The sequence below is a fragment of the Phocoena phocoena genome, chromosome 5 (assembly GCF_963924675.1).
Source record: "Phocoena phocoena chromosome 5, mPhoPho1.1, whole genome shotgun sequence".
In the NCBI taxonomy this organism is placed as follows: domain Eukaryota; kingdom Metazoa; phylum Chordata; class Mammalia; order Artiodactyla; family Phocoenidae; genus Phocoena; species Phocoena phocoena.
Window position 1 is genome coordinate 72897760 of NC_089223.1, and position 144179 is coordinate 73041938.

A 144179-nucleotide genomic window follows, 5' to 3' on the forward strand; every position below is an offset into this window, starting at 1 on the left:
TGACACCAAAAGCAAAGACAACAAAAGCAAAAATAAACAAGTGAGACTACATCGAACTAAAAGGCTTCTGCATAACGAAGGAAACCATGAACAAAATGGAAAGGCAACCTACCAAATGGGAGAAATATTTGCAAATCATGTATCTGATAAGGGGTTAATATCCAGAATATATATAAAGAACACATACAATTCAGTAGCAAAAGAAAAAAATCTTGATGAAAAATGAGCAGAGGATCTAAATAGACAGTTTTCCAAAGAAGACATACAAATGGTCAACAGGGAACATGAAAAAGTGCTCAATATCACTAATCATCAGGGAAATGCAACTCAAAACCATGAGATGCCACCTCACACCTGCTAGAATGGGTATTGTCAAAAAGGTAAGAAATAATAGGCATTGGTGAGGGTGTGGAGAAGAAGGAACCCTTGTGCACTGCTGGTGGGAATGTAAATTGGTGCAGCCACTGTGGAGAACAGTATGGAGGTTCCTCAAAAATTAGAAGTAGACCTATCATATGATCCTGCAATTCCACTTCTGGGTATTTATTTGAAGAAAACAAAAACACTAATGATGCTCATTGCATCATTATTTACGATAGCCCAGATATGGAAACAACCTAAGCATTCATCAGTGGATAAAGGGATAAAGAAAATGTGGTATACAAACCAAACAAAAACAAACACGTAGATGCAGACAACAGAGTAGTGGCTACCAGAGAAGAAGGGTGTGGAGGGTGAAATCGGTAAAGGGGATCAACTGTATGGTGACAGATGGAAAATAAATTTTTGGTGGTGAGCATGTTGTAGAAATGTACACATGAAACTTACATAATAATGTTACCTCAATAAGAAAAAAAAGAAAAAAATGTGTATATATAATATATATGTATGTATATACACACACAATGGAATGTTATTCTGTCATAAAGAAGGAAATCTTGCCATTTGCAGCAACATGGATGGACCTGGAGGGTGTTATGCTCAGTGAAATAAGAGAAAGACAAATATGATATATGATATCATTTATATGTGGAATCTAAAAAACAAAACAAACAAAACCCAAACTTACAGGGCTTCCCTGGTGGCTCAGTGGTTAAGAATCCGCCTGCCAATGCAGGAGACACGGGTTCGAACCCTGGTCCGGGAAGATCCCACATGCCACTGAGTAATGAAGCCCGTGCACCACAACTACTGAGCCCGCGTGCCTAGAGCCCGTGCTCTGCAACAAGAGAAGCCACCGCAATGAGAAGCCCACGCACCACAACGAAGAGTAGCCTCCGCTCGCCGCAACTAGAGAAAGCCTGTGCGCAGCAACAAAGACCCAACACAGCCAAAAATTAAAAAAAAATTTTAAAAGACAAGTTCATGATAGGAAATCTCTAAATGACCAAAAAAAAAAAAATCATGTATAAGCATTGTTACTATTTAGTGTGTGTATTTCCTTTTAGGCCTTTTTCTATGTACATAAAATTGAAATATACTAGGGTCCTATTTATTTTTCCACTAAAAAATTAGTCAAGCATTTCTAAAGTTGGCAAAACTAATTCTTGATCATAAAATATTTTTGTATGAATAATGAAATAATGAAAAGTAAAGGACGTCTCCCACCCCAGTCCCAACCTTTAACAGTAACAACTTAAAGTGATAGGTGCGTATTCTTAGGTTTTTCTCTATCATAAGCATTTTGTCATCTTATTAAGTATTCCGCCAAAAATGATTCCAAAGACTGCATTATAGTCTGTCTATCTTACAAATACGCCATACTTTGTTTAACTATTTACCTAATTATTTTCAAATTTTTTTATACCAGAGCAATGCCATTTTCTTAGATTGCATTCCTACAAGTGAAATGACTGGGTCAAAAGGTATGAACATTTTCCACTCTTGATACCTACTAGAAAAGCACCCTCCAGAGAGGAGGCCCCATTTCACACTCCCAAGAGCAACATATCAGCATGACCTATCTCACAAACCTAGTTTTGATGAAGATCAATATTACTCCACTTAACTGTTTTTGGATAAGCACATTATTACACTGTATTGTAATTATTTGTATGGGCTTCTTCTTTGTCAATTAACTAGACTATGAGTGTCTATGTCTTTTTTTTATTGGCCCTGCCATGTGGTGTGCAGAATCTTAGTTCCCCAGCCAGGGATCGAACTCACGCCCTTGTCAGTGAAAGCACGGAGTCCTCACCACTGGACCACCAGGGAAATCCCAAGTCTAGGTCTTTTTTATCTTTATACTTCTAGAGACAGCATCATACATAAATATTCACTTATCAACATATATTTATTGAATGCCTACTATGTGTCAGATGCCATTCTAGTTTCTGAAGATCCAGCTCTAATGGATGTTACATTCTAGTGGAGATAGACAATAAACAAGAATAAAATTATAGTATGCAGGTAATAAATGTTATAGTCACAAACAAAGCAATGAGGTATTAGGGGGTAAGGAGAGAAATGGAGAGGGTTTGCTATTTTATAAAGGGTGGTGAGGAAAGAGCTCACTGATACGGTGTCATTTAAACAGACATTTGAAGAAGTAAAGCAGCATGCTGGGCAGGTATGTGGCGGGAAGAGAATTTCAGACAGTACAAAGGCTCTGGGTTGATAGCATGCTTAGGATGTATGAAAAGCAGAAAGGAGGCCAGTCTGGCTGGAACAGTGAGGGAGAGAATAGTAGAAAATGGGGTCCAAGAGATAGTGGAGAAACTCATCATGGAGAACTTGTAAGCTTCCTCAGAATAGATGATGTTATTCTGTGTGAGATGAGAAACCACAGGGAGGGCTTTGAGAAGAGAAGGGACATGATCTGACATGTTTTCAAAAAAATCACAAGCTGCTGTGTTGAAATAGAATGTGTGAGCTATTAGGGGGAAATCACTTAAGAGGCTATTTTGAAAATTCAAGCACGATATGATGATGGCTAACATTAAGATAATAACTGAGATGAGGAGAAATGGATTCCAAATATATTCTGGAGGTAGAGCCAGTAGTTCTTGCTAAGGGGTTGTATATTGTATTCCTATATTGTATAGGACATGGAGAGAAATGGATAGGGTTTGCTATTTTATAGAGGGTGGTGAGGGACACTTTTTTAGGGTTTTCTTCCCTAATGTTCAGAATGTTGACTGTGCATTTGAATGAGAGATGAAGTTCAAACTATTTTGAAGATGAGAAATTTACTTGTTCAAAGTAATGCTAACTAGTTGGTAGCCTTAAGTTATAGCCCAATAACTAATTATATATCAATATATCTTTAGTACTGTCTGAAAGAACCTTCTGTGGTAATGGAAATGGTTTATATCTGCATTGTACAACATGGTAGCCACTAACCACGCATAGCTATTGAACACATGAAAATGTGGCTACTGCAACTGAGGAACTGAATTTTTTATTTTATTTAATTAATTTAAATGTAAATAGTCACAAATGGCCACCATATGGTAAAGCACAGCACTATATTGTGTTACATCCTCTTGATACAATAAGTTTCAGTGAACACAAAACTTTGAAAATTGGCAGCATGCTTTTTTTTAAACTTACGCGAAGGCTCAGCAGCCCTGGCTTACAGACCCAGCCGCTCCGCGGCATGTGGGATCTTCCTGTACTGGAGCACGAACCCGTGTCCCCTGCATCAGCAGGCGGACTCTCAACCACTGCACCACTAGGAAAACCCCTGGCTGCATACTTTTTTTTCTTTATCACATGATTTTAACTTTTAAAAAAATGTTTATTTATTTGGCTGCACTGGGTCTTAGTTGTGGCACTTGGGATCTTCATTGCCGCATGCAGGCTCTTAGTTTCGGCACTCAGGATCTAGCTCCCCGACCAGGGATGGAACCCAGGCCCCCTGCATTGGGAGTGCAGAGTCTTAACCACTGGACCACTAGGGAAGTCCCATTGGCTGCGTACTTTTTAAATTATAAGATTCATTAACGTGTATTTTACCATCTGTGTAGAAGAGGAAATATATACTATAAACTTGTATATATGTGTGTGTGTGTGCATATATACATCAAGTATCAATAGGGATACATCACAAGACTGTAACATTAGCTGCCTCTGAGAAAAGAATGGGTAGCTAGGGGTCAGAGTTGGGAAAGAGAATATTCCCTGTATATCTGGGTTTTGTTTTTTGTTTTTTGTGTTTTTTTCTGCGGTACGCGGGCCTCTCACTGCTGTGGCCTCTCCCGCTGCAGAGCACAGGCTTCGGACGCGCAGGCTTAGCGGCCATGGTTCACGGGCCTAGCCGCTCTGCGACATGTGGGATCTTCCCGGACCGGGGCACGAACCCGCGTCCACTGCATCGGCAGGCGGACTCTCAACCACTGCGCCACCAGGGGAACCCAGTTTTTTTTTAATTTAATTTTTTTATACAGCAGTTTCTTATTAGTCATCCATTTTACACACATCAGTGTATACATGTCAATCCCAATCTCCCAATTCATCACACCACCACCACTCCCTGCTTCTTTCCCACCTTGGTGTCCATACGTTTGTTCTTTACATCTGTGTCTCCATTTCTGTCCTGCAAACCGGTTCATCTGTATCATTTTTCTAGGTTCCACATATATGCGTTAATATACGATATTTGTTTTTCTCTTTCTGACTTACTTCACTCTGTATGACAGTCTCTAGATCCATCCACGTCTCAACAAATGACCCAATTTCGTTCCTTTTTATGGCTGAGTAATATTCCATTGTATATACGTACCACATCTTCTTTATCCATTCGTCTGTCGATGGGCATTTAGGTTGCTTCCATGACCTGGCTATTGTAAATAGTGCTGCAATGAACATTGGGGTGCATGTGTCTTTTTGAATTATGGTTTTCTCAGGGTATATGCCCAGTAGTGGGATTGCTGGGTCATATGGTAATTCTATTGTTAGTATTTTATGGAACCTCCATACTGTTCTCCATAGTGGCTGTTTCAATTAACATTCCCACGAACAGTGCAAGAGGGTTCCCTTTTCTCCACACCCTCTCCAGCATTTGTTGTTTGTAGATTTTCTGATGATGCCCATTCTAACTGGTATGAGGTGATACCTCATTGTAGTTTTGATTTGCATTTCTCTAATAATTAGTAATGAGCAGCTTTTCATGTGCTTCTTGGCCATCTGTATGTCTTCTTTGGAGAAATGTCTATTTAGGTCTTCTGCCCATTTTTGGATTGGGTTGTTTGTTTTTTTAATATTGAGCTGCATGAGCTGTTTATGTATTTTGGAGATTAATCCTTTGTCCGTTGATTCGTTTGCAAATATTTTCTCCCATTTCGAGGGTTGTCTTTTCGTCTTGTTTATGGTTTCCTTTGCCGTGCAATAGCTTTTAAGTTTCATTCGGTCCCATTTGTTTATTTTTGGTTTAATTTCCATTACTCTAGGAGGTGGATCAAAAAAGATCTTGCTATGATTTATGTCAAAGAGTGCTCTTCCTATGTTTTCCTCTAAGAGTTTTATGGTGTCTGGTCTTACATTTAGGTCTCTAATCCACTTTGAGTTTATTTTTGTGTATGGTGTTAGGGAGTGTTCTAATTTCATTCTTTTACATGTAGCTGTCCAGTTTTCCCAGCACCATTTACTGAAGAGACTGTCTTTTCTCCATTGTATATCCTTGCCTCCTTTGTCATAGATTAGTTGACCACAGATGCGTGGGTTTATCTCTGGGCTTTCTATCTTGTTCCATTGACCTATGTTTCTGTTTTTCTGCCACCCTATATATCTGTTTGAACATTCTTAATTTTGGGTCATATGTTTTGTCTATTCAAATATAAGTTTAAAATTTTTAAAAAAATTTTGGTTAATGCTAATTTCTGTAACTTTCCCTAAATTTCTTTCCTTCATGGTTCAAATCAATGACTGGCAAGTGAACTAAATACTGTTTTCTGGATATGTCTCTAAGGTGGCCTTTAAGTAATGCTTGAAGATAAATCTCGAGGTGACACACAATTCCTCAGCTTCCACCACAATGTCATTGTCCCACCCCCCACCCGACCCCACCAACACCCTTGTTCCAGGCAGTTCAAGTTAGATCCAGCTAGTTATTCTGTCTACTGAATATTAATTCATTTTCTCATTTTATACCAAAATGAAAATTTTGTCTCCACTTTCTATACAGTGTTAGCTTTCTTGGGCTCTTCTGCTTAGCAGTGACTTGTAGAGAACCAGACTATGTGAGTTCAAATCCTGACTCTGCCCCTTATCAGCTGAGTGTCCTCAGACACATGTAACTACTGTATCTCAGTTTCCTCATCTGCAAAAAAAATGAGTAATAATTCCCTCATCACTGGCTCTTTGTAAGGATTAAATGGGTTAGAACAGGCATACCTTGTTTTATTGTGCTTTGCTTTATTGCCTTCTCAGATATTGCGTTTCTTACAGATTGAGGGTTTGTGGCAACCCTGCACCGAGCAAGTCTATCAGCACCATTGTTCCAAGAGCATTCACTCACTTTGTGTCATTTTGGTAGTTCTTGCATATCTCAGATGTTTTCATTATTATTATATTTGTTACGGTGATCTGTGATCAGTGATCTTTGAGGTTACTGTTTTAACTGTTTTGAGGCACGAGGCACGGTATGCCCATGTAAGATGGCAAACAGTGGATAAATGCTGTGTGTTCTGACTGCTCTAACCAGCCATTCCCCCATCTGCCACCCCTCAGGCCTCCCTGTCTCCCGACACAACAGTATAGAAATTAGGCCAGTGAATAAGCCTACAATGGCCTCAAGCATTCAAGTGAAAGGAAGTGGTGCACATTCTCTCACTTTAAATCAAAAGCTAGAAATGATTAAGCTTAGTGAGGAAGGTGTCTCAAAACCGGACAAAAGCTAGGCCTCTTGCACCAAACAGCCAGGTTGTAGATGCAAAGGAAAAGCTCTTGAAGGAAATTAGAAGTGGTACTCCAGTGAAAACATGAATGATAAGAAAGCAAAACGGTCTTATGGCTGATATGGACAAAGTTGTAGTGGTCTGGATAGAAGACAAACAAGCCACAGCATTCCCTTAAGGCAAAGCCTAATCCAGAGCCAGGCCCTCTCTTCAGTTCTGTGAAGGCTGAGAGGCAAGGCAGCTGCAGAAGAGTCTGAAGCTGGCAGAGGCTGGTTCATGAGGTTTAAGGTAAGAAGCCGTCTCCACAACATAAACTGCAAGGTGAAGCAGCAAGTGCTGATGTAGAAGCTGCAGCAAGTTATCCAGAAGATCTAGCTCAGATAATAAATGAAGGTGGCTACATTAAGCAAGATGCCATGTAGGACTTTCATAGCTAGAGAGGAGTCAGTGCCTGGCTTTAAAGCTTCGAAGGAGGGACTTCCATGGTGGTCCAGTGGGTAAGACTCCACGCTCCCAATGCAGGGGGTCCAGGTTCATGCCGCAACAAAGATCCCGCATGCCGCAACTGAGACCCAGCGCAGCCAAAATAAATTTTTTTTTTTTTTTAAAAAGACTTCAAAGGACAGACTGACTCTTTTGTTAGGGGCTAATGCAGCTGATGACTTTAAGTGGAAGCCAATGCCCATTTACCATTCCCAAAGTCCTAGGATCCTTAAAAGTTAGGCTCAATCTACTCTGCTTATGCTCTATAAATGGAAGAACAAAGCCCTAGATGACAGCATATCTGTTTACAAGATTTGCTGAATATTTTAAACCAACTGTTGAGACCCATGGCTCAAAAAAAAGGTTCCTTGCAAAATATTACTGCTTATTGACAATGCACCTAGTCACCCAAGAGCTCTGATGGAGATGTATCACAAGATTAATGTTTTCATGCCGCTAATACAATATCCATTCTGCAGTCCATGAATCGAGGAGTAATTTCAATTTTCAAATCTTCTTATTAAAGAAATACATTTCATAAAGCCACAGTGATTCTTCTGATGGATCTGGGTACAGTCAATTGAAAACCTTCTGGAAAGGATTCACCATTCTAGATACCATTAAGAACACGAGCGGTTTGGACTTCCCTGGTGGCGCAGTGGTTAAGAATCCGCCTGCCAGTGCAGGGGACACGGGTTTGAGCCCCGGCCCGGGGAGATCCCACATGCCGCGGAGCAACTAAGCCCGTGTGCCACAATTACTGAGCCTGTGCGCTGCAACTACTGAAGCCTGCACGCACCTAGAGCCCATGCTCTGCAACGAGAAGCCACCAAAATGAGAAGCCCGTGCACCACAACGAAGAGTAGCCCCCGCTCGCCACTACCAGAGAAACCCGGGTGCGGCAACAAAGACCCAATGCAGCCAAAAATAAATTAAAGAAAAAAAAACAATTTAGTGGCTCACAGGAAGAAGACAAATTATCAATATTGACAGTACTTTGGAAGCAGTTGATTCCAACCCTCGTAGATGACTTTGAGGGATTCAAGACTTCAGTGGAAGAAATAGCAAGAAAACTCGAATTCAAAGTGGAGCCTAAAGATGTGACTGAACTGCTGCAGTCTCATGGTAAAACTTTAACAGATGAGAAGTTGCTTATGAATGAGCAGAGAAAGTGGTTTCTCGGGATGGAATTGACTCCTGGTGAAGATGCTGTGAAGATTATTGAAATGACAACAGAGGACTGAAAATACTATGTAAACTTAGTTGATAAAGCAGGGCTGGGTTTGAGAGGATTGACCCCAATTTTGAAAGCTCTGCTGTGGGTAAAATGCTATCAAATGGCATTGCACACTACAGAGAAACCATTCGCAACAGGAAGTCACATGATGCGGTAAACTTCATTATCCTAAGAAATTGCCACAGCAACCCCAGCCTTCAACAGCCACCAACATGGAGACAAGATGCTCCACCAGCAAAGAGCCCCTCAAAAGGCCCAGATGATGGTTAGCATTTTTTAGCAATAAAGTACTTTTTTTTAAATTTATTTATTTTTGGCTGCATTGGGTCTTTGTTGCTGCGGGCGGGCTTTCTCTAGTTGTGGCAAGCGGGGGCTACTCTTTGTTGCGGTGCACAGGCTTCTCATTGCGGTGGCTTCTCTTGTTGTGGAGCACGGGCTCCAGGTGTGCGGGCTTCAGTAGTTGTGGCTCACGGGCTCTAGAGTGCATGCTCAGTAGTTGTGGCGCACGGGCTTAGTTGCTCTGCGGCATGTGGGATCTTCCCGGACCAGGGCTCGAACCCGTGTCCCCTGCATTGGCAGGCGGACTCCCAACCACTGCGCCACCAGGGAAGTCCCTAAAGTACTTTTAAATTAAGGTATGTACATTGTGCTTTTAGGCATAACGCTATTACACACTTAACAGACTACATACAGTACTGTGTAAACATAACTTTTTTTTTTTTTTTGCGGTACGCGGGCCTCTCACTGTTGTGGCCTCTCCCGTTGCGGAGCACAGGCTCCGGACGCGCAGGCTCAGCGGCCATGGCTCACGGGCCCAGCCGCTCCGCGGCATGTGGGATCCTCCCGGACCGGGGCACGAACCCGTGTCCCCTGCATTGGCAGGCGGACTCTCAACCACTGCGCCACCAGGGAAGCCCTAAACATAACTTTTATATGCGCTGGAAAACCAAAAGATTTATGTGACTGGCTTTGTTTTGATATTTGCTTTATTGCAGTAGTCTGGGACGGAGCCTGCACTATTTCTGAGGAATGCTTGTACATATAAAATGGTACCTGGCATAAACAGTTCAAATTATCCTGTTGATAGCTATTATATACAATTTTTTTTTTTTTTTTACTTTTAAGTCTATTTTAAAACCTCTACAAGCCCTTAAAGACACAGACACAATTCTGTATTTTGCTACACAAATTCTAACCTACAGTGCTTCTATTTTCAATACATTTTGATTTTGGGGTGGGAAATATGCCCTCTCAAAATACCAAATTACTTTGGTTTAGTTTCTTGTGAAAAAGAAAACACAGTTACAATTCCTACAGGATTAGTATAGAATTCAACCTGGATCCCACCGCAGGCTGGCTCTAGGTTCTACCTTTTGGTGTTTTTAATTTTGTATTTTTTCCCCTAAATATACTATATAGACACAGTCCCCAAAGAAATAATCCAACTAACATGTTGAAATAATCTTATTTTGTCAAAGTGTAATCATATACTGTGTCACTAAGGGATATAACTTTTTGAATTTGCACTTTACCAACCTACATGACATCCTAATGGTATATTAATAATAGTTCTCTCTATACTTAAAGTGGATCATAAAACAAGAGTTTTTATATCTTGGTTTTGTAAAATGAGGACACCCACAAACTAACAAGCATACTCAAGGAATAATAAATTCTGTTCAAAAACAAAGGCATGATTTTTAAAGGTTAGCACATGAGGTAAAGAAGTGTTTAACAAACATTTATCAGCGGGGAAAATCCCAAACTAAGAAGTGAACTGCTCTTATTTACATACAGCATTTATTAAGGAAAAATGCACCCTGATGGACCAGGAAAATCTTAACCTGCCACAGAAATCAGACAGATGAAATACAGTGCAATAGAAACAAAAATTTTCTCTTTTCCATAAAACCAAGATTAGGGATGCTAGTAAACTTAAATGCAAATATAAAGGCTGCCAGACCAATCTTCTATTATAAATGCCTTCCCAACTTCCATTTCAGAGACCAGGATGAGGGATTTAGGGGGGACAATCTTTGAATCAACATTTATCTCCAATTCTTTGCTTCACTGACTTCTGACAGTTTGGCAAATTGGGGGTCATCACATTTAAGAGAAATGCCAAAGCTTGACAAATGCGTCTAAGAAAAATAGTATAAATTCCAAATGCCTGTGCAATTTTCTGTAGTTCCTAGCATTCTACCCCAAAGTTATCACATTTAAAACTTAAGCCGCTTCCTTTATATGATATAATTTTAGCAAAAACCATTATCCAAAGTACAGGATAATTAAGGTAACACTAAAATCATATACCCAGAATTCAAGTCTAATGCCCTTTTGTTGTTCTGGGTTATTGGTGCGTAGGAGGATGTATGCAGATACTAACGTTGTTTTTGAAGAAACCTGAAAATTTTCCAATCTAATTCTATCTTACAGTTTCCTCAGTATATGTTCAGGAATCTCCCTCTTTGGAACTGAATACTACTTACTGGCCACCAACATGGTCCACTTAAAAATAGATCTCCACCCCTCATCCCCCATCTGCCATGGTCTAAAAAATGTGCCAGCTTCGTTTGGGGCCTGTTACTTACAGCCAGAGCTGAAAACAAATATACTTCACCTTTGCTGGTCTCCAGATTTCAGCTTAATACAAACAGGAGTCATGGCCTTGACTGACCTCTTCTCTGTCCAACATTGCTTTTGCAATTATTCTACTACAGAAGCTATTTTCCTTAAAAATATTAAGATTTATATGCTTAAATATTCAAACACTATGCATAAGGGTAAGACAAAGTAAGAAGTATTAATTTGGAAAAAAAACAAAAATAAGAAACCTGAACAACTAGACATTATCTTATTTTTAAAGAAAGGGGACCAAATTCCCTGGTTTCAAACTTGACTCTAGTTTAAAAGGAAGGGAAAAAAAAAAAAAAAAAGGGACCAGTGATGTCATACATTAAATTCCTAGATAGGCTATACTTCTGTATGTCAAATTTCACTTAAACAAACTTTAAGGTATCAGTGCAGAACAGAACTGCAGTGAAAGGACAGAAACATAAGCCTTCAATTTTTATTTAAGAATAGGTATGACCTCAATCAAAATAAGGTTAGAAAACCCAAAGAAATATCAGGAATTGGCCTCTTTCAGGGAGTCCTGTAAAAAAATCTACCATTTGGAATAACTACTGCACATCAGTTTTTGAGTTTTTTTTTAAATGAGTTAATATTCTTGTCTAACTGTGAAAATTTTTAGAGTAATTTTACTAGGAAGAAATTGGATATAATTTGGCACCTTCCCACATGGCACACTGACATGGAATAAACAAAATGGCAGGTGGGAAAGGGGAAGGAGGAAGACACAGAAAGTAGAGTTAATTATAATGGGTAAAAAAAGTTTTTTAAAAAGTAGGAGTGAATAATTTGAAACCATAAGGACAAATTGGGCTTCCCTGGTGGCGCAGTGGTTGAGAGTCCGCCTGCCATGCAGGGGACACGGGTTCGTGCCCCAGTCTGGGAAGATCCCACATGCCGCGGAGCGGCTGGGCCCATGAGGCATGGCCGGGGAGCCTGCGCGTCCGGAGCCTGCGCTCTGCTACAGGAGAGGCCACAACAGTGAGAGGCCCGCGTATTGCAAAAAAAAAAAACAAAACCAAATTGTGTGCGTGTATGTACATATATATGTATAAAACAATTTCATATCTTAAAAAATAAAATTGGAATGTTATTTCACTTAAAATGTACAGCACACAAAATGTTTTGTAGTGGTAAAAAGTGTACACCAATGTAAATTTTCACAATTTCCCAGTAAATAACAATTCTGAATCAAAAAATTACTATTACAAACCCTTTAATCAAATGTTTATTGTTTCCAGCATTATAACCTGCTATAATGCATAAACTTCAATCTAAGTAAGTTTTTAGACACTGACCTAGGTCCTTACCTTCTCACTTATCCAGCAGATTATTCACCCAGCTACCACTCTTGCATGGACAATGCTCACTGGTACCTGAACAATTTAAAGTGCATATGAATTCTTTTGATGAATGGAGACACAGCTGTAGTTTTGCACTAAAGTTTCAATTACTGCATTGCATGTTTTTTCATCTTGATACCTTATGATCATTAGAAAGCTATTTATCACATAATATTATAATCATACATTATGCTAAATGCCCATTTGTAACTGCAAGAAACTCATGTTACAGACACACTACTGTCTTATGATATTATACAAAAGACATGGCCACAAGTTTCCGCATAAGAGGTTTACTTCTCTCTCTCTCAAAGCAAGAACTATCCCACAGTTCAGATTTACACAAGTAGTGCCTCTTTTAAAATAAATTAAAAATAAAATGCTGTCTTGTCTGTGAAATTATAAATATTTCTAGTCCACTTTACATGTTAAAATGCTTATAAATGCATTATCTCCTAGTAGATACACATTATGGGACTGAAGCCAGTTAAAAAACAAAAACAAAAAACCAGTCATCACACTGGCCCATGGAAATATCTAGGGCTATTTTATATTGCCTATCACTAGGAAACTTAAACTAAATAAGGAAAAAAAAGCAAAGAAGAGAAAAGAAATTTTACAAAATGGCAAGTAGCATGACCTAAAAAGAGTGTACTGAAATCTCTTCCTTCCATTCAGTAACAAAGCCCTTTCTGGAATGAACGTTTATGGATAACTAGGTTAGGAAAGTGTTCCTCTTCATGCTCAGGGCAAAAAACACAAGGTACGTTAAAATAATGTCTACATTCTATAAGGAAAGACAGACTTTGAAATGGAGTGACTGTTTTAAAAACCGCAAACCAAGATTTAGCCAGAATGTTCAAGATTGACAGGTTTTGATGGAGTGAAATCTTCACTGGCAATAAAATTAAAAATCATAATCTTACAGATGCTGCTTATTTTTTACCAATGTGAAGAAAGGAAACATGATTATAAGGTACAATAGACACTGACAGGCTAAAATGAGAAATTATGAACAATTTAAGTAACCAAAATGTTTCCTGCTGAAACATAAAAACACGATTTCCAAATTGATTCAACTTGTAATATGTCTCTTAGAAGAAGTTGTTTTAGTTCTGTGGACTGTTGAATTGCTCTTTACATAAATATTTCCTCCATCTTAAAAAAAAAAAAAAAAAAAAAAACAACGGCTTCTGAATGGCATTGACTCCTTCAGTGTGGGAAAGCAGTCTTGGCAAACTTGTTTCCAAGACTCCCTCCAAGGTGATTCATTCCATCAAGTCTATAATATCTCCAGATCTACATGTCGAACTTCAGGATTTCGTTTCTGGAAGGAAAAAAATCACCGCTACGTTATTAATAGCAAAAGACAATTTTCTGTTTCCTTTTATTCCTTTTGGTCACTAAAGCCAATGAAAACATTTGGTCAAACTATTTCATTGTAGCATACTAGCAAGATAAATATTTACAGAGGGAAAAACATAAGATCAATAGATGAATAGACCAGTTATACACTATAAAATATACAGTAAGTAGTCCAGCCTCCCTGAGTTTTGTCCATATGTTCATTAATACAATAATGGATTAAGAATCTAGTATGTGCCAAGCACTGCAAAGCACTGGAAATATGCTCATTTGTGGTGAAAATCACTGCAAAGCAATAATAATAATTGAAAGACTAAACTGATATTAACTTATTTTATATGTTCTAGTAACAATCCATATAGTCTTGATCTAGCACTGTGCTACAAAGTAGAGCTTACCCTTACCCTGAGGGACTCAGTTTAGCCAGAGAGAAAAGTGTATGAATAACCTCTACAAGCAAAAGCATTATAGCTAATAGGGACTTCCCCGATGATCCAGTAGTTAAGACTCCACGCTCCCACTGCAGGGGGCCTGGGTTTGATCCGTGGTCAGGGAACTAGATCCCACATGCATGCCACAACTAAGGAACCCATGAGCCGCAACTAAGGAGGCTGCCTGCCGCAACTAAGACCTGGCACAGCCAAAAAAAAAAGCATTATAGCTAATAATAATAACCAGTTAACATATATTGAGCGGTTACTCTTGTGTCAAATACTATGCTAATAATAAGTAAGGGGGTTCATGGGAAGTGTGTGTTTTAAAATCCTCATAATAACCCAATTATTTCCATCTTACATATGGGAAAAATGAAGGTTAAAGAAATTAACTAACCTGTCCAAAGTCACACAGCTAGTAAGTGATGGAGCCAGGATAGATTCCAGGCCTGACTCCAGACCCCAAGGCTCCTAACTATTTTAATGTACTAAATAATAACTCTGGAAACAAAAACATGAGATTACTTTTGCTCATGAGATCCAGAAAGAATTCACAGAGGATATAGTATCTAAACAAGGTTTGAATACGGTGAATTTTCCAGACAGATGATGAAAAGGGACTAGACGAAAGAAATAGCATGAGCAAAGTCAAGAGAGCCTGGAAAGTATGCACTAGCAGTATGGTATAGTTAGAACAGCAGCTGCAAAAAGCAATGAGGTTGGAAAGACAGGCAGAAGCCAGACTGTGAAAAACCTTAAGGAATTTCATTAACGATGAAAAACATCTTTTTAAAAAAATATTTATTTATTCGGCTGCTCCAGGTCTTAGTTGCAGCACGTGGGATCTTTGTTGCCACGTGTGGGATCTTTAGTTGCAACATGTGGGATCTAGTTCCCTGACCAGGGATCAAACCTGGGCCCCCTGCATTGGGAGCGCAGAGTCTTAGCCAATGGACCACCAGGGAAGTCCCTAAAAATATCTTTATTATATGCCTACACTGTACCAAGCACTGAAGTATACAACAATGAACGGGAAATAAATAGCACTTGCCTTGAATGAACTTATCTCTAGTGAGGAAATACAGGTAAGTAAGCAGGCGATTGTAAGAGTCCGCTACTATAGAGCAAAGTAAAGATTTGAGGGGATTTTTCCTCTATGGATACATAAAGGAAGGACATCTAACACAATGTGGGGGTGGGAATTAAAAGTTTAATAAAGTGAATATAATGATATTGTGAGACTGTGGGACAGAAGAGACTTATAAAATAACTAAACCTATACCTACCTAAGAGGAAATGTTTAAGTTAGGAGGAGCAATGTCAGATTCTTATCTAGAAATACGGCAGTAAATATAAAAGAAATACTAAAAGTATTAAAAATGGTTCTCTCTAAAATGTAGAACTAACGATTGAGGAAGGCGAGGCAGGTGACGCTTTTGTATAAGCTTTTCAGTTCTGTCTGATTTTGTAAACTGTGTGTATTATTTGATAAAAACCGTATAAATAAATCAACAAGGGGAAAAAAGCTCTTCTAAGGGATTCTAATAATCAGTCAGGATTAATAACTCCCAGCTTAAAAAATAATATCCCAGGAACATTTGCATATTATTCATATTAAACAAATTTAATTATAAAGACAAAAACCTGGTATAATACTGGAGTGTAGCTCCAGCTACAGCACTCTTTTTCTGTTTAGTGTGCACTGGGATTCTTCTTACAACTAGTGCTGGTCAACTGTACCTAGGGGCGCTTTCCTCTTGGGTCCTAAGGTAAGAGTGACCAGGGACCCCACAAGGGGGTGGCAGATGATACTTTTGTTCTCAGTGTTTTCTTTATCTTAAACTATTCCCTCTGTCTAGAATTTCTTAAATTCAATATGGAATAAAAAAGACTTCCTCAAACAGAAATGAAATTGAATTGTTTTCCCATTCCAGTCAACCCTTACTCATCCCAATATGACTTGAAAAATTTTAGCTGTTCATGGAAAGTTTAAAATTATTCAATCTAAAAAGCACTATATAACAAATGTGTACTAACAAAAATCTGATCTTAAGAAAAAGAAACTAAAAAGTTAATTTACTCTGCTTTTTAAAATCAAGTTTTCAGAGAGAAAATTAACCAAATTCCTAAAATGTACGTGTCCATTACAAAGCAGACACACACAATGTGTTTGCTGAATGAATGAGAAAAGAACTAATATCCTTAAAATTTAATGTTTAGTGTGTAACAAGATATCATGTGCATAGCAGAAATTAATATATTCATATATTCATGAATATATAATTGTTAAATAGAACTGAAAATCAATAATTGGTGTCCAACTTATAATTTTCATTCATTTTTTCATCAAATACTTATTGGTCTATTATGTCCGAGGCACCGTTCAATGCGAATTGGAATATTTTACACATCACAGATTTTTTTCCAACACTCATATTATACAGAGATAAAAACCAAATTACATAATTTATTTTACAATGCTGTAGACTCAAGTAAAGAAAATACTACAGGAGGATGTAATCAGAGATGCAAAAGACACAGTAAAGGGCAGAGCATTTAACTGGAATTCATTAGAAATTTGCTATGGCATCTTCACACTGAACTAATTTCCAATAGAATTATTTCCCCCCAAACAAAAAAACTTCATGGAGATATAGGACAAGGGTCTATCTACTGATTGAATATAGAGGTAGAACAACAACAAAAATCTACGTTAACAATTCAAACAATTTCAAAATAAGAACAAGATGTATTTCACATTATAATATGGGACTTTATAAATTAGCCTCTATTATTTGTAACATAGCACTATAAGTTACAGACTTCAAGCCAAAAATATCGCCTGTTCTAATACTTAGATCAATGGCATTTACTCAAAGAGATGGCTATAATCCTGCAGAATTTTATCACTGAGTGTGACCTTCCAAAGTAATTCAATAATTATTAAAATTTAAACTTAGAAGGCAACTATGCTTAGATACTAAAAAGGAGCGAAAATACCAATGTACAAAGTTTTTGTTTTCAAAAGAAAATCAGCTTATTTTCATGCATTCTCTTGGTCTGGTACCTTAACTATGAAGAACTTTCTTTTCACTTGATATTAATTTACCTTATTACCACCTTAGGGATGTTTCCACCTAAAAGTGTAGGCAAAATGTGGCCTCTTGGTTTGAAAGACTTATATAATTCAAAAACATGAGATAATTCAGTCTATTAATGATTTAATAGCTTCTAGTTAAAGCACAAACTTAGCTTAAAGAATAATAATAAGCATATCTGATTGTGATAAGAGTAAATACAATTAAGAATGGCCAACTTGTTAATTATTCTTAAATTGGCTTCTGACACTGTTTCTATTAAAGAGTAAAGCCAAAATAGTTAGTTTTAAAAGTCCATTATTTTCCTTGCCAGGGAAATAAAAACAGAATGGAAATGCAACATTTATTCAATCTCCAATCACCTTGCAAAAAAATGATCACCTCACATTTTATTCAGAACAATGGTATTCAAAGCGTGGTTCAAGGATTACTGGGTTACTGAGACATTTTCAGGGGGGACTCCGAGGTCAAAACTATTTTCATAATTACAGTAAGATATTTTTTGCCTTTTTCACTATGCTGACATTTCCTCTGATAGCATGGATAAAACTGCTGGCACCTTCACACAACTCAAGGCAACCTGCACCAAATCATACTGGTAGTCATTGTGCTCCTTTATTGCCACCCAGTTGTTTTTTTTAAAAAAAGCCAGTTTCACTTTAAAATGTCCTTCATGAAGTAGTAAAAACTATTGATTTATTAAACTTCAACCCTTGAATACACTTTAAAAAAATATTCGGTGACAAAATGGGAAGTTGTGCTTCATGCTGAAGTCTGATGTCACAAGGAAAAGCATCCTGTGATTGCTTGAATGAGCTCAATCAGACGGTTTTTATCTCAACACCCTTTTTACTTGAAAGAATAACTAACAAACTATGGTTATTCAAATTTGGCAGGCATCTTCTTAAGAAATAAACAAAATGAGTCTACTACTTCAAGGAAAACAACAGTATTTGTTGCTAATAATAAAATGCAAGCTTTCAAGTCAAAATTAGAATGTTGAAAAACTCATATCCACCACCATGAGCCTGACAGCTTCCCACTACTTAGAAATGTATCAACATTTGCATGATGTGCATAAATTCAGTGAGCCAGTATTTTCCAAATGACCAATTCATAATGTTAAAGAATCAAGCATGGGTTAAAAAGATTCAATCAGACAATAAAGATGTTAAAAAAAAAAGATTCAATCAGAGTATAAAGACAGACCAACAGATTTTAATATAATAGTGTATAGGAGACTGCTAATCATACTCAAAGCGAGGTCTGGCCTTTGCTCTTGGCTCTTGGGAGGTAATCTCTAGGTCCTTGGAATATTCTGCCTGATAATTACGTCTTTGTTTATCTTTGTCCACCTCCAGAAGCGGGTGGAAACTAAAGGTGTCGGCTCTTCCTGAGAGGGGCTGGAGATGAAAGGTCATCCACTCAAGCAGTCAACTACAGAGCCCCAAGAACATTTCTGGACACCAAGGCTCGGCTGAGCTTCTGTGGTTGGCAATACTCCATGCAAACTGTCACACACCACTGTCACGAAAATAACACCGTCCATGACTCCATGGGGAGAGGACAAGTGAAACTCCAGGTTTGGAACTCTGCCCTATGCATCTCTTCCTTTGGCTAGTTTTAATCTGTATCCTTTCATTAGAATAAACCATTCAGTGAGTTCTGTGAGTCCTCCTAGTGAATTATCAAACCTGAGGGTGGTCTTAGGAACCACCTGAACTTTGCAACTGGTGTTAGAAATGAAGGTGGTCTTCTGGACTGTGCCCCCTAACTTCACAAACAATATATGAAAAGTTCATTGATATGGTTTCAGATTTCACAGCACTACGCTTTAAGAGGTTACCGGTTTTCAGGTTTTAGTGTAATATTAAAAGAGAATACCAAGTATCTGGAAAAACTATAAGAATACTTAAAAAGGCTCCTCCTTTTTCTTCATATTCTTCAACCAAAATAACGTATGGTAATAGACTGAATGCAGAAGCACAAATGGGAGTCTAGCTGTCTTAGATTTTTGTAAAAATGTAAAATACCACTCTTCTATTTATTTCATTTTGGAAACTATAGTTACTTTCCTTCAAACTGTTATTTATACTAACATGAAATACATTTATTATGTTTTCTAAATGAATAAATATTTTTAAATTTCTCAATTTTAATTAATAATTTGGTAAATATAAATAAATATAACTAAAAAAAAACTTTGAGTCCTCAATAATTTTTAAGAATCCTAGTATCAAAATATTTGAGAATTGTTCATCTAGAAATTCTGAAAATCATGCTGGTAAGCTCATGAACTATAATATTAACATTAACAAAATCATCTCTTTTGAAGTGCTTCTATTAATCTGATCACATATCTAGATTCTAAAAGATAGTAAAATAGTGATAGAAATGTTTCCCTTCAATTTTTGTCTTTGTTTCTCTTCAATTTTTAACAAAACTAAACAAAAATCAACATCAGCTAAAGAAAATACATTGCCTTCAACAAGTTATAAACGTTAAAGATCATTTACAAGTTTTCTTCATTGCAAACAATTAGAATTCAAATGTCAATAAATGACAATTTGAGAGCACTGACACTTTTTTAAAGGCAGTCTGGTTAGGTAATATTTCAGTAAAAAACCAACAGGTTGTAATGACCTCCAACTGAACAGAAACAAACAGAAAATATAAAATAATGTCAGACGGGCTAAAGCAGTATGTATGTATATGTTTATGGTCACACTCTTTTTTAACTTTAGAACAGAGTCTAAAGTTTCCCTTTTACCTTTCTCTAGAAATGTTAGAAACGCTTCTTATTTAAAGACAGACAAAAAAGAAAAAAAAACGATTATTTTAGAAACTAAGCAAGCAGTATAGAATAGTGGTTAAAAGTATGGAATTTGAAATTGAACAGCAAAGGTTCAAATCGCAAGTCCTATACGACCCTGAATATATTATCCAACTTCTCTAACCCAATCATTTTCTCGCCCATAACTACTGATACATCATGGGGTTACTGAGAAAATAAAAGCATACAACTGATGCAATTAGCATAGTGCCTGACATAGATTAGTACTCAAAAAGTAGCTGACACTGTATTATATTATTATTATGAATATATCTTACTTTCAGTTCCTTCTCAAGCCTATCTACTTCAGCTCCTAAAGTATCAATAATATTTTCTCCATGTTTAAGCATAAAGGTCTCTAGTTCTTCAGGAGTCTTCACTTCTTGAATTTCCTATAAAGAAAACGATAGCAGAAAAATGAAACAGATTCTTAAGAAAGTCATAGTGGTACACTGATAATTTCGTTTAAAAATTATAACCAACACCGTTAAGTTTAATGAAAAATGAAAAACTTTCAAGCCATAGGCAATGGACCACATATTTCAAAAAAGAAAACTCAATTTGAGAAAAAATTGAGTACAACGGTCTACAGACCGCAGCACTGCAAAATCAGTGGGAAAAGGATAGACAATCAATAAATAGTGCTGGGGAAGTTATTTTTTTAGAGGAAAAAAATACTAAATCCCTACCTCAGACCATTAAACAAGTAATTCTAAGTGGATTGAAAACCTAAGGGTAAAAAACAAACCTTAAAATTTTTAGAAGAAAACCAGAATATTTTTATGATAATGGGATACAGAAGTGAGGGTTCCTCAAGAAAGATAATAAAAAGCATAGAGAAAAAGATTACAAATTTGACATAAAATTAAAAACTACATTAAGTCTTCTGTACAACAACAAAGTGGAATGATAAATTATAAACTAGAAAGTTATCTGCATATACACAACTAAGGATTAGTATCTAGCATATTAAAAATAAAACATTTATAAATCTGTCAGAATAACAGAAATTAAATGAACAAAGCAAGTACAGGAAATCCCAATTTCTATGTTTATTAACCTCACTACTACCAGGGAAATATAAATTAAATCAACAGGATACTACTTCATATCCATCATAATGATAAAAATTTCGAAACTCTGTCAATACAATCTAGCGAAAATGTGAAGCAACAGAAACTTTGATACATTGATGGTGGGAGTTAAATTGACACACTTTGGAGAACAATTTGCCAATATCTAAGGAAGCTGAAGATATGTTCATCCAATGGTCCACCTATACTTTAAATCTAGCTATGTAATGCCCTAAAGAAATTCTTGCACATGCAAACAAGGAAACATCTGTAAGAATGCCACTGTGGCACTGTTTCCAATAGTTTAATACTTGAAACAATATAACTGTCCGTGAAGTAGGGACTGGATAAGCAAACTGCAGCATTTTAGTAAGATGGACTATTAAATAGCAAGTAAATTAATTAGAGGTATATATATTAACATGAAGGAGGAATCTCAAAAACATGCTGTTTAGCAACTTATAGAGGAAACCATATGATATGATACAATTTATACTAATTTTTAAACATCTAAAGTGTTACATATTACGCTAAGAAAAATATGTTGAAAAGTATAAAAAACTGAAAGGAAATGACAGGTACTAAATTCAAGATAATTGTGAGTTCTGGGGATGGAGAAAAGAGAATGGGATCTATAAGGAGAAACAAGGGCTGTAATATTTTTGTAATGATTTCTTTCTTTTTTTAAGATCTCAAGCAAGTACAGTACAGTAAAATGTTAATATTCGACAAAGGCAAGCGGTAGCCTCTGCTCTGTTCATTATATTATCCTGTATCAAATTTCTTTTAAAGTACTCTTAATAAAAAAAGCATGGATTCTGGAGTCAGAGATCTGAATTCACATCTGATTCCGTATGATGGCTCTGCAATTTTAGGCAAGTTACTTAATCTTTCTGTGCCTGAATTGGCCTATATATAAAAATGAAAATATTATTTCTTTACCTCACAGGTTGTTGACAGTAAATAAAATAACATATAAAACGCCTGGCACACAACAAGCACTTTAATAATAAGTTACCTCTTCTACTGTCTGAACCAGTTGAAACCTGAAGTGACTTTTAAGACTTATAAAAGAAAAAGTTTTATTTACTTAGGAAGTAATTTTTATAACCCTTGGCTATATAGGAAGAAATCGATAAATACTTTAACTTACTTGTAGCATTTGGTCAAAATCTTGTTTTTCCAAATATGATCTCGTAACAACTCGTCCATCGAAATCTACTTCTGCCTTAAATCTTACTTTCCCTAATCCTAGATCTGTGGCTTTAACGTCATGAATTGCCCTGCAACCAATAAAAATACATACAAATTTATTTACACAGACATACATTTTAATGGCAAAAAGTCTAGAATTCTTGTTTTTTACTACCAGTGATGAAAAATGGACTAAGATGGCTTTCAGAGTGTTCGCCATTAAGCACCACCTATCATTTTCCAAACAAATGTTCATTTAGCTCTTTTTGCATAATGCCATACGAAGGTGTAAACAATAAATACTATTTTATGGTAACTTGTATATATATGAACTACATAGTTTGTGGATTAAAAAAATCAACTCTAAATTGCTTTTCTAAAAAACAAAAAAAATTGCTTTTCTACAATGTTGTCATTTTATCTTATAATCCTTTTTTCCTTTTTTCAATAGCTTCTTTAAAAGTCTTCATACAACTCTGTGAAGTACTCCATTAGCATGAGGTTAATAATAACTACCTAATGGGACTGATGTGGGGAATGATGAACCAACATATATAAAATGTTTAATATGCTACCAATTACACAGCAGGCATTTAATCAATGACATTCATGAAGTAGATTAAGATGGCATCTTTACTTTACAGATAAAACAATCCCAGAGGGGCGTAAGTGACCTGCCTAAGGTAACTCATCTAGGCAACAGAAGAGCCAGGACTCACCCCCAGATCTTTAGATACCCAAACCTAGTGGTCTTTCCATTATACCATTTTGCCTTCCAGAAAAGGAAGCAGACGTTCAAGCATAATTGCTTTTCCATACCTCCTGCCCTAATCCTCAGGAATCAATTTTCTCCAGAAAACTACTGAGAAATTCCTTTCTTTCTAGAGTAATCATTATAATATCTTTTCTTTAGAGGATACGTAAGAAAATTATAAACACTCTGAATTCTGAGGACATAGAGATATCCTACTGGGAAAACAAGCCTAAGTGAGAATCCAAGTACTCTTAAAACATCTGACTCTAATTTCTGAGAGATCTTAAGCAAGTTACTAAATACTGAGTCTAAAATTCTTTATCTATGTGAATAAAGAAGTATAGATGAAAATAAGAATTAATGATTTTATATTTATAAAGTTATGTATGCCCAGACTGAAACAGAACTTGTCCAGATTGGTAAGAGGTTATATAATTTCTTCATTTAAAAAAAGCATATCTAACTCAGTCTTAACAAAAGATTTAAAATACTCATGATTTGACTAATACTTAATTAGCAGTTAATAAAAATGTTCTGATATACTTCTTCCCTATGTTCTTACACATAACTAACTGCAGACAGAAAACTGTGATAGGCAGCTTCTATCGTGGTTCCCAATGACCCCCACCCCCACCCCCTCCTGTGTTCAGGCCCTTGTGCAACCCTCTCTCCTTCAACTGTGGGCTGGACTTAGCCATTTGCTCCTAACCAACAGAACAAGGCAAAATGATGATATGTCATTTCCAAGATTAGATGATGAACCTGTGACTTTTATCGTGTTCACACTCAATATCTATTGTCTTCTCAATCTGCATACTTTGATTAAGCAAGCTACCATGTTGGACAGTCCCACATGGCAAGGAACTAAATCCTGTTGATAACTACATGAGAAAGCTTAGAAGCTGATCCTTCCCCAGGAGATGACTACAGTCCCAGCCAACACCTTGACTGCAGTCTATGAGAAACCCTAAGGTAGAGACCTAGGTAAACCGTGCCCAGATTCCTGACCCACAGAGGCTGTGAGGTAATAAATGTTGTTCTAAATCACAAAGTTTTGGGGTAATTTGTCACAGAGCAATATAGATAACTAATACATTGATTAAAAAACTGTATGAACTTCCTAGAATACTAACATTTATTTTTTCCAACAATTTAATCTACAGATCATCACTATTCCAGAAAATTTCAAATTTGTCAGTGAGTCTTTCCATTTACAGTTCTTTTTTTAGACTTTACTTATAAACAATATATGCAAAATTATAAACACACATATACCTAGCAAATGGGTACCAAAATACATGAAGCAAAAACTGATAGAATGAAAGGAGAAATAGGCAATTCAACAATAACAGCAGGAGACTTTAACATCCTACTTTCAATGATGGATAGAACAACTAGGCAAGAAGATCAACAGGGAACTAGAAAACGTGAGCACTATAAAATCTAACAGACACAATGCTCCATACAACAGAAGAATATACGTTATTCTCAAGTACACATGGAACATTATCCAAGATAGAGCATATGCTAGGCCATAAAACAAACCTCAGTAAATTTAAAATGACAGAAATAATAAAAAGAATGTTCGGCAACCACAATGGAATGAAGTAAGAAGTAACAAAGACATTTGAGAAACTCACAAATATGTGGAATTAAACAACACATCCCTGATTAACCAATGGCCAAAGAAGAAATCTAAAGTGAAATTAGAAAATATTTTGAAGTGAATGAAAATGAAGACACAACATACTAAAATTTATAGGATGCAGTGAAAGCAGGGCTTAGAAGGATGTTTATAAATGTAAAAGCCTATATTAAAAAAGAAGATGGATATCAAATAAAAAACTTAACCTACCATCTTAAGACACTGGAAAAAGAGCAAACTAAACCTAAAGCAAGCAGAAGGAAGGAAATAATACAGATTAGAGCAGGAACTCATGAAACAGAGAAGAGAAAAACAAAGAAAATCAATTAAACCAAAAGCTAGTTCTCTGAAAAGACCAAGAAAACTGACAAATCTTTAGCTGGACTGACCAAGAGAAAAAAGAAAGAACACTCAAATTACCAGAATCAGAAATGAAAGAGGAGACATTAGTACCAAACCTAAAGGAATACTAGGAACAGCTGTACACCAACAAATTAGATAACTTAGAAGTAACGGACAAATTTCTAGAAAGACACAAACTACTGAAACTGACACAAGAAGAAATAGATAATCTGAATAAACTAATAACAAGAGATAGAATGAGTAATCAAAAAACTAACCATGCAGAAAAGCCCATGTCCAGATGGCATCACTGCTGAATTCTACCAAACATTTAAAGAAGAAATAATAACAATTGTTTATAAACTCTTCCAAAAAAACAGAAGAGGAGGAAACATTTCCCAATTCATTCTATAAGGTCAGTATTACCTTAATAACAAATCAGACAAAGACATCACAAGGGAAGGATATTAATATGGAGTATCTCACATTAAGTTACTAAGCCTAATACTGATTCTAAGAATGCTCAATTTCAAATCTTGATCCAGTAGGTAATTACTTCTTAAGAGTAAACATATAGAGCTTAGAATATAAATCTACTACTCACATACTCATTTGTTCTACTGATGAAGATATAGAGGTCATTCGTTTTTGTTTTTTTTTAATTAATTAATTAATTAATTTTTGGCTGTGTTGGGTCTTCCTTGCTGCACACGGACTTTCTCTAGTTGTGGTGAGCAGGGGCTACTCTTCGTTGCAGTGCGTGTGCTTCCCATTGTGGTGGCTTCTCTTGTTGCAGAGCACGGGCTCTAGGCGCATGGGCTTCAGTAGTTGTGGCACATGGGCTCAGTAGTTGTGGCTCACGGGCTTAGCTGCTCTGTGGCATGTGGGATCTTCCTGGACCAGGGCTCGAACCCCTGTCCCCTGCATTGGCAGGTGGATTCTTAACCACTGTGCCACCAGGGAAGTCCTAGAGGTCATTCTTAAAAGATTTAACTTAAAGATTTTAATTAAGAAAAATACATTCTTATTTTAAAGTTTATATATGCATATGTAGATAAGTAGTAGAAAAATCAGGATTTTTTTGGATGTGGACCATTTTTAAAGTCTTCATTGAATTTGTTACAATACTGCTCTGTTTTATGTTTTGGTTTTTTGGCTACGAGGCATGTGGGATCTTAGCTCTCCAACCAGGGTGAAGTCTTAACCGCTGGACTGCCAGGGAAGTACCCAAAAGGCAGGATTTTAAAGGACTGTTCCTTCCCCTTCATTCTGAAACTACACGACTGCGGAAGTTCACTAAAAAGTCCTATTAGAATAGAACTTTGCATCTCTTCTGATTACCTCCTAACTCTTCAATTCTTTATTTGTATATCATTTAAAGATAAAGATTATATGGAAAAACCATTTAATATAATCTAAAACAAGAAGTCTATTTTCAAAAAAAGTATAAATTATATTCAACTTGGTAATCATATCCCCATGAATAAAAATCTTAAGTTTAATATATTCAATTTGTAATTATAATACAAATATAAGGCAAATACAAATATGAAGGTTTCATATAAGTGGTTCCACATTAAAGAGGCAAATACTTTGCAAACTTCTGTTCCCATTACATCATCTAACTGTTCCTTATTCTAAAAATTAAAGATATACAGAATTTAAAAGGAAACTTAGGGAGTGTCCGACATGCTTTCACTTGCTTTCTTGTAAGGTTGCAATGCTGCAAAGTAATAAGATTAAAAAGTTCTAGGGCTTCCCTGGTGGCGCAGTGGTTGAGAGGCCGCCTGCCGATGCAGGGAACACGGGTTCGTGTCCCAGTCTGGGAAGATCCCACATGCCGCGGAGCGGCTAGGCCCGCGAGCCATGGCCGCTAAGCCTGAGCGTCCGGAGCCTGTGCTCTGCAACGGGAGAGGGCACAGCAGTGAGAGGCCCGCGTACCGCAAAAAAAAAAAAAAAGTTCTAAAGGCTAGGAATTCAAAACCTCTTCTGGAAGTATTTACAAAACAAGCATTTCTATTTCTTAATACGTTTTTGTAAACCTTAACAGCATCACTGGAATAAGCTGACCTTACTGATGGGTCGTTCTCCAGGAGTTCAGTAAGCCGTTGTACTTGTTCTGGCTGGATGGATCGCCCTAAGAGTGCTTCTGTGTTAGTGTAGATGAGGAATGCTGAGACCACACCTAATAAGGTGCCCACACCCAAAGAACCTAGGCTGTCATACAGTGGATTGCCTAAGTAAAAGCACAAAAGAAGTCAGTAAATTAACATTTTCTATTATTTCAATGAGCTTTAGTGAACGAAGAACCAGAATTAGTAAATCAAGGGACCGGAAATTCATTTCTAATTCCTTTAGTGACTTTCTCCTAATAGTTTTACTATTCTATGCAGTTGAATTACTTATGATCTGTTTCTTGCACCTGGTCACATGCGTGAGGGTTCAGAGCATTTTCAAATTAGAGACATACTAATAATACAATGAAGAGTCCATTTCTTTTTGATATATCAGTAGCACTTTTCCTATCCCAAGTTGACAAAATAATTGTAAAATCAAAAGCTAAAAGAAATAACCATTTTTGTGTCTTATTCTTACGAAGATTCTGTGAAAGAACTAAGCCATACAAAAAATTATGAGGCACTCTTATCTCATTCAACCAAGAATAATACATAGCTAGTACCATTCTAGATTTAAAAAAAAAAAAAAAAAAAAAAAAGGAAGTGAATTCCTTGCCTCTAATGGCTACCTCAGAGCAGTGGTTCTCAAAGTGCAGTCCTTTGACCAGCAGCGTCAGCATCACTCAAGAACACGGTAGTAATGCAAATTCTCAGGCCTCGCTCAAGACCTTCTACATCAGAAATCTGGGGTTCGGGGTGGGGTGGGTGTGGGTCTAGCATTATGTGCCTTCCCAATCCTGCCAGATGATTCTGATTCTAAAGTTTGCCTTAGGTTATTAGGGCTTTATTCTCTTCCAGAACCAATGAGAAGAGTTGATTTATTATCTATGAATGCATAGGTTAATATTTATATAACAGACATAAATAAATATTATACTTTAAATCTTTATAATAAATTTTACACACAAGGCTTTTATAATGAAAAGTCTTTTTATTCCAAAGATCAAATGTCAATATTAAATTTAACTTTCGTAATGCTTGATAAAAGCATTTTTTGTTTTACTAAAAAAAATCTCAATTTACATTAGTTTTATTAACATTTAGTCAAAATATAACACTAAAAACTGAATGACTTATTTTGTATTACTAAAGTGTAAAAATACATCCATTTGTAAAACATAATCCACTAGCAAGTTTGTAATTATAGAGTTCAAAATCAAATACTGCTCTTTAGAAATCCAAATTTAATTAATTATTTTCATTTTAAAATATACATCTATTAATAATCCTACAGAAATCACAGAATTATTAGCTGGAAAATATTTATTTCTTGGCATGTTATTTAATTTAAATGACAATTTAAATAATTAAATAAAAATTAATGTGAAACTTTCTTGAAACAAAACTTTTTATAAGTTTGATATGACTGGTTTATAATACTATGTAAAAAAAAAATCTATTAAAAGTCAACTTACCTATCAAGTCACACTTCCCTTAAGCCTAAAATTTTGCTAAGTAATAATTTAGGTCTAAAAAAATGTCTAAAATGGTAAGGTCAACCAGAAAAATGATCAAAACAATTAGAAATATTTTGGATCATAGTGAACATCAGAGAATGCTGGTTTACTCTTAAAATATACATTCAAAATGAGAAAGACCTATTCATATTTCAGGCTATTTTAAGAAATACTGCAGGACTGTGGAAGCTCATCACCTAAAATTATTTAAAATACACTAGGACAAACAGGTAAGAATGGTAGTACCATTTCAAGAGAATTCCAACCTCAGAAATTGAGTCTTTTCATACTAAATGGTTCCTTTGTTTTAGAAAATAAAAATAAAATGGTTTTTGTCTTCTTATCCGCCTGTGCTGTACTGGCCTTCAAAACATTTATCTAGCTACCAAAATGAGGATGGAAGCAACTAAAGAATCAAGGAAACAGGAAAGCAACAGCAGTTATTATTGGTACTAATAGTAGAAAAAGACAAATGGACAAGAGCTACAATGTATATTTATTTTGAACTTCAGAGTTTATTAAAGTTCTCTCTCATATATTATCTTAAACCTGTAAGGTCACTAGGACAAATATTATTAATATCTTTATAGATAAAGAACTTAAAGCTCTGTGTAGTTGTGTAACTAATTAAGTCACAGCTAGAAAGGCTTCGAGCATTACAGAAATGCTCTATTAGCAGCCTTCTTTATTTCTAACTAAGAGAAATTTCTAATTCAAAAATCTGAACACTTTTACCATCTTATTTGTCTTATACAAACAAATGGTTAGTATGAAATTCACATTTAACAATCTACTGGTTTAAAATTATTCAATGATATAAAGGAAAATTCCCATATATTAGAGAATTATTTTAGTAGCACAAATAAAGCACCTGTAATTTGAGAAATATTTACCTGTTATAGAAGTAAGGCCCATACAAGTGGCTGCTATTGTCACTCCCAACACTGCTGCAGTATCCTCCAATAATATAACATTTGTACTAGGATCACGACTTTCCATTACTTAATCATTGGGGTAGAGACAAGAAAAGAAACTTTTGAAATCTTAATTTGATACTATCAGATAACATTTTAATAAGTATCCATTAATTTAATTAAATTAAGATTAAGAAGGAGTTCCCTAGTGGCCTAGTGGTTAGGACTACAGGCTTTCACTGCTGTGACTAGGGTTCAATCCCTGGTCAGGGAACTGAGATGCCTCAAGCCATGCAGTGCAGCCAAAAAAAAAAAAAAAAAAAAAAAAAAAAATTAAGATTAAAAAATGTATGAGATCCTGATTTTTAAAACCCTGTTCAATATAAATATAATTTCTTGGTTTAAATGTTAACAATAACAGATATTTAAAGTCAAATTACTTTCTCAAGTTATATAAGCATACACAGAAATACTGTAGTTCGTGTAAGTTAAATCCAAATATAAAGTACTGCTGTTCAAATTACACTACATTTCTCTTTTTAAAAGAGCTGATATATAAGTAAGAGCCACATAGGGAAGACACTGAGATATATTTTGTACACATCTATATGGAACAAAGCAATAATAGCACTAGGCAATTTTAAGGAAACAAAGAAGATGAAATAATACACCTAGGTTTCTAAAATACATACCATACTTGTAAAGTGACATTCCTTTGGCCCGAGCACTCCTACGAAGCTCATTTACAGCAACAAGAAGTGTTGCTGAAAGAAAAGCATTCATATCAGCAAAGAAGAAACTTCATGCCTCCAAACTTTAAAGATGGCATCTCAAAAGATAAATAAATAGGCACAACACTTTAATGCTAAGGGCTGTCAATAAGGAAAAGTTCTATATTAAACCAGTCATTATCAAGACCCCAATTAATCATTATGATATAATGAACCCCATATTTCTAAACCACAATAATTTAAATATCATTACCACCACAACAGCCTTAATTTACTAGACAGCTACTAGCTGGCAGGCACCACACTAAGCATAATCTCTTTGATCCTCCCAACCTTTTGAGGCAGGTGGTGCTATCACCATTTTATAAGACTGCCAAAGATGAAAGGATGATGCATAAAAAATGACAATGTTTTAGAAGTAAGCATACTGTGAGTACAGCAGTGAATTAGGCAGTTTCATACATGATATTAGCACTTCTCTGTCATAATACTGCTGTGGCTGAAACTTTCAGAAACATTAACATATCTGTACTGCAAAAAGACAGTCCTCCCTGATAAACGTTACTAAAACCGGATTTTTAAAAACTCAGTATATAGTTAGTTATGTTTTTATACTCCATGGACCTAGAGACTGTCATACAGAGTGAAGTTAAGTCAGAAAGAGAAAAATATCGTTTATTAACGCATACATTGGAATCTAGAAAACTGGTACAGATGAACAGGTTTGCAAGGCAGAAATAGAGAGACAGATGTAGCGAACAAATGTATGGACACCAAACTGGGGAAGCAGGGGGTGGGGTGGTGGTGTGATGAATTGGGAGATTGGGATTGACATATATAGACTAATATGTATAAAATAGATAACTAATAAGAACCTGCTGTATAAAAATATAAAAATGTTTTTTACTTTCCAAAAAAAGAAAAAACCTCAGTATATAGTTAGTTATGTTTTTAAACTTCATTTCAAATGATATGATACTCAAGAACAAAATAAAAAGCTTCTCCAAACTTGCCCCATCTTACAGGAACAACCATAGTACATTATACAAAGAATTTCTTCCCTCAAAGAAGATAAAACGTATATTCCTATTTCTACAGCTTTCTTTAATCAGGAGAACTTAGCAATCTATAAAAATAGACTGCTGAATATATATTACTAAGTTAAGAATAAAAAGATTCTGTGACAGTACATACCTCCTTCAGATACTAATGATCCTGCTAAAATACAATATGCCTAGGAAATATAAAAATAAAGCATAAGTTGATATCTCACTAAAGAATTACAACAGTTCATGCATAAACAATGTTTAATATGGAAACATAAATTCAAATCCTAGCCAGATAAGGATTTTGATGGGAAACAGTTCGAATGAGGACGAGATAGATGGTATCTTCATAAGAAGAAACAATTAAAAATTAAAAATTGGATGGCCATCTCATTTTTTAATACTTGAAAAATACACACACGTACCCCCCAGCGTAGAATGCTATACCATGACTAAAGTTAAATTCATGATATAAAAGAATTAATTAGTAAAAAAAAAAAAAATTTGAACTTCAAAATGAACACAAGCATTTGAAATCTAGGGTTGTGGATACCAGATGCAGTAAGATACACAACCATACCCAGTAACTTTCAATTTTGTTTGTTTGCCCAGCACCAAGAGAATCCTTCCTCAGTCCTCATTCAGAAAGATAAGCAGTTATAAAAAGTAAACAATTTGGGGGAGGAAGATAACACCACTTTCCTTACAATCCCAGACACTCTTGAATTAGATAAAGATACCAAGAATAGCTTTAATCCAAGATATATAGAAATAATTAACACAAATTTTTTTTAATTTTAAGTGAAATTCAAATCACATATCTATAGAATTTTCAATATTACCTTTTCGGAACCCTAGGCTTCCCTGAAACAGAGGTTTAAAAATTTTGAACCCAGTCCAACACTCTTCTAATTCTGTTAAGGAAACTGAGATTTCCAAGGCTGTGTGGTTTGCTTGAGTAAATAGAAATGGTATTGGAATAAGAACTAGAATACAGGTTTTCCTAACTCAATTCTAGGCTCTTTCCACTGAGTCTTACTGGCAACATCAGCATAGTCTGGAGCTACACTGTGAGATACAGAAGCTGACAGGGGTGCCACATGCCCAATTTGTACTTGCCAAGGGAGCTACAATCAGAGCTGCCAAGCAGAGTAATCTCCAAGAAGTTCCCATGAGAGGAAAAGAAGACAGCTTTAAGTATCTACAAAGGCCAGTGGAAACCAGTGCAAGATGACACTGGTGCCAGTAAAGTAGTACCTTTCTGTCCCCTATCTCTACCTTCAGTGCTGCCAGAGGCAATCTATGGAGTAGGAGAGAAGAGAAGCCCTTAAGTGAAAAAATACAGAAGGGAACCACACGCCCATTCTCTCAAGGTAGGCTTCCTACCAGAATGAGGGAAAGGAGAAGGTTTAACTTTAAATAAAATTCTAACATATGACTGTTACAAAGGAATGGTTATTTTAACTACTGATAGGACATTTATTCTTGGGACTAAAAGTGAACAGAGGTCTTCTTGCTTTTCAAAAGTAACAGCAGAAATTAACAGAATTGCCCAAAATTTTAACCAAGGACGAAGTGGTTAACAACTGTACCTACAGAGATATTCTTGCTCAACATCACTGAATCATATGGATTTAGAGGTCATGTCCAGTCACATTCTAAAAAACACAACTACAGATACATAACCCTATATTACAGTCAAGAAGGTATATTTAGTCCCATTCTTTAACATCAATATGACAAAGGCATTCTACTGTACTTAATCACTATTTCATATTACTTCAAAACTGAGGGGGGAGGAAGGAAGAAGATTACCCATAGAAGAGATTCTATTGGTTGAGGATTAAGCAATCCCATGACTCCATGGTACCAAGATAATCCTGCACCCATCATGAAAATACCAACACCACTAATTAGTGAAGCAATATAGCGCATATTTGAAAATCCATACCTGAAAAATAAAAAAGATAATATAGTTTACAAGAAATACAAATGATTTCCTCTCAAAATGTTTAATAGGTCAATGAAAAAAAAAAACTTCTTATAACATCATGATGTTATGATTTTATATTTAAGTAAAATGTAAGTGCCAAACTCAAATCTAATCAGAAAATCAATACATAAAGTGGAAAAAACTGCAAAATCTTTGAAATTATATAAAAAGAGTGAATATGATTTAATTCAGGTATTTTCTAACCCCTCTTTCATATATTTGCTTTGATTTACTAGAGCAACTTTACTTTTATGTAACACAAATGCAGGCAAAATTTATTTTTTAAATGCATTCAGGTGTTTAATGAAGATGGTAACATTTATATTTACTTGTAATGTAGCTTCTAATTGAATATTTGTCTTCTATAATTTATATTTCCTACAATTTATATTACTTATAATTTGATGCTAGATACTTTTTGCTGTTCCTGTATAGTGTAACACACAGTAACTAACTATTATCTTTTTTTTTTTTTGGCTGCACCGAGCAGCATGTGGGACCTTAAATCCCAGACCGGGGATCGAACCCACGCCCCCTGCAGTGCAAGTGCGGAGTCTTAACCACTGGACCGCCAGGGAAGTGCCACTAATTACTATCATTAAAAGACTAAGAGCTTCAGTTTTCTGGGTTTTTTTTATGGTAATTTTTTTTTTGTTAAATCTCAGGGGTTTTTTGAAGTCTTTTGGTCAATGTGTGCATTATTCTCTATTACTGTATGTACCAATAAAATACTGAGTAATAAGAAATTTTAAAATATGGGATACTACAAGAGGAAAAGAATCATTCATTAATAAAAGTATTTTCTGGGAAATTTACTCCCAAACCCAAACTCTATGGCACCCTTCTAGCAGATGCAAATTTAAACAAGAGTTCTGAATTAAAATTGCTTTTTGAATTCTTTTTGCAAATATGTAATCTTGCCATAGGAAATTATCAGTTTATAGATGTGATGGTGTTCTATCAGCTTGATTTAGAACAATTTATATTCTTCTAAAGCTTCCCCCCCAAAGTAAGAAAGGAGATATATTTATTTATTTATTTAAGTTAAGGTAAATTAAGATCTAAATTAAATGGCATTACTTTCATTTTATGTGTTTTCAAGGAATTTGGAGATTCTCATTTAAAAAAATTTTTTTTTTTGGTTGCATTGGGTCGTAGTTGTGGCATGCAAGCTCTTAGCTGTGGCATGCATGTGGGATCTAGTACTGGGCCAGGGATCAAACCCGGGCCCCTTGCATTGGGAGCCCGCAGAGTCTTAACCACTGCGCCACCAGGGAAGTCCCTAAAATTTTTAACTATGTAGATCTGCACTGTCCAATGTAAGTCGCTAGCTACGTAAAACTATTTAAATTTAAATTACTTAAAACTAGATAAAATTTTAATACAGTTCTTCAGTCGCACTGGCCACATTTCACGTGCCCAACAGCCACATGCCACTAGTGACTATCACAATGAACAGATATAAATAAATATTTCTATTATTGTAGAAAATTCTATCGGGTAGTACTAAAGTAGGTTGTTGAAAATATCTTAAGAAGAAATCTTTGCAACCTAAAACTTTTAAGTTTTACCCTGTTTTTAAATTTTTGGCATATAAAACTGGTCAGGAAAAATTTTTTTTGACATAGTAAAATACTATAATCATGTGTAATTAGCAGACTAGAAAGGTAGCTGTTCTCTGTACGAGCTTACTGATAGTTATAGGATATTCAATAATATGCTATTATTTATATGAAAACAGGAGTGCCTGGCTTTCAAGTAAAGAAAGGCATTTATATAAAGCACAGAGGCAGATTCCTTCATGGAAATAAAAGTGTATTTTTTTTTTGCCTTAAGGCAAATTTGACTGCTCAAATTCTACTACAGAAGCTTGTTAAAAACAAAATAATACATGTGGAATTCAAAGTTTTCACCTGGTTATGTTAGTAGAAGCAACAGAAAAAAAGTCTTTGTATCAAATAACTAATATAATTCAAAATAATATACCCTAAAGAATATACTCATTTTACAAATAAGTAATTTTGAAATATTAATAGAATCCTATTTCCAAATCACAACAGGGGGATTAAAATACATTAAGCATAAATTTAATTATCACTAAAATTTTAGATTGAGTGGCCTATTAGTCCAAATGTGAAATATATATATCTCCTTTGACCAAATAAAACAGAACTCTAAGATCAAAACACGTGCTTTGTTATTAACTATCAAATACAAAGAGGACAGGATCTCTTTGCTATGTTACAAAGCATAAAAATAATTTGGACCTCATTTTCAAATTATATCTTGAATTTACTTTGACACAGAGGTTGAGTTCTGCATTTTAGATACAACAGCAGAAGAAATGACCAAATCTTTAACACAAAACTGCAGGTCTATAAACTGCAAGAGATTTCTATAATTCAACTACTTGCTGCCAAAACACATGAAAACAAAATAAAGACAACGTCCTTACGGATGAGTAGGATCTGGTGTTTGAACAGACTTACTGATGCCCAATGCTAGTAAGGCCTATGGAGAAAAGAAGGTAAATAATCATTAGCAAGGGAATATAATAAGCCAGTCTGGAGGGCACAACCTGACAATGACAAAGAAGTACTTAACATGTGTATGTCCAATAGCCCAGCAATTCTTGTTTCCAGTACTTACCATAGAGAAATAAAGGTGAACCAAAAGGGGTTCAAAACAACACTGAATAATGATGTAAAATGTGAAAGCAACCTAAAACTCCTTCAATGGGGAGTGGCAAAATAAATCATGGTATAACCAAACCATAAATTACTTCTACAACAGTGTAAAAGGGGATAGAGCTCTCTGTACTGACATGGTGAAAGCTCCTAGACGTACCATTCAGTGGACGGGAAAAAAGCAAGTTTAGGAACCGCACGTACAATACAAAAGAACTTAAGTTTTGTAGTTTTTGTAAATGACGTATAATGTAAAGCACAGGAAAAGGTCTGAAAGAACTCACATTTAACTCTGTTTATACCTCTGAGGAGAGAAGTAGGTTTAGCGTGGTCTGTAATATCTGACTTTTTACAGGAAGAATAACTTGTATAGCTGCACAAATAAAAGACAGTAAAAGTTTTTTGTTTTGTTTTGTTTTTGATGTGGACCATTTTTTTTTTAAGTCTTTATTGAATTTGTTACAATATTGCTTTTGTTTTATGTTTTGGCTTTTTGGCTGCAAGGCATGTGGGATCTTAGTTTCCCGACCAGGGACCGAACCCGCACCACCTGCAATGCAAGGCGAAGTCTCAACCATTGGACCGCCAGGCAAGTCCCAAAGACAGTAAGAGTAAGTACAAACTGTATATGGACATGATACATTTACATTTCTAGTAAAACTGCAAAACCATGCGCATGAAGTATACACATCAATGTATACAGAGCAGTGACTATCTGGGGTGTGGAAGGAAGAAATAAAGATGGAAGACTTGTTATAACTAAAATTTATTTCTCTAGGGAAAAAAAGTTTAAAGTAAATATAACAAAAATGTAAGTCTTTAATCCTAGTTACCACCTTTCTCTCCTTCCTTCCTCCCTTGACTTCATCTTTTCTTCCTTTTATTTCTGTTTCTTTTTTTGATTGTATCTTTTGTTAAAAAGAGTTATCCACTGGTACCGCTCAATATTATGCTTGCACTTAGTATCCTTTCTCTTAATTTGATGTAAATTTAGAAATCTGAAAAAGATTACACTAGAATTATTTATTTAATAAAAACACAAAGCCTGAGTGAATACCCTATGTGATTTTTTTCGACTAAGCTGGGGTTTTTGCATTTTTTCAGTATTGTATCAAATAATCAAACAGGTAAGTCTTCAAGATTACCAAATTCTTCATGGATGAAGTTTCTCTGTAGGTTACTGGGCATTTATAGAAACATTCCCTCTTGTAAAATACATGGGGATTATACCACCTTGCAAATGGCTAGTCCATTCAGGGACTTCCCTGGCGGTCCAGTGGTTAAGATTCCACACTTCCAATGCAGGGGGTGCGGGTTCGATCCCTGGTCAGAGAACTACAATACATGCCTTGCGGCACGGCCAAAAAAAAAAAAAAAAGGCTAAAACAAATATATACTGACTTTTAAGTTTTGATATCAGAAATCCAATCCAAAATATACAGAATATTACAAGTTTTTTTCTACTGGATTCCAAAGGAAAAGAGAGTCAAAACTACTTAAAACATGGATGATGGCTTTTCAGTGAATTAAACTAAGAGAATGAGAGTAAATTAAGAACATATAATTTTAAAATCTGTATATTAAAACTGAAATATTCATTATCAATTCACACTATATATGTATCTGTGTTTATAATGTTTACATAATAGTCAATGAGTGTTCAATTTATTTTACAATACTTAATATTCAGGTTGGCTGTGCAATGAAGTGTGAGATAACAAATGTTTCAGAAGTTGAATATGGGCCATTACTTATTAGTTCTTCTTATAAAAATAAGATATCATAGACTATCGCTAATCCTGTTCTCCCCCAAAGATTAAAGCCAAAGTTCTATTCTAGAACTTAATATAAATGGCATCACACAGTAACTACTCTTTTGTATTTGCCTTCTTCAACATACTGTTAGAGATGCTTATATGCTACTTACAGATAAGTATTTCTTTTTATTTCTAGATAATATTCTATTGTATGACTATACAACAACTTGTTTATCCCACTGTTGATGGACCTTTGGGTTGATTCCAGTTTTTTGCCCATTATAGCACCTTAATGGTGCTAGAAACATTCTTATACAAGTCTTTGTGGACATTTGTTCACATTACTCTTGGATAAATACTTAGGAGTGGAATTGCTAAGTCAAACAGTAGGCATATGTTTACAAGAAACTGACAAATTTAAGAGTGGCTGTAACATTTTATACTCCACCAGCAACATCTAAAAAGTCTGGGTGCTTTACATCTTCACCAATATTTGATTGTCAGGCTCTTAAATTTTAGCCATAATAGCGGATGTGTAGAGATGTCTTGTTGGGGTTACAATATACATTTCCTGATGATTAATAGTGTTGAGCACCTTTTTGTGTGTCCACCAACCACATTCAGGTATCATTGTGAAGTACCTTTCCAAGTCTTCAGCTTGTTAAAAAGACTGGACTGTCTTTTTAATATTGAGTTATACAAGTTCTTTATTTATCCTGGATACCAGTCCTTTGTCAGATTATATGCTTTGCGAATATTTTCTCCCTATGAGCGGCTTGCTTATTTATTGCCTTAAAAGTATTCTTCAGGGACTTCCCTGGTGGCGCAGTGGTTAAGAATCCGTCTGCCAATGCAGGGGACACGGGTTCAAGCCCTGGTCTGAGAAGATCCCACATGCCGCAGAGCAACTAAGCCCATGCACCACAACTACTGAGTCTGTGCTCTAGAGCCCGCGAGCCACAACTACTGCGCCTGCGTGCCACAACTACTGAAGCCCACGTGCTTAGAGCCCGTGCTCTGCAACAAGAGAAGTCACCGCAATGAGAAGCCCCGGCACCATGACAAAGAGTAGCCCCCGCCTGCCACAACTAAAGAAGCCTGCATGCAGCAACAAAGACCCAACACAGCCATGAATAAACTAATTAAATAAATAAGAGTCCACCTGCCAATGCAGGGGACACAGGTTCAATCCCTGGTCCAGGAAGATCCCACATGCCACGGAGCAACTAAGCCCATGTGCCGCAACCACTGGGTCTGCGCTCTAGAGCCCATGAGCCACAACTACTGAGCCCACGTGCCACAACTACTGGGTCCATGCATTGCAACTACTGAAGCCCACGCGCTCTAGGGCCTGTGTGCCGCAACAACTGAGCCCACATGCCGCAACTACTGAAGCCTGCGCACCTAGAGCCTGTGCTCCACAATGAGAAGCCTGTGCACCGCAATGAAGAGTAGTCCCTGCTCGCTGCAACTAGACAAAGCCCATGTGCAGCAACAAAGCCCCAATGCAGCCAAAAAAAAGTGTCCTTTAATAAGAGTATTTAATTTTGATGAAGTTTAATTTGTAAATTTTTTTATTTTATGGTTTTGTTTCTGTGTTCTGTTTAAGAAATCTCTGCCTACCCAAAGGCTTAGAAGATATTCTCCTAGGTTTCCTTCTAGTATTTTCATAGTTTTAGCTTGTACATCTGGGTCTATGACCCACCTTAAATTTGTACACGGCATGAGTGGGAATCGAGGTCCTTCGTTTTTTTATCCATGTGGATATCCAACTTTCCCATACCGTTTGTTGAAGAGTTTCTTTTCTTCACTTAATTGCTTTGGTGCCTTTGTCAAAAATCAACTGACTATGTAACTGAGGGTCTGTTGCTGGACCCTCTATTCTGTTCCACTGGTCTGTCAGTCCTTGTGCCAATACCACACTGTCTTAATTACTGTGCTCTGAAGTAAGTTTTAAAGCCCTCCAAATTTCTTTCATTTATTTTTAGATTGCTTTGAATATTCCAGGTTCTTTACATTTCCATATAAATTTTATTTATTATTATTATTTTTTTGGCCACGCCATGCGGCATGCGGGATTTTAGTTCCCCAACCAGGGATCAAACCCATACCCTCTGCAGTGGAAGAGTGGAGTCTTAACCACTGGACTGCCAGGGAAGTCCCTCCATATAAATTTTAGAATTTAATCAGTTTGTCAATTTCTACAAAAGAATCTGCTGGATTATATGAAATCTATAGGTTAATTTAGGGAAATATGACATATTAACGTGGTTATCAAATCCATGATCATGGTATCTCTCTCCACCTCCTTAGGTCTTTTTTTTTTTTTTTTTTTTTTTGCGGTACAGGGGCCTCTCACTGTTGTGACCTTTCCTGTTGCGGAGCACAGGCTCTGGACGTAAAGACTCAGCGGCCATGGCTCACGGGCCCAGCCGCTCCGCAGCATGTGGGATCTTCCTGGACCGGGGCACGAACCCGTGTCCCCTGCATCGGCAGGCGGACTCTGAACCACTGAGCCAGCAGGGAAGCCCCTTAGGTCATCTTTAATTTCCCCTAGTTACATTTTAAGATTCCAGTGTTAAAGTCTTACACATTTTTTGTTAAATTTACTCCTAAGTATTTAACATCATAAATGGAATTTATTAAAAATTTCACTCTCCATTTGTTTCCTGATAGTAAAAATGCAATTGATTTTTTTAAAAATAAATTTATTTATTTACTTATTTTTGGCTGTGTTGGGTCTTCATTGCTGTGCGTGGCTTTCTCTAGTTGCCGCGAGCGGGGGCTACTCTTCATTGCGCTGCGCCGGCTTCTCATCGTGGTGGCTTCTCTTGTTGCGGAGCACAGGCTCTAGGCGTGCGGGCCTCAGTAGCTGTGGCTCGCAGGCTCAGTAGTTGTGGCGCACGGGCTTAGTTGCTCCACAGCATGTGGGATCTTCCCGGACCAGGGCTCGAACTCGTGTCTCCTGCATTGGCAGGCGGATTCTTAACCACTGTGCCACCAGAGAAGCACCTGCAACTGACTTTTGTACCTTAACCTTCTATTGATTTTGAATGTTAAACTAACCATGCTTCTTGGAATAATACTCGCTTGATTATGATGTATTACCATTTTTGTGTACTCCTAGATTCAATGTGATTATATCTTAAGGATTTTTGCATCTATGTTCATGAGAGATACTGGTTTGTATTTTTTTTTCTTGGAATAACTTTAAGGTTTTGGTATCAGGGTTATGATAGCCTTACTAGAGGAGTTGAAAAGTGTTTCCTTCTACTCTATATTTGAAAGTCTGTGTACTACTGGCATTATTTCTTCGTTAAATGTTTGATAGAATTCTCTTGATAATGTCCCACAGGTCTAAGGCTCCCTTCATCTTTTTTAGTCTCTTTTCACTCTAGTTTTAGTATGAATGTTTTCTACTGCCATATATTTGAGTTCACTAATCATTTTTTCCATGACGTCTAATCTGTTAATTCTATATAGTGGATTTTTCACATCAGATATATTTTTCAGCTCTAAAAGTTCCATTTGGTTCTTCTTTGTATCTTCCATTTCTCTTTTCATGATGTTCATATTTTCTTTTCAATACATGAACGTAGTTATAATAGCCACTTATCCTTTTCTGCTAATTCTACCATATGTCAATTGAGTCTTTCTACTGACTAATTTTTCTCCTGGTTGTGAGTCAGACTTTCTGCTTCATGGTCGTCTAATAATTTTTTTATTAGATGTTGACATTGTGAATGTTATACTGTGTGTCTGGATTTTGTCTTCCTTACATAGCATGTGGGGCTTTATTCTCACAGGTAATTAAGTTACTTGTAAATCAGTGTGATCCCTTAGAGCTTTGTTAGAAAGGTTCTAGAACAGCAGCTGCCAACCTTTTTGGCACCAGGGACCGGTTTCGTGGAAGACAATTTTTCTACGGACCAGTGGCAGACGGTGGGGGGTGGGGTGGAGATGGTTCAGGCGGTGATGCAAGCGATGGGGAGCGGCAGGTGCAGCTTTGCTCGCTCGCTACTCACCTCCTGCTGTGTGGACCAGTTCCTAACAGGCCGAGGTACTGGTCCGCGGCCTGGGGACTGGGGACCCCTGTTCTATAGTCTTTACAACTAAGATAATTTAGCCCTACTGCTAAGGTCTGAGCCTTCTACTGGCCTGAGTAATCAATCAGGACTCTCTGTCTCAGAACATCAGAACTTAATCCAAGCCCGATGTGAACTCTAGGAATGACTCAGCTTAGCGCTCCCTGCTGGTTCTTTGCCTGGTCTCATGGAGCTTTACCCTACACGTGTGTAATCTAACACTCAGCAAAGATTCAACTCAAGGAAAACCCTATGTAGACTTCTGTAGCCTTGTAATTTCTAGCCACTTCAGACTCACTAACCCTAATTTCTACCTTCTCAACTCTATGATGGGTTTCCCACCCTGTTCCACTATCGCAAATGCGCCTCCAAGCAAAACACCAGAGAAATCACAGAGTTCAATTCACCTGTTCCCCTTCCTCAGGGATCATGGTCTTGCATTGCTATTGTCCAATGTTTGAAAATATTGTTTAATATATTTTGTCTAGTTTTTTTAGCTGTTTATAGCAAAAGACTAAAGTCCAATCCTCATTAGTCCAACATGGCTAGAAACATAAGTTCTGTACATAATGTTTTACAACTTGATTTTTTAATTCATATCATGGTTATTATTCCAGATCAGTACATAGCTATCTACCACATGCTTTTAAATCCCTAAATAGTATTTCAGAGTACAGACACTTAAAAATTGTATTCAGGGCTTCCCTGGTGGCACAGTGGTTAAGAATCTGCCTGCCAATGCAGGGGACACGGGTACAAGCCCTGGTCCAGGAAGATCCCACATGCCGCAGAGCAACTAAGCCCGTCTGCCACAACTACTGAAGCCTGCGCACCTTGTGCCAAAAGAGAAGCCACTGCAAATGAGAAGCCCATGCACCGCAGTGAAGAGCAGGCCCCGCTCTCCACAACTAGAGAAAGCCCATGGGCAGCAACAAAGACCCAATGCAGCCACAAATAAAATAAATAAATTTTTTAAAAATTGTCTTCAATGTTTTAAATAACAACTAATACTAAAATTAATAATATGTACATATCTTCTTGGCCAAATGTACAAATATTTTCACATTTTAATTTTCTTACATTCACATAAGCTTTCAACAAAATAGGTACTGTGTGTCATATCTCTCCCACCCTCCTCTCCCCCAACTCAACAGGCAAAATATTATATAATAGTAGTTATTAAATATTTACTGAGTATAAAAATTTAATTCAAGAGAATGAGTTAGTACTAATAGCAAATGCCTGTATTGTTTCCTTACTTTTACAAAACGTTTTAATCCATTTGACAGTGAGTTACATGAGTTCTCAGGTTTAATTTTATTAAGATTGCTCTCCCTGCTTCTTACCATTTTATTATTATTTTTAACTTTGTCTTAAATATTCTTATTATACCTGTGTCTTTTATTGTAAGTTCTCCCAAATCTGTTCTTACATAACAGGAGTATAAATAAATAAATAAATACTAAAATGGTTTTCTCCTTAACAGGCCACATTCTTTAAAATGTGAAATGATATACAAGTAGAAATGTTGTGTTCTTAAAAAAGGCTTAGATTTGTAGTATTCAAAATCAAAATACTAGTCTAAGGTGAAAATCGTTATAATTCATCAATCACATGTGACTATTTTATATCTTTATTCAAAACACTTAAATCCACCGGCTCTTACAGTTATAAGAACTCATATTCACAGACCAAATTTCTACCTAATATAAGAATCTCTTCTACAATAGCCTCTGTGACTGATAATCTTACACTTCATATTTGATTATTGAAAGTTTTTAAAGCGTAACAAACTGCTTTCAAATACTGTCATATTTCTATGTACGTCATCATTCAAAAGTAAAACAACTTTCATTTTCTTCTACAACCCAACTATAGGAATCATTATGTTTTTAAATACGTCAACTTTTAGACTAAAGCCTCAAAAAATATATTACTTTAATAAGAAAGAAGCTTTTGCCCCTCACCTGATTACAAGTATCAGATAAAGAGTGTATAGCTTCTGAGAACATACTTGCTGAACCCGTATAAATCCAGGCAAGAAATTTGAAGAAACAGTTTAATCCATTGCTAGGAGAGAAAGAGAAAATAACTTAGCATAGGTTTAAATAAAAATTCCCATTAAAAGCTTACTTAATTCACACACACACACACACACACACACACACACACACACACACACTAGATTCTGTTCAAAGTAAATTAGAAAGAATCCCTAGTCTTTAAGATTTACTATGTTTTAGGCAACAGGAGTACAAATTTGAAGAACACAGATTATGGTTTCATTAAATATTTAAATGAAAGAGGCATGATACGTGCCAGCAAATTACTTAAGTACGTTTTTTTTATTTTTTTTTTTTTTTTTTATTTATTTTTTTTTTTAAGTACGTTTTGAGAAGATGAGAAAAGAGGGTGTTCTACATATGAACAAAATGGAATCAGAAAGGAAATTATGTCTTATGTGCACTTGGTATTGTTCAGTAGGCCAGTGTCAAAGGGAAGACGTTGGTGAAGGTCGGTTTATTTAATTAGGCAGATGCCAGAGGTGAAGAAAAAACTAGACCAAATAGTCTGTGTCATATGAGAAGGCCATACATGCTAAAATAAACATGGTTAGCTCTGAGGAAGCCAGCTGTACTCAGATTCCAACAGTAATAACTAGTATAATTTATCTCAGGCACTATACTATAGGCACTTACCATGTTTTATTATAATTCTATTATGTAAATGCTAACATTGTAGTAGTTACTTCATCCTCATTTTATAAATGAGGAAACTGTACATCCCCTTCCAGCTACCCTTTTCTCCTCTCCTCCATTTCAAATAATTTCTTTTTTTTTTTTTTTTTTTTTTTTTTGCGGTATGTGGGCCTCTCACTGTTGTGGCCTCTCCCGTTTGCGGAGCACAGGCTCTGGACGCGCAGGCTCAGTGGCCATGGCTCACAGGCCCAGCCGCCCTGAGGCATGTGGGATCTTCCCAGACTGGGGCACGAACCCGTGTCCCCTGGATCGGCAGGCAGACTCTCAACCACTGCGCCACCAGGGAAGCCCTCAAATAATTTCTTGAAAGAATTATATATCCACTCTTGCTGTCTCAGTTTTCCTCACTTTGCACTCAGTCTTCAATCCACTAAACAGTGGCTTCTGCTGCTAACACCTCATAAGATTGTTTTTATCAATATATCAACTGTTTCTTGCTATTAAATTCCTGAAAACATTTTAATATTTTCCTTAATCTCACAGAAGCATTTGCCATTATTTTCTGAAAACACTGTCTTCCTTGATTTCCACAATACTACTGGTTTTCTTCCTACCTTTCTCTTTACTCTTCCTCAGTCTCTTCTGCAGGCTCTTTTTCTTCTACCCGTTTCTTAAATGTTAGCATTCTTCACGGTTTTTTCTCAAGAGCTTCTCCTTCCTCATACATTATATACACATTCTCCAGGTGATCTTAACTACTCCTATGGCTTTAATTATCACCTATATACTAATAACTCTTGATTCTGTATCTCTAATCCCTCCTGAGCTTCGGAGCCATATATACTAACAATAATAATTAATAAGTACATATTACGTAACAGGTACTATGCTAAGCAGTTTATATACATTACATACATTCCTCCAACGTAAAAAGCTTTCACTGTTAATCCTGTTTTATTAATGAAAAGAATTAATTCTGCTGACCAACTCCCCTTGGGTGCCCTATAAATAACTCAAACTCAAAAAGGAACTCATTATTTCCTTTATTCCCACCCTGCCCCCTCCTTCCAGCATTCCTTCTCTCAGTGATGGTGCAATATCTATCCAATTGTCCAAATAAGAAACCTGGGCACCATCGCTAACCAGACCACCTAAATACTTTTTGAAACTAACCGTGACTCTCCATCCCTACTACCACTATCTTTTCTGTATTATTACAAATGACTTCTAGTCTAGTGTCCCTCCAATCCTTGAAGATAAGAATTATGTATTTTACCTTTACATTTCCAGACCATATCAAAATTCCTGACACATGTAACATATGTATTTTAGAAATAAAAGAACAAACTAATGAATTATGGAATTAATGCTCAAGCATACAAAATTAGATGATTCAGTAAAATAGATAAAAGGTAGGCAAAATAACAGGAATCAAGAAGAAAGAGGAGTACTTCACTGCTATATTTAAAATGAATAACCTACTGTATAGCACAGGGAACTCTGCTCAGTGTTATCTGGCAGCCTGGATGGGAGGGGAGTTGGGGGGAGAATGGATACATGTATACGTATGGCTGAGTCGCTTTGCTGTGCACCTGAAACTATCACAACACTGTTAACTGCCTACACTCCAATATAAAATAAAGAGTTAAAAAAAAGAAAGAAGAAAGAGGAAAAAAGAAAGAGGCAAAAGCATTAATTATGTTCTACCAAGGTTAAGTGGGAGAAAAATAAAAGCGCAGGTACTCTTCAGTAGTTATAACCCAGGTTGCTTTAGTTACTCTAAAAATAACCTTGGCCAATTCAACTTTTTAAAAAAGACTTCTATAAATGCCAGTGAAAATGAGAGAAAAATTTTCAGATAGCACCTTTATCTTTATCTAGATACCAAGTAATAAATTCATACATTCAAGGATATATACATTAAAAATATTTCTATTTTAAAAGGCTTATATTTCAGTACTTACATGCAAATGGCAACCATCACCACCTTTCCTGGCCCCTTAAAAAAAACTGATGTCGTTCTAGAGCGTGGCTATAAGACAAAAACAAAAACAAAAAAATCTCTTAACATTTCCCAGAGAAGCATTGTGACGCTAATAAGTGACTCTTGACACACCAGAAAATACCTCCTTTATCAATGCCTCTAAACAACTAGATTTACTTATTTAATTCTTTTTCTCTAGAATTTCCTGTTTAAGATGTGAGAAGACGGAAATTGAAAGTACATGTGGGTCCTTTTGCAGAATCTTAATTGTTTATTTCCTTGTAATTCATTTCCTGCCTACTTCAGGAAAAAATCTGAGTTGGTTACATAAAAACCAGAAGTAAAGTGATAAAAATGTACCACACTAGGGCTTCCCTGGTGGCGCAGTGGTTGAGAATCGGCCTGCTAATGCAGGGGACACGGGTTCGATCCCTGGTCTGGGAAGATCCCACATGCCGCGGAGCAACTAGGCCCATGAGCCACAACTACTGAGCCTGCGCGTCTGGAGCCTGTGCTCCACAACAAGAGGGGCCGCGATAGTGAGAGGCCCGCGCACCGTGATGAAGAGTGGCCCCCGCTTGCCACAACTAGAGAAAGCCCTCACACAGAAACGAAGACCCAACACAGAAAAAATAAATAAATTAATTAATTAAAGTACCCTTAATTAAAAAAAAAAAAATGTACTGCACTGAAATACTCTAAAATTTTCCCATTTCTTGAGCAACTTTTTAACTTATAGTACAAGGAACAGCCAAAGCCAACAAGTTTGTTGCTCTAATTTAACTCATGACTGTTCTCTAAAGACCAAAGACATCAAGTGTTAACAATGTGTTTAATTTCAAAACACACCAAAACAAAAGGAAATCAAACAAGAACATATTCAGGGAAAATATTTTTCTTCAGTCAAATGTTCTTCTGCTATTCCTTGAATTTATACTTTCTGTGTTTCTCCTCCTGCTCTTTCCTCTCCTTGGAATGCTATCATCTTCCACTGCAACCTGGGCAAGCTTTACTCATCTTCTTGTATATCTGGCCAAGTGTCAGCTTTCTACGTAAAGCCTTCCTTGGTCCCCCACAGAGAATACTCACTCTGCTACACATTTATTATTGTACTTTACTTTTCTATTGAAGTACGTCATATATTCTGCCTTATGTAATTTATTCAAGAAATATTTACTGTACAAGTACTATATGCCTGGCACAGTTCTAGATGCTGGGGTACAACAGTAAACAAAACAGAGTCCCTGCCTTCATAGATCTCACTGCCTAGTATAGGAAGATAGAGAGTAAGTCTGTCATATCTGATAGTGATAAATATAATAAAGAAACTAAAACAGAGACTGAGAGAATAGTGTTGGGGGGGTATGATGGACAGGGTTATTTTAGTTAGAATAGTGAGGGAAAGAAGTTCAACGATGAGAAGGACACAACCATGAAAAATCTGGAAGAAAAATGGTTGAGGCAGAGTATACAACACACTCAAAGATTCTGAAACAGAAGTAAGTTTCGTGTGAAGAATGGACAAAAACAAGGCTGGTGACTTCCCTGTTCGCACAGTGGTTAAGAATCCACCTGCCAATTCAGGGGACAAGGGTTTGAGTCCTGATCCGGGAAGATCCCACATACCGCAGAGCAACTAAGCCCATGCGTCACAACTACTGAGCCTGTGCTCTAGAGCCCGCAAGCCACAACTACTGAGCTCATGAACCACAACTACTGAGCGCACATGCCGCAACTACTGAAGCCCGCACATCGCCCGTGCTCCACAACAAGAGAAGCCACTGCAATGAGAAGCTCGTGCACCAAAACGATGAGTAGCCCCCGAAACTAAAGAAAGTCCGTGCACAGCAACAAGGACCCAATGCAGCCATAAATAAATAAATAATTTTTTAAAATTAAAAATAGAACTACCATATACCCAGCAATCCCACTCCTGGGCATAAACCCAGAGAGAACCATAATTCAAAAAGATACATGCACCCCCCAATGTTCATTGCAGCACTATTTACAATAGCCAGGTCATGGAAGCAACCTAAATGCCCATCAACAGAGGAATGGATAAAGAAGATGTGGCACATATATAGAATGGAATATTACTTAACCATAAAAAGGAATGAAATCGTGCCATTTGCAGAGACGTGGATGGGCCCAGAGACTGTCTATACAGGGTGAAGTAAGTCAGAAAGAGAAAAACAAATATTGTATAGTATCGCTTATATGTGGAATCTATGAAAATGATACAGATGAACTTATCTGAAAGCAAAAATAGAGACACAGATGTAGAGAACAAACGTATGGACGCCAAGCAGGGAAGGGGGGGGTGGGATGAATTGGAAGATTGTGATTGACATATATACACTACTGTATATAAAATATCAATAGATAACTAGTGAGAACCTACTGTATAGCACAGAGAACTCTACTCAGTGCTCTGTGGTGACCTAAATGGGAAGGAAATCCAAAAAAGAGGGGATATATGTCTACGTATAGCTGATTCACTTTGCTGTACAGCAGAAACTAACACAACACTGTAAAGCAACTATACTCCAATAAAAATTAGTTGAAAAAAAAAAAAAAGAAAGTAAGATTTGGGGCTGGTCACCAGAGGAGCCAACCACGTAATTAAAGGGTTATAACTTTCCAACCTCCAGTGCTGAGAAAGAGGCTGGAGATTGAGTTCAGCCTCCAATGGCCAGTGGTTTAATCAGTCATGCTTATGTAATGAAGCCTCTGTAAAACCCTGAAAGGAGGGGGTTTGGTGAATGTGCGGAGATTCAGGGAGAGTGGCTGCCCAGAGAGCATGGAAGTTCTGACCCCCTTCCCACATGCCTTGCCTCCTTCACCTCCTCCATCTGGCTGTTCCTGAACTATATATCCTTTAATAATAAACAGGCAATCTAGTTTAAAAAAAATAAAATAAAGAAGTGGGACAGTAAAGGTAAACTTTCTGTACTGGTCCCAATATTAATTTCCTTCTGATAGGAAGGAAAAGAGTTATTCTGGCACACTTGTCAATAAGGTAGTAAGTCTGCTAATGGAAAGATAAGGTACTTCTATCAGATTAGATTTTTTCAATGAAATATAAAACAAGGTCATCAGCTGAAGAGGGAAAGCGAGTCTGCAGGAAGTTTGGGAAGAGAGGAAAAGGTATGCAGTAAGTATCTCACAGAATGGGAGAGTGAACATACTATGGAAGTTTAGTAAGACTGACAAATATTGAGTGTCCATAGATTTTGTACACTTATATAATAAAGAAAAAAAATCATCAAAATGGCTGCGCAATTTTCTCCTCTAAGGGCTGAGCTTCTTGGGTACAATCAGAGGATTAGCACTTTGAATGTTAAACAAGGTTAAGAGTAGAAGGAAAAAGAATAAAGGAAATTAAAGGTGTATACAAGAGCTAAATCTTGCTAAAAATCTAACAAAATAAATCATCTATATCTATATGCTTATGTATATAACACAGTTATGAATTTAAAGAGAACTTATGTCCCAATTTTTTTAATTTTAAAAACAGACAGAAGCAAAGAGACTGTAATTCAGTAAATTACAATCTACTTAAGAAAATCTTGGTATAGGATCACAGACATGCTAGATTTTCACCATGGACTGATACTAGGATTTTCTGTGCAACACATACACACATAACATTAACAGAAAGATATCCTTACCTTGGTATTTCCCAGAAACTCTCTATATTCTCTCAATACTTTTTGGTTTCTAAATAGCCCTATAAGAAAAGAATTACACAATACATTTAGGTCATACATATTCTTATCAGTCACATTTTAGATTAACACAATTATTCTAAGACTATGTTAAATCATCTTCTACTAGCTACCAACAAAAATGTTATTAGAAGAAATCTGAATTTGCAACTTGATTAAAAAACAGGCAAAGGGTTTGAATACTTTTCTCCAAAGATGATATACAGATGGCCAACAGGTGCATGAAAAGATGCTCGTATCACTAATCATCAGAGAAATGAAAATCAAAACCACAATGAGGTATCACTTCACACCCATCAGAATGGCTACTGTCAAACAAAAACAAAACAAAAAAAACCCAACAGAAAATAACAAGTATAGGGACTTCCCTGGTGGTCCAGTGGTTAAGACTCCACACTCCCAATGTAGGGAGCACAGGTTTGATCACTGGTCAGGGAACTAAGATCCCGCATGCCACAGAGCGCAGTCAAAAAAATAATAATGATAGTAACAAGTATAGGCAAGGATGTAGAGAAATTGGAAATCTTGAGTATGTTGGTAGGATTATAAAATATTGCAACTGCCATGGAAAACATGGAGGTTCCTCAAAACAATTAAAAACTACCATATGGGGTTTCCCTGGTGGTGCAGTGGTTGAGAATCTGCCTGCTAATGCAGGGGACACGGGTTCGATCCCTGGTCTGGGATGCAGGGGACACGGGTTCAATCCCTGGTCTGGGAGGATCCCACATGCCGTGGAGCAACTAGGCCCGTGAGCCACAATTACTGAGCCTGTGCTTCTGGAGCCTGTGCTCTGAAACAAGAGAGGCCGCGATAGTGAGAGGCCCGTGCACCGCGATGAAGAGTGGCCCCCGCTTGCCACAACGAGATAGCCCTCGCACAGAAACGAAGACCAGACACAGCAAAAATAAATAAATTCATTAATAAAACTCTTACCCCCAACATCTTCTTGGAAAAAAAAAAATACCATATGATCTAGCAATCCTACTTCTGGGTATATACGCAAAAAAAATGAAAGCACAGTCTCAAAGAGGTATTTTCACACCCAAATTCACAGCAGCACACAGCAGCACCATTCACAATGGACAAGAAGTGAAAGCAACCAAAACATCCATGGACAAATAAATGGATAAACAAAATGTGGTATATGCATATAATGGAATATTATTTAGACTTTATGAGGAAGTAAATCCTGTCACATGGATGAACCTTGAGGACATTATGCTAAGTGAAATAACTTAGTCAAAAACACAAATACTGTATGATTCCATTTATGTGAGGTATCTACAGTAGTCAAATTCATAGAAGCAGAAAAAAGAATAGTAGTTACTAGGGGCTCAAGGGAGAGGGAGAAGGGAATTGTTTAACATGTATAGTTTCAGTTTTGCAAGATGAAAAAGGTTCCAGAAGAACATTTTCTGGAAATGTTTCATAACAATGTGAATATACTTAGCACTTCTGAACTGTACACATAAAAACAGTTAAAATGATAAATTTTATGTTGTATTTTTGCAATGAGATAAAGGCAGTTTGCTAAGAGTCTCGTCTCAGTATTAACTAAAAAATACAAGAACCAATTCTTCATTGTTAGCTCAAAGTTTAAAAATACAGGAAAAAATATTTTTCTATTACCGTGCTTTCTCAAATTCTGTACTTTAAATATCTCCTTTAATATATGTACAAGGCTATTCATGGTACCATTATTTTACTAGCAAAAAACTGGAAATGACAGAAGGAGGAAATAACTGAATAAACTATGCTGTACCCCCAAAAATGGAGTATTATAAAAGAAATGAAGAAATGTCTCTATTTCCTGCTATGGAATATTCTCCAGGACATATTATCAAGTAAAAAAAAAAAAAAAGCAAGCACAGAAAGTATGCATAATATGCCTTATTTATGAAAAGGGGAGTCTAAATTACCAGTATATATGCTATTTTATTGCAATTTTTAAAGGGAAAAAATAACCCCCAAACTAAATTTTTTTTAATTAATTAATTTTATTTTATTTTATTTTTGGTTGTGTTGGGTCTTTGTTGATGTGCATGGGCTTTCTAGTTGCAGCGAGCGGGGGCTACTCTTTGTTGTGGTGTGCGGGCTTCTCACTGCGGTGGCTTCTCTTGTTGTGGAGCACACGCTATAGACGCGCGGGCTTCAGTAGCTGTGGCTCGCGGGCTCTAGAGCGCAGGATCAGTAGCTGTGGTGCACGGGCTTAGCTGCTCTGTGGCATGTGGGATCTTCCCAGACCGGGACTTGAACCCATGTCCCCTGCATTGGCAGGTGGATGCTTAACCACTGCACCACCAGGAAAGACCCCAAACTAATTTTTTAAACAGTTACCCATGTTAGAGAGAGGGAGTAGGGTAGAGAAGACAGGGATGGGAGCTAAACTTCTTTGAAGTGTTTTGTCTGGTAAAGGTCGCTTTGGAATTGTGTAAACATTTTACAAAATTATAAAATAAAAATAATTTCTCAAAATCTAAAGCAAAATGAAACAAATGAAGCTAATTTTACATCTGTTAGATGGTTTATCCATACAATGAGAAATTAAAAGTGACTTTAAAGCATAGACATTTGACTATATATCCCTCGTGGGATATATAATGATGACAAAAGAAAAACAGAAATCTTAAAACACCTTGATAGCAATATCGATCCTGTTAGTTTGAAACTACACTGTATTCTCTCTATATGTGTGTACACCCACATAAGAACAAACCAAAAATGTAATTAATTATGTTAATGAATTAAGAAATAAGATTTTCAGTGTAAGAGATACAAAAAGAAAAGAAACAATGTTTATCAGAATAACCTATGTCTCTTTTCTTAAGAAATAAAAAGTATTTCCTAGCTCTGTCCACTGAAAAGACCTTAAAAATACATCAACCTGTTAAGAATGAGTATCCCTAATGCCCACAGGTCTCTCAATTTTATTTCCTATTAAAAGGAAAGGGTCTCCTGTTAGAAATGGCTGATTCCCAATCTGGGGCAGGAAATATACTAAATAAACCTGAAACATCTTATTGTACCTAAAAGCAAGGATGCTACAACAGTACCTGGATTAAGACAAAAGGACTTTGGAGCCAATGTGAGATGCTTCCACTGGCCAAAGTGAAGTTGAGCACTACGACTTTGCCTACTTTGTTCTTTCCTTCCCTGCAAGTCTTCTTCATGCTCTTCCGATCTCCTGATCTCCTTCCTACCCACTGCTGTCCCTCTTGACACTTAAGACCCACACACTCAAAACACTCTCCCAACCCCTTTTCTTCCTGTGCTACTGACCACAACTGTCTCATAATTTCCACCTAGAAATTTCACCAGCTCATGAGGAGAAGGATATATTGTCACCTTTAAGCCTTGGTCCTATGCAGAACTTAGAAATATAGTTAAAGAAGTCAGAATCCTCCTAAATAAAGCCTGACCAAAAAAAAGTCTAATTTTTGCAAATACTAGCACGTCTATCTCTACTTTAATCCTGCCACATTACCGTTCAGTTCCACAGAGTAACAGAACTGTAACTGTAGTACAAGTATCTAATTCCCCAATGGATTATGCCCTACTCGAAGATTTCATCATATCCTATATTAGCACCTGTATTGCCTATAAAGAAACCCAATGGAAGCCATTAACTGAATAGTGATACCACAATTCTGGGGCTCCCTGACCCCCACATGTATTTCTTTCATCAAAAGTAAACATTTCGGGCTTCCCTGGTGGCGCAGTGGTTAAGAGTTCGCCTGCCGATGCAGGACATGCGGGTTCGTGCCCGAGTCCGGGAAGATCCCACATGCCGCCGAGCGGCTGGGCCCGTGAGCCATGGCCGCTGAGCCTGCGCTCCGCAACGGGAGAGGCTACAACAGTGAGAGGCCCACGTACCGCAAAGAAAAAAAAAAAAAAAAAGTAAATAATTCATGGAATTCCCTAGTGGTCCAGTGGTTAGGACTCTGCACTTCCACTACAGAGGGCACGGGTTCAATCCCTGGTCAGGGAACTAAGATTCCACAAGCCGTGCAGTGCAGCCAAAAAAAAAAAAAAAAAAAAGTAAACATTTCAGCTACAGGAGAGGGTGCAGAGAAAAGGGAACCCTCTTGCACTGTTGGTGGAATGTAAATTGCTACAACCGCTATGGAGAACAGTATGGAGGTTCCTCAAAAAAACTAAAAATAGGGCTTCCCTGGTGGCACAGTGGTTGAGAGTCCGCCTGCCGATGCGCACTGGTTAAGAATCCGCCTGCCAATGCAGGGGACATGGGTTCGAACCCTGGTCCAGGAAGATCCCACATGCCATGGAGCAACTAAGCCCATGTGCCACAACTACTGAGCCTGTGCTCTAGAGCCCACGAGCCACAACTACTGAGCCCGTGTGCCTACAGCCCATGCTCGGCAACAAGAGAAGCCACTGCAATGAGAAGCCCATGCACCACAACCAAGACCCAAAGGAGCCAAAAACAAATAAATAAAATAAATAAATTTATTAAAAAAAAAAAAGACACATGCACCCCAATGTTCATTGTGGCACTATTTACAATAGCCAGGTCATGGAAACAACCTAAATGCCCATTGACAGACGAATGGATAAAGAAGATATGGTACATAAATACAATGGAATATCACTCAGCCATAAAAAGGAACGAAACTGGGTCATTTGTAGAGATGTGAATGGACCTAGAGACTGTCATACAGAGTGAAGTAAGTCAGAAAGAGAAAAACAAATATTGTATATGAATGCATATATGTAGAATCTAGAAAAATGGTACAGATGAACTTGTTTGCAAGGAAGAAATAGAGACACACACAGAGAACAAATGTATGGACACCAAGGGGGAAAAGGAGGGATGAGATGAATTGGGAGATTGGGATTGACATATATACACTAATACGTATAAAATAACTAATGAGAACCTGCTGTATAGCACAGGGAACTCTCCTTTACTTTGCTGTACAGTAGAAACTAACACAACATTGTAAAACAACTATACCCCAATTTTTTTTTAATTTATTTATTTATTTTTTTTATACCCCAATTTAAAGAAAAAAATACATTTCAGCTACAGACTCAACACATCCCTATCAAAACCCCAAGGACATTTTTCACAGAAATAGAACCAAAAAATTCTATACGTTTTATGAAACCACAAAAGACCCCAAATAGCTAAAGCAATACTGAGAGAAAAGAATAAAGCTGGAGGTATCACATGCCCTGATTTCAAACTAAATTACAAAGCCATAGTGATCAAAACAGCATGGTATTGGCAGAAAAAGAGACATACATCAGTGGAACAGAATTTAGAGCCCAGAAAGAAACCCACACATATATGGACAATTAATTTATGACAAAGGAGCAAACATCATACAATGGAAGGACAGTCTCTTCAACTCATTAGTTGGGAAAATGGGGACAATGGGACAGTTACATGCAAAAAGATGAAACTAGGCCATTATCTCACACCTTAAACAAAAATCAACACAAAACGGATTAAAGACCTCAATGTAAGGCCTGAAACCATAAAACTCCCAGAAGAAAACATAAGCAGCAGTACACCCTGACATCGGTCTTCACTCTATCTTTCTAGCTATATCTCCTCAGGTAAGGGAAACAAAAGCAAAAATAAACTAACAGGACTACATCAAACTAAAAAGCTCCTACACAGCAAAAAAAACCATCAACAAAATGAAAAGACAACCAACCTAATGAATGGGAAAAGAAATGAAATATCTGATAAGGGGTTAATATCCAAAAAATACAGACAACCCAATTTAACAACAACAACAAAAAAACCCAATTAAAAAATGCAGGGGAGGGCTTCCCTGGTGGCGCAGTGGTTGAGAGTCCACCTGCCGATGCAGGGGACACGGGTTCGTGCCCCGGTCCGGGAAGATCCCACATGCCACAGAACGGTTGGGCCTGTGAGCCATGGCCGCTGAGCCTGCGCGTCCGGAGCCTGTGCTCCACAACGGGAGAGGCCACAGCAGTGAGAGGCCTACATACCACAAAAAAAAAAAAAAAAAAAAAAAAAGCAGGGGAGCTGAATAGGCATTTTTTCCAAAGACATTTTTTCATACAGATGGCCAACAGAATATGAAAAGATGTTCAACATCACTAATTATTAGGGAAATGTAAATCAAAACACAATGAGACATCACCTCACGCCTGTTCGAATGGCTAGTATCAAAAAGGTAAGAAAAAACAAGTGTTGGTGAGGATGCGGAGAAAAGGAAAACCATATGCACTGTTGATGGGAATGCAAATTAGTGCATCCTACTAAGGAAAACAGTATGGAGATTCCTCAAAAAATTAAGAATAAAATTACCATATGATCCAGCTATCCCATTTTTGGGTATTTAATCCAAAGAATATGAAAACACTAATTAGAAAAGATATACGCACCTCTATGTTCACTGTAGCATTTATTTTCAATAGCCAAGATATGGAAACAACCTAAGCCCCCAACAACAGATGAATGGATAAAGATGTGGTATTTTTACTCAATGGAATACTACTCAGTCATAAAAAAGGTGAACTCTTACCATCTGCTAAGTGAGACAAGTCAGATGGAGAGATGTAAATACCATATGATTTCACTCATATGTGGAATATAAAAAACAAACAAACAAACGAAATAAATGAACAATCCAAAGCAAACCAAAAATGTAGATTCAGAAAACAGTAGTGGTTACTGAGGGTGAAATGGGTAAAATGGATCAACTGTACAGTAACAGATGGAAACTAAATTTTTGGTGGTGATCACACTGTAGGGTAAACAGAAGTAGAAATATAATGTTGTACACATGAAATATATGTTATAAACCAATGTTACCTCACTGAAAAACAAATTTAAAAAAAAGAAACTAAACATTTCATTCCTGTGGATTTAAGTGCAGCTCTCCTTAGCATATCTGTGAATATAAAGATGCTCAACAGCTGTTTGCTTCTTCTGAGAGGCCAAAACCCCTTAGAAACTAGGATTTACCTTTAAACAGGTACAATCTTCAAATCAGACCCTAAGTTTTAATATTCATATATCTTATAGAAACCACAAACTACCTTTGCATGCTCTCATGATCTTTAAAAAGCTATAGAGGAGAAAACAAATAATACTCTTTTTATAAAATAATTGAATCCCAAAATGAAAACTGGTATTTGCTAGAAGCAACAAAGCCAAGGCCAAGAGGTGGGCAACCACTAGGGAGGGCATAGTTATTATAGGCACAAGTCTTACTTACAAGTTGCTTTTCAGTTAACTCAGCTGTAAATTTAATATACTTACTTTCTCTATATTCTATTTCTGCTTCCTTACGAAGTTTTTTCTCTCTGGCAAGAGCTTCAGGGCTTCCCCAAACTTCCAAAGATCTGTGTACACACAACCACCACCAATGACAATTTTAATGACTTTATTATAATCATATTTAAATCTAGATAACTAAAACTATATGAGAATTTAACAACAAAGCATAAGGTCCTTTAGGAAAAATATAAAGCACTTAAATTTTTCTAAATTAAATCTAAACAGTAAGAGTGAATTCAACAGCAAATATTCTCATAAATTATGACTTTTTTTGCTAACTAGTACATACTAGTAACTCTCAGATAAATTTAGAAATGTAAAAATATTCTGCTTTTAAAACATGTCATTTTAAAAATTCTGAGTCTGTCTAAAATACATTTTTATTAATCCCAAATTCAGCTTGTATTTTTATTCTAAAAGAACTATATTCTTACTTTGCCTCCACATCTGATCTCAAGTATACAGTAAAGGACTCGGTATCTTCATGAGGACTTCGTCGTCTGATTTTTCGAAGTTGTTCTAGATCACTGAAGAAAGAAATATGTTGAATTTATTCAGACAAGGTTCATATGGTTCATGTACTTAAAAGGATTAAGGGCAGATAAAAGCCACTACACTGATCCTCATTTTAATAGCTAAATCTGTATAGCCTATAAAAAACAGTTTAAAGATGACATTTTGTACACAAAAGTGACTTAGAGACACTTGAAACACTAAGAATTATTCTTGATGCTCAATATCGATACCATAACATAATATGTAGAGAGTCAATTCCTTTATTAGTGCTTGCACTTTATCTGCTAGGGACACACCATTGCAATGTCTGATGTATGAAGAAAGAAAGTGAAAAGTGGAAAGAACACGGATTAGAGTATTATCCCTCTATTTAAGAATTTAAATTTAAAATTTACAGTCATTTGTTTATATCCAGATTAATACTAAGTGGTAATATCATTCATAGATACCAAGTTATAAAGAATATGTGTCAATTTCATGCTATTTAATTATTTTCCTTTCTCTTAAATTCTGAAATGTTAATACATTCATCAAGTCACTGCTAAATAGTCATACTAAATTTGATCATTGGTCCTCCTAAGGAAAGTTTGTAATAGCAACGAAGAGACCTATAAATAAAAATCTGGGGCGTATCCTGGTGGCCTAATAGTTAGGATTCCAGGCTCTCACTGCCATGGCCTGGGTTCAATCCCTGGTCAGGGATAAGATCCTGCAAGCTGCGTGGCGCAGTCAAAAAATAAATAAATAAAAAGTAAAAATAAAATAAAGTAAGTTTAACAATCAACTATCACACATCAAAAAAAAGTCTGGGGCTTCCCTGGTGGCGCAGTGGTTGAGAGTCCGCCTGCCAATGCAGGGGACACGGGTTCGTGCCCCAGTCTGGGAAGATCCCACATGCTGCGGAGCGGCTGGGCCCGTGAGCCATGGCCACTGAGCCTGTGCGTCCGGAGCCTGTGCTCCGCAACGGGAGAGGCCACAAGAGGCCCACGTACTGCGCAAAAAAAAAAAAAAAAAAAAAAAGTCTGGACCAAGTAACAAAAGATATATATTCTGGTTCCCTCTCTGTCACTGACTCACTAAATAAGCTACATCATCACTCTTTATTATGTTCCCTGGCCTATAATGTGGAGATAGCAATACTTAACCTACTTAACTCACAAAATTGTTGTATGTGAAACAGAATATAGTTTTATATCATTATCATAATTGGTTGTTGTTTCAATAGTTATGGAAGTTATAAAACTGATTACAGGAATTCTTATTTCTTGGTATTATACCATAGACCATATGACCATGGGCTGGGGGTGGGGTAGGGTAGGGGAGGCTAGATCATCTGATGTCGAAATTACCAAGATATCTTGCACATAAATATGGTTTTTCTAGGTAAACCCACAAAAGAGGGGGAAAAGTTTAAATTTGTGGAAAATACCTCACTAAATCTCTTTAATTACAAGAAAATTAATAACAAGATACCAGAGAGAAGGAAAATAATTTATACTCAACGTGAATCACAGCTGGAGTGTGAACATAAACATAATAAAACTGCTTTACCAAAAAAACCAAAATTTTAAAGTTATACAAATATGCAAATAATCTTATTGATAACTTTACTACATATTAACATAACAATAAACTCCTAAGGTTCTTGTGTGACACAAAGATATTGAAGAACCTACCTTTTTGAGTTAAAGGAGCCAAGAAACACTGGAACTGCTCGTCCTGGAGCAGCCTTCAGTTTAGTAAGCTAAAAATTGTAACTTTTTTTTTTTCACGGTACGCGGTCCTCTCACTGTTGTGGCCTCTCCCATTGCGGAGCACAGGCTCCGGACGCACAGGCCCTTCGGCCATGGTTCACGGGCCCAGCCGCTCCGCGGCATGTGGGATCTTCCCAGATGGGGGCACGAACCCGCGTCCCCTGCATCAGCAGGCAGACTCTCAACCACTGCGCCACCAGGGAAGCCCCAAAATTGTAACATTTTTTTAACTGAATAAAAATACTTCTTCAATTTAGGAAGGAGCCATGGTAAAGTTTCCACATGGATGTTAGCGGGTTAACAAATTCTAGGAAATAACTGGTTATTTAGATTTAGATAGAGCAAACTACCCCATTTTTAAAAAATTACTGTACCTGGATTTGAGGCAGAACTCATTCATTGCTCTGACTCCAGTGATGAAATTATTCTGAGTGTACTTTGGTCCATATTCCCTCTTTTTAAGGACTGCTTTGACTAAAACCAAAAATATAGGAAAACATACTAAATATGTACATTGGAAGTCACATTTGAAGATTAACATATGCTGAGTTTTAAGTGGATTCACTAATGAATTCCATAGAAAACTGTTTTTCCTGATGTACTGAATGGCGTCAGAAAAAAAAAGTTTACTCCAAGTACAGAATAGGACAGAATTACACTTGTAACCACCCAGCTTTATCTCCACAGTTCATCAGTAACTGATGACAAAATGTCAACCCTTTGTCTAAAGGATACCTTATATAGGTATTACTGGTCTGTTTAAATCGTACTAGTACAATTTAAATTGCTTAGGGTCTAAATGAAAATGAACTGAAGTTTCAATAAAAAATTAGACGCTGGTTCGGTGTTTTACAAACACTGGTGAAACCAGCATTTTATAAAAAATGAAATAGAAAGTAATCAAAGAGTACTGCACATAATGAAGAACAAGCACTTTTTGTGAAAACTTTTGTTTCAGTTACATATAGTAATCTACATATATACTAGATCATTAGTATTTCTTAAGTGGTTTGCAGTCAAAAAAGTCTGAAAGTCATTGGGCCATTTCACATAATGTAACGAAGATGAAGTAACTATAAGGAACATTTTTATCAGTTAAAAATTATAGGAAGTTAATTATAGACTATAGGTGAAATACTGCCTTCTAAATTTTTCCTATTATCAAGTATCAACCTGTCCATAAAAAAGCCAGAGACATCAATAATAAAATAAAATACCAATTTGGCATCAATTATAGTCTATGAATTAAAAATTGCAGTCAACATTGGTCTGTTCATTTTTATAGTGAGACTTTTGGTCACAAAACACAAATAACATAAGCAAATCTCTGAAAATTGTTACCTAGCCACTTCATATTCTATTCTAATGTCTAGTAACTATTGAGTTTTCTATTGTACTTACAAGTTGAAAGAACAAATTAAGACTAAAATTATCCATCACTACAGTAGGTAAAAAGAATCTTAAAATAACACACGAACTATTAAAATCAAATGCACAAATAATAGTTAACAAGAATATTTCAAAACTAAAGTTCAATATAAAAACCAAAACCTAATTTGAAAAAAAGTATATAAAGAAGTTCAGGTTTCTTTTTGCATGAGTTTCTCTAAACTACCTTACTCTAAAAATCCTAAAATTCTAAGTCCAAATAAACTTCTCTGGATCAGAGAGGAGAATTACATTGCTCTTCAAAAAGATTAGGTTTTCTTTTACATTACTTTTTAATAATTTCTTCAAAGTAGCTAGAAATCCCTGTTGGCCAGTCCTAGTCCAGATTACTGATGATAAGACAACATTAAGTAGTCTTAATTGTGACTGTACACTATCATCTCCAAAGTTATCCTAGAAAAGAAGTCCCACTTTTAGCACAATCTTATAGGGAGGAAACTAAGGCTCAGAGAAATAAAGTAAACTGCCCAAAGCCATACAGCTAGTATGTCCTAGTTACAAATTGAATCCACTTTTCTCTGACGCCAAAGCCATGGTGCTCCTAATCACAGAATTAGTACCTCCATGAAACATGCTACTTTGGAGATGGAAGCCATAGCGCGTTATAAAGAAGAGAGCTGCAAACAAGAATTCCTTCATCACTCAGTCACTCCCAGAAAAGGAAATCAGACAAGAATGTCCAAACTCTACCTGGATTTGAACAAGCTGTAGGTGTTGGCCTCTTGTTCTTTATTAATCACATTACTTTTCTAAAAATGATAAAGCAATTGATGACTTTTATTTGCCATTACTCCTTTCTTTGGGCTTTTGAAAAAAGAACTTGCATAAAATTTATGACTAAAATGCAAAGTAAACTTCAGGAGAAAATTAGTTTATAAATAGAATAAGTCCTTATGGTCAATATATTTAAAGAAAAATGAACATACCCTTATAACTATAAAGAGCTCTATATAAACTAACTTTATATATTTAATTCAAAACACCATTATAATAAAAAATAGAATAAAATATATTTACCTCTTACTTGGAGAGGTTCTTGCTTAATAAGTGGAGCTTTCAGTTCTGCACCAATATTCTCCGCTGTAAAGTTCATTTTTAAAAAGATATTAAGCAGCTGTTTTCATACAAACCTATAAACTTAATTAATATTAGCTGACAATCTGGCAATGTATAAAAAAGATAATATTATCACATGGGCTTCCCTGGTGGCGCAGTGGTTGAGAGTCCGCCTGCCGATGCAGGGGACACGGGTTCGTGCCCTGGTCCGGGAAGATCCCACATGGCGCGGAGCAGCTAGGCCCATGAGTCATGGCCGCTGAGCCGGCGTGTCCGGAGCCTGTGCTCCGCAAGGGGAGAGGCCACAACAGTGAGAGGCCCGTGTACGGCAAAAAAAAAAAAAAAAAAAAAAGATAATATTATCACAGACCAAGTTGGATTTATCCTAGGAATGAAACAGTAGTTAAACATTAGAAAAGCTATTAATTCCCCTCATTAACAGATTGAAGGAGAAAAACTATAGAATCATTTCAGGAGCTAAACAAAGAGCATTTAATAAAATTCAGCACCCATGCAAGTTTCAAACCTTTTTAAGAAAATTAGGACAAAAAGGAATTTCCTTAAAGGGTAAAGCAAACCTATAACAAACATTGCATTCAATGGTGAAAATTTAGATGCATCACTTTAAAACAAGGGCACATGCTGTCGATTCTTCCACCCAAAACTGTTCTATAGATACTATTCAATGAAGAAAGGATGACGATTAAGTGGTTATTGGAACAACTGTACAACTCCCTCCCCTCCAAAAAATTTAATGAAAGAAAACTGGAATCTACCTCACACCATAAACAACCAATTCCAGGTAAATTAATGACTTAAATAGGAGACGATATATCCAGCAAATATAATCAACAAAGGATAACTATCAAGAATATTCAGGAATTCCTCCAGATCTATTAACAAAAAGACAACCCATTAGAAAAAATAAGGGCAGAAGACAAGAACAAACTTGCACAGGAAAGGAAATACAAACAACCAATAAACATATGAAGAGATGATAGCCTCGGGCTTCCCTGGTGGCGCAGTGGTTGAGAGTCCCCCTGCCGATGCAGGGGACACGGGTTCGTGTCCCGGTCCGGGAAGATCCCACATGCCGCGGAGCGGCTGGGCCCGTGAGCCATGGCCGCTGAGTCTGTGCATCCGGAGCCTGTGCTCCGCAACGGGAGAGGCCACAACAGTGAGAGGCCCGCGTACCGAAAAAAAAAAAAGAAAAAAAAGAATCCACCTGCCAATGCAGGGGACACGGGTTCGAGCCCTGGTCCGGGAAGATCCCACATGCTGCGGAGCAACTAAACCCGTGCACCACAACTACTGAGCCTGTGCTCTAGACCCCACAAGCCACAATTACTGAGCCCGTGTGCCACAACTACTGAAGCCCGCGTGCCTAGAGCCCGTGGTCTGCAACAAGAGAAGTCACCACAATGAGAAGCCCGCATACCGCAATGAAGAGTAGCCCCCGCTCCCCACAACTAGAGGAAGCCCGCATGCAGCTTGCAAATAAACAATAAATAAATAAATAAAATAAAAAGGTTTTAAAAAAAAGAAGGCAAGGTTCTCAGGTTAGGTGGTAAATTCCCAGGCGTTGATTTTATTATGCTTTCTAACTTACATACACATAGCATGTATTCTTTTATATGTATCAAATATTTTGTAATAAAAATCTCACCCTTAAAACCTTTTCTCTTATCATATCTTCATTCACTAATATAACATTTTGGAGCTTATTAACAATAGCTAACATTTACTAAGTATTTACCATGTGCCACATACAGTACACTATGTGTTTTACATGCATTATTTCATTTAATCCTCACAAAACTGCTCTGAGGTAAGTACTATTATTATCTTCATCTTATTCAGAAAATTTTGGAACTTCCCTCAAAGTCACACAGCTAGTATTTTAAACATGGAAGCACAGTCAGGATTGAAACCCAAGTCATTTCGATTTGTCTCCTCTCTTAACCACTTTCCTACATTACCTCTATGTTTAAAATAATAATTGATTTATAAGTAGATATTTGTGCATTTTTGGGAAAAGAGGATAGAAGTGAAAACTGGATCAGCAACATGAAGATCACTGGCAACCTTCTGACAACAGCAGTTTCAGCAGGAAGAGTAGGGATGGAGCAACAGGTTGAGGTGAGAATGGGAGATGAGGAAGTGAAAGCAATATCTGGACTTTCAGTAAGAGCTGGAAAAGAGAATGGAATCAAGGAAATATTGATTTTATTTTATATAGAGGTGGAAATGATGAAATAAATGGAAATGAACCATTTCTACATATTTAGAATATGAGTATATATAAATGATAGGCAACACCATGAAAGCTGACTGACCACTTGGTTACCTGATTTAGACTTCAGCCACCTTATTGTCTGACTTCGGTTTACCATCCTTTTTTTCTTTTGCTTTTATTTTTCTTTTGCCTTTCTTGCCATCTGTTAGATTTATAAAGTTTTCTATATCCTCCTCTCACCCCACGCCCATGCTGGTTTCAAATTTATAAGATTATAGTTCTACTGTTTTCATGATTCCATTTAGAAATTTAACATACACTATAAATCTTTCTAACCATCTGTTATTCCCCATCTCTACCTTCCTCTGAACAAGAAAAAAACCTTTAACCACTGAAAACTTCTTCTATCTTATTACTCTTGACTAAAATTGTAGCATTTAATATAAAATGTTTATGATTTTTACTATCAAATTAACTTTCCAACACATTTTATCCACTTCTTGCTTTTCACTGTCCCTTTTATATCCCAACGCTTCTTCCCCTGAGTTTACTCTGCATCTTATGGAAATACATATTTGAATAGTTTTTTTTTAATGCAGGTAGGTTAGTAGTAAATGATAGTCATCTTTATATATGTGCAATGTTTTTATTTTGCCTTCCCTCTAGAATGATTATTTAGACAAGTATAAAATTCTAGGGTAACATTTATTTTTCCTCTTACCCTTTCATGGCTACTACTCCAAATCACTCCTCCCTTATTTTCTGCATATTGTTGCAGATAAAAAGTCTACTTCAAGAGAGCAACAATTGTACTGATAGCAGGCTGACTTTCTCTTTGGCAACTTTTAAGTTGGGTTGTTTCTTGTTTCAGTTTTGAAATCTATGGGTTTCTTTTCATTTACCCTGTTTAGTACTAAAAGTGTGTTTTTGATCTGAAGATCCTTGTTTTTCTCAAATTCTGAAAAATTCTCATCCATTATCTCTTTATATATAATTTCTACACCATTTCTCTATTCTCTCTCTCTCTCTCTGAAATGCCTATTAAATATAGGCTAGAGCTTCATGCCTTTTTAAAGCTTTTTCATTTTCTTGGAAAATCTTTTTGCTTTCCTATGCTCATTCAGGGTGAATTTCAATTTACTAATTCTCTACTTGACTATGGCTATTTAATCTATTAAATTCTTACTTTAGTGATTACACTTTTATTTGTAAGCTCTATAGTTGGCTCTTTCCCAGATTTCCTTGTTCTTTTATTTCTGCCAGTTTGTGTTTCAAAATATGAGTACTCCTCAAGTCCATTCTCTACGTCTGTGTCTCTATTCTGTCCTGCCCCTGTCTGTGTCTCTATTCCTGTCCTGCCCCTACGTTCATCAGAACCATTTTTTTTTTCAGATTCTATATGTGTGCTAACATACGGTATTTGTTTTTCTCTTTCTGACTTACTTCACTCTGTATGACAGACTCTAGGTCCATCCACCTCACTACAAATAACTCAATTTCATTTCTTTTCATGGCTGAGTAATATTCCATTGTATATATGTGCCACATCTTCTTTATCCATTCATCTTGTCGATGGACACTTAGGTTGCTTCCTACATGGTATGTTTTGATAACCAGAATGTGCAGAAAATCCCAAAGGCTTTATTTTAACTATTCATCAGATCCTAAATAGGTTATGATGGCATATTAGTTAAAAAAAAAAAGGCTTAAAAACACTTCTATTTAATTAATTAATAACTATAGCTTATAACATTTGACATTGATCAGTTAAATAACTGATATTTTATTTTTGTCTACCTATACAGCAAACTAATTCTAAAGCATCTTTATCTATAGAATCTATATATTACTTAAAAATTTTGTTTTGGGGAATAGAGCCCTGGGCAGAGAAAAGTGAAGGAACAGAGTGGTAGAATAATAAGCTTTCAACACTCACCTAGTGTCTGAACAACTTAAATCTACTGTCTAAAGTTTCACAGACAGCCCTCCTTTCTACAATGATCAAAGTCATTCAAACAAATCACATAAAATAAGTTGCTCTAAAATTGATACTCTTTTTTTTTTTTTTTTTTTTGGCGGTACACGGGCCTCCCACTGTTGTGGCCTCTCCCGTTGCAGAGCACAGACTCTGGACGCGCAGGCTCAGCGGCCACGGCTCACGGGCCCAGCCACTCCATGGCATGTGGGATCTTCCCGGACCGGGGCACGAACCCACGTCCCCTGCATCAGCAGGCGGACTCTCAACCACTGCGCCACCAGGGAAGCCCTAAAACTGATACTTCTGGATATTCTTCTCACCACAAACTGTCTAGACATTACTAATTATATAGTGTTACGAATCACAGGGAGGTTCCTGGTAGCCTAGTGGTTAGGATTCTGGGCTTTCACTGACATGGCCCAGGTTCAATCCCCGGTTGGGTAACTGAGATCCCACAAGCCACCCAGTGCAGCAAAAAAAAATCACAGACAAGAAATGCTAGTAAATGGCTCAAACACATGTATGAATACTTTTTTTGCACACCACCATCTTAATAAATTTACACTGGATCACTGGAGTAGAATCTTTATGATTTCAATAAGTAACCAGACATTCTATCCATGAATATCTCTAGAAATTTGTTTTAAGCTCAAGCCCTGGCTGTTTGCCGCACATCTGCTGTCATTAGCAAAATTAAAACTAAAATTTAAAACATTTGAATGCTCCTTAAAAACTCAAGGATTCCTTAGCAAGTCTCTGCCTCTTAATGAGCTGTTTCTGACTTTATCATGTGATCTGAATTATTCAGAAGTCAATCTCAAACTCTTAAATATACAAATTATCTTTCAAGCAAGCAATTACTTGCTGTCTATCTGATGGTTAACAAGGTCTAATTTGGCCTAAGCAAATTCTGAAAACTTGAGCCCAAAATAAAACAATCAATAAACAATGTACTTCGTATATAATAAAATAAAATAACATCTTAATTTCAGTCAGCAGAGAAAAAAGAAACCTAGTCACAGATTTCAATTTCAAGCCTTCTGTATAGTTGAACCAACATTAAATATTTTTGCCTGAGTCGATGTTCATCTCAGAAAAGCATTATAACATGTTTTACCTTTAATTATATTATTTCATCATCTGTTTCTTCTCCCATTTCAATGTTCTAATAAATATGCTTATTTCTGGAACTTAGGGACTCATGACACCCTCCATTCCTTCATCCTCTAATATCAAACTCTCAATCAATATTTACCCCAGCAGTTCTCCATCACCACAAGGAAAAGAGAAGAAACTGGCTAAAACTGCATAGTAAGCCCAAGAGAAGATGAGGCTTAGGGAAAAGGATGAAAAACAGGCATCATAAACACAAACACAGGTTTCTCAAGGAATCTGTAAAATCTTCCCTGTGAAAGACATCCGACTATAGGAAAGACAGTCTTGAAATGTTTATTATTCTTCTCTCTTCTCCTAACACCACACTCTCCTTGGCTTTTCTTTTACCTCTCCAGACTGCACCTCCTCAAGTATTCTTTGCAAGCTCCTCCTCTTCCACTTGTCCCTTACTCACTGGGGATTCTGTACTAGCTCTTATCTCCCCAATCTAAACTCTCTCCCTATACTGTCTCAAACACACTCATGACTTCAGTTACCACCTGGGTGTAGCTAATAACTCCTAAATCTCTATCACCAGGTTAGAACTCTATGCATTCACTTATGTACCAAATATTAAACCCCTACTATGGGCAAGCCACTGCTATAGGCACTGAAGTTCCTGCTATCACGAGGCTTGGAAACGGGGGGAAAAATAAAGCAGATACTGAAAATATCAGTCAGTAATAAGTGCTAACTACACAGAGAATTAAAATCAGTGTAATATTAAAGACTGACTGGGTGTGCAGAGCTGACATGTCATTCATTTAAGATGTAAATGACCAGGACTTCCCTGGTGGCGCGGTGGTTATGAATCCACCTGCCAATGCAGGGGACATGGGTTCATGCCCTGGTCCAGGAAGATCCCACATGCCACAGGGCAACTAAGCCTGTGCGCCACAACTACTGAGCCTGCGTGCTGCAACTACTGAAGCCGCGAGCCTAGAGCCCGTGCTCCACAATGAGAAGCCACCGCAATGAGAAGCCCGTGCACCGCAACGAAGAGTAGCCCCCACTCACCACAACCAGAGAAAGCCCGCGCGCAACAACAAAGACCCAACGCAGCCAAAAATAAAATAAATGTAAAAATAGGGCTTCCCTGGTAGCGCAGTGGTTGAGAGTCCGCCTGCCGACGCGGGGGACACGGGTTTGTGCCCCGGTCCGGGAGGATCCCACATGCCGCGGAGCGGCAGGGCCCCTGAGCCATGGCCGCTGAGCCTGCGCGTCCAGAGCCTGTGCTCCGCAGTGGGGAGACCGCAGCGGTGAGAGGCCTGCATACCGTAAATTAATTAATTAATTAAGCAAATAAATAAATTTTTATTTTTAAAAAGATGTAAATGACCAAAACTGTCAGCCACATGAAGAAGGGCATCTTGGAAAGAAAAAGCAACTAGAGCACACACCCTAAAACAAGAATAAGTTTGGTATTTTCTAAGAACCAAAAGGAGACTGGTTTGGCTGAAATATAATGAGAAAGTAAGAGTGGAATTAAGGAGCCCCGGGAGAGGCTACTGCACTCATCCAGCCAAAAGATCATGTCTCACAGTAGAAAAGTAGCATAACCAACTGCCTACTAGTCATCTGCTAAGATGCCCCAGAGGCACCTATGATCCAGATGTCCAAGAATGAATCCTCACCTTCTCATTAATATATACTCCAGCTTTGGTATTCCTAATTTTATTTTTTCATAGATTATTTTATTTATTTACTTTTGGCTGTGCTGGGTCTTCGTTGCTGCGCGCAGGCTTTCTCTAGTTGCAAGTGGGGGCTACTCTTCGTTGCAGTGCGCAGGCTTCTCATTGCAGTGGCTTCTCATGTTGCGGAGCATGGGCTCTAGGTGCACGGGCTTCAGTAGTTGCAGTACACAGGCTCAGTAGCTGTGGCTCACAGGCTCTAAAACACAGGCTCAGTAGTTGTGGCGCACAGGCTTAGTTGCCCTGTGGCATGTGGGATCTTCCCAGACCAAGGATCAACCCACATCCCCTGCATTGGCAGGCAGATTCTTAACCACTGCACCACCAGAGAAGTCCCTTAATTTTAGAAATCAATGAAATCACCGACACAGTCACCCAATCCAATCCAGTAACCATGCACTGTCCTTTACTTGACCCTCTCTCTTTCAGTCCCCCAAATTCAATCACCAGGTCTTAATTACTCAGCTCCTAAATCTCTTGCGTTCACCTACTCCCTTAAAAAAATCATTGACATTAACCTAGACTACAGCCTCATTTGTATTACTGCTTTCAGTCTCCCTCCTTTGCAATCTGTTTTCCAGTCTGCATCTAGTTATCTTTCTAAAATCTTAAATCTGATTAAGTACTTCCTCTACTTAAAATACTCCAATAGATTCCCACTGCCTACAAAACAGCCCAAACTCCTAAACAAAACCCTAATCTGACTACTGTTTACCTCTTGAGTTTCACCCCTTGTACTTTCAAAACTACCAACCCCACCACGAGATCCTCTACTCACTAGTCTAGACACACTAAGTTACTTGCAGTGTTACCTTTTTTCTCCACCATTCATCACATCAATGCCTACTTTCAGGTCACTAATTAGATATCATTTCCTATGGAAACCTTCCTCAACCATGCAAGACTCAGTTAGGTGTCCCTCCAGCACACAGTATTTCTTCCATCACAGTACTTACTATACTTTTTTTGCTTAATTTTCTATTTTAGTAATAAAGAGAATATAAACTCAGAGAGTCATTCTCATTTGCTGCCACATAAAAAGTGCTCAATAAATACTCCTTGAATAAATTAATGAATAAATGAATAAATAAAGGACTTCTTTTTTTTTTTTTTTTTTTGCGGTACGCAGGCCTCTCATCGTTGTGGCCTCTCCTGTTGCGGAGCACAGGCTCCGGACGCGCAGGCTCAGCGGCCATGGCTCACGGGCCCAGCCACTCTGAGGCATGTAGGATCCTCCTGGACCGGGGCATGAACCCGCGTCCCCTGCATCGGCAGGCAGACTCTCAACCACTGCACCACCAGGGAAGCCCCAAGGACTTCTTTTTAATGCTGCACAGCAGACTAGGAAATAAAAAACTTTTCAAATGCATTGCTAAGCTAGCAAAATGATGTGAAGAGGGCAAAAATGAAGGGAAAGCAGGACCTCTGTAGAATAAGAGAGCAGACCAAAGCCAGTTTTTTCCCTGATGATTTCTGTTGAAGCTTACATTCTTTGAGATTCTACTTCCACAGCTGCAAGGGGCATGGGAGAACAAAGAATAAAACTAGGTTCTGCTAAAGACGGAGAGTCTAACAGGAGATACCCAGAAAAAAACCTAGACACCTGGCATTACTGTGACCTAGAAAAAACACACAGAGAAGGGGATAGCAAGGAAGCAAGCCTGCACCTATTCTGGTGTCACATAGTGGAGAAGAGAAAAACTCCCCTGAAAATCCTAAGGATAAGGCAGCTCACACAAGTTTATAGTCTGAATTCATGCTACCAACGTGGTCCAAAAATCTTAAGCTGACTTTAATTTAATGTGGTCCCAAGTTGTGTCCCCAGCAGCTAACAGAGGCAAATGCAAACTCTCTATGCAGGAACACATCCTCAATCAGAGACATCAAATAGTTCCAAGATATAAAACTACATGGAAAATGAACACTTCTCAGTTTAAAAACAGATAGGGCATCATGAATGAGAGCAAGAAATGGAGGAAAAAGATAATACAGTAAGAACCAAAGATTTCAGAGAGCAGAATTTTCAGTCCCAGATTATAAAATAGCTATGTTTAATACGCCTAATAATAAAGAAGTCTGAAAACATAAGCAAGGAGCAAGAGACCAACCAACCAAGATGAAAAATAGAAATAATTTCTAGAAATGAAAAATATAATCATTAAAATTAAAAACCCAACAGATGTACCAACCCGCAGATTAGAGGCAACTAAAGAGGGAATTAGTGAACTAGGTAGGCCTAAGGAAATAACCCAGGATCTAGGCCAGAAACATAAAGAAATACAAAGTATGTCAGAGAGGTTTAGAGAAATGGAAATTAAAGCAAGAAGATCCAAAATATTTCTAACTAGAGTTCCAAAAGGAGATAAAAGAGAAATGAGAGGGGGTAATACATACTTCAAGGGACAGTGACAGAGAATTGTAGAATTCCAGAATTGAATTGATAGAAAAATGCCAATTCTCAGATCCAGGAAGCCCAACAAATCTCAGGCAGGGTAAATACAAAGAAATACACACCTAGTCACTTCATAGTAAAACTGCCGTTTACACCAAAGAAAAAGACTTTCAAAATACAGTTAATCAAATTTAAAAAGCAGACAAACAGAAAAGACATGGAAACAAAGGCAAAATATCTGACTTCTCAACAGCAACAGTGAAAGCCAAAAGACAGTGGAATAAGATATTAAAATGTGCCTTTACCATGAAAGATCCTCACCTAAAGGAATTTCTATAGGATGTATTCTACATCAGACAGAAAGAGCAGAGAAATAAGAAAAAATGGTTAACAAAGATTTTAGATAAATTTGAACAAATAGCAATGTTTATTTTATAGAAGGAAAAGAGAGCAGAATAGACACAAAATACTAGCAAACAAATCACATGTGAGTTTGGAGGGGGTGACCAGAGTTAAAACATTCTAAGTTCTCTGTATTTTTCAGAAGGAAAGTAAACTTTTCAATTACCTTTAGACTTTAGTACAGACATAAAGTATATAACTCCCAAGCAAGTGTGTGTTGTTTCTGTGTATGAGGGAGAGGGGATAATGGAATGAGAAAAAAAAGGTTTTTTTAGAAGGCAAAAAAGGAATTAAAAAAAATAAAAACGCACAGGGAAGCACATGATACAATGGCAGAAATATGTCCAAACATATCGATTATTACAGTAAATGTAAACAGACTAAAATTTCAGTTAAAAGACAAAGATTATCAAATTAGGACAAAAACAGGTTAAAGCCAAAGGACAGGAAAAATTACACCATTTGCCATTTCATTGGCAAATACCAATGAAATCTGAAGATGTCACTAAAAAAAAAAAAAAAAAAAAAAAGAGTTGTTACATAACAATAAAAGGTCTAATTCATCAGTGTTATGTAACAATTCTACATGTGTATGCATCTAACAACATAGCTTCAAAACACATAATGCAAAATTTTAGGTAAAACTAAAAGACAGTACAACTTTCAAGTACAACTTTACTTGATTCAGTGTGCAACAGGGAACAGTATTTGAAAAGCTTCCAAATGTCACTAAATTCTACCATTCTGAAAGAAAAAAAGTTTTTTAATTTCAAACAAACTAATAATAAGGATTTTTATACCCAATAAAACTATGACTTAAATTCCTACTTTAAGAAGAAAGGTTCAAAATTAATGAGCAAAATAGCTAACTGATATGATAGTTAAAAAATGAATAACAGAGTAAATACAAAGGAAGCAGAAAGGAGAATATATTTAAGGTAAGAGTGGAAATTAATGAAATAAGAGACAAACATATGATATAGATTCAAAGTAAAAAAAATTACTTGGAAAAATAATAAAATAGACAAAGTTTTGGCAAAATTAATCAAGAAAATAAGACAAACACCACTAGGAATAGAAAAAAGGGTGTAACTACATATGCTGCTAAAAGTATACAGAGAGTACCATAAACTTCATGCCAATAAATTAAAAGTTTAGTTGAAGTGGATAAATTGCTAGAAAAAAACAGAACTTACCAAAATTGAGTCAAAAAGAAATAGAAAAATCAAAAGAAATTAAGTTAGCAGTTTAATGACTCCTCACCAAGAAAACACTAGTCCAGATGATTTTACATGTAAGTTCTGTCAAACATTCAAGGAACAAATAATCTTACCCAAATGATCCCAGTATACAGAAGAAAACTTTTAAAAGATTTATACATACCTGCTTCATCAAATGATGGTACTTTTTCCATTTTGTGAGTTTGTGATCCCCGTCCTTTCTGAACATTTGTGGAATACGACTTTACTTGATTCAGTGGGCAACAGGGAACAATATTTGAAAAGCTCCCAAATGTCACTAAATTCTGCCATTCTGAAAGAAAAAAATTTTAATTTCAAACAAATTTCAAATAAGGATTTTTACACCCAATAAAACATACCTATGATAAGAGAATAATTTTACAGAATAACAGTAAAACTTTCATCCTGTTAAATATCCAAATGCACAATGCTAAGCCACCCTTTCCATGGAGGTGTTTCATTGAGCCCTAGGTATACAGGGTCTATATTTTGTAAAGGAAAAGAAAATATTTTTTCCCCTAATTTGCAAATTTATTTATATGGTAACTTTTAAAATTATATAAAATCAAAATATTTGTATTATTCAGCTGTTCTGAAAGGTCTCTGGCATTTAAAAGATATTCTTTGTTTTGTATGCTGGCTGCATGATAAAAAAAAATGGCATAATGTACTTTTCAGAATAAGAACTCCGAGAAGGGGAAGGTCAGGAGGGTGTCCTACTCAAAACTACCCTGCATCTTCCTTCTGCTAGACGGAGACTGAGTCATCTTTCATGTCACAATCAATACGTGAATTATATTAATCAGTCATTCATACTGTCACTGATGTTTTTAAATCAGATAATTAGATCAACATTTGGTGAGATTTCTCGGTATATGGGAATTCTAATTGAGGGAAGAATAGAAGACTAATTACAAAGCACTTTAGCTGTTGCATCTGGGTTGACTGTGAGCTTTAGAGGGCTGAAATACAGAAGGAAAATATATTCCACATTTGCATCAAAGTGGTAGAAAAGTAAATCTATCTGTCTCTACTCTCATGTGACCCTCTTGCTGTTATTTTTTTTACGCTGAGTACTTAAAACTCGAAAATCTTGTAAAGCAATTATACCCCAATAAAGATGTTAAAAAAAAAAAAAAAACTCGAAAATCTTGTGTAGGTATAATTTATATATTTTCTAAAGTTTTAGGTGAAATAATGAAATTATATCATTAGAAACAGTCAAGTTTCTCCAAGAATGGAGGGTTAAGCACTTAAGAGTTGAAACTTTTCTGGGGCTTCCCTGGTGGCGCAGTGGTTGGGAATCCGCCTGCTGATGCAGGGGACACAGGTTCGTGCCCCGGTCTGGGAAGATCCCACATGCCGCGGAGTTGCTGGGCCCGTGAGCCATGGCTGCTGAGCCTGCGCGTCCGGAGCCTGTGCTCCGCAACGGGAGAGGCCACATCAGTGAGAGGCCTGCGTACCACAAAAAATAAATAAAAATATGTAACCTACCAGCAAAATTAGTGAAGAAAGGGTTAAAGCAAATTCTCCTAAGAAACCCACCCTCCAGGAAAGCATCTTCTTCACCACAGCCACTGGTGTTCCGACTTGTCAGCCCTATTCAAAATATCTTTTGTGATTATTACCTAACAAAAACACTATGACACCAACATTTTTTTTACCCACTGATGAAACACTTCTATAGAGACTGTGCTAAGGTGTTTAAAGAGGGATTACTACAGTCTAAAAATCCTACCTCAGAAGAGGACAATGTTTTCGTGACTTGATCCTAGATCTTTTTCAAGGTTCTCCTTAATTTTTAAAACGTTATTACAGAAAATTTCAATTATATGCAAAGGTAGAAAAAAACAGTACAATAAACGTACACATACTCATTACTTCAACAACTATCAACTCATGGCCAACCTTGTTTCACCTCTGCCTGCACCTGCATCTCCCCACCTACATATTAATTTGATGTAAATCTCAGACATAAAATAATTTCATTCATAAATATTTCAGTATGCATTCTAAGAGATAAGAACTTTTTAAAACCTAGCCATACCACCATTGCAAGTAAAAAAATAATCCTTAGTGTCATCAAATATCCTCAATTTCCACTGTTACAAGTCATAATTTTTGTGTATGTGAACAGATCTTAATTTGGTCCACATACTACAATTGACTGAGATGTCTTTTACGTCTCTCTTCTACAGGATATGTGTTTTAGACCAATTTTTATATTGAAGAAACCAGCTGTTTGTACTAAATTTTTGTCCTGTTTTCCAGTCTGAATTTTACTGATTTAATTCCCATGGTGTTGTTTAACCTGTACTTCTATGCGTTCTATAAATCGATGGATATAAAGGCTTTATCCAAATTCAGGTTCCTTTTTATTAGGACAACACTACTTGATAAGTGGTGATGTGTTCTTTAACCAGGAGCCACATAATATTTGGTTATCTCTATTTGTGATAGTGTCTGCTGTTGTTCAATGCCTAGAATCATTTATTCCTCAGGTGGTTACAAAATGGTGATATTATAATTTTATCACTTCATTTTTTAGTCAGAATACTTCTACAAAGAGAAAATTCCCTTCATGTATTTGGTTATCCAGCAGTATAGTTCATATAAGAAAGTCACGCTGTATGCTTAATTTTTTCCCTTTATTTACCAGTTCTCAAAATAATGAGTTCACTACCTACCATCCTGCAATAGTGACACAATAATTTGCATGTGTATGTATCACTATGATTCCATAGATTTAAACATTATTTAATGTATATCCATCCATTTTAGTCATTATCCTGATTTATGTCCAAACTGTCCATCCCGTTTTGGGCCAGTAGGGGTCTCTTCAAATTGACTCCTGTGTCCTTTTCGTTTTTGGCCTCTCCCCATGGCTTGTGGGATCTTAGTTCCCTGACCAGGGATCGAACCGTTAACTTCAACAGTGAAAGCGCAGAGTCCTAACCACTGGACCACCAGGGAATTCCCAACTCCTGTGTCCTTTGACACTATCTTAGTAATCTTGATAGCTTCCTTGCTCACCGTTTCAAAAAGTAATTACTTTTTAACTTTAGTAGAATTTTAGGTATCAGCTTTAATTTTTTTTTTTTTTTTTTGCAGCACGTGGGCCTCTCACTGCTGTGGCCTCTCCCGCCGCGGGGCACAGGCTCCGGGCGCAGGCTCAGCGGCCAAGACCCACGGGCCCAGCCACTCCGCGGCACGCGAGATCCTCCCAGACGGGGGCACGAACCCGTGTCCCCCGCATCAGCAGGCAGACTCCCAACCACTGTGCCACCAGGGAAGCCTCTAGGTATCAGCTTTAAAAGTACACATTTGCCATGAATACAAGATTGAAAATTACACAGAAATTGCATAATGTTTCTACTTTTAACATTTTATATTCTAAAAAATACACAAGACCACATTTGATTCAATAAAACAGAATACCTAACATAGCAGTAGAAACTCAACCATTTGTTGAATAAATTACTGAATTTGTTAATTAATTCTAGAAGGCAGAAAGACAGTAAAAAAAAGTAACCACCATTCATACCCTTTCTTCAAGGTGACTTCTAAAATAAGCTATGTTACGGTTAGATTAGTCTTTAGTTTGGTGCTCACTACTCTATGGGCCTGGACAAGGAACTTCTCATTGCTGCATATACAAGGCTGTTGATCGAGACTGCAGAGCTACTGGTATCTTATCAGTCTAGTCGAAACAATCACTTTTCTCTGCTTTTATTTTACTGTTACTGCCTCTGCAACTCCTAATAACATTGCTACTGATCACCCTTTGTCCTCTCTCCAATCTTGTTTGTCACCTACCACTTACTCTGGCTTTTGGAGGAAATTTAGCCTTTTCATACTACAAAATACAAACAATACAAAAACAACACAAATACAACAATACAAAAAACTCTTTTTTTCTCCCACGCAAACTGACAATTCTGTCTACTGTGTATGTTGCTTCTGCAATAATAATAACTAAAAACAAACAAAAAGATTTCTTAACGGTTTGAAATGTTTTGCTTCAGGCTAATTTCAGGACCAGAGACAAACCTGCACCTAAGTCTTCTTTTTTTTTGCGGTACGCGGGCCTCTCCCGTTGCGGAGCACAGGCTCCGGATGCGCAGGCTCAGCGGCCATGGCTCACGGGCCTAGCCACTCCGCGGCATGTGGGATCTTCCCGGGGCACGAACCCGTGTCCCCTGCATCGGCAGGTGGACACTCAACCACTGCGCCATCAGGGGAGCCCCAGTCTCTTTTCTTAAGAGACCATTGCAGGGACTTCCCTGGTGGTCCAGTGGTTAAGACTCCGTGCTCCGGATGCAGGGGGAGCAGATTCGACCCCTGGTCAGGGAACTAGATCCCGCATGCCACAACTAAAGATCCCGCAGGCAGCAATGAAGATCCTGCAGCACGCAACTAATACCCAGCACAGCCAAATAAATAAATACTTTTTTTAAAAAGAGAGACCATTGCAGATTGATGGACCTAGAGATTATCATACCAAGTGAAGTCAGACAGAGAAAGACAAATATCATATGATATCACTTATATGTGGAATCTAAAAAGTGATACAAATAAACTTATTTACAAAACAGAAACAGACTCACAAATATAGAAAACATACTTATGGTTACCAAAGGGGAAAAGAGGGGAGGGATAAATTAGGACCTTGAGATTAACATATATACACTACTAAACATAAAACAGATAAACAACAAGGACCTACTGTATAGCACAGGGAACTACATTCAATACCTTGTAATAACCTACCATGGAAAAGAATCTAAAAAAGAATATATATATATATGTATATTCTGAAAAATATACATTCTGAAAAAGAATATACGTGTGTGTGTATAACTGAATCATGATGTTGCATTAAAAAAAGCAGGAGACAAAATAATACAGCTTGGTTTCAACTATTCAAAAATGCTACTGGTGAAATATCTGGATTATGCATAATTTTTACTCTATACCTTATACTTTTCTGTATGTTCCCCAAATGCCTAAAATTTTAAATTAAAAATACATCCATTGTTAAATTACTTCAAATATTATACTGCTAATAGTAACACACTGACTATCTTTAGTTTACTTTTATGCTTTCAGCTAACAAAAAATGCAGGAAAATCCCTCTTATGTCTAATCATCTGGCAAGCAAAAGTGTGACCTAGACCAGGTGGCTCAACCTTCAGGACTATTGCTGATGTGATTTTTCACCAGAACAGAGTAAGCAATAGGGAATCCTTTTTTTTTTTTTTGGCGTATGTAAAGAATATACAACTTCCTGCACTGCATCTTGGCACACCAACTCGCTGCCTTAATTCTTGTAAATATTTGCTTAGGAAAAGGGGGAAAAAATATCAAATACATTAAGGATTTGCCAAGTGCCACTGTACTAAATGCTTTACCTGTATTATCACACTATAATTGATATCCCAAAACATACCTCAAAGCCACCTACATCCCTCCATCTCCATTGCTAAGTACCATGGCCCAACCACAATCCTGTTTGCATAGGTAACTCTAATTAATAGCCCCCAGTGATCTCCTTATTTACACTCTTCCCTTTCCAATCCATTCTCTACACAGTAGTCAGAATGATATTTTTTAAACACTTGCTTTTTTTTTAAACCTACAACCCAAAAGGCTATGATGCCTCCCCAATCTCATTTCACACACCCCTCCCCTTCCAACCACACTCCAGCCACAGCACGTTTCCTCCGGCGCCTGAATACAAGTCTAGTCTCTAGGGTTTCTATTTGCTCTGCCTGGATTGCTCTTTGCCCCAGATGTTCGCTTGGCTTGCTCATTTTCATTTTTCATGCCTTGGCTCAGTTTCCACCTCCTCAGGAAAGCTGGAGTCCCAGGCCAGCACAGCTAATGAAATGGCCCCTGCTGGCTACCTTCTAGCCCATCACTCTGCTTATTTCCTTTATAGCATTTAGATATGTTTTCTCATTCCTCATTTCCAAAAAAGGTGGAAACGGTGTCTGTCTTGTTCAGTACTGCACCACCAGCAACTACAATGCCTGGTACCTCTTTCCTGAATGATCCTCACTCACAAAAACCCTATGAAGCACATACCGTGGTTAACCTCATTTTACAGGTAACCCTATTATTAACCTGAACTACACAGAATCATGCTGTCAGCCTGCCAAAATGGTCTTTTTTATAACTGTCAATGTTCCTATTAGTTATTTAAGGGGTTAAATTCCCACTCTACTTTTCGCACGGTAATACTAGCAGATTGCAGACAGAAATTTAAAAATACAAAGGTCAATTTCTATATTTTTATTTAAAAACTATACTTTTATTAATCTCGGACTTAAGCAAAAGCATGTATCTGATTTGGCATGTAGTCCTTAAAGGAGCATCTTCCCATCTCAAATCATTGTCAAATGAGGCAAGACATAAATACATGAACAAATAAAATAAGTGCTTATGCAAAGCCAAAAGAACTTTTTTTAAAAAGGGCATATTTACTAGAGAAACTAAGTAATATTTTTATTATTTAAAAGTATATGTTTGTGTAGATCATTTGAAAAACACTAAAGTTAATTTTAAAAATTTTCTAGAGAAAGTCACTGGTAATATCATAGTATATATTCTTACTACATTTTTTCTAGTTTCAAGAGCATTTTCCCACGTCACTAAATATTCTTCTAAATTATGATTTTTTTTTTAAAATGTTTGCATCTATCACCAGCCCTTAATAACTGTACCAGGGCTTCCCTGGTGGCACAGTGGTTAAGCATCCACCTGCCAATGCAGGGGACACGGGTTCGAGCCCTGATCTGGGAAGATCCCACATGCCGCGGAACAACTAACCCCGTGCACCACAACTACTGAGCCTGCGCTCTACAGCCTGTGAGCCGCAACTACTGAGCCTGTGTGTCTAGAGCCCGTGCTCCACAAGAGAAGCCACTGCAATGAGAAGCCAGCACACCACAACGAAGAGTAGCCCCCACTCACTGCAACAAGAGAAAGCCTGCACACAGCAACGAAGACCCAACCGGCCAAAAATAAATTTATAAAAATAAAATAAAAAATAATTGTACCATAACGTTTCCTATTCTTCATAACTATAAATGTTACCTATTTACCACTATTAATAATAAACGTGTGCACAGATTTTAATATGTATCTGATTATTTCTTGAAAGCAAATCCCTTTAAATAGAATTGTTGGGTGAGACGGCATATACCTTTAAATTTTCTTTTTTTTTTTTTTTTTTTTTTGTGGTACGCGGGCCTCTCACTGTTGTGGTCTCTCCCGTTGTGGAGCACAGGCTCCGGACACGCAGGCTCAGCGGCCATGGCTCACGGGCCCAGCCGCTCCGCGGCATGTGGGATCTTCCCGGACCGGGGCACGAACCCGTGTCCCCTGCATCGGCAGGCGGACTCTCAACCACTGCGCCACCAGGGAAGCCCCCATAAGGTTCTTTTTTTTTTTTAAGTAAGGTTTTATTTATTTATTATTTATCTTTTGGCTGCACTGGGTCTTCATTGCTGCACGCGGGCTTTCTCTAGTTGCGGCGAGTGGGAGCTACTCTTCGTCGCGGTGTGTGGCTTATTGCGGAGGCTTCTCTTGCTGCAGAGCATGGGCTCTAGGCACGCGGAATTCAGCAGTTGTGGCTCGCTGGCTCTAGAGCGCAGGCTCAGTAGTTGTGGCACACAGGCTTAGTTGCTCCGTGGCATGTGGGATCTTCCCGGACCAGGGCTCTAACCCGTGTCCGCTGCATTGGCAGGCGGATTCTTAACCACTGAACTACCAGGGAAGTCCTAAAGTTATTTTTAATATAAAGAATAACTGACCTCCAAAACACTGTTCAACTAACTATATGTCCCAATCAGTAGTAAGAGAGTTCCTGCTTTCCTGCATCCTCAATATGAAGAATCACTATGAAAAACTTAGCTAATATGAGACAATGAGTAGTAAATCCTTTAGACTTATATTTCTATGCTTATTAGTAAGTATGGAACATTTTTGCATTTTTATTGGCTACTCGAATGACTTTATGAAACCATTCATTTCCTTTGCCCATTTATTTTTCTACTGGAATGTACGCTGGTTTGTAAAAATTCTTTATAAATGAGGGATACTAACTTTATAAGTGCACTGTGCAATGCAGTACTCATGTTTACTGAGCACTTGAAATGCGGAGTCTGAACTAAGATGTGCTGTAAGTGTAAACTGGACTCCAGAGACGCTAAGAAAAGATAATGTAAAATATCTCAATAATTTTTATATTGATTACGTGTTGAAATATTTTGAATATACTGGATAAAATATATTAATAAAATTAATTTCATCTGTTTTTACTTTTTAAAATATGGCTATCAGACAAATCAAAACATACATGGTTCACATTATATTTCTTTCAGACAGAGCTGCTCTAGAATATTGTCTTGCTTTTTGCCTTTAAATGTTTTCAGTGTTAGTTTGACCCACGGACATTTCTCATTTTTAAGTATACAAATGAAGCAGTTGTTTCCTTCAAGATTTCCTCCTCAACTTATTCTTTGTAAGTTTTTCCCAGCCACACAGTAGTTTCAGAAGCATAAACTAAACTTTATTTGACAAAGAAAAATATCTATTTTTAGAATTTTTTCTCAAAAGTTCTGCAAATATTTTCTTCTTACATGCATCCAACTTAGTACTCTTTTTAGTTAGTACTCTTAGTACTCTAAAGAGTACTTAGTACTCTTTTTCTAAATTAGTACTTTTTCTAAATAAATTTTTTAAGCTTTATCATAATTATGGTTGCCCTTTTCAAAACTGTTTCAGTATTTTTGAAACTAAATTTGTACAAACAAGGTTATTTTTTACATCTACTGTTTTTAAGCATGAAAACACATTTTAATGTTTTGGTAATAAACACTGCAAACAACTTTGCAGTCATTCCGACTGGTGAGATAGGTGATTATTATCTGTAGTTCACAGAGGGATGAGACAAAGAGCACATAATTTTCGACTTGACAGCGACAGACAATAATGGATTACAAATTACACTATTTCAACTTCTTTTTACCCACCCTTAAGGGCAGTTTAGACTAAATTCAACAGCCACTCCACGTAATTTAAGTGTAAAATGCCAAAACTGCTTGGTCAATAAAAGTAACTAGGCCAGAAAGTTTAACTGGGGATTTTAGAGTACAGTACAACCAGATGAATAATTTTGTTCACAAGAGAATCAGGTACATTTCCATTATAGGAAAAATCCACAGTTACACGTTTTTATCACTACCAAAAAGCACCCAAAACAGTGCTGTTAAAATTAACCCTTCCGAAATTTTAAAAGCCAGTTTTTATATTTATTGCAAATAAAAGGACCATATTCTAAAATAATTGCACAGAATAGGCATTATTTTAGCCTATGTTACTTATAAACTTGAATGACTACGACTTCCAATTTCTACTGCAAGGTCACAAACATGCTACAAGTTTTTTCAAACATAAATTTTGGGTAAATGTTTCTGTAAATACTCTTTTCATCCCCAAGACTCTGGAGGATTAGATTAGGGGTGGATTTGGTTCTGTCTCTTCCCTCATTGCTCCTAACAGTTCCCAAGTGTCAAGCAACCTATGGCATGCCAATGACGGCAAAAACGGAGGTAAGCCTAATTAAAACTCGCAAGTTCAAGGTTATTTTGTAAACTATTTAAATTTGAGTCAGAAACGACATCTGAAAAAGAGGGATAAAACCTCCCGACAACCACTTTTTTCTGGGTTACAGCTCCAGTAGACACTTTTTCACCAAAAAGATTGTTCAACCGAACTGGGCTCATTCAACAATTGTAGGATGGTCATACCCCCATCTTAAAGGATGTCTCGTAAATGTTGCGTAGCAACCCCCAAATTCCTCCTTAGAAAATTTAATAACACAGGTTGGGAGTACGAGAAAAGGAACAGGGTAAGAAAATCTATTCGGTCAAAGTGCTCAAAAAGGGTAAGGCTGTGAGCTCAAAAGACCCTGGAACTTTGTGGAGTCAGCAATTTCGCACTGGCTGCGGGGGGGAGGCGGGCGGTCACCGCCGGGCACTGCCATGCTCACGTAATGTTTTATCTGAAACGAAGTGGTCCGTTTCATGGATGCGACCCGACCCGAGAATTGCCCCCAAATGCCCGCGAGGACCGTGGGCGAGACCAGGATCAGGGAGGCCTGTAGGGGCCGCCGCCGGCTGGGCAGGCTGAACTGCAAAGGCGGAGGTCCGACAAGAAGGTTCTGGGGTTGGGAAAGGGCAAGGCGGCATACTCCCGAGGCGAGGCGCCCGGCGCCGAGCCCGGCCTTGTCTTCCAGTCCGGCTTCCGCGGAGTCAGAGGCCGGCGCAGGACACTCACCCTGGAGGTCGCTGGAGCTGCAGGCTGCCGCCCTGCAGCGCAGACGGAGCCGGCACAGGGAAGACCAGCTACATCTGTGGGCCGCGGCGGCGGCGGCCAAGCCCGGTAACATCCTGGCGGGGCAAAGGCCCCCACTCGAACACCGCTTGCTACCTCCGCTCCGCCGCCGAAACCAACTGACTCCATAGACCGAACACTACCGTACACCAACGCCTGCGCCGCCGCAGGCGGCCTTAGCGAACTCGGAAATGGTAACATTATTTAATGACCTGGCCGCGGAGGCAGCGGAAATGACGTACACGCAGAGCGCGAATCGCGAGATCTTGCCCCGGAAGAGCTTGGTAGGGCGTGGCTGCGGAGAAAGTTTGGCGTATTCGCTTTGTGTTAACGCGCTACTGCGTTTGCACCTTGCTTGGATATCTACAAGTTAGTTGTTTGCTACTTAACCGCCAGGAAAGCCTTGGCAGAAGTGACAGCAGTTGAGGGCTCTGCCTTTTTCTTTTTTCTGGGCTCAGATCCTGGGCTATGGTGTTGGAAATGGGAGGTAAGGTGGGAAGGAAGGACAGTGGCCTTCTGAGCCTCTCCCTCTCCAGAGCCTTTCTGGATAATCCCAAGCCTAGGCTAATTTGTCCTCAGTGCCCTCGGGATCTGGAACACAGTACATCACAACAGCGTTGTGTAGCCATTACCGTGAAGGAAAGTACCCACAGAACCAGTTAACTTGCCCTAGTAATGTCTGAACCTCGGATTCCTGTCTGTAATATACAGTACTAAGACTTATACGTTCAGGATTTGTCTGGGTAAAAGCAGATGTGCAGACATGCAAATAGGAGTCAGTTTGGCCCCAGGGAGAAGGAGACGAGAATATTCACCAAGCATTAACTGTGTTGTCTATCTGACATGCTCATTCAGGTCTTAGCTCAAACTGGAATAAGGCCTGCCTTGACCACCCTAGTTATTGTAAGGGAGCAAAATTTGCCACCCCAAAATGGGTTTCTTTGGCAAGAGAATTAATTTAGGCTGATTTTTTTTTTTAAGGCCCAAAAGACTCATCACCTTTGACCTTTCCCCTACCTGCCTAAAAGAATATAGATAGAGAACTTGTTCCAAGAAGGGAGCCATCACCATAGATAACTGTAGTACACACTAGGTATATAGACAGGGAGGAACCTAGCAAAGTCGCTTGTTAAAATTCCTCTCTGTCCTCTTGTCTCTGTGGGCCCAGCAAACATTTGTTTACCAAACATTTGCTTTTTTGTCTCCTTACCAGTTGCCTTCCTCCCCTTGGAAGCCCCGAACTACTACCCCCAACATCCTCTTTTTTCTTTAGCTGAAGATGGTATTCACGGTGAGGGTTTGGGCCATTTTGGAGAGTTAGTCAGTTTTCCTGGGTCTCTCCCATGTATACATGTTATTAAACTTTCGTTTGATTTTCTCTTGTTAATCTGTCTCATGTTAATTTAATTCTTAGACCAGCTAGTGTAACAGGGAAGAGCCAATTTTGACTCCATGTTGGATCTGTTTCTTTGACTTTAGCCTTTGCTTTTTGTTGCTTTTGTTATTAAAATCATACATGATGGCCTGCCTCAGGGAACCCTACCCACCTGTGAATGTCCCCGAGCCTGGCCATTCCAGGAGACGTTTTGCAAGACTGATGGCCCTTTTTACTTTACTTCCTTCCCACCTCTCCCTCTGTATTCTGCCTTTTTACTTTACTTCCCTCTCTGACTCTATAAAAGAAACTTACATCCAGATGCCATAAGGTGGTTATTTTGAGACACTAGTCTGCCATCTTCTCCGTCTGCCAGCTTTCCGAATAAAGTCGTGTTCCTTGCCTCAACGCCTTGTCTCTGATATATTGGCCTGTCGTGCGGTGAGCAGAGAGCAAGCTTGGACTCAGTAACACTAGAACTTAGAAGAGTAGAGGAAAATTTCTTCCTCCCGACGCTATAATAGGCCTGTTTATTATCTACCCTGTTGCCCTGTATACCTTTCTTCAAAATGTCTAGATATTTGAAATTATATATGTATTTATTTTTTTTATTTTCAGTCTCTCAATAAAAAATAAACATCGTGATGCTGGAATCTTGTGTTTTGCACACTGCTGTTTCCAGGGGCTAAAACAGTGCCTGACACAAATAAATTAATCGAATGGAATGCATGATGGTTTGTTTTAAAATTAATGAGTCATTTAACTGTAGTATTACTGTTGTCGAACCCAAGTTCGTGTGTCCTATGCACAAAGAGGCCAAACAAACCAAGACGTAGGAGTCTGGAGCAGAGAAGGGTTTATTGCAGGGCCAAGCAAAGCCGTAACTCCCTGAATGTTTTCAGGGAAGAGTTTCTACGGGCAAAATTCGGATGAAGGTCTGCAGGGTGTGTGACCTTCCTCTGATTGGTTGGTTGTGAGGTAGCAGGTTGAGATTGAGATTCCAAGAATCTCACTCATCAGCCTTCTGGTTCCAACCAGTCTAGGGTCCACGTGGTTTGTGCTCAGCCGGAAGTTACCATCCTCCACCTGGGTGGGGAGCCTTAGTTCCTGTAGAACTCAGAGGTATATTGTTATGTATATCTACTGAGTAGGAACCAGGACCCTGCTTTATTTTTGCACTATTGGTTCTTGACTGCTCCTCCTTTGTTTCTGCATTCCTTCACTTCCCTAATTAGTAACTTTGAATAACTCGTAACTTGGAGAGGGTCTGGGAGGCTGTAGCCTTTTTCCTATAAGTAAGAAACAGGGGACATGGAAAGGCCCCACAGGGTCCTGCTCAGTTTCACTACAAAATAACTAATTCAAGGGGAAATAAATTACTATGTTCCCAATTTTAAGAGAATCAACACAGTCTTTTATGCTGATTGAGAAACTACAACCAGTGAGGTGACAGTGATTAAATTATCACAAGAATGGTAAGCAATTTAACTTACTATGACAAACATGGATTAAAACATTAAGTGGTTAAACATTAAAAAATGCTGTTCCTGGGACTTCCCAGGTGGCGCAGTGGTTAAGAATGCACCTGCCAATGTAGGGGACACGGGTGCGAGCCCTGGTCCGGGAAGATCCCACATGCTGCAGAGGAACTAAGCCCGTGCGCCACAACTACTGAGCCTGCGCTCTAGAGCCCGCGGGCCACAACTACTGAGCCCATGTGCCACGTGCTCCACGACAAGAGAAGCCACCGCAATGAGAAGCCCGCGCACCACAAGGAAGAGTAGCCCCCGCTCGCCGCAACTAGAAAAAGCCCGTGCGCAGCAACAAAGACTCAACGCAGCCAAAAATAAATTAATAAATTTCTTTTTAAAAAATGCTGTTCCTTAAATATATATAACCTCAAGATTACTGAAAAATCTGAATATTACTGGAAAGTTCTTATCCTTTCCTTATAAGTAGATTTTAGCAGAAATCCAGCATTATGATATAAAATACATAAAGGCTTAACTTTAATTTTATGGTAACTATACGTTGCATTAGCCTTTACTATATTGCTAACTTAAATGCTTTGGATTCTTAAAGTTGGCCCCTAGTTTCAACTATCATTTTAATCAAGACTGGTTAAAACTTCATAGGATTTACTTTTATGTACAATAGGATTTTAATTTTTCTTTATATGTATTTTCTAATAATTCTTAGAGGAATATTCATTCCTTTTGTGATAAGAAACATTTTTTAAATACATTCTTTTGCAGGGTTGTTAAAATAATTTTAATAACAGCTGTGTGATGTGAAGAACGTATTGCTGGTGTACAGCACAATTTCACCATGTGCTAGTTTTTTCCTACCCTCCTTTCTCCTGATATAGCTGGGCAATATGCCGTAGTAATATAGCATTGTATAACTCGACTTATAGACACTGTATTAATTTCAATAAACCTCTAGAAGACTTGACTTGCCAAAAGTTTCAAGAATAAAGTGAATCATACTGTGTTATCTTTTTTAACCCTCACAATGCTGTATCACATAATAAGTTCTCCATGGACTTGTATTAAAATACTTCTGCACTTGTCTTGGTATTTACACCTATATTGTCATCATATATTCGTCTTGCTGGATAGGCTCAAAAATTTCCCCAAGTGCTGAAAATTGAGACAATGTTGTAAGCAGTTAGGGTCAGAGAGCCCCTGGAAAAAGAGAACTAGGAATGGCTTTCTTGACATAAGAGATGACATTTTTGGCCTAAGCCATCGTGTGCTCTAAGCCTGGTCACAATGCTTGCCCTTGAACAGGTCTTAGTAATTAATGATCTCAAGGGAATGCAGAAACAAAAGAAAAACAGTCAAAAAAAATAGTCCAGTGATAAAACAGAGTCCTAGTTTCTCCTCAAGGGATACATATAACAATCTGATACTTATCTTTGAGTTCTGTAGGCACTAAGGCCCCCACCTAGGTGGAGGATGGAATGATGATGAACTTTCCTGACCCTCGTGACTTCAATCAACTCGTTTGGACTCTGTCAACCTTTGCCCCAATTCTATACTGAATTCTCCTCTGCTGGAGCCCCTTCATGAACATGCATGTATCCTTAGCTAAAAAATTCCCCAATTTTGCTGTTCAGGGAGACACTGCTTTGGAAAGGATCCTCAGTGTTCTCCTTTACTTGCTGCAAGTAATAAATCCTTCCTTCTCCCCTTCTTTAGCTTGGTTGTGTCTCTTGGATGGACACCCACCAAGAAGCAAACCCAGTTTTCAGGTAATGAAATAGGAGGGAAGGGGGCAGGGCACAACTTTTAAAAGAATGACATAGCCCAAGGACATGACATAAACTGATTAGAACCAAATAGGTCCAAGATGGCAGACAAGTTGATTTCCACTAGACCTTGAGCCTCAGTATACAGACGCTCATTGTAACACACCCACAGGCGCCATGACAGTTCCAAGGGCAACCATAAAGGTCAAAAAGTAGGCGGTGGCCCAATTCCTGGAAATCCCCACCCCTTCCCCAAAATAGCTGGAATACTCCTCCCACTCATTAGCCTATGAAATTACCCACCCTTATAAAAACTGACAATCCCATACCCTGGTGCTGCTTTCACCTTCTGAGATGGATAACTCTGTCTGTGGAGTGTGTTTCTCTCTAAATAAATCCACTTCTTACCTATCACTTTGTCTCTCACTAAATTCTTCCTGTGATGAGACATCAAGAACCTGAGCATCATTAAGTCCTGAGGCCAGGTATGCGATCTCAGTTAAAAGATCATGGGCTCAAGTCCCAATCTGGGTTTGGGCTGGGTTTGAGTCCCTGCCCGTGGGTTCAAGTCCCAGTCTGAGTTGCATGGTTTCAGTAACAACATCAGTTTTAGAGTTCCTCAGGGGAATTTCCACTGACCCTAAATTCTTTGAGGACTCTCATCCTTCCTTTACTTTAATGCTCAAATTGAGACACATTCAGCAGGTGCCTATATGTACTAAACAGGTAACAACATCACGGAGCTTATTTTCTATTGGAGGAGACAGAAAATTTAAAAATATACACATATAATTTCAAATAGTGATAGTAGTAGTAGCAATATTGATCATTTACTGATTGCCACACCCTCTATTTGCATTATCTCATTCATAACACCTTAGCAAGTTATAGATGAGGAAACCAAGGCATATCTCTCTCTTAACCACCAAACTTTACTTTCTAAGCCAGTGGGTTTTGTCCTTTGGAAGAAAATATAAGGTCTTTTGCTGTTTTCTGAACAGTAGGTCAAGAGAGAGCATTTCCCCAGATTTTATATCCCATTTTTTTTGTGTGAGCAGCATGATATTAATTTGTTTCATGAGAATTTTTGTTAGAAATAGATGCCTAAATATAGGGAATACTAAGTCAGATAGATGGAAATAGAAGTAGGAAAATGGGAAGTGTCATTTGATTATTATCATTAACCACAACTCCTGCAAAATTTTCCATTAACTCTGAAGAAGTTCCACATCTTACAGAAATTCCACATCTTACAGCTTCTATAGTTGAGCTATTCCTTGGTTTCATCCTGTCTGTAGCATTGGGAAAATAATGATTCTGATCATGAGACCAACTTAACTGTTTATCTGGAAAACTTAGATAATCCATTACAAGATAAAGTCAGTGGCTTTATCCTGAGGCTTACCAAGAACACAAATTTAATTTTGAACACGGATATATTTGTTGGTGTTATGATGTTTTTCCCTGTGAAGTTGAGAAAGGAGGGAGTTTGCCTATCTGAACACTTCAAAAAGAAAATGACCACACCAAGGGTGTCATTGCCTGTTATACAACCAAGGTCAGAAGCAATGGGGGTCTGCACAGACACACGTTGAGTGTACAGGCAAACCTCTCCGGCCGAAGCACAGGAAGTGAAATGTGGAATTGACATGGTTTCTGACCAGTTTGCTAACTTTCATCTCCATTTTTCAGAAAAGGTGATTGATTTTCCCAAGATCACTCAGCAAGGATGTGCTAGAACCTGGAGTCAGACTCAGGCCCTCCGACTCCAAATCTGTGTTATACACTTCAGTGAAGGTGGTGGAGAGACAGAGGTTTATGAGTTTCCCCCCAGCATTATTCTATGACGGTACTTGTGGGGGCTTTTTTTCTCAATTATTTGTGAAATGACCATAGAGTACTCCACTACCATTAAACTTAGGTTCACTCTTTGCCACTTCCATGCAAGAATAAGACATCTTCTTGGGTGTCTTCAAGAAGAGGAGACAAGGCTTCCCTTGAGAGTCCGCCTGCCGATGCAGGGGACGCGGGTTCGTGCCCTGGTCCGGGAAGATCCCACATGCCACGGAACGGCTGGGCCCGTGAGCCATGGCCACTGATCCTGTGCATCCGGAGCCTGTGCTCCGCAACAGGAGAGGCCACAACAGTGAGAGGCCCACGTACCGCAAAAAAAAAAAAAAGAAGAGGAGACATATCTCCATCGCCATTTGGATGTTTGCTTAGCCACCAAGCTTACTGACCTGTCCCAATGCTATGAATTTGGAGGAAATTTTTGAGCATTGAAGAGAGATGGTACAGCGACTAGAGAGAATTTCTGTGATATGTAGACTATGGATCCCGTCTGATCCTACAGAACTCAGAGTCGGAATCACCGAGAGTAACTGAGATTGAGGCCTGCAGACTTGCCATGGAACACAACATGGGGCAAGAGGTATGTATGTTTCAGATGGATGTAGCTCACCGCTGCCAGCTGGGAGTGAGCTGACAGATACAGCAAGACTTGCAAGGAGCTACCAAAGAATAGGGGGCTCTTGGGACCGAGTTTCTCCTCAGTGGGGCCTGTTGGGATCCCCACTCATCCTCACTGACAGTGAGCAAGATAACCCGCACGGACCTACAGAAAGGGGACAGCAACCTTACCACAGTTAGGCAATACGTAAGGTATTGCCCTTTAGCCTTCTTGACCTCCTGACCCCACCATCAGAAGAGCAAGCAGCCTTTCCCCTTAAATGTTACATGACTTTTGGTTACATTCCTAAAAGGCTCTCTCAGCCTCTAGGATATTTTCCCTCTCTTTTAGGAAACTACTTGCTCCATCCCCAGCATTCCACTCAATTTCCTCATCCACCACCTCCTCCCATCTTTCACAATTCTGCCCCTCCAGCCTTACCAGCCTGCCCGCCCCAGCTCAGTCCCATGTTCTCCCGCCTAACCACATCATGCTGGCTTTGCAGCAGTCATTCTCAACCAGTGGCAATATCTAGAGACATTTTGGTTGTCACAACTGGTAACTACTGGCATCTAGTGGGTAGAGGTCAAAGATGCTGCTAAACATCCTACAATAAGCAGGGTAGCCTGTCACAACAACGAATTAGACTCCTTGAAATGTCAAAGAGGTGCTGTTGAAAAACTCTGCTTCTGAGTCACAATTCGAAATTACATGTTAAAGGCAATGCCCATCAGCTTCTACCAAATGTGCGTGTGTGTGTTTGTATTTTTTTTCTATAAAGATTTTCTTTTTTAAATTTAGTTATTTTATTTATTTTTGGCTGTGTTGGGTCTTTGTTGCTGTGCGCGGGCTTTCTCTAGTTGTGGCGAGCGGGGGCTACTCTTTGTTGCGGTGCGTGGGTTTCTCATTGCGGTGGCTTCTCTTGTTGCGGAGCACGGGCTCTAGGCGCGCAGGCTTCAGTAGTTGTGGCACGCGGGCTCAGTAGTTGTGGCTCACGGGCTTAGTTGCTCCATGGCACATGGGATCTTCCCAGACCAGGGCTCAAACCCCGGTCCCCCACGTCGGCAGGCGGATTCTTAACCACTGCACCACAAGGGAAGGCCCTGTGTGTGTATTTTTTTAACTCCTAAATCCTCACATATGCATCTTGATACTGACAGGTTTTCCAATCTACCAGGTCTGTCCATGTCTGAAGCCACTTCCCCATTTCAGCATCACTGGTGGGAATTAGGGAGAGAGGAACAGGGAGTACTCCTCATCATCTTGCCTCCAATATCTATGCAAGTGGGGATGGGAAGGTAAAAAGATACACAGGACTAGATTCTAGCTTTGTTTTATTCTCAGACTCTTGTGAACCCATCCTCTAAATATTTCAGCAGGTGGACATGCTTCATTACAGCTGCTTTGTTCCCATCAACTTCACTCCACTATCTCCTAACACCTCCAACATTTGTTCTTTTGTCTTTCAGTAGCTTGCTGGAAATACTTTTGCGTGACATCAATCTATATATATCAGATTTCTGTGAAATTTGACACTGATTATTTGATCTTTCTAAAAATATCCAGGCCTTTATTTTTAGCCTTTTTTTTAAAAGAGGTTGGATTGAGTCAATTCTGGTATTAATTTTGGCTATGCCATATTTACTTCTGGACACAGCAGTTATAGAGAAACTGAAATGGGAAGAAAATAATCCTGTCCCTGCCCTGTTCCCTGGTTAAGAAAGAGCCGACTTTGAAGAAGGGAAGCCAAAGCATGGCTTGTTACAAGCTGAAAATATGCCCTTGAGAGCTGAAGGCTAAACTGTGCCCCAGAAATGGTAAATAAGCTTGACCCTGGCTTTGGCTTATTTACAATAAGAAAAAAATCAATTGAAGAATTTCACATTCCTCTTTATACTTAAATAAAAGTAGACCATAAAGAGCCACTACACTTTCTAAAGAATTAGGACAAATGGAAGAATTTAATAGATAGAAAATAATTAAACAAACAAAATCAAAATTTAAAGACTGCAGCAAAACATTAAAAAAACAATGTGGGGCTTCCCTGGTGGCGCAGTGGTTGAGAGTCCACCTGCCGATGCAGGGGACACGGGTTCGTGCCCCGGTCTGGGAGGATCCCACGTGCCGCGGAGCGGCTGGGCCCGTGAGCCATGGCCGCTGAGCCTGCGTGTCCGGAGCCTGTGCTCCGCAACGCGAGAGGCCACAATAGCCGGAGGCCACAACAGTGAGAGGACCGCGTACAGCAAAAAACAAACAAACAAACAAACAAAAAAACAATGTGTTTTGTTTTTTTTTTAAAGCTAAAAACATTTTAGAGGACTTCCTTGGCCATCCCGTGGTAAAGACTCTGTGCTTCCACGGCAGGGGACGCCGGTTCCATCCCCAGTCTGGGAACTAAGATCCTGCATGCGGCTCGGCTCCGCCAAAAAAAAAATGAGAAAGTGTCAAAAGAATAATTACTAAACCCACAGGGTTGTGACAGATGTTACAGTCAGAGGCCATAGTACAAAAAGTAATTATTCATTAACATGCACTGTAGCATCTGCTACATGTTATTTCAGCAACTGAACTGTGCAGAAATGACAGTGAATTCTAAACTTAAATATCTAATAATTTAGCAGAGTCATTCCTGCTTTCAAAAAAAAAAAAAAAAAGAAAAGAAAAGGAAAGAAATATTAAAGGTTATCGAAAAAGTGGTTATGTGGTGTCAAGACTAGTCATAGAATCTAATATACCATTTGAACTGGGCGACAGGCTTCTCACCGACCTTGCTGCTGAATACTGTGGACTTTACGGTAATAGGCATGACGCTCTGAGATGGCCCAATATCTTACACCCCTGCTGTATTTTTGATAATGGGCTCACACTCTTATTCCTTTTCCATAAGTGAAGCATCACTTTGTTTGCTAACTCCACCCCCCAGCCAAGGAATACAAGTCCATGATGAAACCGAGGCAATGGGTTTTGGCTGTTACTTACCAACGTGTCAAATGAGAAAATATGCAACTGATAAAGCTTAGAAGCAAGGTCAGGAATCAAGAAAAGTAAATTTGAAAGCAGACAGATTGTTTCACAGTTGTTATTGGAAACAAAATCTGGATTAAACAAAGTTTTTTAAACTAAATTTAGGCCTCTTGACCTGGAAGTTTTTTTCGAATGACAGAACTCAGTGCCAGTGAAGGACATTTATATTTTGTGGCTGCCCAGCATAGTTTGAACACGCTTCCAATATCTGGAGAATCTCCCACCTTGTGGGTTTACCTCCCCAAGGTGGAAGGCTGGCATTTGCTTTCCCAGGCTCCTTTCCAGCTAGGGCCCACAGATGTGACAGAGGCTCCAACCAACCATCAGAAATCTGTGAGAGGCCTCAACTTGCAAGAAAATAATGGGAAAAGCATGGCATCTCATGGAACACGTTTTGACGAGGGAAGAGATGTGAGGCACAAATACACAAATTCAGAGGCAGTAGAGACAGAAGCCCAGGGGCGTGTCCCAGCAATAGTGACGACCGTGTCAATGGAAACTGAAATAGGAAGCTGTGTCGTTTCCTGGTTATAGAGCTTCCAAGCCTGAGTCTCCCCTCCTTTTAAAAAATGCTGTTAGCTGCCCAATATCCTTTCCAACAAATCCTTTTCTGTTTAACTAACTGGGGTGGATTTTGTTCACATTTTTATGTTAAAGTCCTACCCCCAATGTGACTGTACTTGGAGACAGGACCTTTAGGAGGGAATTAAGGTTAAATGAGGTCATAAGGGTAGGGCCCTAAGCCAATAGGTGGCTTTGTAAGAGGAGGAAGAGAGAAATATCCTTCTCTCTCTCCCTCCAAGTACACACATCAAAGAAAGGCCACCTGACCATACAGTGAGATGGTGGCTACCAAGAGGCCTCAGAATGAAATCTACTTTGCTGGCACCTTGACCTTGGAATTCCCAACCTGCAGAACTGTGAGAAAATAAATTTCTGTTGTTTAAGTCGCCTAGTTTGTGATATTTTGTTATGGCATCTTGAGCAGACTAATACACCGTATAATGGAAGAGCAAGGTGGTTTACTCTATAATATAGCAGTCTTAATGTTGGTCAATTTAATAGACACGCAAAATCCTAAAGGATGTTCAATCGCAGCTTCATTTTCAGGCCATGCAATCCAGACAACACAAAGTCCATAAGTACACAAGCCAGTGGAGTGTTTTAATCTGTTCAACTTGTCCCTAAGCTCCATTCACAGCCATGGAGTCTTAGTCCCAGACTCTGGGGGAACAGCATGTGGTAACACCAAGGTCACCAGAGAATCTTTGACAATCTCCTTCATACCTTCCATATCTGTGCTGTTGAATACACTAACCAGTGGTCATACGTGGAGAGTGAGCCTTTGATATATGGCTAGTCTGAATTGAGATGCGCTGTAAGAATCAAATATATATTGAAGGCTTAATATGAAAAAAAGAATGTAAAATTATTAATAATTAATAACTGTTGATAATGTTTTAGATATCGTGGGTTAAATAAAACATATTATAAAAATTAATTTCACCTGTTTCTTTTTACTGTTTTAATAGGCTATTAGAACATTTTATTTTTATCATTTTTAAAATATTTATTTATTTAGGCTGAGCCCCGTCCTAGTTGTGGCATGTGGGATCTTCATTGCGGCATGCAGGATCTTTAGTTGTGGCATGCGAACACTTAGTTGTGGCATGTATGTGGGATCTAGTTCCCTGACCAGGGATCAAACCCAGGCCCCCTGCATTCGGAGCAGGAATTCTCAGCCACTGGACCGCCACGGAATTCCCAACTACTAGAACATTTTAAATTATATATGTGGCTTGCATGTGTGCCTTGCATTATATTCCTATTGGACAGTGCCGCTCCATACACACACGCAGTCTCTTGGCTGTGTTGGGTTTTTGTTGCTGCACGCGGGCTTTCTCTAGTTGCAGCGAGCGGGGGCTACTCTTCGTTGCGGTGTGCGGGCTTCTCAAGGTGGTGTCTTCTCTTGTTGCGGAGCACGGGCTTTAGGCACGTGGCCTTCAGTAGTTGTGGCACGCAGCCTCAGTAGTTGTGGCTCGCGGGCTCTAGAGCACAGACTCAGTAGTTGTGGTGCATGGGCTCAGTTGCTCCGTGACATGTGGGATCTTCCCAGACCAGGGCTCGAACCCGAGTCCCCTGCATTGGCAGGCGGATTCTTAACCACCGCGCCACCAGGGAAGTCCCTCTTAGTCCTTCTGATACATTCACTCTTTCCTTAAAGTCTCAGCTCCAGTTTTTCCTGGGTCTTGCCTTCAAAGGATGCTGTCAATCTTTCTCTGCTCCAAGTGGTTCTGCTTTTGATAGTGATCAGGTTTCAAAACTTGAGTATGCTTGAGGTGGGGGGGTAGTCCTCACGGGGATCTGATTCCCAGATAAAATATCTATTGCAATTAGATCTTTCCTCATTGCACTGATACTTGTTCTCCTTCACTGCCTTAGGTAACATTTTAAAAACGCTCTTCTACAGAAGAAAAAAAAAAAGATGAACTTTATTTGGGAAAATAAACTAACAACAAAAACACAAAAAACAAAAAACCTTAACCCTTCTATTAATGTAGGCTTTAGAATTCAACATTCTAGAAAAATGGAAGGAAGTGGTAAGGGAAGAAAACCCAGTCCTGTCATACATACATTAGTGATCTGGATCCTATATTACCCTCTGTTCTTCAAAAGAGGAACATATATGGAAAGTGTTTAAGTGGATTACCCAAGGTCATAGATCTGTATGAAGTAGTTAGTACTGAAACCTGGGTTCTGAGCTTTATTCTGTTCTCTTACCATTATATCACAATATCATGTAATCTCCAAAATTTAGTGACAATTCAAAATTTTACAGTACCTGGGTAGGGGAGAAAATGGGAGGTGGTCATTGTTACAAACATCAATTATTACTAAACAGTACCTGGAAAATAATTATAGTTATGTTCTGACTATTTGGGATATAAATAAGTGGGAAATTATGTTAACAACTATTCAATTTATTCAGTATAGCACTCCACAGAATTGGATGACGACGATGACAGCCAAAATGTTTTAAGCCCTTTATGTGAAGCAGTATGCTAAACATTCTATATGCTTGAGCTCATTTTATCATTTCACAATGGATAGGATATTATTATCCCCATTTTACAGGAGAAACAGAAATCACACAGCTAAGAAGTGACTGAAACCAGGTCTGTCTGATCTCACTGCTTTCCAGTGATCGCACAGGCTCCGGATGTGCAGGCTCAGTGGCCATGGCTCGCTGGCCCAGCCGCTCTGCGGCACGTGGGATCCTCCCAGACTGGGGCACGAACCTGCATCCCCTGCATCGGCAGGTGGACTCCCAACCACTGCGCCACCAGGGAAGCCCTTTCCAGTGATCTTATCTCTGCTACTTCCTATGTGTCTCAGGTCATACCCATATCTAAAGAAAATGAAATTGTAATTCTGGGCATCATTCTTTGCACATTAACAGATAATTTTAGTTTCGAGCATTTCTTAGACTATTTTTCCATCCTTCTTTAGAATTCATTTGGGATCGTTTAGAAAGATCATGTTTTGGAGAGGACTTTCAATCATTTACTGATTTTGAAGAAGTACTTCTGGAGAGAACTCTTGCAATTACAGAGGCTGATCCGACTTTGCCAAGTAATAGCAGTTTTGCTTTCTGTCCCTTGCATAAACTTTTATGTCCCTGGAATTATGAGAGGTTAAAAAAAAAAATCCACCTATCAACATAAGGCTTTGTACTTTAATAAGGGAAAAAGAACAACATTCTCTTAAAGGGTCCAGAGTTTCTTTTTTGCCCTGAAGGGTGCTGACTTAAAACATGGCAACATAAATTTTAATCAACACTGACTCATCAAGTAGGATTTTGAAGGAAGTTCTTTAAATTCCAGGAGTCCCAGAATCTCCTAAGGTAAAATGAGAAGCATAATATAAAATGTAGCTATTTGTACAAAACTTCACAGTGTACAAGTTCACCTCAAACAATCCTCAAAATAATTCTGTACTGGCCATATTATACAAACGAGGAAATTGAGGCCCAAGGAAATTAAAAGAATGTCTGTAAAGATTGGAACCACCGTGTGGGGACTTTTTGACATTACTCCTGATGTTGCATGTATTTTAACTCCTTCATTATGTTTTAACATGTGAGCTAGTATGTCACCTGAATCCATCACCAAAAAGAAAACCAGAGACATCCTGAATAAAAAAGAGGCCAGAGTACGTGGCAAAGCCTTTATTTACGTTTCCCATGGAATTTTTTATCCTAACACAGCACAGATTCTACCTCTCCACCATCATCACTTTCCCTCTCTATTCATCCCTTCTCCCAAATCTTTCCCTATCTCCTGCCTCCCATTATCTTGGACTGGCAATAAAGGAGCCTTTAGTTTCCATCTATCTGGGAAGGAGGCTTTGGGTCCTTCAGATTTTTCAGAATGAAACACCAACAAAGGAACCTTTTTTTCATTTTTCTCTTGTTAATGCTGACTAGTTCTCAAATCACCTAAAAAAATCATGTTAAACAGGAAAAAAAACTCCCCCCCTCACACACACCTTAAAAGCAACCCCAAAATGGCAAAATGTAAAGAATTTTCAGCATGAGTGAATACACACAGGTAATCTATTCCAGCTCCTGGTAAACTTAGGGTAAGGGGTGGGAGCCAGAACAGGACACTAAAGGCAGGAGGTAAAGGAGAGGCCCCACCCAAGGAGGGGAATCTAACAGAAGTTTGCATAACAAACAACTGCATTTGAAGTCTAGAGACAGCTAGGAAAGTTGGCTTTTTCTACCTTGGTGTCAGGTGGAGGGAAGAAAAATCTTCCCTAAGAATTCTTAACCACAAGCCAGTATTCATAACATTTGTACCCTAAATTTACACTTCCTGTGTGGGGAAAAAAAAGAGCTAAGAGCTAAGAATTGAGTTTAAGTGGTCCCAGTGTGTAATGCCCCAAGGCACCTGGCAGAAGCAAATTTAAATCCTTTTAACCCAAAACTCTGTTGCATGCTCGAATTTCTAAAGTTTAATGGGGAGAAAAAGAAAAAAAAAAAAGGCAACTGTGTATAAATTCCAAAATAGTAGAGTGGGAAAAATGGGTTGAAAAAAAAAATCTAAGGGAAAAAACCACACAAACAAACAACGAAAGACACAAACAAGAAAAGAAGAAAAGGGTTTCCCTGGTGGTGCAGTAGTTGAGAATCTGCCTGCCAATGCAGGGGACACAGGTTCGAGCCCTGGTCTGGGAAGATCCCACATGCCGCGGAGCAACTGGGCCTGTGAGCCATGGCCACTGAGCCTGCGCGTCTGGAGCCTGTGCTCCGCAACAAAAGAGGCCGCGATAGTGAGAGGCCCGCGCACTGCGACGAAGAGTGGCCCCTGCTCGCCGCAACTAGAGAAAGCCCTCGCACAGAAACGAAGACCCAACACAGCCAAAAATAAATAAATATTTTTTTTAAAAAAAAAAAAAAAGGAGGAAAAAAGAAACAGAAAAGGCAGAACAGGGCTTTCCTGGTGGCGCAGTGGTTGAGAGTCCGCCTGCCGATGCAGGGGACGCGGGTTCGTGCCCCGGTCTGGGAAGATCCCACATGCCGCGGAGCGGCTGGGCCCGTGAGCCATGGCCGCTGGGCCTGCGCGTCCGGAGCCTGTGCTCCGCAACGGGAGAGGCCACAACAGTGAGAGGCCTGCGTACCGCAAAAAAAAAAAGAAAAGGCAGAACAAATAGCACAAAATAAGACTCTAGAAATAAACCCACATATATCAGTAATAACAGTAATTATAAGTGGACTAAACTATGCAGTTAAAAAACAAAGTTATCAAACCATTTTTAAAAGTTTAGCTATATATTATTGCTAGTCACGTTTCAGTCAGGGAAGCAGAACTTTGTGTTACGAGACAAGGAATTCATACTGAAAGTAGATTTTATACAATTGGGGGAGGAGGTGGAGACCACAATATCCAGAAAGGGGAGATAGATAATCAAAGGTACTGACTAGTCTCCTAAGCACTGCCATGAGTGTTGAAGACTATAAGGAAAAAATGAGAAACAAAGCATATCCCATCTATCGCGAAGTGGATATGGAATAGGAATTTGTGGAGAGTTCTATGGGAAGTTATTGCCCCTGTGAGTCTACCACCTCTGGGTCTGCAGCCAAGCAGTGGAGGCCGACCTGGAGCAGCCTTCAGGAGGAAGAGCTGTAAGAAGCACAAAGAGAAAAACACACTGGACCCTGCTGGGCATCTGTTGCAGTTACTCATCACCCTGTCTACAAACCTTCAAAGTAAAGGCCACTCCTTCACATCTACCTGTCAATTCTCATACAAACTCCTTTTGGGAGCCAAGTCTAACCCAGAAAAGGAAATTCTGGGAAAATGTAGTTCCCAGCTTGATTGGGCTGACGATAGAACAATCCAGAATAACTGTTTATAAGAGACACATCTAAAGCATAAAGAACAGGAGTGGGAACAGACACGTCAGGCAAAAACTAAGCAAAAGAAACCTGGTGTACTTGATTAAAATCAAACAAAACAGATTTTAAAGCAAAAGTTGTTTTCTAGAGTTAGAGGGCCATGATATAAAATGTTCAGCTGGAAGATAAAATTCTAAAGTTGCCTACACCTAATAATATAGGCTTAAAATACACAAGGCAAAAATTGAGAGGATTGGGTCTTCCCTGGTGGCGCAGTGGTTGAGAGTCCGCCTGCCGATGCAGGGGACACGGGTTCGTGACCCATTCCAGGAAGATCCCATATGCCGCGGAGCGGCTGGGCCCGTGAGCCATGGCCGCGGAGCCTGTGCGTCTGGAGCCTGTGCTCCGCAATGGGAGAAGGCACAACAGTGAGAGGCCTGCGTACCACAAAAAAAGAAAAAAAAAAAAATTGAGAGGCTTACCAGGAGAAATTGACAAATCTGTTATCATAGTGAGAGATTCTGATGTACCTTTTCTAATAATAGTAAAAGCAGATGAGAAATAAGAAAGAATATACGAGATTGAACAACGCTACTAAAAAGTGTAAAGGAAAAATAGTGTGCTGTGAAAGAGAAGCTGGGGAGGTATTAGGTATTATCTTAGATTAGAGGTTGAGGTTTTGCCAGGTGGATACAGCAGGACCATGGGGCAAGTGTTGAGGACACTGCCAAAAGAAAGGTTCAAACGATGTCAAGGTGCTTGGAGAAAAAGGAAATAAAGACAAGGATAAGGTGAGGAAGAGGGAAAAAGTAGGACTGCCTGTGGAATGATGTTTCGCCCATTGGCCTTCCAAGTGTGCTGGTGGGCTTTTCACCTAAGCTGAGCTCTAGGCTTAGAGAGAAGTTCTTTCTTCCTGATTTGTCTTTCTGTACCTCAGAGTATAAAGGGGAAAGGTGTCATGGAGTCACTCAACTAAGCCTTAGGCCACAGGGGCCTGAGGATCTCTCCTTACTTAAGAGGTGCCTACTCTCCTTTCCCTTCCCCTCCTCTCTCTGGTCAAAATTGAGAATTATTGGCAAGAGAGTATGAAGAAGATTGAAGCATTATAGGGTTCAAACCTAGGTATTTTCTCTCACAAAAGGCATCTGAGTCGGGACAAGGCCTGTGACAAGGATGGAGCACAAAGGAAAGAGATAGAGAAGATCTTTAAGCCTGTTTTCGTCAGCAAAAGTTATGAGTTCTTGGGGTTAACGTAATCCAGCCCAACTCACCAGGACCGGAAGTCAAAAGGGTCTAGTATAGAACCAATTACTATTAACAGTGTGAACTGGCCCAGGAAGAGACCACAAGCTGGTGGCCCATAGCTAAACTGGGTCCACAGTGTGAGACTGGCAGTGTTTAGAACGTTTTCTTAACTTGAATTTGAATGTCGTTAGGGGTACTTTCTGTCTCAGTTCAGTCTTCCTACTGCTCCTGACATTCCTGTCACTGGCCAATTCACCTATTCTTGTTAGGAAACCTAAATACATTGGTGTTTGTGGCATTATCCCTTCAGTTTATTTTCCTTGGGTAACAGTAAATACTGAGTTGAAAACCTGGGATCCTGGCCATCTGTTTCTTTTTAAAAGCCTTCATCAACATCAGTAGCAACAATAAAAACCAAAACCAAACAAAAAATCCTCAAAAGATTCTATGTGACTTTGCACTGTGATTTACAACCAGATTTACTAAGTGGTTAATTACAACCCAAATTAATTTTGCATTTTTCAAAGGGCTTTTTTATATTCCATTTAATGGTAAGAATAAACAATGAAAATATAGGAGATGGGCTACACAGTCTTAACTAAAAGATTATACGGAAATGACACAAATAACTAACCGGTGTTAAGTTCTACTGATGTCTGTGAGTGATAATGTATTATTTCAAGGTTAAAAAAAATGGGTATTTGGTGTAATTAATATGCAATACTTTTTTCCTGGCATGGTAGTTTGGAGATCCATTTATAAGGGAATCCTATGACAACCAAAAACAGTTCACTTATAGAAGAAGAGCATCTACCTCCTCTTATCCTTGCTCAAAACTTTGAAGACACATAAGAGTGTCCAAGATGACCTCCTTAAGGTTGGACAAACAGCCCATGTATGGAGGCATCTCCTAAGTATCGAATCATTTATTCTATAAATTTTTGTTTTATTTAAAAATATATATTTATTTACTTTGGCTGCGCTGGGTTTAGTTGCGGCGTGCAGGATCTTTAGTTGCGGCATGCTGACTTCTTAATTGTGGCATGTGGACTCTTTTTAGTTGCGGCATGCATGCGGGATCTAGTTCCCTGACCAGGGATTGAACCTTGGCCCACTGCATTGAGAGCGCAGAATCTTACCCCCTGGACCACCAGGGAAGCCCCTATTCTACAAAATTTTAAAAAAGAAAGAACTAATCTTATGATACCCAAATTATGATGGTATCCCAAAGAACATCCATAAGCTGTCATAAGACTGTTACTTAGACTATAAAAATGCGCACTCACTCAGTGAACGTGGGCTGAATGAGGGCTCTAATGATTTCCTTCACAAATTATCAGTCAGGAATTCCCACTGACCTGTCTGTGGAAATTCGGTTTCTCAGCCATAAAACAGAGATAAAAAGTCTACTTGTTTCATAAATATAATGGAAAAATTCATTAGCTCACTTAGGCACCTTGGAAACTAATAGTGATTATTAACCAATGAAAATGGTCTAAAAACTTTTTTTTAACATTAAAAGGTAGAAATCATTAGTAAGAAGGCCTTTGTATCCTTGATTGGGTGTTTAATGTAAAAACCACTGGAAATAAAATCAAGAGTCAAGCAATGTTTCTCTCCCTCTACCCCTTGCCCATGGCTTTTTATTACAGGCAAAATGAGAGCCAATAGAATTATTTCTCCAAAAACTTGCCACCAAGGGGCACTTTGCTTGTAATTAAAATAAGATTCTAACGTTTTAAAATTTGAGAATCTGATAACTACCAGTATATAGAAAATAGAGTAGGAATTATTTTATAAACTAACTTCAAAGTTGCTTGTGCATTTTATTATAGAAAGGTTAAAAGATATGGATGTTATCAAAAGCATTTCAGGGACTTCCCTGTTGGTCCAGTGGTTAAACTTCCATGCTCCCAACGCAGGGGGCCAGGGTTCGATCCCTGGTCAGGGAACTAGATCCCGCATACCACAGCTAACAGCCTTTAGGCGGCAGCAAAGATCTTGCATGCCGCAACAAAGATCTCGCATGCTGCAACTAAGACCCAGTGCAGCCAAATAAATAAATATTTTTAAAAGCATAACAGTACTATATAAATATATATAGTTAATTATAGCTGCACAAAACCACTTTAGAGCAAGTATAATGAACATAAAAGCTCAAATGGAGTTGTAATAAACCTTACAGATTCTTTGATTTTTACCACAGTAAGTTAATATCCTTTCTGTTAAGAAAAAAAAAGAAAGAAAAAAAGCCCTCTGGTAGGTTCTAATTATAAGGGTAAATGTTTAATTACTCACTTTGAAAGAATATTTTATTCCCTGCAATATATCCATATAACTAAAAATATCAGAGCCCAAATTAAAATATTTTTCTAAAAATTGTTCCAATATTTTTGTAAGAAATGTTCTGCTTTTATTTTGAAATTGAGGATCATCCTCAGGAAAGGAAAATATAAAGTTCATATTAAAAACTTCAGTTCAAAATAAGTCTAATAATACAGTAAGCCCTAAAGGGAAGTTTAGCCTTTCAGACAAAGGTAATTTGTAAATACCTCAAAAGATGAACTATATACTTTGTATATTACTAAATGGAACTGTAAAACATGAACCTGATAATTCACAGTATCAAGGACCATTATTTCAGATCAGAGAAACCTGCATATACAACTGTATTTTTTATGAGTTAATGACAAAAAACGATACCCATTTTATTCTGGATCACTGCAAGTTTCATTTCTTTGTCTTGAGGGTTTATAGTTTGTTACTTAAATGAAATGGCCTATTACTCTTGGAAGTCTAGGAATAAATAATTGTAGAGCTCCAAATTTAAATAATTTAAATGAAAAAATACTATAAACTACTGTTTTCTTTTTAAAGGCTATCATTTTGGGAATGATAAAATTGGGAATAAATTGACCTGAATTCCACTATTTAATTATTTGGAAATATCTATAGTTTTAAAGGTAATTTAATAAGAACAATGGTTCTAATGTTACTTATCTCCATCTTTGGTTAACAGCACTCCCTTCCTTTGAAGCAATGACCTAATCCCTCTCTGTTTCCGGTAAGACTGCCAAAGTCCCACACTCTCCATGTTTTCAAGGAAAAAAATCCTTGGACACACTATCTCCTTTTGGAGGGAGAAAGTGAAGTGGGAAGGCAAAATCTTCCCTACCTCTTTCCCTAAAGGGTGGTGGTTTCTGTGTCTTTCTCTGAGGGCAGCAACACAGGGGAAAAAGTCTTCCTTTTACTGAAAAACACTAGAATTTTCCCTTTCCCTAATGTTATGCTTATTGTTATAAAATTGTGTTAAGCCTTTTTCATGTCAGAGCGTTACTGTTAGTCAATCACTTCTAGACACCCAATCTAAAAGACCTATGTTACTGTTAATTTTTAAATACTGATCTTCAAAAGGATCCTTATATTTTTTTAAAATAAATTTATTTAGTTTTGGCTGTGTTGGGTCTTCGTTGCCGCGCATAGGCTTTCTCTAGTTGCAGCGAGCGGGGGCTACTCTTCGTTGCGGTGCGCGGTCTTCTCATTGTGGTGGCTTCTCTTGTTGCGGAGCACAGGCTCTAGGCTCGTGGGCTTCAGTAGTTGTGGCACATGGGCTCAGGAGTTGTGGCTCACGGGCTCCAGAGCACAGGCTCAGTAGTTGTGGCACACAGACTCAGTTGCTCCGTGGCATGTGGGATCTTTCCCGGACCAGGGCTCGAACCCGTGTCCCCTGCATTGGCAGGCGGATTCCCAACCACTGTGCCACCAGGGAAGTCCCAGGATCCTTATCTTTTAGAAACACAATGTAATTTTTACTTAGTGGTATAGAATAATGTGAATTATTTAAACTAGAAGAAAAAGTAAATAGAGGTGAAAGTAGACTGGGGTAGCCATGGTGGAGGATTTAATGAGGGCTGGGTGATAATAATATGGAGGTTCATCATACTATTCTATTTTTATGTATGTTCAAAACTCACCATAAGAAGTTTAAAAAAAAAACAAACCTTTGTTGACAAATCGCCTGTTTAGACTGATAACTCTCGGGGATCTTGGCTGACAACTTTTTTTTTAATGTTTATATTATTTTTATTAAATTTTATTTGCCTATAATGTATACATCAGTAGTATAATGCATGATGGAAAATTCATGATTTATAAAATAGTAATGAAATTACCCTCACTTTAGTCCCCAGGGTAGGCAACAAATCTATACACAGACATGCAACTATTCATCTGCTTCTCTCTTAATCTTATATCTTAAAGATTTTTCCACATCAGTACATCACAGAGCCTCCTCATTCTTTCGTATTGTACTCTGGATATGTTATTTACCTATGCCATTACTTAACTGTGTCCACTGAAAGGAAAACAAACACTACTTCTTCCTTTACTCACACTCATAATACTTAAGATGCCAGATGTGTGGGTTTTCCTACAGCAAGCAATGCTGCGATATTCTGCAGACACCAACTGGGTGTCCTACAGTTCAGTTCAGTCTGACACTATCCATCTGATCCCACAAGTTACGGGCTCAGGCTCATGGTGCTGCCCCCACTTCAGACACCAACTGCAAGTCCCAGGTTGTCACCTACCTACTCTTCTGACTGGTTGGCTATAAATCAGCATTCCTATAATCACCACCTCAGGTTTGATAACTTTGCTAGAACAGCTCACAGCACTCAGGGAAATGTGTTTACGTTTATCATATAATAAAGGATATGGATGAACAGCTAGATGAAGAGACATCATGAAAGTCCAGAAGGGTTCCAAGTGTAGGAGGTTCTGTCCCCATGGATTTGGGTTGCACCACCCTCCCAGCACATGAGTCTGTTCACCAGTCTGGCAGCTCTCCAAAGCCCACAGTTCAGGGATTTTCATGGAGGCTTCATTACATAGGCATGATCAATTATTAACTCAATCTCCAGCTTCTTCTCCCAGGAGGAAGGTGGTGTTGTTACCGAACTCAGGTTCTGCTGCTCGCCGCTGGAATGCCAATACTCAAGAGATGAGAGTGTTGGTTGGAAAGGAAAAGTTGCTTTATTCAGGAAGCAGTCTAGGGAGAAGACGGACTGGTATCCAAAAATCAACTTTGAAGATTCTGCTTGACTATGAAAGTTTTTAAAGGGAGAATCATTTGGGGAAGAGGGATCTGACTTCCCGTGTGCACTTTCTTCTGATTGGTCTATGGTGAGGTAACAGAGCCGTGTTCAAGGAATCTTGTGCTCGGCCTTAAGTTACCATTCTCCACCCAAGTGGGGGCCATAGTTCCCACAGAACTCAAAGATATTGTTATATTCCTTAAGGAGGAACCAGGACCCTGCCCCACAGCTGCACTATTGTTTCTTGACTGCTCCTCCTTTGTTTCTGCTTTTGAAACTCTCCTTCCCCGATAAGCAATGGCTGACCACTTCCTTGAGGAGTCACTCCATTCAACCAGGCTTAGGGAATGACATGACCTTTCCCTCCCCAAAGCTCAGAATTATTTCCTAAACAGCTTCAAATATCCCCATATGCTCAGGGAAAGAGCATTATGAATTAACAATATATATGTTCCTAAGAGCCTATACCACTGAATCTTTAGGAAATCAATTCTCCTACCACTCAATTTATTGAGCTATCAAACATTTTCCCCCTTACACGGACAACTCATTTACGAATTCAATATTTATTCACCTCTCAAAATTGCCTTTACACAACTGATTTCCATAATGCCTCTTAGACTACAATCGCTAAGTGGACAAGGATTTAACTCGCTTCTTCAGTGTTTTGCTTAGTACCAGTTATTAAAATTGCCACACAAAATATCTGCCAACTCTAAACATCTGGGAGGGAAATATATTCCTCTATGTTATCCTGTGTTGATTTATGACTCTGAATATACTGTGTATTGTGAATCATTTTAGGGTTACAAATAACTCATCCACTAGGCTGTAAATTTCACTGGACAAAGAAGTACAGGAGAGCAAGCAAGTGAACAGCTGAGAGATGCACTACAATTTTTCTTTTCTTTCCAGTTTCACCTTAGCCCACATTTTCTTTTCCAGTTTCATACTAGATCACAAAATCACACCAGTTCTATTGTTTGCGATGAGCTGAAGACAAAAAAAAAGTTCAAATTCACCTTGTTCTAACAATAAGGCAAGGAAGAGCAATGGAAAGCTAAATTCTAAATGTTTTTTTGCAACATAACATTATCAAATCAGCTTAAATCCAGAGAAAATTTTTTTTATTATGCAATTTGATTTTTACATCAATAAAATCTCAGATATAACAATACAGATGAGGGAACAACAATTTAATTTGTATTGAAATAAATATTAGATATACAAAGCAAATACAGTGAAAAAGGGTCACAATAAATTACAAGTGGAGACATTATTTTGCTCAATCGCCAAAGAAAGCCCTTGACACTTCCAATTTCACACCATCAAATTTATCATTCTTGCTGATTTAAGCAGAACACAAAACAAATATGGATCCCAGGGCTTACTTTCACAGGTACCAGCACAGATAATTTAGTATGGTGATTCAATTTGAGAATCAGTAGGGACCAGTAAATCACTGCATAAAAGAAAGAGTGAATGAGGTCCTTTTTCCTTAGTGTCAGCAGGCTAGGATTATTATGTTTATTAGATTTTCTTGAAAGGAGTTCACATTTTCTCAAATATTCAGGAGCAATATTATGTCCCCTCTGAGCCCTACATTAGCATTTATGTGCTTTGATCTTGAATACAGGGGAATGATGAATTTTTCAATTTATTTTATAAATTTATACAGTCTGGATAGTATTGGCCTGAACAGTATGTAACTCCCCAACCTGTATTAGATATTAAAAATGGATTCAAAAGGAGTTACTAAGAAATGCTGACATACTGTGTATACAGATTTTTTAGTTCAATATATCCCATTATATAGAGCACCAGAAGTAATGCATTTATATATCAAGCAGTTTTTTATGACTCTCTTTCTAATCCTTGTGACCCTTTTACATTTGTTTCAATATATACATATCACAAATGTTATCTGCCCAAGACTTTGCCCATTTGGTCTCAACTTACAGATACATACGCAAGCAAAAATTCATATCAAAAGCATTTGTCTTATTTTAAAGTTACAAAAGAAAATAGTCTAGGTTGGAACTAAACTGTCATGAACCAAGAAAAAAAAATGGTTAGTTTAAAAGTACTGAGCATATCAAAAAAGTAGCTCGGGAAAACTATGATGGAAACAATGAAATGATTCTTGGGCCTTTCCTTCCTCTGGAATGTGAGCTAATTTTTAGATTCCAGCAAAGATACCCAATAATAACTTTTCTCTATCATTTTCTAAGAAAAAGAATCTGTTTTAGACTAAAAAAATACTGTACTTTATCTCTTGTCACATCAACTCAAATTCAGTGCAGGTCAGTTTTCCTATTTGCACTGCACAACAGGAGAGAGACTACTCTATAGTTAATCCCTCACACAGGGATATGTTCCTTTCTAAGAACCCTCCCACATACCACCTCTGAAGATAAACATGTCATAGAGTAATTACTACCAGGAAACCTCCCAAACTTTTAGCAGCTCCTTACTTATCCTTAGTATCAGATCCAGTCACAACTTTCCACCCAGAATATTGTAACAGGCCTGCTCATTACAACAATCTCTGGAAATAACTCCTGGATTTATAAAACGTATATGCCTTTGGTATATTATCTGTTGAGCTACACTATCATATAACCTATGTAGAATTCTCTTAACTCTAGAGAAATTCCAACGAGATGATAAGTGAAACTATCAATAGTTGTCTCTGCAACTCAAACTGAATTTACAAATCTAGGTACCATTCCTAATATCCAAAAATTTCAATATGCTTTTGTATTATTGTGAAAAGTCTAAATTTTAAGAGATGGAACTAGTTACACCTTGTACACCTACAAAATGACCATGAACAAATTTTAAGTACCATTTTTCTACATACCTGAAATGAAGGAGAAAGAGCAATTTTATAATTGATGTGTTTAGGTAATTTAGGCACTTATGAAAACAAAAACAAAAACGCAGAGACCATGATCTGAATAACACCAATAATTGTGGCCTATTCTACTATTTACCTAGGAAGCAGATATTAACAGGGTACTTCTTCCAGCTTTTGAACATTTCAATATTTTTAAAAGGTACTCATAAATGCTTACTAAATATTTACTGAATATTGAATAATTACATATTAAATTATGGACCTGGAGTTCAGGTCCTTAGTTTTATGCTGACTCAGGATTTAGTGGCATTTAACCTTCCAACATGGCCCGTAAAACAGCTGGGGACTACTTGAGGAAAGAGTGCCACCTACTGCTCATAAACATAACTGTGGTTACTTTCTCCCTTGAGGTTTTCATTACAGAATAAAAATCAGTCTCAATATGGGTGACAGCATTGAGGGTAGCAGATCAAAAGGGGATTTGGGTAGATGGGTGGACGGGAGCTTCAGAACTATATTAATTAAAACAGATTCCTTAGCATTAGATAAGGATCTTTACCACAATCCCTCAAAATTAATTTTATTCTTATCTCAAACTTAAAAAGAACAAAAACTCTCAGTTCTGCTCGCAGCATTATATACACAATTATTTTCCTTTTTCAGATGAATAATATTCATGTCCTAAACTCACAAACCTAAACTGATTTTTGATCCTGATTTTTAGGAGGAAAAGAAGTATTCTGATAGCTTTACAATTCTTAGTTATACAACAGACCATAAATCCTTCACAACTTCTGGTTTAATGTTAAGCATGCCTTGATTTTCCCCGTAAGGGAGGTTCCTAAATAACTAAATTCATTTTTTTTTTAAAAAAGGTTAGCTTTTGGGCTTCCCTGGTGACGCAGTGGTTGAGTCCGCCTGCTGATGCAGGGGACACGGGTTCGTGCCCCAGTCCGGGAAGATCCCACATGCCACGGAGTGGCTGGGCCCGTGAGCCATGGCCACTGAGCCTGCGCATCCGGAGCCTCTGCTCCGCAACGGGAGAGGCCGCAGCAGTGAGGGGCTGGCGTACCGGGGAAAAAAAAAAGGTTAGTTTTTTTTCTTGCTTACTTCTTCTAGGAGCATCTACCTTCGTGAATTTTACGCCAAGATAATTTAAATACTAATTGTTATTTATGAAATTTCTCTTTAGACTGATGTTAAATAGTTAAAATTCATGAGGAATCAAGTATACAAATGGAATACAGAATCTTTGTTAGAAATAAAGTAGATTTTGTTCCACCTGTCCAAGAAGGACTAGAAGTACTAAAGGACTAAAAGTACTAGAAGAACAGCAGCATTATACCACTTCCTAAAGAATTAGATATTCTGGATGTTAAATCAACTTTTTTTTAAACCTGTAAGTAAAAATAAATTCAGCTATGCAGCTATAACTTCTCCTAGTACATTCATTCTATATACTCTATTTCCTTAATCTTTTTTTTTTTTTTTTTTTGCGGTACGTGGGCCTCTCACTGTTGTGGCCTCTCCCATTGCAGAGCACAGGCTCCGGACGCTCAGGCTCAGCGGCCATGGCTTTCGGGCCCAGCCGCTCCACAGCATGTGGGATCTTCCTGGACCAGGGCACGAACCCGTGTCCCCTTCATCGGCAGGTGGACTCTCAACCACTGCGCCACCAGGGAAGCCCCTATTTCCTTAATTTTAATTTGATAGATATGCAAGTTACCCTATAATTTCAGATGTCAAATTAGCTAGTTGTATGTATTCATACTGCAAAATTCCTAACTACATGTTCATGCTAACTAAGCATCTAGTAATGCTCAAATTGTAAGATTTATTTTTTCATGAGTTTAGGAGTATTTTGTTTATAAATCAAGCCTTCCTTTAAAGAACATGAGCATATCAGAAATATAACTCCATTATGTGATAAAAGCATTGACTTTTGAAGCACAGAGGGTTTTAAATTGTAATAGTATTAATGTTATATTCTTTTTGTTAAACATGAATTATTTCCTTTAGGAAAATCCTTTTGACCAATAGTAATTTTCAACATAAAGAGGAAAAACTAAAAACAGAGGCATACTTATAGATCATTCAAAGAAACATCATGGTAGAAACAGAGCACACAAAAAGAAAATTAATAAATGGAAAAACTGGTGAAATGTGAATAAGTTCTGTACCTTAATAGTTAATAGCATTGCTCCAGGGTTAATTTCTTAGTTTTAATAAATGTTGTATAGTTATGGAAGCTGTTAACACAAGGAGAAGCTGAGTAAAGGGTATATAGGAACTCTCTTTACTATTTTTTACAACTCTTCTACAAATCTAAAATTATCTCATGATTAAAAAAAATTGTAAAAGCAAACAAAAACGCCTAGTAACTTAAAAGTATGCCTTCAGCTGCCAAAATTTCTTGATACAATTCAAATTTTTAAAAACGTCACTAGAAATCAATAATATATTGTTTACTTAACCTTATAATTACTTTATTGCTCTAGAAAGTTTAGTTTTTAAAACCATCAGATAGTGATACATAGTGATAGTGAGACTGCCCCACCCCTACAATCAACTGTATATTACGAGGCTTCTCTAACTTAGTAGATAAATATTACAAAATTACAAAAATAGTTGGTGACAGTTGAGCTATCAAGTAGGTATCACATTTCTATAGATCAAAAAGTTGAAAAAGAAAACTGATGTTACTGATAAGTCACTGAGTATACTGGAGAAATCCAAGTTACATGCACATAGAAGAAAACTGGTCACAAAAAACCGTTACATTACTCTGTATTTACATTTTGCAAGGTTTTAAACATTTCCAATCATGCAACAATAAAGATCAGAATGAATTTTAAAAAGGAGTTAATGGAAGCTCAACGAACACATTTAACATATTATACAACTCAAATCACAGTTGCATAATACATCCAACCCCCCCAAATACAGCTGTGCGTTACACCACCGAAACGTGTACTATTTCCCCCACAACTCCTCCCCTGGCTCCATTCCCAGGCAATAACCTTTCCTATAAACCTTTCAAGTCAGATTTGATGGGTAAGTATGTATAATCTTCATTATTATTTCAGAACAGATACAAAGTTTAGTCATGCGCTCAATCTTCAGTTACATTCCTTTCAAAAGGCATCTGAATTGCTGCAACTGTCTATGAAAATCAAGCCTAAGAAACCGAGAAAACTCGCAGTCAAGAATCTGATCTAAGTAATTGTATAAACTACAGTAATACTAAAACCTATGTATCCACATTTCTAAAAGAAGGATTTCCTATTTGAGAAATGTTACTCAATGGGTCTGTGAAAGGAAAACTGTCCGACTACTGTATTGCTCTCTGATGTAAAACGCTTAGGTGACCACAAATATTTACCCAATTGGTTAACAAGCTTTCAGTTGGGCCTTTTTAAAAAAAAATATTCAAAGCCACAGAAGTAATTATGAAAATAAAATTTTGGAAGGTCATAGTATAAGATACATATAGCATTCCTATTATAATGGTACATCTAAAATAAATCTGTCCTAACAAAGCAGCACAAAATCAATTTAAAAGCAATTTGAAATTAAATACAGTGGGAAGTGTTTTTGTTAAAATCATCAACCAAAATTACTGAATGGCAAAAGAATACTGTCTCAAAATATACTGAATTTACATGTTAATGTTACTATAATGAACTCATGCCAGATATAAGTTCAGGTTACCAATTAGATGAAAACAAATTTTAGAGCTATTTTTACCAGAGAAATAAATGTACTTCATGATAAAGGCACAGCAGCATCTAAAGAATTTTTGATACATTTATCACAAGATTCAAACTTCCCTAACTATTAACAATACATTACAATAAAGTTTCTCAGAAAGTGTTTAAAAGGCTTGATTTAACATGCCAGGAAAATGATCATTTTACTTTCGAGATGCATTAATTATGTAAATTGCATTGAGGTCAGTTTTACACCTGGAATTAACCATCCATAGCAGAAGTACCAGCAGCTAACAATGCTTATTTATATTATATATAACTTAGCTGGATGTTAAACTATGCAACTGTTGGTGCCAGTCTGCTTATAAAGGCAATGCTCTGGAGACAAAGTCTTCTCACAAACAGTGGGCAAGCAGGTTTCATTATTAGATGTTCAACAACAATCCTCAGTTCATTAAACAAGGTCCTGCAACATAAAACAGTTTTCTTTCAGGAACCCAATGAAAAAGCAACGTAATGCAAGAGCAAATGCTAATGAAGGACTTTCCCACAGCCATTAAAGAATTTGAAGTAAAAGTAACCAGGATGCACTGTAGGGAACATACAAAATAAAGTCCCCCAAATCAACACCTGTTTCCTTTTTTGGGGAAAAAAATCATTTAACAAAAGCATTTAATAAGTGGCTCTCTCTGAGGGCTGAGATTAGGGATGATCTGTATCTTCTTTACAGTTGAGTCACATAGTTTTCATATTTGACTTAGGCAAATTCAACTAGTTCTAAAAAAGAGACCAAGAAAGTGAAAATAATATGAGCAATCCCACCTACTATTTCCTTAAAAGAACATACTGCCTCTTAGAGCTTTCCTTATCTGAAAAATGGGGCTATGTACTTATTGGAGTCACAGTGAAGTTTAAATGAGACAACACGGAAGATGCTCAATAAATGTTACCTCCCAACTGGATCATTCCATTGATCAAATAAGCTCTTGTTTGCCTTCAGACTAAATCCCACCTCCTCAACATCCCGTGCCTTCTGCAATCTTGTCTCAGTTGAATTTTCCTGCTTCATCTCCTACCACTCTCTGCCATGATGCCCATGTTACGCTGCCTGTTTTCAGCCTAGGCTGGCTGTGGATCACGGCTTTGCCTTAACTGTGCCACTTGCCTACGAAGTACTCTTTATTACATACTGTAATCACACACACATCACACATATTGTACAGGTTAGTAGACACAAAATCATGTATACTGTACTGTAATTTATAAGTGCTTTAAAGAATCATCAAGGACAATTTTGGCTGTTCATATTTTTATGTGCTGACTCATCCTACATAAAGACACAACTTCTACCTTTTTGTATGCTCTGTGTTATTTTTATGGTTAGGAGAAGGCAATAATCTGTTTTTTAAAAGGATGTAATACACTCTCACACAAAAACAGGAAGGAAATTTGGAAAGATGCACATTTATCTAAAAACCTGACCTTCTTGTATCTCCTACCTTTGTGACAGCCACATTACTCATGACTCTCCAAGGTTCCCAGGCCAGAAACCTGGAAGTCTTCTTTATATTCTTCTTCCCTAAGCCCCAAGTTCCAACTCTCCTAAATAGCTTTCGAATTTATCCCTTTTTTACCGCTGAATTAGTTCAGGCTCTGGATTTCTCTAACAGTTTCCAAATTGGTCTTTTGGTCCTTTTGGTGAGCCTGAAATCCATCTTCTGGAATAGTATTTCTAAATCAGACCTTATCGTGTTCTCAACCCCTCCACATTACAAACTTCAAATGCTCTTCCCACCTTAGAATAAAGTCCAAACCCTTCCACATGATCTAGTTCCTGTCTCCCTTTCCGGGCACAGATCTTCACTACTTCCCTATATACCTCCTCAACTCAAGTGACAACTACTGGCATGCCAAGCACATTCAGGCACCCACATGCCAGAACTCAGACTTCAAAAGGCTTGGCCTTCTATTACCACGTCCTCCGTGAATTCTCATCTGTCTCCCTCTGCACTGTGTGCCTTCACAGCACCTTCATCATCATACTGACTTATGTAGCTATCTAATTCACTCAGCTCTAAGTCCCTAGGAAGCAGGTATTTCAATCCCACATTAAACTTGTTATCATCAACACACAATCACTGTCTTCAGAATAAATGAGGCTAATGAATCAAGTTAGAGGGCATCCTGAAAACACTCTAGTTAAACCCCTTCAGGTTACCGATAAGGCATGCCTTGTTCTCGTATTCATGGTTCTATCCCTGGCATAAACAGCAGCACTTTCAGTGGTGATGAAAATGTCTGTTTGTCCAATGCAGCGGCCATCAGCCATGCATGGCTTCTGAGCACTGAACAATATGGTTAGTGTTGACTCAGGAACTGAGTTTTAAATTTTATGAATTTTAATTAATTTAAATTTAAATGGTCAAATGTGGCTAGTGGCTGCTCTATTAGCACAGCTCTGCACAATCTACACTAGACATGAACAAAGGACTCATACGATTAACTTGAGAATAAATATCGTGCTAAGTGAACATGGTACAAACTGGCTATATATACTGTCTCATAAACCTTAAGAAAAAAAAAGTATAGTGTAGAAAATGTAGCTTTACAGCCTGCTTATCAATATTTATAAGCCCAAATATTTTTCATTACCTTTCCACTGTTTTGATTAAAATGTGTACTAATGCGAGATGTTTATTAGCACATATTTGTGTTATCTTACAGCACTGCTATCCTTTCTTTTCTATTCCACTGAATACTTCTACATTTTTATAGGTAATGATATGATTTAAGGATATGTGGAGAAAACAGGAGTAGAGAAGAAGAGGATATAAAGAAGCAGAGAAAAACAAATCTACTGATGAAAACTGGATGCCAGGGTAGGGAACCAGAATATGATGTCTAAAATGAATACAAGAACCAGAAAGAAAAAGGGAAAAACTCATGGAATCAAGTAAAATTAAAGGTTTATTTTTGACTATGAACTCATTAAGAACCTATGTCTAAAGAAAATAAGCTCTATTTTAGGAAGTACTGTGAAAAAGACATTGTCTGTGAAAGCATAAAAACCCCTTCAAAGGAGAATCAGAAGCATAAAAAAAGGAAAATGAACTATTAAGAACCTAATAGAATCTAAGCACTTTAAAAAACACTACTTCATTTCACCTCCAGAAGGAGGTTTTTCTGTCAGTGAAGAAATTAAAATTTAAGTAACTCGCCTGAAGTCATAATGATGGACCTGGCAAATGATGGACCAGCATTCAAATTCAGTTTTTACTTTGCTTGTGAAAATATAATAGAGATCATGCTAACACACTCACTGGATTTCTGGCTGAATTCTACTACATGATGAATTTATTTTAAACGTGAAAACAAAAACTATGTTAACATTAATATCTGAGTAACATATTTAAGAAGCTATTAAAAACAGCTATTCAGGGACTTCCCTGGTAGCACAGTGGTTAAAAAATCCGCCTGCCAATGCAGGGGACATGGATTTGAACCCTGGTCCGGGAAGATCCCACATGCCGCAGAGCAACTAAGCCCGTGTGCCACAACTACTGAGCATGAGCTCTAGAGCCTGTGAGCCACAACTATTGAGCTTGCATGCCTAGAGCCTGTGCTCCGCAAGAGAAGCCACCATGATGAAAAGCCCGCCAAAATAAATAAATAAATAAAAATTAAAAAAAAGAACAGCTATTCATTTTTGTTTTCTTCTAATTTTTGAGATCAGAAGGCATAATTTATTGTACATTAATTTAAGCCTCCGTTCCTCAATATTATGATAATTTACTAAAATATTTCTCTGCTTCATTTTACCACTCCAAACAATTCTGCACAGGCTATCAGAAAACTATTATGATCCTGTCAAAACCATCATTCCTATACATCCAAAAAGTAAGTTCCAAACTTCTTACCCTGAAACTCAAGAAGTTTTATGATATGGCTCCAATATACCTTGTAAATCTTTGCTCCATGCACTCACCATTCAGAATTTCCCTTATAGTCAAATAGGTCTACTCAATGCCCCTTAAACTCTGCTTTTATCTTCTTGCCTCTGAACTTGTTCTGTTTTCCTACCTAAAATGCTTTTCCTTATTCTGTCTATTCAAAGGCTTTAATCCTTCCAGAACAAATTAAAATCTCTATTTTGTGAAACTTTCCTGGGCTCTTCTCTCTTCTGGCTCAATGATCTCTCCCCTGTTGTGGATTATAGTACTGATATAGTAGAATAAACATGACAATTCATCATAGATTGACAACGTGAATACCATATCCTAAACTACTGCTTCCTTTCTTATTATTTGACATGTGTTTTTTGTTTCTTCAACTAGGAAAGTGCCTTGAGAGTGGGACTTATGTCCTACACATTTTAAAACTCCTTAAGCTTTAGCAGTGCTTTAGAAGTGGTCAATAAAAGTCTAGTCTTAGTGTCTGAAAAGAAGTACAACCACCTCCTCATCAATCCTCGGTAGTTCTAAGGCCAAAACTTAAATTCACAAAAACATTGCTTGCTTCTAAATTCTAACACAAAAGTCTTAAAAGTTACAAATACTGTATTTCACAATACTCTTAATAAATAAAACAGGTTTAAACTAGTCACCAGCTTACCGACAATATGGATTTCTTCGAGAGGAGTATCGAAGAGTAAGGAATCTATAGTATATAAAAGGCTGGAGCAAACTTCCTTGACCACTGAAATAAACAAATACAAGGGCAATAAATATACATCATCAATTCATATGTATACTCTCAAAATTTAAAGGCAATTTAATTGGAGAATGTGTGTGTCTTCATTCATCAAATGGTCACAGTATTATCTATCATATCTAAATCCAAGTTATTCATGTATTTATGTAGGTATTATTTTCTAAATTTTTAAAAGCTTTTAAATAAACCAGCAAATATTAAATAAATGCTTCAACAATTACCACTAATAACTGATAATAAAGTTTTAAAACTTTATAAGATATTTAAAATAAAAAGTAATTTATTTTATATAAGCAAATAAGAAAACTAATAAAACCACACAGGGTCACTAGTAAATTTACATAGCCTACATTATTTTTCTTCGTTTAAAAAACAATGACAATACCTCAACAGTCATATATATGTTTATGAAATTCTAAGTCTGGAATACTTTCCTAGGAAAAACTATCTTAAGATATTCACTAAAATAACTACAGATAAAATGCAGCAACAAACTAACATGGATAGTTAGGTAGCAGGGCTAAGTAAATCATATGTTTGATGGACTTGGTATGCAACTACTTAAAATCTTGACTATGAAAACTACACAGTAACTCTGACGAAAGCTGAATGTAAAGCTATACCTATTACTACAACTATATTTTAAAACTTTTGGGGGGAATAAATGCATTAAGATGCTAAATACGGTTTGTTTGTTAGATTAATTTTTTTTAGTCCCACCCCTCACCCCCCACCCCTTTTTATTTTTGGCCGCACCATGAGGCTTGCGGGATCTTAGTTCCCCAACCAGGGATCAAACCTGGGCCCCTGCAGTGGAAGCGTGGAGTCCCAACCACTGGACCGCCAGGGAATTCCCTTTTTTAGCCTTTTTTCCCCCTAAACTGTGTGATATTACTGTCATAATAAAAATTTACATGATTACAAACTTATAACTAAATGTAATATCCACCTTCCCCAATAAATCATTTAAAACTTTAACTCTTTAAATTGAGAAACTCACTATTACAGAAAACGTAAGTAGAAAAGAATATTCAATGAAAAACAAATTTTCCATCAGCCAAGTTAGTTCCTTCCTCAAAGTCATAGCAGTCTCTAATACATCCTTCCAGAAATTTACATAAACAAGTATATATAATGACTAACACACAGTGCTCATTTTGTAATGCACTGAATCCATTTAACTCTAGGAGGGAAGTGGTATTATCATTCTGATTTTAAAGATGAAGAAACTGAGGCAGAAAGAAATATACATGTCTTTAAACACACACACTCCAAAATATAAATGGGGAATACCCTACACAGTTCTCAACCACTTTTAAACTTATTATATCTTGGAGATCATCCCCTATCACAACACATAAATTACCTCATTCTTTTTTTTTTTTTTTTTTTTATGCGTTACGCGGGCCTCTCACTGTTGTGGCCCCCCCCGCTGCGGAGGACAGGCTCCGGACGCGCAGGCCCAGCGGCCATGGCTCACGGGCCCAGCCGCTCCGCGGCACGTGGGATCTTCCCAGACCGGGGCACGAACCCGCGTCCCCTGCATCGGCAGGCGGACTCTCAACCACTGCGCCACCAGGGAAGCCCACCTCATTCTTTTCACAGCTTCAAATATTCCATCTTATGCATGTACTGTTATGTAACAAGCTCTCTACTAATGAATAAAACTACAACGATCATCCTTTTACTTGTCTTTGCACATGTGTGCATGTACATGTAAGATAAACTCATACACTACATGTATAAGAAAACTCATAGAATGTTCACTTTTAAATACAGAGCTTTATGCATTACTGCTACAAGTTTAACTTAATAAAGCCTTCTAACATCAGACTGTGTTTCTACCACGAAAGGTAGCATTTAAGGAACAATGACTTAAAATTGTTTTTAATTTTACAGTTTGCATTGTGGTCAAGTGACACACTTGAAACATGAACAGCTTTTCTTATTAGGGATTGAATAAAACTTTATTACTTAATTTTAATTTTTTAGAATAACAAAGTGATTCCCCTATTTAAATATTTTTGGTAAATTCTCATTTCCTTTACAATCTTAAAAATTAAAATCAACTTGTACATAAGTGTTTAAATAAAAGATTAAGTAGCACAATTGACTTAATATACCAGTATAGTCAAAACTTGGTGCTCCAACAAAAAATTCAATACAGTTCCAAAACAGACTTTTATTTTGCGGTGGGGGGGCTATGTTGGGTCTTCACTGCTGCGCACGGGCTTTCTCTAGTTGCGGCGAGTGGGGCTACTCTTCGTTGCGGTGCGTGGGCTTTTAAGTTGTGGCTCACGGGCTCTAGAGTGCAGGCTCAGTAGCTGTGGCGCACGGGCTTAGCTGCTCCGCGGCCCGTGGGATCTTCCCACACCAGGGATCGAACCTGTGTCCCCTGCATTGGCAGGCAGTCTTAACCACTGCACCACCAGGGAAGTCTCAAAAATGAGGTTTTTGTTTAAGTGTGCCTGGCATCTCAGCATTTCATTATAATTCTCTTAAGCTTACCTAAAAGGAGAACAAATTATTTTGTTTATTAACCAGAATGTGGAGGTTTCAGATATAGTCACCAATTACCTCCACATAAAGAGTTAGTTTTGGTAGCTACATTTTAACTTTCACCCAGGTACATGAAACAAATCACAGAACCTCATGTGACTCAAGACCAGATGACCCAAGAAAAAGAAAAATGAGCAAGAAAGTAAGAGGGCAAAAGGTTCCTTTTACCAATTAAAATGTTTAAGTGTATGATCAGGATCACAAAAAAGAGATGAACTAACTTCTAGGGTGAAAATTTCAGAGTGGAATAATCGACAAATACAGTTGCATCAAATTCTATACCCAACATTCATGGTACGTTACAACTAGAAGGAGTTTTGGCAATTACTTATTTAACTACTACTAATTTTTTAAGTGTAGAAAATCAAGGCCCAGAAGGCTAAGTTAGTGGTCAAATCAACCAGAATCCAGCTCCCAAACACCCAATAAGAAGTCTTCCCAAAAAAAAGAAAAAAGAAGTCTTCCCGTTGTATCATTCCAGGACCCTATAGTTTTGAACCCCACAACTTAAGCAACATATGGTGATCCTGGAGTTTTCAGAGGAAGATATTATTTATAAGAATGGTACAGATGCATTTATGAAGAAATCTAGAAAACTCTATCACCAGCTTAAAGGAAGACTGCTAAAGAAAGGAGTAACTGTCAGGTATATAAAAACCTTACTAGTTAACCAAGGCAATGAACATTAAAATGAAATATTTCATAGACAAAAACAAGTTTGTTACAAATTAATGAGATTATGGAAAACAGATAATACAGATCTATTAGAGGACAATTTGGTATGGTCTATTAAATATAAAATGCACCTAGCTTAGACTCAGCAAAAGTACAGACTCACATAAAAGTATAAGCAGACAGGTAAAAAAAATGTTTACTGCATCAACATTTGGAAAAGTAAAAATCTGGAAACAAATGGCCATCAACAGGGGAATGGGTAATAAAATATAGCATAATAATATGATGGAACACTATACAGCCATTAAGTGAAACAAACCAGAAATATGAATGTCATATAAATAGGTTATGAAAACATACTGTATGAACGAAAAAAGCAAGATGCAGACAACTGATGCCTTTGATGTAAAATAAAAACTAAACAAAGGGACTTCCCAGGTGACACAGTGCTTAAGAATCCACCTGCCAATGCAGGGGACATGGGTTTGAGCCCTGGTTCGGGAAGATCCCACGTGCCACGGAGCAACTAAGCCTGTGTGCCACAACTACTGAGCCCGCGTGCTGCAACTGCTGAAGCCTGCACACCTAGAGCCCGTGCTCCGCAACAAAAGAAGCCACTGCAATGAGAAGCCAGCACACCGCAACGAAGAGTAGCCCCTGCTCGCCTCAACTAGAGGAAGCCTACGCGCAGCAATTAAGACCCAATGCAGCCAAAAATAAAATAAATTTATTTAAAAAACCCAAAAAACTAAACAAAGCCCCGCACCCATAAAATAATAATATATATTTTCTATCCATCTGTGTAAGTACTTTAAAAGAACTACATACATGTACCCATATCAAACTCCTTAGCTCTGGGAAGGAGAGGACAGAATCCAACTAGGATTCACAGTCAAATGGTATTTTAGCTTTTATTTGTAATGTCCTATTATTTAAGAAACTGAAAAGGCAATAATCTGGGCAGAAATCTGGTTTTAAAACTTAAATGCAAGAATATAGATAGAGAGGTCAATACTATCCTAATGTTCTATTTTTAAAAGGAAGGTTTTCTTGGGCTTCCCTGGTGGCGCAGTGGTTGAGAGTCCGCCTGCTGATGCAGGGGACACAGGTTTGTGCCCCGGTCCGGGAAGATCCCACATGCTGCGGAGCGGCTGGGCCCTGTGCCTGCCGAGTGGCCCCTGAGCCTGCTCGTCCAGAGTCTGTGCTCCGCAACCGGAGAGGCCCCAACAGTTAGAGGCCCGCGTACCGCAAAAAAAAAGAAAAAAAAAAAAAAAAGGAAGGCTTTCTTTATTCATGCATTCCTTCTATAATTAACATACAAAATATGGAGGTGGCAGTAAGCAACTAATAATACCCGACCTTAATTTTTCAGATTTTTCTCTAGTATGGGAAAAATCATCTCAATAATGTTAGAATGGACTAAACTAGCCTTCCTAAGATTCTTTCAAAAGTAGTTATTCTGAAATTAATTTTCAGAATGTTAAATGATAAATCACAAGGAATAATAAAGAAGACAAATGCCTAGGTTTATCATAGTAAACTACAGGAGTTCACTATACTCTCAGGTTCTCTATTATCATGTGAAAAGATTATTGCTATGATCCATCTAAGCTCTGAATCTCAGTATGTACTTCAACAGATGTAAGCAGGATAAAATTTGAGTTGATACATTTATTATGTTCACTTAGACACCAGCCTCCTAAAATAAATATATTTGTATTCTTACCTAAAAAGCATAAAAACTGTAGCAGGCATCAAGAATATTTCATTACAAGCAATGAATTTCAGAATATTCTGTTGATTAGCGCTTAATTTATCCAAGAGAGATCTCAGCAGAGGTAAACTATTTGAACCCTTTGCCTAAAACATAAGAAAACAAACATTAGAAATAACAAAAGCATTTTCGATCACTCAATTATTTTCTTTCTTTAGATAAATTGCATATCCAATACACAATACAACCAAAAGACAATTATTTGAAAATGATGATATAAAAATGTACAAATTATTTAGGGACAACAGTTAACATATTTTCCTGCTTTATTGTATTTTCTATATTTGTAGAGTTAAATAGAGAAACAACTTCAATAAAAGTCCTTTTCATTCATAGACACTTTATCTTCCTTATTTCAAGAAAAGTGGTGGTTATTTCTCTCCAACCATAACAAAACCTGGCCACCCAGAAATACAGTTAAAGTATCTGTGACTCCTTAGTTGATTAAAGGTAGAAATTACAGAGTCCAATTACTGCTGTGACCCAAGAACTATAGGGATAAATAAGAAGGCCAACACAAGGCACAATTCTGGATATTTTAATTCAAATTTCAGTGCACATGCAGTCAATCTGCCTGGCACACTGCAGTTATTAGGCTTAATGATCCAACCCAGTAAGAAGAAAAAATTTTAGGAAAGTAGCAGTTCTGAACATCAGTGTAAAAGAAATTTGGTACACTCTACACACATGGTATGTTAAAATTACTGACAGAACAAGAGTTCTCTGACAACTTACCAAATCAAAAATATATGATTTTTTTTTAAATAAAAAGATCTATTTCAAACTTCAGAAATTACTCCAGGAACTGGGGGGTAAACTTGAATACAACCCCTTATCTACAAAATGTACTATTTTATCGAAACTTAAACAGTAAAAAATACCAAAACTTTCAAATCACGAATTTAGAGCAAGTTTGTACGGAATACAGGACCTTTTTGTGACAAATGCCCAAATGTCTTAAAACTCAAATTTGTGTTAACTATCTGTAAATCCAGGAGTCAAAAACAAAAAACAAAGCCAGCACAATTTTACTTACATCAAGGACCTTTTTTGTGTATGTGGCAGCATGAAGTAAAGAAAATAGCAAGACTGGGAAAATACTCACTGAAGAAAATAATTAAGGAAAACATTAAAAATTCATCAAGCACTTTGCAAAACAGGCTATGTATTATGTTCAAATATACAGATCTAAAATGGCATCTGCTAAAATGAGTTCAGTGATGGCTTTTGGTCTACTGATACACTTTATAAAATGAAGGTTTTTTTAATCTGTAAAGAAGAAAGTCAACTTGCATTTTTTAAACCTCATAGTTCTTTTTATGAAGAAAATAGTGAAAAAAGCTTTTTCACCTATTCCTATTGGATAAAATATTGCGAACATTGGCTAAATTAAGTTGAAATCTAGGCCATCTCAAAGCGTTAAGTGATACAGCTTTTAACCCTACAATGGTCATCCTGGACAATAACTTAGCCTTCAAATACCAAAATAGTCTTTTGTACTGCTTTCATCAACTCAGTTGCTTAGGAAAGAGTATAGAGTAGTGGTTTAAATAGTAGTTCTCAAATTTTCCTCAACTAAAGATGTTTAATTCTTTCTTTCCTACAAGGACCCCATTATTTTGAGATACTGTTCCAATCAAGCTTTTACAGTTAATGTGTTCTCAATTTGTACAAATAAAAAAGACAGTGTATATTTGGTTTTGTATATAGTCAATTGAGAGTCTCATCAGTTTAATTACAGATGTGAGCAAAGAATCCTTATATTTGAGTTTCACTGTTTGGCTTTATGTCATAGATAAAATATACAATTTTCATTCAGCTTTCTGAAAAATGGAAATTGCTCAAAAGACTTTACACCAATTTCTGCTAGGTTGATAACAAAAAAACCCCACTTGTCCCCCACTTGTCCAAGTTATTTCCATGAAATGATATAGATAGGTAATTATGAAGGGCAAAAATACTTGTCCTAAAAATAGTAGCAATTTCTAAGAAATAAACCATTATATTTTTCTACACCAACTGAAAGCTTGGTGTGAGGGAAATGACCACTACAGCATAACCTGAGTATCGAATTCATTCTAACCATAACTCATCATTTAAGACCCAAAGGTTCCTAAGTTCCAGGTGGCTAGTAAACAATGACCTATAGCCAAGTATTATAAGAATCCTAACTCTCTAATATAAATGTTCTCCAATTAATATCCTCACTAATTCTTCTGTGCCATTCATAAAATTTAAGTAAAATGCCAATCTCCTGAGTAGAGATCATACACACACACACACACACACACACACACACACACACACAGTTTTACACTTCTAACAGAATCCTTAATTCAGAGTCAAGATATCTGGGGTTCACTCTTGGCTCTGACACTAACTTCATTTCCCTAGGCCAAGTTCCATCTTCTGTCATATGAATTTGCAGCGATCAAACCTAGGGATTTCTAATGAGTCTTACATCTCTAACATTCTATAGTTCACAAATCCTTGATAAGAGATTCATAACCTTAGCATTCATTGTTACATTTAAACTATTTAGAAAACACAAGGGGTGAAGAGTGTACAATAGAAAAAGGACAATACAACACCTTTCTAAGAGCAAAGATCAGAACATGACTTTGGGATCACCTTTATTAACATAATACCCAACTACTTTCGCAATCAGATTAGTATTTCTTGCCAATTAATAGTTTATGTTATTCCCACTGCATACTCCCCGCTCCCCTCCCTGTAAGAATTTAAAGAACATTAAATCCTTAATCTCCAACATTCCCTAGAGATGGCCTAGCAAATAACTAATTGGATAGAAAAGGCAGAGAGGTTGTCTTCACTGTCATGAGTCATTTGGCACCGTCTCAGGATTCACTCAATAAAACTGTCCCAGAGGTCAGTATTGATGTATTCAATTTGCTCTACATTAATTATCTAGAAAACACAGCTTCTATCATTTGTTTTTCTTTACAAAGAAATTTTAAGCTAGTAAGGGCAGAAATATGAACCTCTATATAATTTCCCATTATATCTAAGAAAAGCAAGAATTTTAATATTGGTGATTATAAAGGACCTCAATGAATGTGGCTGACAAAAGCAGGTCAACCCGATGATATGCCGAACAAATGTGCTTATCATTTACAGTTGTAGTACAACAATTACCTAGTGAGTTTTACCTACATTACTACTCACTTGCCAATGTGATGCCAGGCAAGTTACTTTAAACTCTTTGAGCCTCAGTAGCCTTATCAATAATATAATGCTCACCATAATTTTTTTCAGAGTGTTGCAAGGATTAAGTATGTCAAGTCTGTATATACTGGCAAAATAGGTGCTCAAAAAAATGTCACTTTCCTCCTATTCTCTTTTCCTTAAAACTTATAAACAATCTATTTAAAATTTGATACTTCATGAACATAGAAAATATTATCTAAATAGGCAGTATTTAGTGTTAGAGATATATTTTATTGTGCTTTCCATTATGTACAGTTGTATCATAATTATTCAAGAACACTTAAGAACAGTACTTTTGAAAGTACAGAATACTCCCCTGAGGGATGATTCATAGGGGGGCAGGGGTGGGGGTGGGGACAACCTATTAAAATGATTAAGTTTAGGGAACACTGATAACTCTTAGGTCTCACAATGCACACTACCATATCAAAGGTCCTACAGTAAAGAAATCTATTTAACAATGTTTAACCTATTGCTTCCCAAACATACCAAACTGCAGAATCCCTTCCCCTCCTTTTTAAGAATACCTACTTTTATCCCACAACATATTTTTGAAATGTATAAACATACAAATTCCAAATGAGTTATTTAATTCTCATTGGCTCTAGAGAGTATCCATGTGTCCTTATATTCTACTCTATCCATAGCAAATATTAATTTCTATTTATTTTATTAATTATCCCATTCTCAGCTTAAGTAAGTTATTTCTTGATTAATTTCCATTTGTTTCTAGCTCACTGGGAGTTGAAAGAAAGAGCTGATGACTTCTCTTTTCTTAAGGCAAGGCATCTGGGCATTTTCCCAAAGAATGTGTGAATTAAATGAAAGAAACATATATTAAAATAAGTCCTCCATAGGTTTGTGCTTTGAATCTGAATTTTAAAATACCCATTGCTAATAAAGAAGCTTACAAGAGGCAAGATCAAAGATACAAAGTTTAAAATTCCCAATCAGCTCTTCAAAATTTGGACTTCACATTTCAGAGTCAGAAATTCTTACACTTAATGTATCTTCATTCAAATGAAGCGCCAACAAACCAACCAACCCAGGCTTCATGGAACACCCTCATTGCTGAATCCTTCCTGTAGCAAAAAATAAGAAGAGATCTCCTATACACTCAGTAGGCAATTTCACTGTCAAAAAGGTACAAAAGGATACTTGTAACAGGGTAGGAATTGACAAAGATGAGTGAATACAACAGGTAGTGGCAGCTGTCCTCTAACAAAGCCTGGGCCAGGAATGCTCTGCTTAACTGGAAGTGTGGTAATCTTTGGTGCAGCCTCAGAGCACTAGTCAGAGCATTTGCCAGCAAAGCACGTTGGTAAAAGCTTGCTGCTTCATGCAACCTGCAAATTACCAGGGGAGAGGTTATCATGAGATGTAAACAACTACTGTGTCTCTTCCTCCTTTGTGAATTGCATCATAATTGCACAATACCTAAATCTATTACTTGTCAATAGAAAAAAAATTGCTTGACCCTACTATACCTTTTTAGAAGCATCACTTTATATATACCCAACTGAATTTTTATTTATTTCTATTGAAGCATAGTTGATGTACAATACCCAACTGAATTTTATAAAGCAGTCATTCTTCCTTTTAACAATCAAAAATGCAAAAAAAACCCATAAACTTATCTCATCCCCACATCCATTTTCTCTCAATTTTCAATGTGATGTTACTTTTCACAAAGCACATGATATAAAATATACCTCCAGTTGGTATTACTAGAATATTAGTGCCTTAAGGATGAGACCTGTGTTTTATTTGTCCCTGAACCCCTTGCAGTTTAACAAGTATGACACCTAAAAGGTATTCCAGAAAAAGTGAACAAGTGAATACCAAAGGCAGAAACATGTATAATACATACCCAAGAAGAGGCAGAACAAACAAAGCAGAGCAGTAAACTGTGAACAAGCGAGAAAGCCACATTGCCGTGTCCAGTTTATTGGCCATCAAGAATTGCTGAATGTAAAAAGAAAAATATTGTAGTAAATTAAGCTTGCAAATTATGTTTTTAAGGATGAATATTATGTAGTTTTATTCCTATTCAAAATGTCTCAATGCCCCTGTAGCAATTGTTTTTTTAAGATCATTAAGTGTAAACTCTTAGGGCAACTGTTTCATGTATATGCTCAGTAACAAAGCCAAACTCCCTATAGTTTTTTTTTGTTAATAAGTTTGTTTGTTTGTGGTGGCTTCGTTGCTGTGAAGCATGGGCTCTAGGTGCACAGGCTTCAGTAGTTGTGGCACGTGGGCTCAGTAGTTGTGGTGCACAGGCTTAGTTGCTCCGCGGCATGTGGGATCTTCCAGCGCCAGAGCTCGAACCTGTGTCCCCTGTGCTGGCAGGCAGATTCTGAACCACTGCGCCACCAGGGAAGTCCCCTCCTTATAGTTTTGATATGGAAAGCATAGGAAGTACTTAAATAGAAAAATACCAGTTGACATTAAAAAAAAAAAAGACTAATTAGGCAAGAAAAATTTAACTACAATTGTCTGTATTCCTTCAACACTTTTAATACTGGCTTCACCTACTTTAAAAGAACATTAAATAAGAATTAATTGCTCTCAAGAGAACCATAATGCCTATTCTTAGAAAAAAATCTCAAATTCAAACAGGCAAGTCTCAGGTCTGAGTAAAAAGGCATCACACAAAGCCAATTTGGACTGTATCAACCTTACAAAGGAGAAATGTAAAACCATGGTAATAGTCACTTAGCCTCTGGATGATTTGCCAACGTACACACAAAAGCCTGGCATACTGTAGGGGCTCAAAATATGGCTGTCAGGTGTTAATGGCACGTGACATTGTGCCATTATTCTCACCTCCAATTTTATGACTTTCTTCATCCTCTTGAAGCTCCCTGACAAGTCTTAGCCTGGTTTCTGCGGCCCTGGATTAAACTTCCATATATCACTTTCTTCCCCATTTTTTCCTCATTCTATCTTTTCTTTTGCTTCATTTTGCCAACAGATGTGTCCATCATTACGAATGCAATAACTTAAAATCAGTTTTCTCATTCAAACTGTATTGTGTATTCAAATTCTAAAGTGGCTTTTACATTTTTTGATAGAACCTACACAAACAATTTTTACATCAAGACCCAATACAGACATATGTGAGTATATAAAATAAACAAAAATCTCACAAAAACAATATTTATCTTTACTATGTGTGATAAATTTTGGTATTTTGTATTCTATTTAATGTTTTATAAACAGTGTTTCCATGAAAAGGATTTCAAATCTCACTAATTGGTCTTAACCTGGAGTCTTAAACACTGCTCAAAGCAATCTAACTTATTTATCATTTGAAAGAAGATATAAAAAAAGTTGTGGGGAAAAATGCAAGTATCTTTTAAAATTCAAGGATGCTTTTTATTTAATTTTATTGCACGCTTTCTAACAGTATGCAGGTAATTTCAGATATGTGCCTCCACTTTATTCTACCCAATCCTACTACTGTTACTCTTCTAAATTTAAGTGATCTCCAGTAGTCAAGTGGAAGGATGAATCCAGCTTACAGTGCTCAGTTTCTCTACAAATACTCAGATTCTACATGATAGTTTGAAATTTAATTTTAGAACATTTTCTTTAAAACCTATTTGTTTACGGTGTTCATTTGGTGATAAACCACTAAACTGTGCATTTCATCTTGTACACTTTTATGCATGTGCATTTTACTACACAATTTAAAAAAGGTTTAAAAAAGCGTACTGGTTTACATTTTAAGAGTGAACTGACTGACCATGTTACAAATAATTCAGGCAAAAAATATAATGCATCTTTGGGTGAAAAAACTATTGAGGTGAAAAATTATTCACACAATCTTAAAGTATCATGACACAGAACACTTTTTATTTATAAAGGGAAACAAGTTATCTTTACAACAGAAACTCTGGTGGACACCACCTTAACCAAACGATCAAACTTATCTCCAATGATGAGATAAATCAACATAAAGTGTTTCCTGATATATATAATGCCCTGAGAAGAACGGAATATCACTTATTTAATATTCCTACCAAAATGTTTAACCTGAATCTAGTCATCTGTAGGGGGGGTGGGTGGGAATCAGACAACTCCAATTTGAGAAGCGTTTTGCAAAACAACAGGTCTCAACTCTCGAAAGACAAAAATGAGAGGAGGACAAGGAAACTGTTCCAGACTAAAAGGGACCAAAGGCCAGGAAACGCAATGCACACTTCCTGATTGAGTCTGGATAAGGAGGAAGAAGCTTTAAAGGACAACTGAGGATATCTGAATATAAATTGTGTATTAGGTTGATAACACGTATCAACGTTAAATTTCCCAAATTTAACTGCAAAAATTGCTGTGATAACTGCACTGTGGTCACGTAGAAGAATACTGAAGTACTTATGGGTTAATGATCATGATGTAAGCAACTCTCAAATGGTTCAGCAAAATTAAGGGAAGAAAAAAAGAAAAAGTGTGCATATAAAGAGACGTTGCAAATGTCTGAAAAGAAAAAAGTCACTCGGCTCAGTTCACATACTTAGTGTTTAAAATTAGAGGACAATTATGCTTCTGGTACAAGCAGCAGACCTGCATCTTAAAAATAAAAAAGTTACAAAAGCATAGTAACATTTCTCTTCGTAAAACGACGAAAGGAAAAGAGAACGACCGCTCCCCTCTTTCTGCTTAAAAACGGGCACAACGGTTCTGGGCCAACACGCGTGTGCGGAACAAGGCGTGTGTCACGCCTCGACCTCAGGTGGCATCTTCAACCTTAGGAGACAGGACAGGGACCGAAGGGTGGGAAGAAGCAAGAAGGCCCAATCTCCGCGCCATACAGGTGGGCATGCAGGTGAGCGCCACCTGCTCCAGGCCGGCCTGGTGTCGCTTCAGAAACAGAAACCTGTAGCTCCCTCTAACGTCTTCGCTCACGATCGGCCCTCTCCCCACCCCCACCCGCACCAGTAATCCCAGTCCTGAAAGCAAGGAGCCTCTGCAACGCCTCAGACCCGACTTCCAACACCTCCTGCTCCTTCCTAACTTGCAAGTCAAGCCACACGGCCCTGCCCGGTCACTTACCACTGCGCCCGCCCCTCGGGGGCCGTTCGGGGCCGTATCCGCCATGGGGGTCTCACACACGCGTCTGGGACGCTGCAATCGGAAAGGGAAAAGAGCGAAGGAAGGTCAGCGCCGGGTCCGCGACTCCGGGAACTGGCTTTCCTGCTCCCGGCGTGAGCTTCCGAGCCTCCTCAGAGCAAAGGACTCGCCGCTTCAGTGCAGCGGACTGTCCCACGGGTACCCGCAGCGGCCAGGAAATACCTGTCCGGCACCACCAAGAGCAAAACTGGGTTTCTAGAAAGAGCGGAGAGAAGGCGGAGCTTCGGAACAAGGCCCTACAGTGCCGAGGTAAGGCCTCCGGCTCCAGGTTATTGCCGAACCCGGAAGTGCTCCTTTCACTTCCGTGGGGAAGAGGCGGTGACGCAGAGGGGAAACCCCCAGCGGTGCCCTGAGGCATGACGGGAAATGTCGTTTTTCTGGCTTCGGCTTCCCGTGTCGTGTACGCCAGTTGCTCTGTAAGCTAAGAAGCGGGGCTGGCCAGGCAGCTTTTGTCTCATCGCTACAGCTCAAAGATAGTCCTCCCTGCCCATGGCAAACCACGAAGGCTCTCTACTCCCTGATATAGAAGGCTCAGAAATGTCTTCTTTGCTGTTTTGTTCCAGGGGCTTGCAAGGCCCTGTGGTGCTACTTCTAACATTAGTTCTTTCAGCAAGCACTTCCCGAAGCCTGCTGTGTGACAGGCTCCATGCTTGGCAAGGAGGATAAAAAGATGGTTGTGACACTGACTGCGGGAGAGATAGGCAAGATGAAATCACGGCACACTGCTTGTGTCCTATGCAGAGAGGCCGAGTTAATCACAGGAGGCCCTAATCAGAGGAGTCTGGGAAGGGTTCCTGGAAAATCTAATTCTGGCCCTAGGTTCTGAGGTAGTTCAAGGAGAAGGTAGCTACATGGGGGAGGGTATTGCAGACGGCAACAGAAAGCGCGTGAAGCAACAGGACAGAGACCTTGTTCGGTATAACCACAATGAACATGCCAGTGGTGGCGGGGATGGGCGCGGGAGGCGTGTTTGTGTGTGTGTGTGTGTGTGTGTGTGTGTGTGTGTTCCGGGGAGGATGTGCATTGTGCAAGATCTGGGTTAGAGAGGCCAGCAGGTGTGCTAAAGAGAGGATCTGAACTTGACCCGAAATCCAGAGAACCATGGTACAATTTTAAGAAGTGTGACATTGTGAGAAATAAAAAGATCACTCTGGAAACAGGATAAGAGGATGATCAGAGAGGCAAATCAAAAGCCTGGTGCTTAATAGAGAGGCCATTGCATATATATAGCAGAGAAGTGATGGGATTCTGAACCAGGCAATGTTATGGGGGAAGAGAAGAGGAAAGATGACTTGGAGAGGCCATCCAAGATTTGGTGACTGACTAGATATGGGTGTGCTGGAGAAGGAAGGTCATCTTTTTTTTTTTTTTTTTTTTTTTTGTGGTACGCGGGCCTTTCACTGTTGTGGCCTCTCCCGTTGTGGAGCACAGGCTCCGGACGCGCAGGCTCAGCAGCCATGGCTCACGGGCCCAGCCGCTCCGTGGCATGTGGGATCTTCCCGGACCGGGGCACGAACCTGTGTCCCCTGCATCAGCAGGCGGACTCTCAACGACTGCGCCACCAGGGAAGCCCGGAAGGTCATCTTTTGAGACCTAGAGAAGAGCTGTAGAGAAGGAAGACTTAGAAGAGCAGGACATTGAGAATAAAATCTGAGGGGTTTGGGGGCAGGAAGCTGACTAGAGATATACAGGCAGCTGGTACCCCACTTGAAAACCATGACTCTGTAATACTCTGACTTCTCTTAGATGTGTAGATTTCCACCAGTAGCCATGAGTAGTTTAGGAGCTAGTCTGCTGTAGCTGACAAGTCAAATGGTGCCATCTTGAAATCAAAGTAGGGGCTTCCCGGGGCCTCCCAGGTGGCGCAGTGGTTAAGAATCCGCCTGCCAATGCAGAGAACATGGGTTCAAGCCCGGGTCCGGGAAGATCCCACATGCCACGGAGCTACTAAGCCCGTGTGCCACAATTACTGAGCCTGTGCTTTAGAGCCCGCGAGCCACAACTACTGAGCCTGCATGCCACAACTACTGAAGCCCGTGCGCCTAGAGCCTGTGCTCAGCAACAAGAGAAGCCACCGCAATGAGAAACCCACAGACCGCAACGAAGAGTAGCCCCTGCTCACCGCAACTAGAGAAAGCCCACACACAGCAGCAAAGACCCAACGCAGCCAAAGATAAATAAATATGTATATATATATTTAAAAAAGAAACTACAGAAAACTTCTGTTTTTCTAAGGCCACTGCCCAAGTTCAAGTCCTCAGGATCTTCAGCCTGGATTACCCATCTAAGGTAAAATGCCACATCTTCTGCACTCCTCACATATCATTTACTCCATATTTTTATAGCACTTATTGAAACCGTTCACCTCTGATTGGGACTTGAACCCATGTGCCGGGACTCGAACCCAGCCTAAACCCAGAATGGGACTTCAACCCATAGACTTTTAATTAGAATCAGTCAACTCATGTCTGGACTTACTGAGGCTCAGGTTCTTTGTGTCTCAGCGCAGAAGGAATTCATCGAGAGGCAAAGTAATAGGCAAGAAGTAGCTTTATTAACATAGGACGTTTGTGAGAGATGCAAGCAGGTAGGCGAGGGAGCTTTGCCCCAAGGATTAAGTGGGCTACATTTTTATAATCAAAGGAAAGTGGAGGAGGGAGAAACGACCCCCTTCTTCCTCATTCTTCGAGTAGCCATCAGGTTTACATCAGCAGTTCCTCCTTCTTATGGAGCAGGAGAGTGTCTGACCCTATGAGGTCAAACTAGGACTGTCATAAGCGTTTATTCAAATCAGCAGAAGGGTGGTAACATTTTTATTTTACTTAATGACCTGGGGCATATCTCCTGCTTTATAGTTAAGCAAGCCTGCTTCATTCCATGACGTTTCTTTCTCTTCTTTTTTTAAAAATTTATTTTATTTATTTATTTTTGTCAGCACTGGGTCTTCGTTGCTGCGCACGGGCTTTCTCTAGCTGTGGCGAGCAGGGGCCACTCTTCATTGCGGTGCGCAGGCTTCTCATTGCAGTGGCCTCTCCTGTTGTGGAGCACGAGCTCTAGGCCCACGGGCTTCAGTAGTTGTGGCACACGGGCTCAGTAGTTGTGGCTCGCGGGCTCTAGAGCACAGGCTCAGTAGTTGTGGTGCACAGGCTTAGTTGCTCCGCGGCATGTGGGATCTTCCCGGACCAGAGCTCGAACCCGTGTCCCCTGCATTGGCAGGTGGATTCTTTTTTTTTTTTTAACATCTTTATTCGAGTAATATTGCTTTACAATGGTGTGTTAGTTTCTGCTTTATAACAAAGTGAATCAGTTACACATATACATATGTTCCCATATCTCTTCCCTCTTGCGTCTCCCTCCCTCCCACCCTCCCTATCCCACCCCTCTAGGTGGTCACAAACCACCTAGCTGATCTCCCTGTGCTATGCGGCTACTTCCCACTAACTATCTATTTTACGTTTGGTAGTGTATATATGTCCGTGCCACTCTCTCACTTTGTCACAGCTTACCCTTCCCCCTCTCCATATCCTCAAGTCCATTCTCTACTAAGTCTGTGTCTTTATTCCCGTCTTACCCCTAGGTTTTTCATGACTTTTTTTTTTCTTAGATTCCATATATATGTGTTAGCATATGGTATTTGTTTTTCTCTTTCTGACTTACTTCACTCTGTATGACAGACTCTAGGTCCATCCACCTCACTACAAATAACTCAATTTCGTTTCTTTTTATGGCTGAGTAATATTCCATTGTATATATGTGCCACACCTTCTTTATCCATTCATCTGTTGATGGGCACTTAGGTTGCTTCCATGTCCTGGCTATTGTAAATAGAGCTGCAATGAACATTTTGGTACATGACTCTTTTTTTTTTTTTTTTTTTTTTTGTGGGATGCGGGTCTCTCACTGCTGTGGCCTCTCCCGTTGCAGAGCACAGGCTCCGGACGCACAGGCTCAGCGGCCATGGCTCACGGGCCCAGCCGCTCCGCGGCATGTGGGATTTTCCCAGACCGGGGCATGAACCCGTGTCCCCTGCATCGGCAGGCGGACTTTCAACCACTGTGCCACCAGGGAAGCCCGGTACATGACTCATTTTGAATTATGGTTTTCTCAGGGTATATGCCCAGTAGTGGGATTGCTGGGTTGTATGGTAGTTCTATTTGTAGATTTTTAAGGAACCTCCATACTGTTCTCCATAGTGGCTGTATCAATTTACATTCCTACCAACGGTACAAGAGGGTTCCCTTTTCTCCACACCCTCTCCAGCATTTATTGTTTCTAGATTTTTTGATGATGGCCATTCTGACTGGTGTGAGATGATATCTCATTGTAGTTTTGATTTGCATTTCTCTAATGATTAGTGATGTTGAGTACCCTTTCATGTGTTTGTTGGATATCTGTATATCTTCTTTGGAGAAATGTCTATTTAGGTCTTCTGCCCAATTTTGGATTGGGTTGTTTGTTATTTATTATTTTTTTAATTTAATTTTTTAAATTTATTTTTGGCTGCGTTGGGTATTCGTTGCTGCACGTGGGCTTTCCCTAGTTGTGGTGAGTGGGGGCTACTCTTTGTTGTGGTGCATGGGCTTCTCATTGCAGTGGCTTCTCTTGTTGTGGAGGACAGGTTTAGGCACACAGGCTTCAGTAGTTGTGGCACATGGGCTCAGTAGTTGTGGCTCGTGGGCTCTAGAGCGCAGGTTCAGTAGTTATGGCACACAGGCTTAGTTGCCCCGCGGCATGTGGGATCTTCCTGGACCAGGGCTCAACCCTGTCCCCTGCATTGGCAGGTGGATTCTTAACCACTGCGCCACCAGGGAAGCCCCTGGTTTTTTTGTTATTGAGCTGCATGAGCTTCTTGTAAATTTTGGAGATTAATCCTTTGTCAGTTGCTTCATTTGCAAATATTTTCTCCCATTCTGAGGGTTGTCTTTTGGCCTTGTTTATGATTTCCTTTGCTGTGCAAAAGCTTTGAAGTTTCATTAGGTCCCACTTGTTTATTTTTGTTTTTATTTCCATTTCTCTAGGAAGTGGGTCAAAAAGGATCTTGCCTTGATTTATGTTATGGCACGCGGATTCTTAACCACTGTGCCACCAGGGAAGTCCCCACAATGTTTCTTGAACGATTATTAACTTACAGTGGTCTCCCAAAGTTCCCTGGGTTTCCCTATCTGTAATCCCCTAGTGGGACTTCTACAACTACCTGTATAACTATCCTATTCCATCCCTATTGTTATCACTCTCTAACATTTCTTATAATTATTTGTGTACCTACCAGGAGTGCATGTGTATGTGTGTGTGTGTGTGTATGTGTGTGTCTCTAAGCTTGATCTGCCCTAACAAAACATCAGGCTGGGTGGCTTAAACAACAGAAATTTGTTTCTCACAGTTCTGGAAGCTGATAAGTCCGAGATCAAGGTGCTGGCAGGTAGGATTCATTCTGAGGCCTCTTCTCTTAACTGGTAAGTGGCTGCCCTTTCACTATGTGCTCACATGACCTTCCAGGTGGAGGGAGGAGAGGGAGGGAGGGAGGGAGAGAGAGACGGAGAGAGAGGGAGATCTCTTCCTTTTTTAATAAAGCCACCCTGTCCCATCAAACTAGGGGTCCACCCTTATTACCTCACTTACCCTTAATTACCTCCTAAAAATCCTATCTCCAAATATAGTCACATTATGGGTCAGGGCTTCAACATATGAATTTTGGAGGGACACAGTTCAGTCCATATATATGTTTTACTGATTTAAAGGATCCTCTTATTATAAAAATACTAAAATATAAGTGTCTTCTATTGTAAATTCCATATAGCCAATTGATTCTCACAGAATACTGTAGATTTTTGCTGAACTCTTGTAGACATAGCAACATATGGTTGCAATTGATGAACCAGTGTAGTTCCATGAACGTTGCTTGATATTTTTTTAAGCAGTAAGATGAAAGTGACATATATTGAAACTTTACTCTTTCAAAAATAATGTGATCAGCTTCTTTGCTGACTTGAATAATAGTTTCTGAATATTGGAAGACTGCTTACTCAGTTTTTTAATGCTATTCACAATGTAACAGCTACAGACATAACACATTTTTAAGTTTAATCTATATTATTAACATTATCTTCATCACTTTTAAGTCTAGACTATCAACAAAACAATAAATCAACCCCTGATTTATGGTGTTTGCTGATATTTCCATGGTGTAAATGCTCCCACCATGATCAATTTCAAACTGTCAACATAATGTCACTGAACATGTAGTTGGGAAGAGACGAACATTACACCCCATTATATAATATTTCCATTGTGTAGATACTATAGAAATAAATAAAATATCTAACATTGATAATGGTATACAATATAGTGCTGTAGTAAAAATAATTAGGAACTGAGTTTTGAATAGTATCTATTTTTAATATAACTTATTGTAAATGTATACAGTTAAAAATTTTAATAGCAGCTGTGCATAGAAGCCAGCTCACCAGTTCTTAAGAACTTGACAGTCAGCTTTTGCAAGCCAGTATGAGCTGGGTCCTACATACCACTATGTATCTTTGTTTATGACATTCCCTCAGCCCTTTCCTCCCATTTCCTTTAGGTATTAGAATTTTCCTTAGTTAAAAAAAAAATTGAATCTTTTCCATGGAGCAACATGGCAGTTAAACCTTAATCAAGAGATTAAATTTAGCACCATGAATGTAGTGGGTTATCTTGACACTGTCTCCTGATGTGACATAATATTCACAACATTTTCTAAAGAAATTCTTGACAGATTATCTACTCCAAATCAAATACAGCCCATCTAGACCTAACTTTTAGTTTACAGAAAATGTAAAGAGAGTAACAAGTTAAACAACACCATGAGACAAAAATCAAAATGAAGTACCTTCTACAGAATAACTGGCCTGAACCCTTCAAAGAGTAAGTATCAGGAAGCAACCTAAATGTCCATCAACAGAGGAATGGATAAAGAAGATGTGGTACATATGTACAATGAAATATTACTCAGCCATGAAAAAGAACAAAATAATGCCATTTGCAGCAACATGGATAGACCTAGAGATTGTCATACTGAGTGAAGTAAGTCAGACAGAGAAAGACAAATATCATATGATATCACTTATATGTGGAATCTAAAAAAATGGTACAAATGAACTTATTTACAAAACAGAAATAGAGTCACAGATGTAGAAAACAAAGTTATGGTTACCAGAGGGGAAAGTGTGGGAGGGATAAATTGGGATTGACATATACAGACTACTATAAATAAAATAGATAACTGTAAGGACCTACTGTATAGCACAGGGAGGTCTACTCAATACTCTGTAATGGCCTATATGGGAAAAGAATCTAAAAAAGAGTACATATATGTATAATGTGTAACTGATTCACTTTGCTGTACAGCAGAAACTAACACAACATTTATACTCCAATAAAACTTTTTTAAAAAGTAAGTATCATTATAAAAGGTGGGAGAGTTATTCCAAATTAAAAGCATGTACAAAGTCATAATAGCTAAGTGCGTGGTTTGATTGTCTAGATTCTAGATTGGGAACTAGCAATAAAAGAAATTTGGGGACAATTATATACACTTGATTATGGAATGGATATTAGATGACATTATGTGATTATTGTTAATTATTTTTGAGGGATGTGTGATTTACAGGTAAAGTTTCTGGATGTCTGCAACTTGCATTCAAAAGTTTCAGAAAAAAAAAACTAGGTAGATGGATGGACAGATAGAACAAAAGCAAATGTAGCAAAATGTTAACAATTGTTCAGTCAAGGTGGAAGATATGAGTATTCATTCTTATTCTCTGATTTCATCTCTGTGTTCAGATTTTCCATATTAAAAAGTTTAGAAGGGACTTTCCTGGTTGCACAGTGGTTAAGAGTCCACCCGCCAATGCCGGGGACATGGGTTTGAGTCCTGGTCCCTGAAGATCCCACATGCCGCAGAGCAACTGAGCCGGTGCACCATGACTGCTGAGCCTACACGCCACAACTACTGAGGCCTGTGTGACTAGAGCCCATGCTCTGCAACAGAAGGGGCCACCACAATGGGAGGCCCGTGCACTGCAGCGAAGAGTGGCCCCCGCTTGCAGCAACTGGAGAAGGTGTGCGCAATGACGAGGACCAAAAAAAAAAAAGTTTAGAAGAGAACAGAAGGTATTTTGTTATAGCAATATAATGACTTCTGAGTTTTAATATGCCAAAAATCATACAGTAATTTATTATCAGGTATTGTATATAACGATCAATCAACTGACAACTCAATTTGGTCCTCCACTGGTATTGAAAACAAGTAATTGAAAGTGAACAGCAGCAGAATATGCCACTTTGCTATAAGGGTTATTTTAAGCTGAAGGAAATTGAGAAGCAGCAGGTACAAGCTCTCTGCCCTCTCCTCCATTTGCCTAAAAACAGAACATAAATTTGTAAAGTTCTTCCCCCTCCTCTCTCTACCAGGAAGGACAAAAGTTACCCTTACCAGCCCAGACATGGCACCAAAGCAATCTATTGTACATAACAAACTTTACTAACTAACCCTTATTTTCCATTAGTTCCCGTATATATTTGCCTTCCCACAATTTGCCACCCTAGAAACTCAAAAGTCCTTTTCCTTTATTTTGTCACTTCTCTTGTTGACATGCTATATAAGCCCAAGTTCTAACCACCCCTTTGAGTTACTCCCATGTGTATGAATCATGTTAAGAAACTTCAGTTTGCTTTTCTTGTTACTCTTTTTTGTCAGTCTAATTTATAGGACCCCAGCCAATGAAACTAGGAAGGGTAGAGGGAAAAGATTTGTTTCCTCCCATGCAAAAGTCACCCAGATTGCAAAAGGATTTGTTTACATGGTTACTGAGTCAAATTTTTTCTCAGTATCTAACCTGATATTTTAAATTGTCCCTTTGTGCTCTAGAAAATTTGACAGCTACTGAGACTCAGAAGATTGAGTAAGATGCCTTTCAAAATGTGAAAAGGAGGTCAGAAAGAACCAGTGTGACAAGTTCTTAGAAAGATAACTTTTAGGAAAACTGACAAGTTCTTAGAAAGATAACTTTTAGGAAAACAAGTACATGGAAATTATGGTTTGGTCCATTCCATTAAAACTATCAGTGCCAGTATACCTTTTAGAAAACCTTTTTGTACTCTCAGGGGTACATGTGTCACAGAAGTTAATCATTTGCCATATTTATATTGTTTCTTTTTTTATAAAACAATACATATACAGTTGAAACCCATCCCCATTCCATTATCCTAACTATCCAGAGCTACCTCTTCACTGAACTTTCTGTTCATGTTTTTATAGTTGTCTTGCATATGTATTTATTACCTAGGTACATGGAGAATAAAATACAGTACAGTTTTGTATCCTTCTACACTTTTAATAGATGGTACCATACTTCATGTATCCTCTTGGAAACCTACTTTTTTTCAGTCAACATTTTGCTTAAGATGTATCCACGTTAGTCCACCTAGACTTAGTTTACTTATTCTAGTGATAATTACTATATCCTACAGTATTTATGAATTACGAAAATTAATCTCAGTGATGAACATTTAGTTTTTCCCCTTTAAAAATCAATTCTGGGGGCTTACCTGGTGGCGCAGTGGTTGAGGGTCCGCCTGCCGATACAGGGGACACGGGTTCGTGCCACGGTCCAGGAAGATCCCACATGCCGCGGAGCGGCTGCGCACGTGAGCCATGGCCTCTGAGCCTGCGCGTCCGGAGCCTGTGCTCCGCGCAACAGTGAGAGTCCCGCGTACCGCAAAAAAAAAAAATTTAGATAAACGCTCAGGCAAAACTGTTCACTGCAGAATTGATTTTCTTTTTTTTTTTTTTTGCGGTACGCGGGACTCTCACTGTTGTGACCTCTCCCGTTGTGGAGTACAGGCTCCGGACGCGCAGGCTCAGTGGCCATGGCTCACGGACCCAGCCGCTCCATGGCATGTGGGATCTTCCCGGACCGGGGCACGAAGCCGTGTTCCCTGCATCGGCAGGCGGACTCTCAACCACTGCGCCACCAGGGAAGCCCTAGAGTAAATATTTGAAGTGGAATGGGTAAGCCATAGGGTATCTTCAACCTTGCATATAAAAATAATTGCAAATTTACTCCTCTGAGTGGTTGTACTTAGTGTATGAGAATATCCCTAATCCCTGCCAACACTTGTTATTTTTAGTTCTCACCAGTCTTATGTGTGTGAAATGGCATATCATTGTTTTAATTTGCATTTTCCTAAGTAGCAATGAGGTTGAGCATCTTTTCACAGCTTTATTGGCCATTTAGGTTTTCTCTTCTTTTGCCTCTCTTTCTATTGTGTTGTTTGTCTTTTATTATTATTATCCATTATTATTTGTTGGAGTTTTAAAAATTTATGTTTAAATGTTAAAATTATGTTTTGATACTAGTCCTTTGTTATGAGTTGAAAATTTTCCTTTCCCTTTCAAAGCTGAATCAAAATACTAAGTGAATACATGGGGGATGGATGGAGGAACAATCTGTCCCACAACCTTAGACCCCACGCTGAACTAGAAACTGCCAGGCCTGGCTCCATGAAGCTGCTAAATTAAGATAAATGAAAAGGGGGCACAAGCAAGGTTGCTTTCCAAATCTTGCTGATTTATGAAAGATGATATTCCCCATCAAAACTCTTTTTAATAGTTTGACTTTGTTTTCCTGGCTGAATCAACTTAATCATATTATTCTAACAATTGAGTTATTTTGATTTCATTCTCTTTGCCTCTTCTGCATTCTCAGATGTGCTGAAAATACACTAAAAAGGACCACAGATCTACATCTACATGTACAGACTACAATGGAGGTTCTAGAAAGATTTCAAAGAAGAAATAATTTCTTTTGAATGGATAAAAATAAGGGGATAGCTACCATTCTTACAAATGGTGCTCACTTTTAGTGACAGATTTTCTTTTTCTATTGTCTTTCCCTGGAGCTTAAGTCTCTCAAAGTCAGACTGTATTTTCTCCATTTCTGTGTCATTCCCCCAGACTTCAAACAAAACTATAGATGCTGATATGGATCCCAGGACAGTGTTTCAGGAAATTTAGGGACAGCATAAAATATACTGAGGTCATAGTGGGAGAAGTTGAAACCACTTTGCCAAGACATTTGGTTTTGTAAGAGCTTTCGCTGTTAATGTTGACTATTGAATGCCATGACATCTATCATTTCTCTTCTGTAGGAAGTATTGTGAATAGTTTTGTGATATGTTTAATGTATGAATGATATTTAACCCCCTTCTTTGTTTTTTAACACTTGGAATTTGTCTTTTTTTTCCCTAGTGTATTTCTTTACTTTCTTCTTCCATCCATCTGTTTGGTAGTGTTAATTAAATAAGGAGACCATTAGACCAAGGTGGTTCTAATACCTTATCAGCCTACTAAGCAAACCAAAACCTAAGCCTGTTCATACCTCAAGGTTAAGAAATCAAAACCTAAGGACAACCAATTGCAAACAGCCAACTAAGCTTTTCCAAATAAGGCAAACATTTAAGCTGTTTCCTTGCTTTGCTTCTGCCCTTCTTCTATAAAAGTCTTTCCCCTGGTTCCTGTCAGTGGAGCTTGTAAGTACTTCTGGTTTGGCAGTGCTGGATTAGAATTGATTTTTGCTGAAATAAACTCTTAACATTTTTAATATACCTCAGTTTATCTTTTAACAGTACTGAGATAACTTCCCAAATCTACATGATCATCTTAGTCAGGACTCTCTTGATTGCAAGTTACAGAAATTAGACCCAAATGGACTTAAGCGGGAAAAGGTACAAAATATTGATAATTGGCTACTTTGAAGAGCCCAGAGTTAAACGATCTTGTAACAGACATGACTGGGCCTAAGAGTACAAATGATGTCAAAGGAATCTGTGTTCTGGTTTCTGCTTACATCTGAGTTGACTTCATTGTCAAGCTGATCCTCCCTTAACTCCAATTCATATTCCACCAGGTTAGCAAGACCAGCCCATAGAAAGTGCTTCTTGCCTGGTACTTTCAAATAATGGTCCAAGCTTGATTCTCAGTGGGTCAAGTCTGGTCCTATAAATTCTTAAACCAATCAGTGAGACAGAAGGGCCAGGCTTGGGTCATTCACCCACATTTGTTTAAATGGAGTAGTGAGAGAAATATGTGTGGCATCAGCCTCATCTGAAACTCTGAGTGTGTTGCTATGAAAAGAATGAGGTATGCATGCCAGGAAAGCAAAAACAATATAATTCCACTTCAATCATCATTTTTTTAGCTCATGCTTTTTGTATTTTTGCTTTTTTTTTCAGTGCCTGTCAATCAGTTTCTACTTGATAAGAGTTTCCATAGGATGAGAGTCAAGTTCTAAGTTTTACCCAGCTTATTTTAATTGAAAGAAAGAAAATTCTGCTGTAACACAAACCCTGTAGCTGAAGCAGTTGGCTACCAAGAGGCCATTACTCCATTTGGCTAGAAATTGGCTGATGGAGCAAGAATTGATTCAGAGTTATTGATGATTTGGCTCTTCCCAGTTTTCAAGGGGAATTCTACTGAACCATCAAGTCATCAATTTGCTCATTTCTGCTTCCATCAGTGATTAATGATCCTGTGGTTGGATAGAGCATTTTTGCAATTGCTAAGTG

The 144179-nt window shown here is 38.0% G+C and overlaps 2 protein-coding genes across 2 annotated transcripts; both read right to left on the minus strand.

Moving 5' to 3' along the window:
* Positions 1-13777: 13777 nt before the first annotated feature.
* SLC30A9 (solute carrier family 30 member 9) lies at positions 13778-84257 on the minus strand. Its single transcript, XM_065877575.1, has 18 exons — positions 84026-84257; positions 73824-73973; positions 62548-62610; positions 60456-60555; positions 58246-58338; positions 57794-57876; positions 50470-50528; positions 46779-46846; positions 44083-44185; positions 36042-36097; positions 33409-33544; positions 31742-31781; positions 30509-30580; positions 29796-29903; positions 27339-27504; positions 22487-22616; positions 20539-20652; positions 13778-13857 (listed from the first exon to the last, which is right to left on the minus strand). Exons 1-18 carry the CDS (start codon positions 84135-84137, stop codon positions 13813-13815), a joined length of 1698 nt encoding a protein of 565 aa, XP_065733647.1. The 5' UTR covers positions 84138-84257; the 3' UTR covers positions 13778-13812.
* Positions 84258-112253: 27996 nt separating this feature from the next.
* On the minus strand, positions 112254-131540 carry TMEM33 (transmembrane protein 33). Its single transcript, XM_065877787.1, has 7 exons — positions 131496-131540; positions 128311-128405; positions 127599-127786; positions 124249-124316; positions 123165-123298; positions 118106-118189; positions 112254-113960 (listed from the first exon to the last, which is right to left on the minus strand). The coding sequence occupies exons 1-7, from the start codon at positions 131538-131540 to the stop codon at positions 113831-113833; spliced, it is 744 nt and encodes a 247-aa protein (XP_065733859.1). The 3' UTR covers positions 112254-113830.
* Positions 131541-144179: the final 12639 nt, after the last annotated feature.

Bases quoted from the DNA above. Each gene is read 5' to 3' on its own strand.
- TMEM33 (XM_065877787.1), bottom strand. From the start codon at position 131,540: ATGGCGGATACGGCCCCGAACGGCCCCCGAGGGGCGGGCGCAGTG. The intron at 127,787-128,310 runs GTATGTATTATA...GGTAATTTGCAG, and splicing joins TTTGTTCTGCCTCTTCTTGG to GTTGCATGAAGCAGCAAGCT. The intron at 113,961-118,105 runs GTAAGCTGGTGA...TTTATGTTGCAG, and splicing joins CGAAGAAATCCATATTGTCG to GACCTTGTTTAATGAACTGA.
- SLC30A9 (XM_065877575.1), bottom strand. From the start codon at position 84,137: ATGTTACCGGGCTTGGCCGCCGCCGCCGCGGCCCACAGATGTAGCTGG. The intron at 62,611-73,823 runs GTATGTATAAAT...TGAACTTTACAG, and splicing joins ACCATCATTTGATGAAGCAG to CGGAGAATATTGGTGCAGAA. The intron at 31,782-33,408 runs GTAATCTTCTTC...TATATTTCCTAG, and splicing joins CAATAGAATCTCTTCTATGG to GCATATTGTATTTTAGCAGG.